A 126,923-nucleotide genomic window follows, 5' to 3' on the forward strand; every position below is an offset into this window, starting at 1 on the left:
TTAGATGTGGCTTGCTACGTGGTTTGTATGATGAAGAACTGGAGTGGGGAGGGCAGGCTGCTGTCTGAGAAATATAATTCCAAAAACCCCTTGGGCAAGACAGAAATACTTGCATAGCCCTCTGGATTGTGGCCCATCTCATCAATCAAAAGATAACTAGCTAATGCTTTTAAGAAAGCGTGGTGAGCAAATCGTTGGCTTGTTTCACTTAGAGACTAGGAAGGAGGGATTGAAGAAGACTATGCATCTTCTGAAGTTGAAGCTTCAAGATCTTTATCTCAGTTTGGGGGAAGAGGAATTCTATTTTGCTGGGAACCCAATGAGATTTTCATTCTTGCCTAATCAGGAAAATATGTCAGTTGTGCTCTGAGCCTCTCTAAAACAATGGCAGATTACACTGAGGCATTTTGCCCACTGGATGGGAAATGGATGCAGGGATATTGCCTTAATTTCTGATGAGAGCTAATTACAACCCTAGTTTTGTGCTGTTAAACAGACACAAGTCTGGCAGGGGAGTGGAGTGGGGGAAGGAAAGATGGAAATCTTGCTTAAATGAGCTGATATGGGTTTAGGGTGGCCGTGTGTCCTACTTTACAGAAGACAGTCCTCTGTTTGCAGGGCTGTCCAAGTCTGATTTAAAGATGAAGAACTTGGAGGAAAAAGAGCAGACTGAGTAGGTACTTGGGTGATCCAGTAAGTCTTCCCTGCTATGGGTTGTATTTCTGTTTAAATTATACCTCATAGAATCAAAGAATTGTAGAATGGGAAGTTACCCCAAGGGTCATCAAGTCCATCCCCCAGCAATGCTGGAATCTTTTGCCTAACATGGGGCTTGAACCCAAGACCCTGAGATTAAGAGTTTCATGCTGTACCAACTGAGCTATCATATGCCTTGAGGCACACAAATCTGTATCTACAAATTTAATATAATTTTTTATTTCATGAAATTTACAATGTTGCTTGTTTTCAGAAAAACCTCAAAGCAGTGTGCAAGCAAAATAAAACAATAAAATTAACACTAAAAAAAATTTACAACCATAATTTAAAACATACAGAAGGTTAAAACTGCCATAAAATAGACTAAAACAAATTAAAACTCCTACAAACTTTCTGAACATCTGGGTAGGCTTGCCAAAATTTGCAGTTGTACTTGAATATGCAAAGTTGTATTCTCTTTTGCTCTCTTTCATGGTGATGTATACATAAGTGGCCATGCTAACTGGGTCTTGGGTCTTGACTTTTAGAAGACATCTGAGGGCATCCCTGTTTAGGGAAGTTTTTAATGTTAGAAGTTTTATTCTGTTTAATATTTTGTTGGGAGCTGCCCAGAGTGGCTGCGGAAACCCAGCCAGATGGGCGGGCTATAAATAATAAATTATTGTTATTATACTTACTATTATTACTATTAAGTTTGAGTTCATGAGACTCTCCCCTCCCCCCAATGAGTTGAAGGTAGAATGAAAAAGTCATCATTGCCTGAAGTGGATGCTCATCATGCTATCATATCCAGGAAGCAGTTTTGCGGTTTTCATAGGGCTCTGTAAATTTACAAAAAATCTGCCTCAGGGAAGGCAACTGAGGGACAAAGGAAATTAATGTTTGTCATGGAAACAATGCCTTTATTATAGCTCAAAACTACATGTGACTTACAGTTGTCTGTGCATTTGCTCTGATTTTTTTAAAGAAAAGAAACAGCATTAGAGGCAGCAAATTTTAGGGGTAGATTCAAGGGAGAATAAGAGTTGCATAACATTTCCCCCTTATTATCTGTCTACTCTAGGACTGAGTGACCTTTCTAGCCCATGGGCCATGTTGGAAGACATTGCCTTTGAAGTTTGCATTTCTAAGTGGGTTTTTTATTTTATTTAAACAGCTGTAGAGGCATACAAATGCATGACTACCAGGGATCCTAATTTGAATTTGACCTGCAAGGCTGTTTGTTTCAAGCCATACCCACCTAGTCTTCACACCTGACATTATATATGATGTCATGTGTGGGGCAGGTAAAGACATTGCTACCTGCCCAAAGTAGGGTTTGCTGATATCTCTGGTCACTTTTGCCCATATGGTTTGATTTCAAAATGTGTAAACAAAGGAAAATTGCTCACTCACAGTGGCTCAGGGAGATCAAACCCCAATCTACTGACTCAGTTCAGTCCTCCAACCCTGGCCTTCTCAAACATCAGCCTGCCCACATGCTAAGCTAATCTTCATAGGCTCTCCTCCAGGCACTTTCACAGTTAAGGATGAGCATTTAGCAATTGGAAAAATGGCTTCCTGGCTGTGGCAGCCCACTTGTGCAATGCTCTCTCCCTAGAGGCTCAGTTTGATGTTTTATTTTCTGCACCAGGTAACAAACATTTTTTTAAAACACAACAACAGGTATTTCACCCTTGGACAAGATTGTTTTAATATCACAAATTCATGCTGATTTATTCTGTTGTTTCCTCTGCTTTAGTCTGAGGTCCTTCATCCACCTTTTGTTCCCACCCTGCACTCAACTCTCACCTGTGGCTTTTAGAAGCTATCAGAAGGCAATAGTGGCCACACCCCAGGAATGGCTTCAATTGGCTGGCTAAACCAGGTGAGGGTAGCCAATAGGTCTCAAACTCTTGGTGAGTTAGAGGACTTGTCTATCCCGTACATGTGAAGCATGGGAGCCAACCTGGGCCCCGGGTTATGGGTGCCTAGTGTGCATGACATCATGGTGTCATGTTACGACGTGATGTCATGATGTCAAGTATGACGCCCCCCAGCCTTGGAACCTGACTTCCAGTGGCACCAGAAGTCAGATTCTGAGGTCTCAGAAGGCCTTGGAAGTTGCATGGGGGCCCTGCGGTGTGGGTGATGAGCACCCACAACAAAACTTTTATGGGTGCTCAGGCACCCATAGCCCCCCATAGTTGGCACCCCTGATGTGATGACAGGCATTGAGCCAGTTACTGCTGCAAAGTGGAAGGGTAGAAGTTTGTACACTGCAAGAAGATGCTTGCTTCACTGAGACAGGCAAGGAGCGATGCCCAGCAGATCGGCAGCCAATGTGCCAATGACTACTGTCTAAAGCTGTGTCAAAGCATTCAACTTACTGCTGATAGTAGCAACACTTGCAAAATGTACAAAAGCATGAAGAAAAGTCAGGAAAACTGCACTGCTGAGAACTGCTCTGAGAGACAATCACAGACTGCAGCAAGCAGATGAAGCGATGGGCAGAGCACTATCAAGAACTGTACTCATGGGAATGCATGGCCGCTGACACAGCAGTCAACAGTGTCCAGACTCTGTGGGTCTTGGGAGAGCTGGATGTCCCTTCCTGTCATTATAAGCTGAAGAACGCCATCAAGTCTCAGGCATGTGGTAAAGCCCCAGGACAGGAAGGAATCCCAACAGAAGTGCTGAAAGCCAACTTCAATTCCTCCCGAATGACGCACATCCTACAATAAGACATGTCTTTCCATGTTTCAGTCTCTACAGCCGCAGCAAGTGCTGCAGCTTTCCAGTGGTTTAACTTAACCTTTGAGGGTCTGCTCTTTCATTGGTCTCCCAAGGCAGACAGACGCCAACAACTCCATTGTTTATCTCTGTTTTCAGATGTTATTCTCTCTGTTTCCTTCCATAGAGTAAGCCATCCTTGAAATATTTATATTGAATGTTGGACTGTACATTTTATAAAACAATGAAACATACAAATCAACAAGGTGATATGATAAAGGCATATGGTCTGCTGTGGTGTGCTAACTCATTCCACTGCCATTCCAATTGCCATACAGGTGTTGCAGGCTTTCATAGCACTTTCCAAACCTGCCACACCTCCAGGGCCAGTCCACCCATGAGGCAAGGTGAGGCAATTACCTCAGGATGGCAGGCTCTGGATAGCTTAGAAAGACTGCCTGGTCCTCCTCCACTGCACACCCACAGTCTGCACACCCACTGCCAACACTGGAAGGCAGAGGGCAGACACACAACAGCGGGTGTACAGTGGGCAGGGAGCTGTTGCACGGAGGAGGAGGTGGTGGTGTGTGAATGCACCTGCTACAGGAGATGGGTGCATAACAACAGGTGCACAGTCAAGAAGGAGGTGGAGGGGGGGAGGGAAAGGTGGCATTTTTGGTTTTGCCTCTAGTGGGCCATCCAGGGCCAGTCCTGCAAACCTCTTTGTCTACAGGCATTGAAAATGAGTGTGTATGCCATAGGCAATGTTGTCTCTCCTATCCCACTTTCATCTTCCTCTTAATAACTCTTGTCAGTTTCAGCCCCCACTAACATTTTAAGGAACCTGGAGGATATCCCAAAATCTTTAAACGGTTTCATTGGCTATCTGTATCATGCCACATCCCATTTCTACAGAAGGATTTGTCAGGGAGGGGGGCAGAAAAAGAAGTATCAAGTGTTTAATGTGTTGTTGATTTTTCAGGGGTGCCTATGCATAAGTTAAAAGGGCATTAAGATGCTAAATCAGAACAGCAGAGCACGAGACACCTGTCTGCAAGCAAAGACAGCAGATGCAGAGAGAGCTGCAAATTTCTGCCCAAATGGGAATAGCTGAAAGAATCAAGACACTGAGATAGGTATTGCCTATGAGATGAGTCCATGAATAAATTGACTGGAATTCATATGGATGTTAATTTGTGACATCCCAATAAAGGCACTGTGCTACCCAGCTTAGAACCAGATTCTCTACTGTTTGTATCACCAAAGGCCCCTGTGCAAAGGGGAGGCATGCAGTTGGTTCAAGATGGGGTGTGAACACAACAAGGAGCAATCCTTCCAGTAATAAGAATCAACTAAACCCTGGAAGCCAAGTCAATGCTACTTACTGATCAGCTGGTGTTAAGGTATGTTGTACTCCTATAGTTTCTTTTGTCAGGCGTGAGAGAATTTGCAGACAAATACAACAGGGAACCTTGTACTCAGGAGCAAAGGGTAGCCCCTAAGCCTCTTTAACAAATGAATTAAATACATAAACATATAATCTCTTTTGACTTCCACCCCCATTGTTAATCTTACTGTAATGATTTCCCCCTCCACATCTCTTTCATAACTCTATTTTTATAAATCCTTTGTCAATCCATAGTTTGAAATTTTACAAGTTTTCTGTCAATCCTACCAATGTATGTAATTGTTTTCAACGGCTTTTCAAATAAATTATAAACATTCCCCATTCTTTATTAAAGACCTCCTCTTCCTGATTTCTAATTCTTCCTGTAATCTTTGCCATCTCTGCATAGTTCATCAATTTGGTCTGCCACTCTTCTTTCCATTTCTGGGCTAACAGAGTCTGCGCAGCTGTGGTTGCGTACATAAATAGTTTCATCTGGTCCTTTGGGATCTCTGGTTCTATAATGCCTGAAAGAAAAGCTTCTGGTTTCTTAGGAAAAGTTATTTTCAACATTTCTTTCAGTTCATTATATATCATATCCCAGAAGTATTTTATCATCTTATATGACCACCACATATGATAAAAAATACCCTCTTTTTCTTTTTCTTTACATTTCCAGCACATTTTAGACTTTCATTTGTATAGCTATATGGCTGGATAGTGGATGTGGGTGGCCCTGTGGGTTAAACCACAGAGCCTAGGACTTGCCAATCAGAAGGTCGGTGGTTCGAATCCCCGTGACGGGGTGAGCTCCGGTTGCTCAGTCCCTGCTCCTGCCAACCTAGCAGTTCGAAAGCACGTCAAAGTGCTAGTAGATAAATAGGTACCGCTCTGGCAGGAAGGTAAACAGTGTTTCCATGCGCTGCTCTGGTTCGCCAGAAACGGCTTAGTCATGCTGGCCACATGACCCAGAAGCTGTACACCAGCTCCCTCGGCCAGTAAAGCGAGATGAGCGCTGCAATCCCAGAGGCGGTCACGACTGGACCTAATGGTCAGGGGTCCCTTTACCTTTACCTATAGCTGGATAGTGTTCTCGAAGCTACCAGCATGAGTTTGACCAAACTGCGGGAGGCAGTGGAAGACAGGAGTGCCTGGCGTGCTCTGGTCCATGGGGTCACGAAGATTCAGACACGACTAAACGACTAAACAACAACAACATCATGGCCCTCACACATGTCCCCAGGCCACACTCCTCATCGGGGTTCTTGGCCCCCTGCTCCCTCTCTGATGCTACACATGCTAATCATGTTTGCCTCCCAGGGCTTCTGTGCCCAGGATATAACCAATAACACATGCATAGTTCAGTTGGTAGAGCACAAGACTCTTAATCCTGGGGTCATAAGTTTGAGCCCCACATTGGGCAAAAGATTCCTGCATTGCAAGGGGTTGGACCAGATGACCCTCATGGTCCCTTCCATCTATACAATTCTATGATTCTGTGAAGCAAATCTTTTCCATTAATTATATTGTGCCACCCCTTAGTTCCAGTGTCCTTCTGCAGCTCAGCTTACAACCAACCCTAGGAACAGGCAGCTGATGCATTCATTCATTTATATCTTGCCTTTTTCCCTGACAGGGACTTAAGGCAGCTTACAGGTGAACTGCTTATTGCTCAGGCAGGCCTTTGAAAACAAAGGTGCAGACAGTGCTTACCGCTGGGCTGCTGTCAGGGCAAACTGTAATTTCTTATTCTAAATGTGTTCTGATGTATTTCAATTACTGTTTGTCATAGAATCATAGAACCAGAAGAGTTGGAAGGGACCCCAAGGGTCATCTAGTTCAGCTCCCTGCGATGCAGGAATTACAGCTAAAGGATCTCTATGACTAGTTTATTTTTTATTACTTTGCATTTTATAATGTTAATTTTAAATGGAGTTAGCTGCCTTGAATCCCAGCTTGGGAGAAAAGCGGGATATAAATTCAATAAATAATAATAAATGTGCATTCATGAGCTGTGTTCATGTTCTTGTCCCCAAATGCAGCTCCCTAGCATTCCACCTCTCATTTGGAAGGCAGGTTAACCTTCACCACCCAACCTGAGCCTTGCTGCTCCCATCTCTCTCACCTAGGAGCAAGGTAATAACAATTAATGTGGTTTCTTCAGCAACCTCTGTCTGTCTGTGGAATGGATTTCTCCTCTCCCTACAGCCCTGCACCTCCAAATCTGCTACAGAGAGCTAATTTGTGGGATTCTGTGGGAGGAGGAGAGGAAGGGGAAGTCCCATGGCATGAGCAGAAGTCTGCTTGTGTGGCATTGGCTATAACCCAATAAAGAACATAACACACAGTGGATATCAACAAACCTACTCTAAAAATTAACAATCGGTTCTAACAGTGCAATCCTACATGTCTACTCAGGGGGAAGCCCCACTGGGTTCAATGGCATTTACTCCCGTGAAACTACTGAAGGCCGCATACAGTACACTACTAGAATGGGAGACGAAAGATGAAGAGGTAAAATCAGTCATGATCAAATGAGCACAAGATATAGGTCATAATATTATGATGGAAGATTGGGAAAGGTTATGGAAAACCGATTTAAAATTTACAGATTGTTCTTTGTTGAAAGAAAATTATATGAAGATGATGTATAGATGGTATATGACACCAGTGCAATTAGGAAAAATGTATAAAACAAGCTCAAATATGTGTTGGAAGTGTAAAGAAAAGGAGGGGACATTTTACCATATGTGGTGGGACTGTAATGAGATTTTTAAAAATTGGGAAATGATATACAATGAATTGAAGAAAATGTTCCATCTAACATTTGTTTAAAAACCTGAAGCATTTCTGTTAGGGATTGTAGGAAAAGACCTGCCAAAGAAGTTGAAAAACATCTTCATGTATGCGACAATGGCTGCGAGAGTCTTAATAGCACAAAGATGGGAGACTGAGGAAATCCCGACTAAAGAATTATGGCAAGAGAAACTGATGGACTACACAGAATTGGCAAAATTGACACATAAGCTATGGGACAAGGATAACTGTGACTTTAAAGATGAATGGGAACCTTGTACAAAGTATTTAAAGATGCAACAAAGTGAATTGGACTCCTTGGCAGGTTTTGAATAAACACTCACAAACATTTTATTGAAAATAACTACCATACAAATCAAGGATTTATACAATTTTGTAACATGCAGAGAACAGCATTTATAGAGAAACCAGAGACTGGAACTGAGGGAAGTCGGGGTGGGTGGGAAGGGGGGGGGTTATGGGAGGGAGGGGGAGAAAAATGGGGGGGGATTAAGGATGATATGTTTTAAGATAATATATTTTGTTTAATTTCCTAATAATTTTTTTTAAAAAAACAACAATGGCATTTACTCCCAAGAAGATTGGTATAGAGGCTCAGCCTAAATGAGAAAGTTTGGGCAACAGGTGCATACTCCTTGTGAAAGCTTGGTTTGTTGATAGAAACTATTGTATAACATATAAGAGGATTAAAAAAGGCAGGTGCTCACTTGGTGACAGTAAAAGGGATCTGTCTGGGGAATCTATGGTTTTGTTTCTCATTACAAGGGTGCCCCCGAAAACAAAGTATCCTTGCGCCAGGCGAGGGCACTTGTGACACTATCATTGCTGTGATTGTGTGTCTTGGGAGAAGAGCTCATCAAACTGGGATGGGTTGTTCTGAAACTGCAATGTCATGAAAACTGCCATGCTTGAAAAATGTCTATTCATTACAAATCAGAATAATTATTGATGACAGACTGGAATAGGTGGGAGACATCTCATTAAACACAGCTATTGGTAAATGTAGGGGCATGCCTGTTTGCCCCTTAAAAAACTCTACATTTTTAAGGAAACAATCCAACTATCAGTTTATGCATGGAAGAATCCCTAGACTTCAACCATTATCCCAGTCTACATCTGTATTGGAATCAATTTTAACTGCTTTTTATGTATAGTATTGTTGTTAAATGTTAGTATTGTTTTTATGTTTTTTTATGTTTGGAATTGTTTTAAATATTTTTTCTATTTAAAACCACACACCTTTTTTTCTTGTTTGTGCTTTATGACTGTATCTTGTTTTAATTGATTTTCTAATTGCATATATTATTGTCATAAGCCACCTAGCAACTTTTGGTAAAGGGCGTAAGGCATATTTTAAAAACTATTGACCTAACTCTATGACCTCTATCTGTAGACCAGCCTTTACCAGCTTGTGCCTTCCAGATGCTTTTGGACACCCATCAGTTCCATGGCTGTTCATGGGACGTTTTGTGTACCTGGAACAGCCTTCCCAAACCTTGTGTTCTCTAGATGTTTTTGGACAGCTGTGTTGGCTAGGGTTGATGGGAGTTGTAGTCCAAAATGTTTGGAAGTACTAGGGCAAAGATCAGAGGGCAGGATCAGATTCAATGGCCATACATTGATTTTTGTTCAACAGTAGGAGAAATATATTGATAGTAAGAGCAGTTTGACAATGAAGCCAATTATATGATTGGGCGAAAAGATGCCTGCATTGCAGGGGGCTGGACAAGATTATCTACCGTATTTTTTGCTCTATAAGACTCACTTTTTCCCTCCTAAAAAGCAAGGGGAAATGTGTGTGCGTCTTATGGAGCGAATGCAGGCTGCGCAGCTATCCCAGAAGCCAGAACAGCAAGAGGGATCACTGCTTTCCCTGCGCAGCAATCCCTCTTGCTGTTCTGGTTTCTGAGATTCAGAATATTATTTTTCTTGTTTTCCTCCTCCAAAAACTAGGTGCGTCTTGTGGTCTGGTGCGTCTTATAGAGCGAAAAATACGGTATGTGGTCCCTTCTAACTCTTCCATTCTGTGATTCTTTGATAGTGGGGTGGTGGATACTTTCTCACTGGAGAACTTCAGGCAGAATTTGGGCAGCTATCTGTAGTTGTGGATTGGGCAGGGGTTGGGATAGATGACTCACAGGGACCCCTCCAACTCTTTAATTCTATAATGTGGATATTTGGGGCTTATGCTATGTGCTGCAGTGTTGTTGTTGCATTATGTTAGTTTATGGTTCACCTTTCATATAGATTTCAAGGCAATTTGCAATCATACAATAAAAACAATTTAAAATAGGCTTAAAACAATAGAAAATAGCAACTAAACTAAAAACAACACAAGATAAACATCAAAGGCAGAGGCCTTTTCATCCTACTGGGAAAGTTTGTTGATACAAATATATATATTTAGTTGTTTCTGGAAAGTACAGATAGCAAGTCCCTGTCATATCTCAACAGGGATGCTGATCCACAAAACGGGGGCCATCACAGTGAAAGCCCTGCAGTGAGTTGCTGTGGAGCAGGCTACAGATATTTCAAGAACTCCAAGGAGAGGCTCTCTTGCAGAACACTTTGACTTACTGTGGATATAAGGGGATACTGAACTGTGCAAAACCTGGAGGATGGTCAACAGCATGATCCAGTTCCAGTACACGTCATGGGTAAAGATTCCATCCATGCCCTGGTTTGAGGGTGTTTGTAGGTTTGCAGTAGCAGCTAGGATTGATTGATTGATTGATTGATTGATTGATTGATTTGCCTTTATATATAACCTATATATATATATATATATATATCACCTTTAAATCTTAAGCTTCTGCTAAAAAATGGGAGCTGAGGCAGCCATGGCTTATCCTGCCCATTTCCCCTGCCCCAGGCCTTCTCACCTGCTCCTCTCCTTGGCCTGCTGCATTATGCATCTGCAGCACTATTCAATAAAACAGGTGGGGAGCAAAAGGAGTGGGAGAGCATCTGGAAGAAGCCACAGTTCCTTCTGTCTTGATTCCACAGCACTGTGAAAGGTAAAGACGGAAACTGCAGCTGGCAACCCTTGGTGGCATCCCCAGATGCCTGAGAGATAACAGCAACCTGCCAAGGATGTTGTTTTTGTTTCAAACATTGCAAATTTTGGATAAGATGGATTGCTTCAAGAAGTGGCAGAAAGATATTTCCAGATTTGTTTGGCAGGGCAAAAAGCCTCGAATAAAATTTAAGATATTAACTGATACTAAAGAAAGAGGTGGATTTGCCCTGCCAGACCTTAAACTTTATTATGAATCAGCTGCTTTTTGCTGGCTGAGAGAATGGCTGCTTCTTGAAAACACTGACGTGTTGGATTTAGAAGGTTTCAATAATGTATTCGGCTGGCATGCATATTTGTGGTATGATAAGGTAAAAGCACATAAAGCTTTTAAAAATCATATTGTTAGGAAAGCATTGTTTAATGTTTAGATAAGATATAAGGATTTGTTAGGGGGGGAGGCCAAGATGGTTGTCACCAATGGAAGTGAAGGCACAGAAAAAACTCAATATGGAGGCCAAATGGCCAAAATATTGGGAAATTTTGGAACAAGACGGAGACAGAATAAAATTGCAGAGTTTTGAGAAATTGAAAAATAAAGTGCGAGACTGGCTCCATTATTATCAAATAATGGAGGCATACAATTTGGATAAAAAAGTTGGCTTCCAGGTGGAAAAATCAAAATTGGAAACAGAATTGTTAGACTCAAATATCAAGAATTTGTCAAGAATGTATAACTTGCTGTTGAAATGGAACACTCAGGATGAAATGGTGAAATCAGTTATGATTAAATGGGCACAAGATGTTGGACATAACATAATGATGGCTGACTGGGAACAGTTATGGACCACAGGTATGAAATTTATGGCATGTAATGCCCTAAGAGAAAACTTAATGAAAATGATTTATAGGTGGTACATGACACCAGTCAAGCTTGCAAAAATCTACCATTTGCCCGATAATAAATGTTGGAAATGTAATGAGATTGAAGGTACATTCTTTCACCTTTGGTGGACATGCCCGAGGATTAAGACATTCTGGGAGATGATTTATAACGAAATGAAAAAGGTATTCAAATATACCTTCCTGAAGAAACCAGAGGCCTTTCTCCTGGGCATGGTCGGCCAATTGGTGTCAAAGAAGGATAGAACATTTTTCATGTATGCAACAACAGCAGCAAGAATACTCATTGTGAAGTATTGGAAGACACAAGATTTACCCACCTGGGAAGAATGGCAGATGAAGTTGATGGACTATATGGAACTGGCGGAAATGACTGGCAGAATCCGAGATCAGGGAGAAGAGTCGGTGGAAGAAGACTGGAAAAAATTTAAAGATTATTTACGGAAATATTGCAAAATTAATGAATGTTAGAAAAATGTTGGAATGAAGTTATATGGCTTTAGTAGAAATGTTATAAGGAATTAAGTATAAATAGATTAATAGAGTATCAAAGGAAAAAATAAGGTTAGAATGTGTTAAGATAATTATAGGATAGAAAACAGAGAAAGATGGAAAGGAATTGCTGAAACAGTTAACAGAAGTGGAATACAAAAAGGGAGGTGTGAGGAGGTCGCAGAAATAAGTGAATGAAAGATAAGACACTGAAACTATTTGATGTGTTTTAAATTGTTTTGTTTTTGTTTTGTTTTGTTTTGTTAGTTTAAATGTGTTAGTGTTGTGTAGTGTTTTTGTGTTGTATTGTATTGTTTTTATTTTTTGTAGTGTTTAAATTGTTAATAAATATTATTTTTTTAAAAAAGAGAGAGAGAGATAACAGCAACCTGGAGGATGTCCATGGCATGGAAGCAAACATAATTAGGAGCCCTGGTGAGAATAACGTTAAGAGAGAAGGCTGAATGAGTGAATCCGTGATGCTTGCTGGGGGATAATGATATTAGTGGACAAATATTTGAAGACTGGAAAAGCCAAGGAGGGCATAAAATAATTCTGCAGAGTATAATTAGGGTAATATTTAATTAAGAATACTGAAATTAAGAATGAGGGCATTAAAAAAAACACCAGATGACTCTGAAAGCTACATTTGCTGTTTTATTTCTCTGCCAAATTAGTTCTTGCCGAATCAGTTGTGAAAAATCAGGTGTGTACAGTGTAGTGGACTTGGATTTGGGAGACCCAGGTTCAAATCCTCAATCAAATTGCTATCTTCACAGGGTTGCTGTGGAAATAAAATGGGGAGAGGGAGAACATTATGTTCTTGAGCTCCTTGGAGCATGGGTGAAAACTCATTAGTTTGCCTCAAAAACCACTGGGCTTTTGTAAGCATCCCTTGCAAGCGCTCACTGGGGTCTTTGTAAGTGTCATCTCTAACTTTCCTCAGGATCTCGGAACATTAAGGGCATCGGTAATGGCCCCTGTGGTGGGGTAGAGCTACCTTCCCAACACCATGTAGCTGCTGCTTACCTGAATGAAGATGAGGCACAGTGTTGGTAGGATCCAGGCAGTGTGGGTGCGTCAACAGAGGTGCCAGATTGTAGTAGCCTGGAGTCCTTGGGTGCAGTGAAGGATGCTGCCATGCTACTAGTGCTGAAGGAAGAGTCAGCTGCCAGTTCAGTTGCTTCCTGCAAACTGAAAGGGATGTGCAATGTCTTGTCCTTCTTCTCAGGCAGTAAAATGCCTTGGGATGGGTATATATTCTGATGGGAGGAAAATTCAGTATACCAGCTCCACCATTGGTGTACTTTCTTCCCTGGTTTTTCATGTGTGTCCCTGATCCACTCTGCTCTGCCAGCTTTTCACCTCTATTGAAGTTGGAGCTCTGACATCAGTGAGGCTAGGGTCACAGAGGTTTCCAACGGTGCTGGGGAAGAGACTATGTGGTATTTTCCTTTTTGAGTTTGACCACTGAAGAGGGAGATCCACCCTGTTCTACGACCCTTGGACCATCAAGGACAATAAACCTGCAAGACAAGACAATGGAAAACACACACACAAACACTTAACAGAATGTGTCCACTCAATGAACACAGAAATGCTTCATATAGTTTATTAATTTTCCTGCTAGGCCTGATCTGCATGGCAGCAACTGTGAGATGAAGAAGACACTCAGACACCCTTCAGACAGAAAAACCTCATGGAGCATGTGTAGCTCAAAGAATTATTTTCATAATAATTTCTTGTATCTTGAATACATCTGGCTGGATGCAGTGTCCCTGCCTTCTATAATTAAAGGCCCACATCCCTGTGTTGCATGAGCACTCAAAAATAATACTTCCAAATCCCAAATGCTTTCCCCCAGACTCTTCTTCACAACCTGTCTATTGAAATCCATAACCTCCCTGGTAAAATCAGTGGATACAAGGAGGAAGCATGGGAAAAGGTAATGCACCATAAGGAGCTGGTAAGGCTAGTGTGATGCAGGACCCTGGACAGCTCCCAGAGACAGCAGGAAGTTGATGCAGTTCTGAGGCTCCACACAGATGTGCATAAATAAATTTCAGATTCTGCTTTCTTTAAGAAAAATATCTTCAACAGGATGGAATTTGGACAGATGTGTCAGGCAGAGGGGTGATTAGCCATTTCCATACCTGCCACCTACGCATTCCCCAACTCCATGTGTGTTTGCTCTCACAAGCACCCCTTTCCTACCACTACTTCTCCATTCAAAACCAGGTTCCTGCACATAGGCGCCGACTCCATGGGGCCTGAGGGGGCCCGAGCCCCCTCAAAAATTCGTTTGAGGGGGCTCTGCCCCCCCAATAATTTAAGAAAATTATTAGTTATATTATGCTTTGTAAAATCACAAAATTATGTTGGTATTTTTTATTTTCCTTGTTTGACGATAGTTACCTTTTAAAATACATTCAGTAATGAGTTAAAACAAAGCCACTCCCGATCTAGAGAGGGGGTGGGGTTGCGGGCTCTCGACCCATCAACAATCTCACGGGGCTGGCGTTAGCCCCACGAGAAGCGGGGATTCCCCCTAGCTCATTAATATTCACCGCCCACGGCGGCAGCCAATCGGCTGCCGCAAAGGGCGGGCCCTCACAGGTTCACTTAAGGTCGGGGCAGCCCGGGGCTCGCCCCTTTCGTTCCCCCAGCAGCAGCAGTTTGGCGGTCTTGGGCCCCCCCAATATTTTTTATAAGTCGGTATGGGCCCCCGCCCCCCCCCCAATATTTTTTATAAGTCGGCGCCCCTGTTCCTGCATGGCACATGTTGCAGTAAACCCCTAAGTCCTAAATCTGGCTGAGTTACCTCCCAATACAGACAGTTGGAGTTGGACAACAGAGCTGCTGGGGACTGCCTTTAAAAGCCTTGGCAAAATGGACAAGTATTTCCTCTTTTTTCCAGGAAATTACAGGTAGAAAATATCTGCACACTTCTCTGGAACATGAGAGTCAATTTGGTAAAAGGTCATGCTGCTCTCTACCTTTCACTGCTCTTCCAGCTCTTGGCTGAGGATGTCGCAATTAGGTGTCAGAGTGCAGCTTCAGAGTGTAAACAGAACAGAGTGCAGTCTGAGGCAGAGAAAGGCACAGAGAGATGAGTTTAGGCTCTTCAGGCATTTTGTCTGTCTCCCTAGAGATCTGGTATGAGGGCGTGGACTGCCTGTTGGAGCATTTAAACCTCCACCTATGCACCTCACTGCTGAGAGAAGTGGGGTGAGCTTAACAATATATATGTTTGTAGACAGCATAATATCCTATGGCTAATGAGTTTTGTAGTTCAGTCATGCTGCACAAAGCAGTACCTCTTTCTTTTCTTAAACTGACTGCCTAGTCACTTTTCCTGATGATCTTGAAGTATTATACTACAGCTAATGTTTCACTTATCCCACTTATGGTTCAACTTATTAGTCATTTATCAGACCTCGGAGTCTCCATGTGACTGACAAAATTTTAAAGGCATAGAATAAGGTCAAAAAAATAGCAATGTATTGCAATAGTAACCATACAATAACCTATAAAGCTGACCCAATAAAACAACAGCAAACCTTCAGCAGCAACAAATATACCAACAATAAACAGCAAAATAGTTCAAGACTGGTATGCCTCGTGGACTGCTTCTTCCCATATGAACCAACCTAGACCCTGCAATCATCATTTGAGGTCCTTCTTCGTGTGCCTCCTCCATCAGAGGTCCGGAGGGCAACAACATGAGAATAGGCCTTTTAAGTAGTGGTTCCCTGCTTGTGGAATGCTTTCCTCAAGGAAGCTCACCTAACGCCTTCATTACACACCCTTAGGCACCAGGCAAAAACATCCATCTTCTCCCAGGCCTCTGGCTAATTAAGCAGTTTGTGGCATTTTAAACTGTGCTTGGGGGTTATTGTTTTTGTTTGTTACTATGGTATGTATTTTTGAGTTTTTATATTACAAACTCCCCTGTGATTCTCAGGTGAAGGTTGGTATAGAAACTTAATTAATTAGTAAATTATCTATAATCTGCCAAATGCCTGGGAGAAGACAAAGGCTTTTGTCTGGTGCTGAAAGGGTGTTAGTGATGGCAGCAGGCCGGCCTCATCAGGGAGAGCACTTCCAAAAGCAGGGAGCCACAACTCAAAAGGCCCAGTCTCTTGTCACCAGCCTCCAAACCTCCCTCAGAGAGGGCAGCTGGAGGAGGACCTCAGTTAAAGATTGAAGGGTCTGAGAGAGAAGCTGAGTCGTGAGCCATACAGGGCTTTGTAGTTCAAAGCCAGCATTTAGAATTTGGCTCAGAAGTGGAAGGACCCCAAGAGCGAGAGGCAGGGAAGTGAAGATCTCCCAAGGTGAGAGACTGGGAGAAGAAAGGAAAGCTCCCAGGTGAGAACTGGGAGGGTCCACTGCTTTCTGTGCATGGCAAGGCTTAAAAGCTACCTTTGAGAGAGGACTCTGCATTTCCTTTTCAGTTTCATTGTCTGTTTTTGTTTGGATTGGTTTGTTTTATCTTATTGTATTATGGAAAAGCTTTAATAAAATCTTATGAAAAAAGAATTGTACAAACAGCCGGCGCTGCTACGTTAGGATCAGTGCCATGTGATGAGCTCACTCCACCTCTCTGTTAACTTGTTTTCAAATGAACAGGCTTTTAACTGCTTTAAACCCTTTCAGTTCCCCAATCATTCTGGTAGCTCCCTTCTGTATCTTCTTCATATGCTCTATACTTGTGATGGCCAGAATTTCACTTCCTAGTTTCTGCTGCCTCCAAGTCTCTTTGTTTGACATGCTTCTGATTTATTGGATTTGTAAAGGTGACCTTAAATATCTCAATGGTAATAATTCCTTCAAGTGTTTGAATCAGCAAATACTGTTACGTTCATATTTTGCATTATATACTGTAGGCTGTTTTAATCTGTGTAAGCCATTTCAGTGATATTAACACTGTAGGCAAACTGGTACTAAAAGTTTAAATGTCAGGGAGAGGTTTTTTCATATTAGCACTAGTGCAAACAAAGCATTTTCCTCTTCCTGGAGTACTGAGGCATAAAATACCAGCCAACAGGAAAGGCACCAAGTGCCAGTGGATCCAAACTAAACAAGAGTTGAATTTATAATAGCATTTTCAAACATGTGCCCTGTTATGAACTTCTTCAGCTGCAGAACACTATAAAATTAGAGCTAAGAGCAGGGGAGGCAACTTTGCACATTGAAAGCATTTCAGCTATATTATCAAACTGGATTTCTTCTAATTCCTAGAGAGTTAGCGCAACTTTCTCACACCACTGTATATGTTGAGAGGGTAACCATTTTGTCTTTTTTCCATAAACCTGCTCCTCAGTTAATGACCTCCTGTATCTCTAGCCACAGCCATAAAAATTATCCACAGCACAATAGCTCTGTGACAAAACACTAGGAACAAGGCCCCAATAGCAGTTTAAGACCCAGTCTACATGTGTTGCAAAATGAGTTGGGAATGAGGCATAGGTGGGGCTGGAAATGCAACAGCAAGTTCATACAGTTTGTAACATAATGGTTAGTTCTGTTATCAGTAAATCAGCTAACCAAGAGGAGTGGTGGAAGGGTTACTTCGCACCCATACAGAGGGGCATGATGTTTGCTGAGGTAATACGTTCCTTCATTGACCATATAATCCTGAGGAGTTTGCCCTCTGTATGTTTATTTATATGCCTCCCTGCTATGTACAAGTACTAAGAAAGACAAGACCTATCAGCTCATTTCTCCTCAAGTTATATACTGTTTTTGTTCATGGAATCATGTATAATTCCGTGGGTCATATAGTCCAACCCGCCTGCAGTGCAGGAATCTCTATTAAATCATACATGACAGATGGCCATCCAACCTCTGCTTAAAAACGTCCAAGGAAGGAGAGTCCACCATCTTCTGAGGGAGTCCATTCCAATGTCAAACAGCTCTTGCTGACAGAAATCTCTTCGTGATGTTTCTTGTAACTCCTTTCTTGTAACTTGAATCCTATCCTCTGGAACTGGAGAAAAACTTGTGCCATCCTCCATGTCCTTTAGACATTTGAAGATGGCTACCATATCTCCTCTCAGTCTCTACCTACCCAGGCTGAACATACCAAACTCAACTATTTTTCAATAGGTTTTGAGACCCTTGATCATCTCAGTCACCCTCTTCTGTACCAGTTCCAGCTTGTCAAGATGCTTAAATTGAAGCACCCAGAACTGGACACAGTATTCTGGGTGTGGTCTGATCAAGGCAAAATAATAGAGAGGTTCTATTACTTCCCTTGATTTGGACACTATACTTTTGTTTTATTATTTTATTTGGTATCATAGCTTTTCAGTTTTATTGTTTTGTTATATATCATATTTGTTATTTTTGGTAACCCATGTGCTTGGTATTAAGCAGTATGTAAGCGTATATGATACAGGGATGCGGGTGGCGCTGTGGTCTAAACCACTGAGCCTAGGGCTTACCGATCAGAAAGCTGGCGGTTCGAATCCCCGTGATGGGGTGAGCTCCCATTGTTCAGACCCAGCTCCTGCCAACCTAGCAGTTTGAAGCATGTCAAAGTGCAAGTAGATAAAAAGGTACCGCTCTGGCAGGAAGATAAATGGCATTTCCGTGCACTGTTCTGGTTCGCCAGAAGCAGCTTAGTTATGCTGGCCACATGATCTGGAAAAACTGTCTGCAGACAAACGTCGGCTCCCTCGGCCACTAAAGCGAGATGAGCATCTCAACCCCAGGCTGGACTTAACTGTCAGAGGTCCTTTACCTTTAAGCATATGATATAACTAAGCAATAATAAATAGTTTAGGTTGGAGTGCTAAACTAGGAATGATAAAAATCACAATTCAAATTTCATGTCAGGCAAAAACTCTCTATGCATTCTTAGGAAAGAGATGGCTTATAAGCCTTGACTTGCCCACCCCACCCCTCTGCAATCTGAAGATAAAAATGCTGGTCTACCTTGTAGCAGTGTTGTAAGGACCATTGAAAGAATTTGTGTTTGTCGAAAAAAGAGTAATTTGGGACGCAAGCAAAGCCGTGATGCGTGGCTTCCTAAAACAACAGAATTCAATAAAGAGGAAAAAACAGAATGAGAGGAAAGAGAAAATTTGGAACCTAATAAAAGAAGGAGAGAAGAAACTGAGATCTAAACCCAAGTCTCATGAGATTTTAAGAGAAATAAAGTTTTATCAAACACAATATATGGAACTGATGAATCAGGAAATAGAATGGAAAATAAAACAAATGAGGCAAAAGACCTTCGAGTCAGCAGATAAATGTGGGAAGCTACTGTCATGGCAATTGAAAAAGAGACAAAAGCTGAATACGGTGACATCACTCGAAGTAGATGGGAAGTTTATTAATAAACCAAATGAGATAAGTAACTGCTTTCAAAGTTTTTTCAAGAAACTGTATAAACAAGGGCCAAAGAATGAACAAGAGATAGCAGAATTTATTGAAAAATACGGCCTGCCAAAAATTTCCGAAAAAAACAGAAGGAGTTTGAATGAGAAAATTACAGATCAAGAAATAGAGAGTGCCATTCAGGATATGCAACTAGGGAAATCACCAGGACCAGATGGACTAACTGCGAGATACTATAAAGCATTGAAGGAATGGTTAGTACAACCATTGAAAGAAGTTTGCAACCAAATCTTGGAGGGGAAAAAGGCTCCCGAATCGTGGAAGGAAGCATTCATCTCACTTATACCGAAGACAGAAACTGAGAAACATCAAGTCAAGAACTACCGCCCTATATCACTTTTGAATGTGGATTATAAAATTTTTGCAGACATTTTAGCAAAAAGATTTTAAAAAGTTTTGTTAGAGGAGATTCACAGGGACCAAACAGGCTTTCTACCAGGTAGACAATTGTCAGAAAATGTGAGGAACATTATAGACATTTTGGAACTCTTAGAAACTGACATAAATAGAAAAGCTGTGCTGATTTTTGTGGATGCAGAGAAAGCCTTTGACAATATTTGCTGGAGTTTTATGAAGAGGAATCTCCAAGGGATGGGGGTAGGCCAAAATTTTGAAAACGGTATAGGTGCAATATATTCTGAGCAAAAGGCTAAACTAATTGTAAATGGTATGGTCATGGACGAGATTCCAATAGAGAAAGGGACACGACAGGGATGCCCAATATCCCCCCTATTGTTTATATCGGTACTGGAGGTTTTCCTGAATATGATTAGAAGGGACCAGCTGGTTAAAGGAATACAGGTCGGAACTAAACATTATAAGTTAAGAGCATTTGCAGATGATCTAGTTTTGACATTACAACAGCCAGAAGCCAGTACAAAAAGAGTTTTGGAATTAATTGAAATATTTGGTCAAGTAGCAGGTTTCAAATTAAATAAGCATAAGACAAAGGTGCTGGAAAAAAATCTAACGATGGGGGGAAAAGATAGTTTTCAAAGAGAAACCGGTTTGGAAATTGCAAAAAGAGTAAAATATCTGGGGGTGAATTTAACATCTAAGAATGTGAACTTATTTAAAGATAATTATGAGAAATGTTGGTTGGAAGTGAAGAAAGATTTCGATATATGGTCTAGGCTGAGACTTTCCTTGTTAGGCCGAATTGCTGTTATCAAGATGAATGTATTGCCGAGATTGTTATTTTTGTTCCAGACATTGCAAATTTTAGACAAGATGGACTGTTTCAAGAAGTGGCAGAAAGATATATCTAAATTTGTCTGGCAGGGCAAAAAACCCAGAATAAAATTTAAGATTTTGACTGATGCAAAGGATAGAGGGGGCTTTGCCCTGCCGGACTTAAAACTTTACTATGAAGCAGCAGCTTTTTGCTGGCTGAAACCATGGCTACTTCTTGAGAATACAGATATTCTGGATCTGGAAGGTTATGATAACAACTTTGGTTGGCATGCATATTTATGGTATGACAAGGTAAAGGTACATAGAAACTTTAAAAACCATATTGTCAGGAAAGCACTGTATAATGTATGGAACCGATATAAAGATTTGTTAGAGAGTAAAACCCCCAGGTGGTTGTCACCAATGGAAGCCAAGGCGGTAAAAAGACTGAACATGGATTCAGACTGGCCAAAATATTGTGAAATTATAGAATATGATGGTGAAAAGTTGAAACTACAGAGTTTTGAGAAATTGAAACCTAAAGTCCGAGACTGGTTACATTATTACCAGATTAATGAGACCTTTAAGCAGGACAGGAAACTAGGATTCCAGAAGGAGAGGTCAAAGTTAGAAACAGAATTGCTAGAACCCAATACTAAGAATTTGTCTAGAATGTATAATTTGCTGCTAAAATGGAACACACAGGATGAAACTGTTAAATCAGCCATGATTAAGTGGGCACAAGATATTGGTCATGATATTATGTTTGCTGACTGGGAGCAGTTATGGACCACAGGTATTAAATTCACGGCATGTAGTGCCTTAAAAGAGAATATAATGAAAATGATCTATAGGTGGTACATGACCCCAGTCAAGCTTGCAAAGATATATCACTTGCCCAATAACAACTGTTGGAAGTGTAATGAATGTGAAGGAACTTTTTATCATCTTTGGTGGACCTGCCCGAAGATTAAGGCCTACTGGGAAATGATCTATAATGAAATTAAGAAAATCCTTAAGTGGACATTTGTAAAGAAACCGGAGGCTTTTCTCTTGGGCATGGTAGGCCAAATGGTTCCAAAGAAAGATAGAACATTTTTTATGTACGCAACAACAGCAGCAAGAATTCTTTTGGCAAAGTATTGGAAGACTAAAGAACTACCTACTCTGGAAGAATGGCAGACCAAGGTGACTGAATTTATGGGACTGGCAGAGATGACCGGCAGAATCCGTGACCAGAGGAGAGAGACAGTGGAAGAAGACTGGAAAAAATTCAAAATTTATCTTAAAAATTGTTGTAAAATTTCGGAATGTTAAGATGTCAAGGGATTGGATATAAAGAATTACAGCTGTAAAAATTGAAACTTAAAATTTTTTAGAGAGAATTAAATATAAAAAGGGATGAAGGATTGCTAAAAAATTTTAAAACAAGAATGCAGTGAAGGGGAGGTTTGGGGAAGTCGTGTTATGTTTGTTTGTTTTTTGTTTATGTTGTAAAATTAATAAAAATTATTTTTTAAAAAAAATGAAAGAATTTGTGTTGATGCTCTGTATACACCGTAAAAGCTCTACACGCATAAAAAATGGTGTTAGTGGTAATAATAATTAAGGATACAATCAAATTAAAAACATTTAATTATTTGTTCACATGCATTTTAGTAAGCTAACCTATCAATTAAATTTGGACATGAGTGACTTTTTTGAAGCAATTGATTTAATTGTTGTTTCAGCCCTTATAATAATGAGGGGGTGGGAGAGGAGGAAGAAGAGTCAGAGGAAGAAGAAGGCAGTGGGAAGAAGGAAGTTTCAATATTACAGCAGTCAATAACACTTTAATATATATAGAAAAATTATATAGAGGGAATGAGATGAGAGAGAACAACCATGTCAGGAGCTTGTCATTACCCATAAAACTATAATATAAGACAAACATTCAATACAAAAAATTGTCAGCCTTATGTACTATAGCTAATTAGTGTTAGGCCTGTAACCTCATATATAATATAGGTTTTCCCATAGTAAAATTTGCCCTCTATTTATTAGGACGTGTTAAAACTTGAAAAGGCTGGAAGAAAATTCCAGTGTCACAATGTGTTTACTCACTTTCTTCCACAAATGACACTATTTCACTACCACAAGGGGGCCAGAAGTACCATGAAGGAATGACTAAGGAATTCCTTAGATCAACTGATTCCAGGATGATGATTTCTTGTTTCCAACAACAATTCCAGTGCAGTATTATTATTATTATTATTATTATTATTATTATTAAGTCCAAAACAGAAGAAGTTGTAATGGTGACTTTTGCTTGAGGTGTGACAATGTCTACTACTGTCTGGCATGGAATCCAGTCCAATCAATCATTGTTTCCCCATACTCTGGAGAAATACAAACCCTTTGCCCATAAACTTACTAATGGCTGGCTAATGAAGTTTGGACTGTGAGGATAAATGCAGCTTCACAATCAGCCACTATTGTGTGCCTTTGCCTCTTCGCCAATCACCATTATGCCACTCAAGGCAATTGTTCATCTGGATTTTATTTTTAACCCCCTAAAGGACACTTCAAAGCTTAAAGGCCATTTCACTCAGAAATACATTTATAAGGGAAAAGAGCAGAGAACAAATGACAGGATTATGGAAGAGCTACTTGAGGGCTCCTGAACATTTTCAAATGAGTTCCTTAAATTGGAAAAAAAAAATCAAAGAGAATACATGGAAGGCAAAGGAGAAATAACTATTAAGTGCTTTCTTCATGGGTGATAATGAAAATGTGTTAAGGATAAAAACAAGCAAAAGCAAAAATGCATGTTTGTGCGTTAAAGATGGACAGATCTAATTCATTATTCTGTTCTGTTTTTCATTCATCTGCAATGTTTTAATCCTCTCAAAAATGAACATACTTAAATATTTTGATAGGTATTTTAATACATATGATAATATTCATTTTATCTCAAATATTCATTTTAATGTGTGTTTTGCTATGTTTAAACCTCTGGTAATTGTTTTGCAGTATTCAGAGAAGAATGAAATTTGGAAAATCCACACACTAGAAGTGTGAATCAAGTCATTTTATGTAAGAATGTGCCTTTAAACAGGTATGCGTTCAAACAAATTTCCCAATTCACAAGAAATAGCACCATCTGATTTTGAAAAACAGCGGAAAGAAAACTGATCTCTCTTTCTCTATAATGAACAGAGCAATCTGAACCTCTCTTTACAAAAGGATGGGGGGAAGGCAGATTCGGCTTGGGCAGAATCCTACTGGCTCCATCAACATTCCTCTATTCACTGCCTGCCCCTCACCTGCTTGCTGGTTGGTGTTGATGTGTGGTAGGAATGAGAGGCTGCTCCTCAGTAAGAATGAACATATCAGTCAATTTTGGTTTTTCACCTTTTCTCATCTTTCCAACCTTAAATTTAGTTCTCCACATTTCCACAGCAATTTGCATTTTTAAAATTTAAAAATAAATAAGTAAAACCTTTTGGGGAAAAATCAGATTTTTAGCACAAATTTCTTCTGTCAAGCACATTTGTATGTAATTTTCATTAATATACACATTTTTGCAAGCAATTTTACCTACTATAATTATTCATTTACATAAGCTACTTATATACTGCTTAATTACTGGAGTTTATGAGCTGTAATGCATTTCTGTATGTTATGTTTTGTACTTACTGTTTGGTTGGAGAAGTTAGAATCATGGAATGGTAGGGCTGGAAAGGACCTTGAGGATCATCTAGCCCATAGGACTGTGGGTGGCTTTTCTGTGTGGGTTGGTCCCATACCCATGCCTTCACAGGGTTGGGGACCCAGGGGAGTAGGCAGGGGTCCCTGAACCTAGTATTTGGGATCCTCTTGGGGGAGTCTCTAGGCTGATACCTGATGAAGACCAACCAGAACTATCAGAGGAGGCCAACACAAAAAGCTTCACATCTAAGCCAAAGAGTGATGGCACAGTATGTATCTCTAGACACAGAGCAGTCAGTCTACTCATGAGTAAGGGGTCTAGTTGTTAGTCACCAATCCCTTATCACTGTCAGAAGTTGAGGACAGGTGCAGTTTAGGAGACCAGAGTATATGAGGCCTCTACTTTGGCCTTCTTGCACAGGTCTCTGGCTCCTACTGTACACCTAGTTCCTCTACCTTGTTTGAATTCCCTGTGTTGTTGACCATGGACAGTTTTCTGACCTTGCTTCTAGATCACATTCTGTACCTAGACTGATCTGTGCTTACAGAGGGCACCCCTGGAGCATGACGCAGTGCCACATAAACATTTGGAAGAATTGTGAAGAATTCGGGTGTAGCTAATCATAGAATTCCTCCCCACCTGGCAATCTGGGAAGATTTTACAAACTATTGGCCATGGGGAGGTCCTGTGACATTATGGCCATGTCTGGGGGGGGGGGCTATGCCCTAACACAAAGTCAAATGGAAGTGCCATTTATATGCAGAAATGCAAACTCTGACCTTGTAAAAGGAGAGGGGAATTATTTCCATTTCTGCTGAACGTGCAAATCTCTCAATCCCTCTGGGGAAATGAAAACCCAGTTGCTGCAACAGATTGGCTTCTGTTTTGCTGTGACAGACTTTCCCGCTCTTTCTACATGCATGAGAGGGAAGAGGGGGCTGTTGGCATCCCTTTCCTTTAATTTTCAATTGGACAGACATTCTGAAGATCCAATTTAAATTGCATCATGGTGCAATCCCTTGAAGTCAAAACCAATGTAGCAACATTCTTTGGTGAGGATTACCTACGCTGTCAGGCTCTGCAGACAAATAAACAAGGCTTTGTCTATCAGGGTCTGCAATAGGGGGGAAACTGCAAATAGAATGCAATTTGAAGATTGTTTTTCTTGATGGGAAAAGTATTACAGTCTTGTTTAAAACATACACAAAATAATTTGCAATAATTGCCCTTACATAAATAGATAGCAAAGCAATAAGTGAAGATAACCATGTATAAAATGATGGATTAAGATAGACTTTAGGGCAATATAAAATAATTGGAGGACTTTATTGCTGCTGCTACCACTGTGTTTTAATGGGATGGTACTGTGGTATATTCTCACAACAGTGACAGAAAGGTAAATTAATCTTTATGTATCATCATCAGGCAGTGTAAACATGGCCAAGCTTAATTACAATATAATAGATTGTTAAGTGCCTGCCCCAAAAGAGGTGCGCTCTCTTTCGTGCAAGTGATTACAACCAAGGCTATCAGCACTCCAAAGAATATTTGATAGGCTGTTAGACTACAGGGATGAAATGGGATTCCAGTGTCATGTCGATTGAAGAGCAACTGGAAGCAGCAATGGGCCAAGTGGAATTGTGCTCAAGGTGAAATAGAAATTGCAAGAATGTGCTAAATGACTTAAGGTCATTTCTTAGGTTAACATTAACAGTCAGTGAGAGTATGTGCAGCAAGTTGGTGGAGGTCTAAAACTACTGCTCACGTGTGGAGAGTGGATGAGTCTATCATTTTCAGTTTTTCTCTGTTTCTCTCCAATCTCAAATTCAGAACTCATTTCTGCAAGAATTTGAAGGGGGGGAATTCCCACGGAAATGAGCTACTGCTACTACTATTGCTACAGTAAGTTTACTTTGTAATGCTCCTTATTTTTACTGAAACAGAAAAAAGCGGTATACAAAGTTGAATGAATTTAATGTCAATCTAGGGATAACAGAAGTTCTGGTGCAGGCATACCCTAATCTGAATTTTCAGTATACATGCTTAGCTTCCCCACTTTAAACTTTTTAATTATCTTTAATTCCTGTAAATAGCATAATGATCCTTCAACTACAAAGGAAATGAGGTAGAACTGAAAAATCCATATGTTGAAGCAATGTTATTCTTATCATTTCAACGGCACACATCATCTCATTAGATAGATTTCTGCATATTTACACTGATGACAGCCATCAATTGATCTCTTTGGCCAGAGGCAGATACATTGCTTTAATTTATTTTCAAGTCAAGGTGCTTCCCCCCAGCCTGTTTGAGTAAGCTTGATTTGCACCCAACAGATGTTCAGTGAAACAGTGGGATATAGACGTGCATGTTGTGTGATCTGTTTTTTTTTAAAAAAGTATATGGCAGGAATGCAAATTAGATATGTCCAATGCAGTCTTCAATATTACAACTGTTATGACCAACAGTGCTAATTATTAACGTGGGTACCTTTCATAAACGCTGCAAGAAATAATACAAATGCAAATATGTCAAATAATTAGAGGACTGTTTAGGGTGTCTACAGACTGTCACTATTTGACCAGAGGGTTCAAGACTGTTTGTAAATAAGAAGGCATGCAGGTGGGGGCTGGCTAAAGGTGGGGTGAGGCATTCCACCATTCACCCAAATGGACCAGCCTCCATTGCAATAAAGGTTAATAAAGGATCAAGGGAGAGAAAGATTTGATTTAACTTGATAATATCAAAAGCCAGAGCTTGAAAGGCTTACAAAGAAGCAGTAAGCGTTCATTGTACGAAATGACCAATGGAGGGGGGCTGCATTAAAGCCTCTACTTTGCATTTTGATTCATTTGTGCTATATCACTTTTTGTTTGAGCAACAGCGTTATCTTTGAAAACCAAAACTTTTCTTCTACAATAAAACTGTTGATTTCAATCAGGAGCTGAAATGCCATCCTATGAGCAATAAGATATTTAAAGGCCAATTAGAAGGGAACCACAACACCTGTTTAAATAATCGTGATCATCATGAATATATAAGACAAAGATTATGTGCCTATCTTCTGTAACGCCACAACATTAACCTTCTTCGTGCCTTACAATTTTGCTCCTGACATGCTATTTCCTATTATGTCATATCATTTGTTCATCCAGCTTTTGTTAGTACGACCATCAGGCTCAACTAATGATCTTCAATGGCAGGCATACACAACATGGTGCTTCCAGATGTTGTTGGACTACAACACCCATCGGCCCCTGCCAGTGTGGGCAATGGTCAGGGACGTTGGGAGCTGTAGTTTAGCTACAACTGAAGGGCACCATGTTGGCTACCCCTGCTCTACAGGGTGAAAGAGGAAGCAACTAATGGATGTCTCCAGGCTGTCACTATCTTGTGGGAGGGACTCAAGCACAGACTGGAATTTTAAGTCAGTGATTCTCAAACCTTTTTCTTCGGCCACACTTTCAGAATAAAGAATTGTTTGTGGCACACTGAACTTTCTATTGCTAAGAAATACATTGGAAAAGACTTACCATCCTCTCGCACCAAACCAGTGTGGTGTGCCCCACACTTTGAGAACCACTGCTGTAAGTTCACACAGTTAGAGTAAAGTGTTCTGATACCCATGTGCAACAAATCCATTTTTAAAAAGAATCTAACTTTTAGTACATTGGTTAGTGTCAAGGAACTGCACTGAAAAGTGTGGGGTGAACAAATGACAAGGGATGGGCACATTTGCTCATTTCAGTTTCTCTCGATTTCTCATTTCCCAATCTTAAATTCATTTCTACAGCAATTAAGTCCTCGTGAAAATTCATCAGCACATTTTTGCAAAGCAATTTCCCCCTAAACCATGCATTATTTTCACTAACATATGTATTTCATGCACACGCATTACTACAGTATATCCATTTTTGTACGCATTGCTTGGCTGGAGGACAGAATTGCACGATTCATAGAAGTGCAGAGTTCAAAGGATGACTGTGTTTTATTTCAACAAGTGTGATTTGGGAAGGTTCCCCTTTTAAATGACTCAAATTTCTCCCCTTTCCTATGAATTGCTAACAGGGATTGTTTTTCAACATCTGATTTTTGGGATGGTGACAGCAGCCATGAAATTAAAAGACGCCTGCTTCTTGGGAGAAAAGCAATGACAAACCTTTAAAAGCATCTTAAAAAGTAGAGACATCACCTTGCCAACAAAGGTCCGCATAGTAAAAGCTATCGTTTCCCCAGTAGTAATGTATGGAAGTGAAAGCTGGACCATAAAGAAGGCTGATCGCCGAAGAATTGATGCTTTTGAATTGTGGTGCTGGAGAAGACTCTTGAGAGTCCCATGGACTGCAAGAAGATCAAACGTATCCATTCTTAAGGAAATCAGCCCTGAGTGCTCACTGGAAGGACAGATCGTGAAGCTGAGGCTCCAATACTTTGGCCACCTCATGAGAAGAGAAGACTCTCTGGAAAAGACCCTGAGGTTGGGAAAGATGGAGGGCACAAGGAGAAGGAGGCGACAGAGGAGGAGATGGTTGGATAATGTTATCGAAGCTACCAGCATGAGTTTGACCAAACTGCGGGAGACAGTGGAAGACAGGAGTGCCTGGCGTGCTCTGGTCCATGAGGTCACGAAGAGTCAGACACGACTAAACGACTAAACAACAACAGATAGCATTAGTTGAAGTGTGATAAACTTTTTTTAAAAATAGAATATTTATTAAAATTTTCAGAAATAATACAATATAAAAGAAAAAGAAAAAATAACAAAATGAAAACAATTAAAAACACATAGAATTTCCGTTACTTATTTTCTTTTAACTTATTTCCCAGACCTGCTCATACCTCCCTTTTTAGTATTCCAATTCAGATTGTTAGTTCAGCAAATCCTCACCATTAGAGAAGTGTGATAAACTTACCCAACAAGCTAATCACTTCAAGTTGCATCCCCTTTTGGGGGGGAGATGTTGAGAAGACATGTACCCCAAAGAGGGCTATAAAATTATGCATGCTGGGGAAAACGGATAAAAGACAATAGATAGATAAAAGTAGATTGTATAAAAAAATAAATCTTATAATACTAGGGTTAGGTAAAAGAAAAAGGACCCCTAGACAGTTAAGTCCAGTCAAATTCAACTACAGTGGACCCTTGGGTTACATTACCTTTGGGTTTTGCCGCGCACGCATGCACAGAAGTGCTCTGCGCACCACGCACATGCGCAGAAGGGCACCTCTGGTTACAATGATTTTGGGATATGGCCAGGCCTCTGGAACAGATCCTGTTAGTAACTGGAGGTCCACTATATGGGGTGCAGTACTCATCTCGCTTTCAGGCCAAGGTAGCCATCGTTTGTCCACAGCCAGTTCTCCGGATCATGTGGCCCGCCTGACTAAACTGCTTCTGGAGCAACGGGACACCATGACGGAAGCCAGAGCGCACAGAAATGCCATTTACCTTCCCACCACAGCAGTACCTATTTTTCTACTTGCGCTGGTATGCTTTCAAACTGCTGGTTGGCAGGAGCTGGGACAGAGCAACGGGAGCTGATTCAAACTGACGACCTAATGATTGACAAGCCCAAAAGGCTCGGTGGTTCAGACCACAGTGCCACCTGCATCCCTTTCTATAATACTAAGGCCGTCCAGTGAAGCTGAATGTTGGAAGATTTAGCAGTGTGTGTAGTGAAACTATGGGATTTGTTCTCTCAGAGCTGTGGTGCTTTTCCCCTGGTGAGCTATGGCTCTCTTTATCAGGAAAAGCTATAAAGTCTTCCTGTTCAGGGATTTCATCTGGTCAGCAAAAGTCTCTCCTGCCTCTCTCTCTCTCTCTCTCTCTCTCTCTCTCTCTCTCTCTCTCTCTCACACACACACACACACACACACACACACACATTCTGACTCTTAGCATGGTCTATGGGTCAACCTCTTGGTTCTGATTCGTGGTGTGCCTCTAGAATTCTTATTTCTTGCTCCCCCTCAGGCACGCCCAGACACTTAATGCTTTCATTTGACTTCCTTCTTTCATCCCTGCTGCTATTTTTCCACCCTTATTTTCCCACTCACCTGACACCCTGTCCTGTTTCCTTCTGCATTCACCTGGTGTCGTATGATTGACCCTCTTTTGAAATGGCCTGGGGAATTTGGGGAATTAGGCACAGTTCTACAAGCATCAGTCTGGCACCTACTCAACGGCACATTGAAACAATGGCCCTGCCTAAGTCAGAAAATTGCAGAGCAGAGAGAAAATTGTCAAGTAGAGTGCAAATTGTGGATCCACAATCCTACTGCACCTGCAATTTCCTGATGGCAGCAAGGCTTATGACTGACAGCAGTTGAGTGAGGCACAGACATTGAAGAGTGTGAGCTGAACCTGAAGGCCACCAATTCTGCTCAACAGCAGGCTTCCCTGAAGAAAATGCCTCTACTGCTCATGCTCACTGGCTTAACACCTCATATTAGAGTAAAACGCACTTCAGAGTTACATGAGAGCCTGTGTAATGTAGTGATTAGAGTGCTATTGGGCTGGAAAGAACTGGGCTGAAATTCAGGAACTTAAAGGAATAAGCCATAGCTCAGTAGGAGGGAATATGCTTTGAATGCAGAGGATCTCAGGTTCAATCCTGAACATTACCAGGTAGGTCTGACAAAGCCTCCTATCTGAAACCCTGGAAAGCTACTGGCAGTCAGTATAGATCTGGAGTAAGGAACCTATTTCTGCTTGAGGGCTTCATTCCTTTGTGGACAAGCTTCCCGAGTTTACATACTGGTGGTAGGCATGATCAGAAAAAAAAAATAGGCAATGGAACGACTTAGTACCATTGTAGAGGAGGGTACATTGTAGCCACACACAAAAATTGTTGTGAGGGTTGGGGGGGGTAGGCTGTATGCCTGAGTCCCTTCTAATTTGTGGATCCAGGAGGCATTCAATTGCTGAATTAGCCAGGCAAGGGCCATAGTGCCCCCCAAAGTATGAGTTCTTAAGGTTACAAAGGAAGTGTCCACAAATGGGTGGACCTCCTTCCCTCAACTGTCAGTTAGAAAGAAAAGCCAGGACTGAGGTGAGTGAGCTGGAAGCAAGCTGGGCACCTGAAAGACAGAATCATGCCTGATTTCTGCTGGAATCCAAGGCTGTGGCAATGGGAGAAGCAAGACCATATTGGGAGTTTTAAATGCTGGTGAGCCCCTCCATTGAAGGCTCAAGTTGTATATATGTGTAAATAAACCATCTATCATAACGACACCACAGTCTCCATTGTCCCTCATTCCAAAGGAAGGCAGGAACGCTGAAGCTGCCCATCAGTAATTTGCACCTTGACAGCAGACTGAGCAGGTCGATTTTCCCCATGTATTTAAATTATAGTAATTATTTCTATATTTGCAGTTGATCATATGCATCATATGCAAATCTGTGTCCTTTTTTCTTTCTTTTTTGTGATGTATGAATAGTTATCCAAGTGGGCTACCCTAGACACTTCAACAGTAGGGCTAGTCTCTGCATACATTGCTGCCTGTGTTGTTTTCTCCTCCCCTCTGAATATGGAAATCCTTGTTGGTTTCAGTACTGGAGCTCTCATATCCTGCAAGGAACTGCTGAATCATGTTGAGCAAATCACGACCCTGACTCAGCAGATCATTAAGGGTCAAATAGTATCATTTGATACCATCCTTTCCACGTCTCATTTCTGCCAAAATGCTGCATGATTCTCAGGAGGAGGAGGAGGAAGAGGAAGGTGAGGAAGGTGATGGAAAGGAAAATGCCACATTCCTGTAAATGAAGGGATGAGAAATGCCCCACTCATTGATGCAAAATTACCGTTATTCTTCCTCCTCCTCCTTCTACTTCACACAGCTTTATACAATGTGCACCACAGAGGAAGGGAGGGGGTGGGGGACGCAACCAAACAAGTGACACATTAGTTAAGAGACCTTCCATTTTACGTTGACAGTTCACGATAATGGAATTTAATTGTGGGAAAAAAGCTGAATAATTTTCGCTGAATGTCATTCAGTTCATTCAAACTGGGAATCAGGGACATTTCTAACAAAGGTTTTCAAACTTCTTTTGAAATCAGGAAGCTGCTGCACACAGATAAGAGGAGAGGTTTGAGGATTCTCTATCGGAAATTTCAAGGTTTTCTTCCCCCCCATCTGCTTTTTCACATTAACTGGTAATTATCCAGAAAGGCACATAATAGTGCTGAAATGACAGAAGCTGACAAAGGTTTTCCTAAGATATGTAAATTGTCAGTGATAGGCAAGGTGCAACAGAAAGGCTTTCTACAGCACAATTATTTATGCCAGTTTCATTTGCTTTTTAGGTAGAAATGATGGCACACAGCTTCAGGAGCGTCTTATCACATGCGCTGCACATTAGCTTCATAACCATGTGCTAAGGACATGTGGCAAAAGAAACTTAGCTTTAAGATAGGAGTCTCCTCCACTTCTTCTATAGCTATGCACCATATATATATATATATATATATATATATATATATATATATATATATATGAATGATTTAAAAAGGAAAAAGGAAAACTCATGTTGGGGTTAAAAAAAGAAAGTGACCAACCATATTATAAACTAACCCATATTTGCCATATGAACCTGCACTTCCCAAAGCTGGATTATTGTGTGATGGTTGATTTCGTGATGGCTTTCAGACAGGCAATTGCTGGTGCTCAGCTGCTTGTATACAATTTTTCAGTGGCCTTGTGCTCTGATCTTAAAATTTCCTGCAAGTAGCAGGGTCTGTTACAGACGCTAAGCTAGGAAATGAGGGACACCATCTAGATAGCAAAGCTTCTGATGCATGGTTTTAATCTGGCGTGTGTGTGTTAGTGCATCAGGAACTGCTAGATAAATGATTCTGCTACTGCACTCGTTCTTAATATGTAATGTTTATTGCATATCTTTGCCCAGTAAAATCTTTTTGGATCCATGTGCTTAGAAAGAAGAAACTGCTTAATATTTTTGTAAAAAAATATCTAAGTGGTGTACAATATAAAAACAATATAATTAAAATAAAATCTCACCATAAAACCAATAAAGCAGTAACATAAAGCTTATGCAAACAAATGAACCGGGGATTGAAAACATGGAAAACAGAATCCAATCTCAAGAACCGGGGGAAGCCTGAGAGAGAATGAAAGAGTTTTATCCAGTGGTGGTTCTACTCAAAGCAGACCCAGTGAGATTAATGGTGCACTGATTTTATTTCTTTTTAAATAGGTTTTATTAATTTTCAATTCCAAAATATCCAATATATGCCCTGTGGGAAACTTGTAAACAGGGAAGGTGCCTCTGTTTACAATACAGTGGTACCTCCGGTTGCGGATGGGATGCGTTTTGGAGGTCCGGTCAGATCCCGAGGTTTCCACAACCTGAGGGCCACTTCTGCTCATGCACGCACGGTGAAACCTGGTCAAATACTTCTGGGTTTGCTGCTTTTGCATCCTGAAGTTTACGTTACTACTGTATGTCTGAAGCAACCGATATTTGCTGCTTCACATTTGGTGAAGAGCAAGGCATTCAATGGTACAGGGGCAATAGCAGGGGGGAAAGCCCAGTAATAGAAATAAATCAGAGGCACCAATAGAGCACATAGTTGCATGCAGAAAGCCCCCAAGATCTTTAATATAGGGTGTCCACTTATGCATCTCCAAAGCAAAAGAGGATTCTCCTCACATTTCCATGTTTACCTATAAATTAGCACATGCAACTTTAGTGTCTTCTTTCTCAGTGGTGCATGTGCTTAAAGGTAAAGGTACCCCTGACCATTAGGTCCAGTCACGGATGAATCTGGGGTTGCGGTGCTCATCTCGCTTTATTGGCTGAGGGAGCCGGCGTACAGCTTCTGGGTCATGTGGCCAGCATGACTAAGCCGCTTCTGGCGAACCAGAGCAGCACACGGAAACGTCGTTTACCTTCCTGCCAGAGCAGTACCTATTTATCTACTTGCACTTTGACGTGCTTTTGAACTGCTAGGTTGGCAGGAGCTGGGACTGAACAGCGGGAGCTTACCCCGCCATGGGGATTCGAACCACTGACCTTCTGATCAGCGAGCTGTGGATTTAACCCACAGCGCCACCCACGTCCCTGGTGCATGTGCTTATTCATAGGTAAACATGGAAATGTGGGGAGAATTGATTTAAACAAGTAAAAGGCATCTCCCCATAGAGGGGAAGACTGTGACCAGGTAAACTCTGTGCCTGCTCAGTCTGTTGTCCAGCTGCACACAGTTGATGGGCAACCTCAAGTGTCTTGGGGGAGGAGCAGTCTGTCTCTTCTTAGGGAACTTTGGCTTTAAAGTAGTCTTAGACCAGACAGCTCTTCACAAAGAAGTCACCTTCAAATAGGTCTCACCTATGCAAAGTAGGACACAGGGCACTGGTTGTCAGTTCATTTCTGGGCCCAGTTCAAGGTGCTCTCATTGGTGTTGAAAGCCCTAAGTGGCTTAGACCCCAAATATATTTCCATGCCTATCAATCTACTTGGGGATTAAGATTTGCAGAGGCGGCTCTCTTGCTAGTTCCTCCAACTTTTAAATGTGTGGAGAATGACAATCCAGGAAAGAGCTTTTTTTTTTTTTCTGTGCAAGCCCCACCAAACTGTGAAACTCCCGCATCATGGAGGTGTGTCTAATCCTATACAGCTTGGGACAAGGATAACTAACTAATCACTGCATCCGGCAGCAGAGGGCATCCTTCAGATACCATCCTATCAGGAAGTCTGGTTCTGCACAATGTTTGAAACAGGCCTTTAGTGTGGTGGCACATACCCTTTGGAACTCCCTCCCAGTATATATCAGACTTGTGCCTCCTCTGTTGTCTTTTCAACAGCTTCTAAAGATGTCCCTCTTTAAGCAAGCTTTCTAAATGGATGTTTTTATCCGATCTGGTATCTGTCTTGGATTTGAATTGATTTTACATATGCGCTGTTGTAGTGAAAATAATAGTAATAATAATCTTCATTGTATAGCTTACATTGTTTTATTTGCTTTTATTTGCCTGTATGCTGTTGTTTTATTGGTTTAGTGGTTCTGTTTTTGTTTTGGTGGACACTGTTTTTTCATAATACATAGCATCACCACTTAGAGATTTTTGAAACAGTAATTGGTTTAGAAGCTATTTAAAATAAATTTAAAACATGAAGCAGGTGCAGAATTTAAAGTTCAGCTCACTTGTTACTTTCTAAATATAAACCTAGCAGGTGCTTTTAGTGCAGCGGCACCAGTATGCTGAAACTCTCTTCCCCTAGATGTGAAGCAAGGCTCCCTGCCCCCTCAATTCCAGTGTTTTTGACTTCTGTTGAAAACCTTTCTTTTCTTCCCCAAGACTTCCTGATTCAATTCGTTTTATTATTTTATTTATTTTAAAATTTATTATAGCAGATACCCCACCAGGCAATAGGAGAAGCAGAAATAGGGGGCTGCTGGGCCTCTCCACCAGCTCTGTTGAAAGAACAGCCTCTTTTGGCTCTTCTCCTAAGTTTTCATTTCTGAATCTCACTACAAAACCTCTGTATTTAAGAATTAGTACTGCTGCTGGAGGAGACTCTTGAGAGTCCCATGGACTGCTAGAAGAACAAACCTATCCATTCTTAAGGAAATCAGCCCTGAGTGCTCACTGGAAGGACAGATCGAGAAGCTGAGGCTCCAATACTTTGGCCACCTCATGAGAAGATAAGACTCCCTGGAAAAGACCCTGATGTTGGGAAAGATGGAGGGCACAAGGAGAAGGGGACGACAGAGGACGAGATGGTTGGACTGTGTTCTCGAAGCTACCAGCATGAGTTTGACCAAACTGCGGGAGGCAGTGAGAGACAGAAGTGCCTGGTGTCCTCTGGTCCATGGGGCCACAAAGAGTCGGACACGACTAAACGACTAAACAACAACAACACTGCTGCTTCTTCCTCTCTCCCACTCCTATTTCTTTTTGTGTCCTCTTAGTGGTGCAGCAATAAAACTCATAGCCCATGTGCAAAGCTAAGCAGGGTCTGGTATGGTTTCAAATTGGATGGGGGACCGCATGTTGAGACTCCTGGAAGTTGGAATAGAAGACCCTCAGGGTCTCTTCCAAGTCTACAATTCTATGACTCTGAGATCAGGGTCTGTCTTTTCACTAATATTTGTAAACTGAACTGTAAACCGAACAGAAGAGCACCATATCTCTGCTAGGAAAGTGTTCCACAGCATGGGACTGACAACATTACATGCCTGTCTTCTAGCTGAGGGCAGCAGGGCCTCTGTAATGCACGGAACAACTAACAACATTCCTCTGGAAGACATACCCTTCAACATTAATCCAGTGACGAGAGAGACACTTGATTCCATAATAATATTTTTACTATTTATACCCCACACATCTTACTGGATTACCCCAGCCACTCTGGGCAGCTTCTAACATATATAAAAACATAGTAAAACATTAAACATTTAAAAACTTCCCTATACAGAATTGCCTTCAGATGGTCAAATAACTCCATATCCTCCAACCTTTCTCCAACAAAAATAGGGACATCCTGCCATACTCTCCAACATTTCTCCAATGAAAACAGAGACATTCTAAGGAAAAGTGGGACATTCTGGGATAAAATCAGAAACTGGGATGGCTTCTCTAAATCAGGGACATCCCTGGAAAATAGGGACACTTGGAGGATCTGGAATGATCTCAGTGTCATCACTTCTTGTCCATGTCATCCATTTAATCATCAGACCAAAGGCTCATCTGGCCCAACAGCTAGTTATTGCAGTGACTGACCAATTGTCTGTGACAAGTCCACTAGCAGGACGTGTGCAGCATAAGAATATCTTACCCATAAAAATACGGAAAAATACATTGTTTGTAAGAATATGTGTCAAAGCACTTTTTAATGACTATAGAGTTTTGCTTGATGTAATCCACCTGCAGTTAATTACAGGAATGGCAAGTTAGCAGCTATAATCTGAAATGCTATCTAATATCCTCAGAACACTCAACAAAACACACAAGCTCCATTTTCATAGACTGAAGAAAAACAGCCCCTTTGGTCAGGGACATTTTTGGTCAAGGGTCTGAACATTTTGCTGGAACCATCAAGGAAATCCTTCATCACTTCATCTACCCAGGTGCAAAGGTGTCCCGTGGCTCTGGGGGTTTCTCAAAAAAAGTCCTTGAAATAACAACATTGATATTCCAATAGTAATATTTCAAAGCTCAGGTTCTGTTATTTATTTTCTTTCTCTTCAAAATATTATATACCCTGCCTTGTTTGCAGTAAGTCTAGGCAGCTTACCAAAATCACACACAAGTAAAGTCATAATCCTCCCCCTCTTCAAAAGCAAAACAAACAGAAACCCACATTAAATTCAAATCAGAACCAACGGCCATATAAGAAAATTCAGCACCCCATATTAAAACAAGGTCTTCTACCTCTTTCTGGCAGGTTGTAAAGCTGGGATCACACAGCAGGCATAAATCAACATGTCAATGGCTGTATGCCATTTTATACCAGCAGAGTATTTGTTCTGCAGTGCATTATCCTTTAGCTAGACATTCCTAGAATTGCACATTATATTCATTACCAAGAACATCCCACAACGGGATGAAGGGGACCAACATTAGTTCAGTATGCTGTTGGTGTCACAAATTTATTGTTAGCAATTTGGCTGAAAAAGAAAAACAAGTTTATAATGCCATCATAAACTGTATGTCTATGGTACAACCACATTTATAATGTTATGGAGTTGGGGCTAGGTTTTTGGGATTCCCTCTAATTTTGCAATTCTGTATCTGGATCATGAAGGTCACAGCCCAGGCCTAGTTGGTTAGATATTCCCTTTTGTAAGGTAAGCTAAGATAATATGTTGCCACAGGAAAGTATGTGCAGACAGTTCAAGTAAGGCAATAGAAGCACAATGCAAATAGGGAAAGACCTTAATCAATTATGGATCATTTGCAGACAAACAGTGGATACAGATTGTATTCGCTGGATTGATTAGTGTTCTGGACATGGGATGAGTAACAGAATGTCAACAATTTCTGCTGCTGTTTATGAATTGTCCAACATTCCTAACTCCAAATTAACCAGCTCCTCCAACTTCCTAAAACAGACACCTGATGTACCATAAAACGTCAGGTAGTATGGTAATCTAGCACCATTCAATATGATGGATGCATATAGCTTTGAGTGATCTCACTTACAAGCAATGTGACCAGCCAATCACAATACAAAACAATAAGGCTGCTTGAGGGCAAGAACTTGCTGAGTTCTGTGTAAACTGCACTTGGATGGCAAGACCATTATGTTTGGCCTGCCAAGCTTGCAGGACCTTCTTTGGGTTATTATTGTTATTGTTGTTAATATAATTACAAACCCAGGATCCACCAGTCAGAGCCTGATGAAAAAGACATGCAGTTTAAACTGCAGAGCCCCTGAGCACATTCTGAGCCAGTTCTGGTTTTAGTACTGATATCACCTTTGGTTACCCCAAACTTCCTTCATTTCTACAGCAAATTAAGAGGGGGATATTGCCATAGTTAAGGAACTGGAAATCAGAAATGTCTGGCAATCAACCAGAAATTTCCAGATCTGTAATTTTAAAATAATAATAAATAACACATATAATATAAATGTTGTAATATTGCACCTGCTATGAGCCATTCTCTGTAAACCAACACACACACACAAATATACACGCTGTCTTTACATAGACCCCATCCACCAAATGCTAGATAACATAAAACTTACACCTTGTGCAAACTGGGCTCTGTGCAGTTTAGCATCTAATTGTCCTCTAATCTGCTTGTATCCTACAGTGTCACCAGTGACGTCAAATATATGCCTGTATCGCTTCTTTTCCTTGCAGTAAAGCAGGTCGTCAGTGAGGGGGAAAGGGGGAGAGAGAGAGAATTTTCAATTACGCCAACCTCTTTCAACTTGGCACAATGATACATCAAGCATTTTATTTTATTTTTTGTCCTTGAGTGCTTAGGAAATAAAATGTGTCGATATTTGTTGTTGCTGCTGACAAACCTGGCAGCCCTCCACGTTAAATGCTCCTATCTACCTAAACGTCAGTGACATCTCCTAACAGAGGCTGGATTTTATACAAATTTGACTCGTGATCTCAGTAGATGGATAGCAGGAGATGCGTGTTTAGCATTTCCCTGGCCCTCTTCCCCATCTTGTTGATATTTAATTCATTTGGCAATTGTTTTTAAGCCTTTGAGGGGGGGGAAGTGCACACTTGTGTGTAGAATCACAGTTTCGAATCAAGGAATGCTGTAGCGAAAGGGTCACAAAAGTAGAGCGGATGCATTGTGCAGCCTATCACTTGAAAAGAAAAGGCAAGGAACTTCTAGCAACAGCAAACTGCAATTGTCATTGCTAAATTGACAGTCATCCTGCCTGGTTCAGCATCAGCACCTGGCACCCTCAGGCAGTTGCCAGCATTCTACCACTCTGACAGGGCCCATCAACACTTCTGATTGTCTTGGGAGCCCAGCTCCATGAGGAGCCATTTTCATTTACCAAGATGCCCCCAAAATAGCATTGCTCTGGGGCATTGTCAGAAATCAAAATGGATATTTGGCCTGTGATGTTTTGTTCACACAGAGGCACACACCCACACCACGTCTTGCTGCAGTGATGAACAGGCATATGGCGAGAGCTAGCTCTTAGACAGCAAGCTCGCAACTCAGCACCACTTGGATGATGGACTCAAGGGCATCCTGATCAAATTTGCAGATGACACCAAACTGGAAGGGGTGGCTAACACCCCAGAGGACAGGATCACACTTCAAAATGACCTTGACAGATTAGAGAACTGGGCCAAAACAAACAAGATGAATTTTAGTAGGGAGAAATGTAAAGTATTGCACTTGGGCAAAAAAATGAGAGGCACAAATACAAGATGGGTGACACCTGGCTTGAGAGCAGTACATGTGAAAAGGATCTAGGAGTCTTGGTTGACCACAAACTTGACATGAGCCAACAGTGTGACGCGGCAGCTAAAAAAGCCAATGCAATTCTGGGCTGCATCAATAGGAGTATAGCATCTAGATCAAGGGAAGTAATAGTGCCACTGTATTCTGCTCTGGTCAGACCTCACCTGGAGTACTGTGTCCAGTTCTGGGCACCACAGTTCAAGAAGGACACTGACAAACTGGAACGTGTCCAGAGGAGGGCAACCAAAATGGTCAAAGGCCTGGAAACGATGCCTTATGAAGAATGGCTAAGGGAGCTGGGCATGTTTAGCCTGGAGAAGAGGAGGTTAAGGGGTGATATGATAGCCATGTTCAAATATATAAAAGGATGTCACATAGAGGATGGAGAAAGGTTGTTTTCTGCTGCTCCACAGAAGCGGACACGGAGCAATGAATCCAAACTACAAGAAAGAAGATTCCACCTAAACATTAGGAAGAACTTCCTGACAGTAAGAGCTGTTCGACAGTGGAATTTGCTGCCAAGGAGTGTGGTGAAGTCTCCTTCTTTGGAGGTCTTTAAGCAGAGGCTTGACAACCATATGTCAGGAGTGCTCTGATGGTGTTTCCTGCTTGGCAGGGGGTTGGACTCGATGGCCCTTGTGGTCTCTTCCAACTCTATGATTCTATGATTCTATGATTCTAAGTGTATATAACCATGAAGGGAACCAATAATTTCATACTGCTTGCCCACATGACAAGGAGAACACAGACACATACATTTCCCCGTGTAACAAAGAGCTGTATTTCATACAGATAGTGGGGCCATGCACTGATTTCATAACAAATGAAATACTGGAATAAATGGGCCCCATTTGGTAGTTCTCCTCCACAACCTCCTCCTCCTCCTGTTTTAGGAAACTGTCTGTCTGTCTATTGTCTTTACATTCCAACACCTCTTAGGATATCAAAACCAAATATGACAGACATCCTTACTTAGGATGGGTACTGGGCCTAGGAGCCAACTCCTAGGAGCTAAAGTCCCTTTGCCCCCCACCAATAAAATATTTGAGGGAGCTGCCCACCCTCCCCCCCAAAGATGATGAGCATTGCCATTCAGATGGTGGGTGGGTGTCAATCATGTGATTGATTATGCAGGGCGGGGCTTACTTCCCCCCAACACACAAACAATATTTTATTCAAGTTGGCACCCCTGGTACTGGGTAACGTGGCATCTCTTTAGGGTATCTCCACAGCACGGATAGAATTCCCAGACAACAATGGTTGTATTTTATTGTGAAAGCAAATACAGCTGCTAGTAACCAGCACAGCCCATTGCTGCCATATTAATTTCCCACAATGCCCTTCATGTAATGTCATTCCAAGGGCATTGCAGTGTTCCTTGCAGGGCTGCTCAAAGGGCTTCCACCTGTCTGCCAACACTAGGTAAGAGATAGCAGCCCACCAAAGGCCTCATTCAAACCTACAGCTATCCCTGAATGAATGGAAATGAATTGGGTTGATTTCTGTTGTCCTGTTCATGACTCATTCAGAGCTAGGTGGCATGCCTTCTTCAGCAGCAGTAGTACATGGTTTGTCATTCTTCCAATCTTAAATTCAGCTCTCCAGATTTCCACACCAGTTTGCAGGCGGGTGGTGGGGATGTTGTTGGGTTGTTCTGGGGGGGGGGTTAAAAAGCCCTTTTGAAAATTCATCAGCATTTTCATGCAAATTTCTCCTAATATACATAATTTTGCACGCAGTTTGGCCTAACATGCTGTTTTTCTGTAGGTTATTTTCATCAATATATGCCTCTATAAATGCACTCTGCCCTAGCAGATGCATTCGTGTACACATTACTTGGCAGAAGAACTGCATTTAAATATTCAGAGAAGTGTGAATTTTGAAGAATAGCTGTTTTGGTTCATGCATTGTTTTAGAAAGCAGTTTGCCTTTAAACACAAACTGAACAGAATTTCTCCCCTACCCCTACCTCTTGGTAGTTGCCTTCTTTCCAGAGAGAACCCAGTTTGTGTCATTTTTTAAAAAAAGCATTTTGGAGGGATAATGGCAACCACCGTGTGTGTGTGTGAGAGAGAGAGAGAGAGAGAGAGAGAGAGAGAGAGAGAACGAACCACCATTTTCCCCTGCTCCAAAAACGCCCCCAGAATAGCACTACTCCCACAGCATTCTGGGCAAATAAAATGGCAGCCATCAGCAAGCCACATGGAATTATGCTGCTGCCACAGAACCAGCAGCAAAAAAAAACAAAACCGGGGGGGCAGGGGAGAATACAATGAAAGGTGACATGAGCGACAAAATAATGAAAATAAATTAATAATGAAAATAAATTCAACTGCAAAATGAAAACAAAAGGTCCCAAGTTCACTTCCCGGCATTTCTAGGCAGGGTTGGGGAAAGACCTAGGAAAACTACTGCTGCCAGTCAGTGCAGACAATGCTAAGCTATAACCTGCCTCAGTTTAAGTCAGCTTCCTGTTTCATGGTGGTGTTGGGGTGTCCTATATCGTATCCTGCCACAAGCAGAGCTGCCAGGCCCCTGTTCCTGTTAAGATAGGCTAGGCTGGATGGTTCAGTCGGAAAAGCACAACTCTTAATCTCAGGGTTGTGGGTTCAAGCCCTAGGTTGGGTGAAAAAGTTCTGCATTGCAGGGGGTGGACCCCCGAGTCGCCTCCCAATTCTATGATTCTGTGGAATACACTCCACAGGGAACCAGACAGAGGGCCTTCTTGGTAGTGGCGCCCACCCTGTGGAATACCCTCCCTTCAGATGTGAAGGAAATAAGCAGCTATCCTATCTTTAAAAGACATCTGAAGGCAGCCCTGTTCAGGGAAGTTTTTAATATTTAACGCTGTACTGTTTTTAACACTTGATTGGGAGCTGCCCAGAGTGGCTGGGGAAACTCAGGCAGATGGGCGGGGTATAAATAAATTATTATTATTATTATTATTATTATTATTATTATTATTATTATTACTACTACTACTACTACTACTACTACTACTTTTGACACCCCTGCCACAAAGTGGCCTTCCACAAGTTAGAATGCTCCATCTGGGTTGTTCTCTAAAGTGTGAAGTTCCTAGATAGGCTCTTTTGCTTTGCTTTGCTTTTTTTTGCAATATGAATAACAAGGCTTAACAGAATGAAACATACTTCAGAATTCAGGGAATTGCATTCCTATTCATCTTAAGTTAGGGGAAAAATATGTTTTTAATTAAACGACCATCCCTTGTTTGTAGCTGCAAGGTACTTGTGCATGATCTAAAACTCAATTTTAATAATATGTACACAAACTAACATTTCTCTGCCTCCCTCTTCCTCCTTTCTTAGGTTATACAAACAGCACTGTAAAAAAAAATGAACCCGCTAAGGACAGTGTGCAGATAGGTTTGTTCTGATAAGAAACGTTAAGAGCCAGGTGCGCCCCCTGGTGTTAGAAGCAAAGTCTCTGTATAAACAGTCTTCTGTGGAGATTTGCTACAGCCTCTAAAAAATTTGCCTTTGCCATACCTATCGTTTATCACGCCGAATAGGGAATATATATTTCTTAAACACACACACACACACGTGAGTTGAAGCATGCTGGGAATGCAAATGACACCTAGCATTTCGCACGATTCATGGCGAATGCAATTATAATTAAGATTATGATAAAATATTAAGTCAAGATCATAAAGTGTTGATCGGTCCTGATTAGCTGTATTATCTGTAATTAGAAATCACACCATCCTTCAACAGTTAGTGGCATGTTTTGCTTATGATGCTGCAGCATGAAAAGGGGAAGGCATGAGTCAGCTTTTGTGATGGGCTTTCGTTATGGGTTTAATTGAGGCAAGGGACAGCTGTAAATAAAGGCAGAGCAGGGTGACATGGCGATTATACTGTAAGATTGGGAAATTTGCATATAGGTTTTGTTTGAGGTAATTTGTGAGTCTGGTAAACAAAGTATTTTTGCCCTAGGCTTGTTCACACATTATGTTACACCAAGCACAGGTATGAACTCTTTTTACCCTCGCCTTTATTTGTTTGTTTATTCGCATTTCTTGAATTTATATCTCCACAAAAGCACAGTTTAAAAATGCAAGCAAAGCAAAAGCATTCTAAAACAGTCTATAAACATTTTAAAAACAGCTAAAATTGAAAACAACTAAAAGCAGTTAATATTCTTCCATCTAATGATATTGGGGTTGCCTTTGAAAGTGAAGGCATTTTGTTTTGTGGGACCGATCTATTTTGCCGAATTTATAAGGGCCTGTTCTGTCTGCAGCAATTTTGCTTGGGTTTTTTTTTATTATTATTATTGTAAAGGTTTCATCTGTTCTATTGCCATAACACCCTGGAATGTTATAGTGGCATGAAAGTAAGAAATCTTATGAACAAACAAGCGTTTGTGTGAAAGAGCAGGGCACCTGTTCAACTATTGTGTACCTTCATGGGACCTGAAATTCTGCACCTTCTCTCCTCACCCTAGACTTCAGACAAGGAGAGGGCTATAACAACAACTCACCCTTGCTGAGCACATGTCCCTGATTTTGGTAGGAGAAAACTGCCAGGATGCAGAGTGGATGCCATGGTAAAACACCAAATCACTGAATCACCAAGAGGTTGAGGAACATTCACTTGCACTTTTTAAGAATATTGAAGGAGACCTGATGGATCAGATCAAAGGCTTATGTACTCCTACAACTTACTTCCTAAAGTAACCAACTAGATGCCTCTGGGAAGCCCACAAACCCAGGGCATGGAAGCAGTAGCCTTTCCCTGTGGTTGCCTCGCCACCACCCACAGCAACTGGTATTCTGGGGCATTCTGCCTTTCAGCCTGGAGATCCCATAATGGCCAACAGCTGCTTATAGAACTCTCCTCCATCAGTTTATCTAATTGTCTTTCTAAAGCCATCTGGGCTGGTGATCACTGTAAGGATAGATTTGATTATACCTTTAAGAACCCAACCCCTATCTTGTTTAGGATGTCAGGCCCAAGGAAATGTGTTGCCTTGCTCCCAAGAAAGAGGGAGCCCAGGCCTCATGGCATCAGTGTGCGATGCATGCATGCCCTGGGCCACGCTGATGTTGCACATGGATGCTGACGTCATGTGTGCACACCCAGTGGTGTGCAACCACTGCCACCACAGAAGTTGGGGTGGCCCTCTGATTTAGAATTTTGTGGGGGGGCTTGGCTCCCACAGCCCCCCATACTTGGCTCCCCTGGGCCTAAACAGAAGGTAGGGCTAGAAGCCAGAGTGAGAAAGTAGTTAAATGAAAGAAAGCCTTGTTATACACAGTTCTTTAATAAAACTATTGCTTCTTCAACTCTTCTGCTTATTATTAAACAGAGAACATTGCAACCATTGTTGCATCTGATGAGAGTGAGTTCCACAGGAATACAGAAAGCTGTCTCATGTCAACTTCAGTTGGGTAAGGGGAGAAATGAATACAAGTTGCATCTTAAAAGTGAACCTGCCTCATTTGCCCTCTCCAAATCAATATGCAACTGTCATTCAAAATTCATGTACAAAAATTCACATACTAAAATGCATACAGTGGTACCTCGGGTTAAGAACTTAATTCGTTCTGGAGGTCCGTTCTCAACCTAAAACTGTTCTAAACCTGAAGCACCACTTTAGCTAATGGGGCCTCGCACTGCTGCCATGCTGCCGGAACACGATTTCTGTTCTCATCCTGTAGCAAAGTTCTTAACCCAAGGTAATATTTCTGGGTTAGCCGAGTCTGTAACCTGAAGCGTATGTTACCTGAAGCGCATGTAACCTGAAGTGTATGTAACCTGAGGTACCACTGTATATGTTTAGGGAAAGTGTGCACAACAATGGATATATTAGAGAAAACAGCATTTTAAAAAATGCATTATATTGCTGATTCTCCCCCTCCCCCACAAAAATGCACATGGGAGACAAATTTAAAGTCAAAATATGTATTTAGGAGAAATGCACACAAAAATAAGTAGAAATGTTATTGGATTTTTATTTTTTTAAAAAAATCCATAAATGGATACAGAAATAGCATGAACTGAACTTAATTTTGAAATAATTGGAAGCCAAGAAAAATGGACTTTGGCAGGTGGGTAGCTCATGTGGTTAGAGCATGGTGCTGTTAACACCAAGATTACAGATTTGAGCCCCATATGGGACAGCTGCATATTCCTGCATTGCAGGGGGGTTGACTAGATCAGTGTGGTCAACCTGGCTCCTACTGCCCACTAGTGGGTGTTACAGGATTCTAGGTGGGCGGTGGGGGTTATATGTCACAAGCTGAATCCACCCTCCATTGAGCACAGGTGAGTGGGAAGAAAATTTTACCATCAAGAAAGATGCATTAGTGGGCAGCAGGTATAAAAAGGTTGACTACCCCTGGACTAGATGATCCTCAGGGTACCTTCCAATTCTACAGTTCTATGATTCTGTGAATCTATGAATTGTCCATGCATAGGTTATATATAGCCCATTATTTGGGAATAGCAGAAAATCCCTGTTGTATCATCCCAAAAAACCCATCCAATCAGGCATCCTATTTTCATTGCAACCAACCAGACACCTACAGGAAACCTGCGAACAGGACCTGAGTGAAGCAACAACTCTCTCCCAAATTGTGTTACTATTTTGACTTGTAGCATCTCTCCATGATCTCAGAAAGGTCTCCATCACCTTCTACGTGATCTTTCCCCCGAAAGATTCCAGGGGATTGATATGAAGGCTTTATGCATGCAAATCATGTGCTTTGCCTCTGCGCTATGGTCCTTCCTCATAATTTAATCATTCTCTATGTGAAAATGTCCATCCCTTTCTATACCCTGTATCTCCTAATAATCAGCATCACTGAACTACCGCAGATATTAGGAGCGGAGAGGGGAGAGATTGGCCCACTCTTCAATAATCTTTTTTCCTAACCTTCTTTGGCTCGTGAATGTGACCCTGGCTTTTGATTTTCAGTATGACGCCCTGCATTGATTTATTTTGATGCAGATTCTTTAATTGACAGGTGTGCAAGCCGAGCTGCAAGAAAGGAGGTACAGTAAGGTTAAGGTGTGAGTGGAAACTAAATGGCTCTATTTGAAACCCATAGGAGCCAACCAGAGTGCAATTTAACAATTTCTCTTGCAGTGTATTAGGACTTGGACTTTGTGTGTGGTCCATTGTTCAGTTTATAATGGATGCGCTGTTGGCTTGCAGAGTTACTGAACTACCCAGGTTTTTTTGCTCCTTTTCTTTGAGGGGGGATAAAGTGCTTTGAGGTACTCTATGAATGAACGTCGTACTGAGAAACCCTAATCTATTCCATATTGCACAATGAAAAGCAACTCTACTGAGCCCTGATGAATTGTAGTACTTTCCCCTCTTTTTCTCTGAGTACATGGCAAATCTGAAGGCACTCTGCAAGGTGTGTCTGGAACCCTTTTCTTTCACTGAGGCCCTTCTTTGTGTGCCCCCACCATGAAAGTCCAGGAGGGCAGCAACACAAGAATTGGCTCTCTGTTTTTGGAATGCTTTCCCTAGGGAGGCTCGCCTGGCCCCTTCACTAGGTGCCAGGTGAAAACGTGTCTTTTTAACCAGGCCTTTGGCTGATTAAACATTCTGTAGCCTGGGGCTATTGTTTTTTTGTGGGGGTTATTATTATGTATTTTATGTTCTCATTTTTTACTTTTATGTTGCGAATTGCCCTGTGATCTTCGGATGAAGGTTGGTATGCAAATTCAATAAATATAAATATAAATAAATAACCCACCCACCCACCCACAAAAAAGTAAAGAAAGAGATTAACAAGTGGGCCATGCAACAAAATATTGCAGCATGGAGTGGTTCCGCTGTTCAGGGTTCCTGCCAATCAGCTGTGAACACTCTATTCTGTTTTCGCTTTCCAATAGTTTCCTGTTTTTCCCACTACCAGCCTCAACAGTCAGCCAGCATTCCATGCCCAGCCTCAGTTGTCTTTGACTACATAAGCAGTAGAACTCAGAGAACTGGGGTTTTAAGGAGGATGCACCCAACGCCAGTGGCGTAGCGTGGGTTGTCAGCACCCGGGGCAAGGCAAGTAATTTGTGCCCCCTAACCCTGGATTTGCGCCCCCTAACCCTACCCCTACCCCTAACCCCCAGATGTTGCGCCCGGTGCGGCCGGCTCCCCCTGCACCCCCCACGCTACGCCACTGCCCAACACCCACAATGTTGGACAGATCCTGGTGCGCCTGGAGCAGACGAGACTAGTAGGAGGTCTAACAATTCATAAGTGATTCTGAATGTAGTGAGGGAAGTGAGGGGTAAGGGGGGCTCGTCAGCCTGCAAAGCTGCCCCATCTACGACAAGGAAAACTCTGATCCTAAGCCTCTGCTACCTTGTGGGATATCTTTGGGAGAGGAAAAAACTAAGGAGTAAATCCTGCACAAATACAGAGTGGGATCCCTAAGATGGTTGTACACCTCCTTCCAGCAACTCCTGCAGTCAAGCTGGTGCCAAATGTATTGCGCTGTTGTCTTTTGGACCACATCAGCAAGGCTGATAGGGGAGTCTTATCATCTGGGCAGGCAAGGACCTCCATACACACTGCCCAGGTTAACACGCCAGGGAAGTCACTTCACTGCTGCTGACACTTCAACCCCAGGGGCACAATCCATTGTCTCTTGAAACAGACAGAGGCCAACACACAACACACATTTGTTTCCCACCAGCTTTTGCCTCTGATCTAGGTCATGAGGAATATGGTCCTCAGTTTCCAGGGGCCCCCCTCTACACCTCTGCTTGAAAGGAAGATTGCAAACTTCCCTTGTTGAAATGGCTGCAAGCAGTGGGTTTGTCGCCACTTTAAAAACTCTAAATATTTTTCGTGGTAAAAAAAAAAAAAAAAGTCTATTTAAACAGCATGGGGTTATTTTAATCTCAAATTGGCATTTTCAAGAGAAAGAACTTTTAAAAGAAAAAGGAATCTATTTTTTCTTCCATGTTTTCTCACTTTAATTAATTTAAAATGAATGAAAAGTGCTTCATGCTCTAAGATCCTGAAACTGTCGGCATCAGCTGACTCTAGCACTCTCAGCCTCATCTTCAGACTGAGCTGTGGGTAATTCTTGTCTTTGATGCCTTTTGAAGTGTTTGTGGCTTAGGCTGAGGCAGTTTTACATAGCAAAGCCAATGGCTTTTAAATATTTGAGGTCGAATCCTCAGGATTAGGAAGAGCCACTGCTGCAAGAAATGTGCTCCCAGGCAGAGACCTCAAAGAAGGCCCTGTAGCTTCTGAGGCCTTGTAGGTGGTGGGATCATGGGATCAGTTCCCACCCCCTTAAAAAAACACAAAAAAACCTCGCAACCCTCAAGGAGGAGAATTAGTTAGAATGTATCTAAATGCACAGACTTGGATTTTGCTGGTCTTTTCGAAACTCTCTTTTCGCTTCCCTTAAGTAAGAATTCCAAATGCACTTTTGAAAATACCTAAAGAATAAATAACCATGCAGTTTGTGAAAATTATCCTAGTGTATTAATTTGCTATGTATTACTTTGTCATGTTACCTTATTCTTGCAAACTTCCCTGTCACCATTTCTGGTGAAGGGCAGTGCAGAAATCTCAAAAGAAAAAGTAAGAAATTTCACTTGGTGGCATTGTACCTTTCTGAGGTTGGTCCGAAGGCTGTAGCCACACCATACTGGCTCTTGTTATTTAACAAAGTAGTAGTTCGAAAGCACGTCAAAGTGCAAGTAGAAAAATAGGTACCGCTCCAGCAGGAAGGTAAACGGCGTTTCCGTGCGCTGTTCTGGTTTTGCCAGAAGTGCTGGCCACATGACCTGGAAGCTGTCTGCGGACAAACGCCAGTTCCCACGGCCACTAAAGCGAGATGAGCGCTGCAACCCCAGAGTCTTTCGTGACTGGACTTAACTGTCAGGGGTCCTTTACCTTTACTTTTAGTTCAGTGTAAACTCAGACAATTTATGGGGCACTACTTCCACAGAGGAAGTATTTTTATTCAAAGGCCACTGTTGGCTCCAAAAGGAAATAGCAGTAGCAGGGCTATTACTTGCTAATGCAGGTTTTCCCAAACTTGGGTCTCCAGCTGTTTTTGGACTACAACTCCCATCATCCCTAGCCAGCAGGACCAGTGGTCAGGGATAGTGGGAACTGTAGTCCAAAAACAGCTGGAGACCCAAGTTTGGAAAACCCTGGACTAAGGGGTAGGTACAACCTAACTCCCTTTTCTGCTGCATCTGGAGAACAGCAGCTTATTGGAGGAGCCAGAAGTTAGCCCCATTCATGAAGAGGAGGAACTCAGTTGTGGCTGATTTCCCATGGGGAAGCATATTTCTTTTGAGACCACCATTAATGGTGAATCACTAGCAGTGCATCAGCCCAGGTGGGGTAGTGCCAAAGGGGCACATGCCAAAAAATAACTGTGTGGTATGTGGTAAGGGTACTCCCAATGGGAAATTGATTGACTTGCTCCTTGGAGAAGCTGGGGGGGGGTGAATGTGAAATAATTTGGCTTCTAAGTGAGAGATGGAATGCAAATGAATCGTGTGTATAGTGAGAGCGTGCAATTCACAAATGCATATCCAGTGTTATTGGTTGGTATTTCATTATTTTGTTGTTTTATATTGTTTTGATTCACTGATTCTCCTTTTGCTGCATCTTTTTTCCTGTTCATATGCTGTTTGCTGCTTTGGAGTCCTTTGGGTCAAAAACTGTGTAGAAATAAACCATAACATACTTAGGCCTATGCAATTCTTAGCAATTTTAGGCCAGGCGGGGCAGGAGAGATTTCAGCTCAGGGGATTCAAGGAAGTTGAAAAGTCTTCTTTGGATGATAACCTGTGTGGTGGTAGTTGTAGTTAAAGTGTTGGGCAAGCACTGGAGAGACCCCAGTTTAAATCCCTACTAAACCATGAAATGTACAGGCTGCCCTAAGTCTAATCACCTGCCTCTTTCCCTTACTTACCTCACAGGGTTGTTGTAGGATGAAATGCAAGGAAAGAACAGTGTATATACCACCTTGAGCTCCCCAGAGGAAAGATGTGGATGTTAAATAAATCAATATATTCAATGTTACATTGCAGGGTGGAATTATTTGTTTTAATAGCATTTGCCATGGTTTAGAGAAAGATCATAGCTGGGTGGTTCAACTCTGATGGCTACCATTTCTAATATGTCATCATAGCTCAATGGGTGGAATTCAACTGAATTTTACTCACTGAGGTTATTATGCACATTAATTTCAATGGGTCTATGCTGAGTAAAATGTGGTTAAATCCTGGTGTTTCCTACTTCCTTGCTCTGAGTATAAATGATGCAAATGAACCAAAAAATACATCAGGGTTTCCCCCCCTGCATTATTAATTCTGATTGCTTGTATAATAAAGGTAAAGCGGCCCCTGACCATTAGGTCTAGTCGGGCCCGACTCTGGGGTTTTTCTTGCACCACTCCCCCAACTGCTCAACTTCCTTCCTATAGGCCGTCTCCCCCTCTCCAGCCGTAATTAAACCAACCACCGTTGTATCATCTGCGAACTTAATGATCTTATTACTGGGGTATTTGGGGGCACAGTCAGCTGTATAGAGCGTGTATAAAAGTGGGCTCAACACGCACCCCTGCGGTGTCCCCGTATTCATGATGAGATCCTCAGAGACGTGGGAACCCAACCTGACCCTTTGGGAACGGTTTGATAGAAAGTCTAATATCCACCTGCACAAACATGGTGGAAGTCCCAGGTCTAATAATTTGGGCACCAATCTATGCGGAAGAATAGTATTAAATGCAGAACTAAAGTCTACAAATAACAGTCTCGCGTAGTTCCCTTGCTTCTCCAAATGAGTCAGGACAGCATGTAAAGCCATTGCCACAGCATCCTCTGTGGATCTCCTTGCCTTGTACGCAAACTGGTAAGGGTCAAGTCCCACTGGCAGACAAGATAAGATGCGCTTCCTCACCAGTTTTTCGAACATTTCATTATAATGGGTGTCAGCGCCACAGGGCAAAAATCATTCAGGCTGTCTATCTTTGATGTTTTTGGCAGGGGTATAATGGTAGCAGATTTCAGACAGGGTGGAACAGTGGCTTGGGCCAGAGACTGGTTAAAAATCTTCGTAAAGATTCCTGCCAGTTGGTCCGAACAATCTCTTAGCACCCTGCCAGCCACCCCATCCGGGCCCATAGCCTTCCTCGTGTTTACCTCCTTTAATATTCGCCTCACTTCTCCCTCTTCCACCCTGGCAGCATTTCCTGTCGGTAGTGACGCCAATAGCTCTGGCATACCTGTTGGAGTCACTGTTGGTGTCACCTCAAATCGGGCAAAGAAGGTATTCAACTCTCCCACTAAGGAAGCAGTACTCTCTACCACTGATGAATTCCTTGATTTATAACTAGTCAGATGTTGGACTCCCTGCCACATTTGTCTAGTATCATGATTTCTCAGATGGTCCTCAATTTTTCCTCTGTACTCCGCTTTTGCTTTCCTGATACCCCTCTTCAAGTTCGCTCTTTCTGCGCCATACAATACCCGGTCCCCAGTTCTAAAAGCAGAATTTCTGGCCTTCAATAATCTCCTAACCTCTCCTGTCATCCAGGGCTTCCTATTCGGATACAATTTAACATACTTTTCCCGGGTGACATTTGCTGTGCAGAATCTAATATAATCCAGGACCGTTGATGTTTAAGTTTCTAGATCTTCATGGTCGAAGATATTCCAGTCGGTCTCCTGGAAACAGTCCTGCAGTTGCTGAGAGGCTCCCTCAGGCCACACCATAACCATCCATGTTTGTATCTGGCCTTCTTTCCTGAGGGATGTGTATACTGGTGTCAGAAGCAGGGACACATGATCTGAACCACCGAGGTGCGCCAAGGTCTGGACCTCATATGCCCGTCTAATGTTCGTATACACCTTGTCAAGAGTATTTTCTCCCCTTGTTGCACACTCAATGTGCTGATGGAATTGCCCTCACATCTGTGTGATTGAAGTCCCCCACAATAATGTGCACAGCCTCCGGGTATCTGCTCAATTTAGCATTGATGCTTTCATGCATACTGCTCATGGCCCTGAATGCATTTGCAGTTGGTGCTATGTACACCGCTGTTAACACCACTGTTGTAAATTCCCAGGGAAGATAGAAAGGTCTGCATTTAATTGTCAGAAATTCCACATCTGGAGAACAGTAGGTATCCAACTTGACAGAGTCCGTACACCAGTTTTGATTTACAAAAATACACACACCTCCACCTTGTTTCTTGCCAGAATCCTGTGTCCTGTCCCACCGGTACGTTGTAAAACCTTGTAATTCAACAGCTGTGTCTGGAATAGCTGAATTTAACCATGTCTCTGTGAGTATCAGCACACAACAATCCCGGATGTCTTCCTCCACTCCTACCCGAAGCCTCCATTCGTCAAGTTTATTTGCCAATGATCTCACATTAGCGTAAAAGATACTTTGAAGAGGTAGTTTGCATCATTGTTTCCTTATCTTCCTTATCTTTGTTCTCTCTTTTTTTTGTTCTCTCTTTACCTATTTATCTACTTGCACTTTGACGTGCTTTTGAACTGCTAGGTTGGCAGGAGCAGGGACTGAGCAACAGGAGCTCACCCTGTCGCGGTGATTCGAACTGCCGGTGCTCTGATCGGCAAGTCCTAGGCTCTGTGGTTTAACCCACAGTGCCACCCACGTCCCTATTGGTAGCCTTACTCTCCATTAATTTGTATAATTCTCTTCTAAAGCCATCCAAGCTGGTAGCCACCACTGACTCTAAAGTAAGGTTAACATATTTTGAAGAGTCGCGGGGATTGGGCACAGTGCCACCCGCGTCCCAATTGCTTGTATACCACCCCCCCAAAAAAAAAAAAATGTCAGAAAGCTTTAGCAAAGGCTTTTGTAGGTAGAGTGTAAGGTAGGAACATGCTTGTCAGCTGTGGGGAAGAAAAGTCATCATTTTATTATTTACCTTGCCATCCAATTTATTAGCAGGAAGTCTAAGCACAATTGGTTTCTATAATACATTTTTCCAAGTCAGCATATTTAGATTTGTTGCCATAAGCCTTCCTGTACACCAAGCCATCTTTCTCTTGCAAAAGCACCAACAGAATCCTTGTAAATGAGATGAATATCAGAGCAGAGGATTGTTGTTAGTCTCTGGGCCATTTATTTATACGGCCACTTTCCATGAGAGATCATTTTAATCAGGCCACATAACAGAGGGAAAGTGTTCTCTATTGTGGATGGGTGGGGCTTAAGCAAACTAAGCCTCAGCGTAAAAAGCTGTAATCAGATGTGAAATTTCTTGGCAGCCAAATTAGCATCTAATTGCCGATTTCCCATCTGATCTACAAACCCAGTTAAGTACGAGGGCTTTGATTGTATCTGATTTTATTCCGATGAAGTCGATAGAACATCCTTGGCTTATATCCATTCACTCTGGCTTAACTGCATTGCTCCTGAATGACTATATTTCCCCCGGCTTCGGGCCATGTTGCAAGAACTGTTCCATCTGCATTTGGAAATGGAGACATTTGTATGACCTCCAAAAATGACTGATAAAATTGGGACACTTATCAGCATGCAAGAACACTTGTTTTCACATCCATATCATCTGAACTGCTATCTCTCTAGCCCTTTCTCTCTCTCTCTTGTATGTGTGCACAAACAAATGCCAAATATTGTTAATAGGCAAGGGCAAAAATGATTCAGGTGAAATGACTTGAACTTCAAAATGGTGCCAAAATGAGGATAAAGTTTTTTAAGGAAATAAGACCACCTCCCTCCATCCCTGACAAGGGACACTGACATGGTTTTATTGGACCAATGTCTTCCAGTAGTGAGGACACCTTTCCCAGCCCAGGGGCCACATTTCAAACTTACAGAGGGCCACATTCCAATGGTGGGTGGGCAGAGAGGCAAAAAGTGGCTGGAGAAACTCATGAGACTCTTTACTTTTGCACTGTAGGCTACTTTCCAGCTACATAGAAATCTCTCTCAATTCTCTAGCCAGATAGAAACACTCAAGGAAGCTGCAGGACAGGGCTAGTTAGAGGTGTGGCCCGGGGGGTTCGGGAATGGCCTAGTGCACTGGTTCGCAAACTCTCCCATCCACCCACTCTCAAAACTACCTGAAAATGGTTGCTGGCACTGGTGAACCGCTTAATGATTTCTCTACCTATTATGGTGATTATAATGCACTGTAAACAATAGATGCTGTGCAGTTTTTAATTGCATTTTTCCTGCTTTTTTATTTCTTATTGGTTGTGCTTCATTGTATCACAATTTGAATTCCCCAGAATTCAGTACAGTGGTACCTCAGGTTAAGTACTTAATTTGTTCCGGAGGTCCGTTCTTAACCTGAAACTGTTCTTAACCTGAAGCACCACTTTAGCTAATGGGGCCTCCTGCTGCCGCCGCACCACCAGAGCACGATTTCTGTTCTCATCCTGAAGCTAAGTTCTTAACCTGAAGCACTATTTCTGGGTTAGCGGAGTCTGTAACCTGAAGCGTATGTAACCTGAGGAACCACTGTATTAGAAATAAAAGAAGGAATAAAATATAATAAAAAATATATGTGTGAAATACTTGATATGATGAATGTGCTGCAGATCCACATCCATCTGCATGAAGACTGCAGACCACAGTTTGGATAGAGAGTCACGGGGGCTGCATTTGCCCCCCTAGCCTGAGCTTTCCACCCCTTGTTTAAAGCTTTTCAAGTTGCCTTTACCCAAATGTCCTAATTTGAAAGCTCTCGAGTCTTTCTCTTTTTTACCTTGGTTCCTGCCTGTGATCAAGTGGATGGAATTTTTTATTTTTTACACTCAGGGCTCATTAGCATTTCTTGCAGACTGTTGAGTGGATAGCAAATAAAGCAGGAAGTGTCCCAGCTGTTGGCAAGAAAAAAATGGAATTATTCATTGCTTACTAATGTCAAATGCTAATGGGAGAAAAGTATCCTTGAAGAGAACCTTGACTAAAATTCATTAGAGGGAGATCAAATCACTGTTTTAATTATGCATTTTTGAAAAGGTGTATTTATTAGAACCAATTCCGACCTGCCATGCACCAGCTTCTGTTACTGGCGAGGTGCCACTGACTTTGACAAAGTTGACTCCAGCATACAGAAAATGAACTCTGAATCCAGTAGTACCATAATCCATCTTGCCACTTTCCTGTTCCTTCATGCCTCACTATTCATCCATAATAGGAATCTGCTTTTCCAGCTAGGTCACTTAGGGAGTAATCCTATGGGCCCTGGAAGAGTGTCCAAGAGACTATAAAGTTGGGGTGTATGAAGGCACAGCTTTCCACTCTGCCGTGTTTGTATTCATTGTATGCAGCACTGTTTCTCTTCCACTGCAGTTCATCCTCTGCCAAAGAAACTACATTATTTGGATCACTGTCCACTGTCCTTTGAAATTCATATTTCTCTGAATTTTGCATTGCAGTTCTCCAGCCAAGTAATGTGAACAAGAATGCACATAAAGATGCATATGTTAATGAAAACAGTATTTTAAAAATGCATTATATTTGGAAAAATTGCATACAAAAATGTGTATATTAGGATAAATTCGCACTGAAATGCTTATGAATTTTATATAAATGTGTCAGTATCTAGATATATAGATATATGATGTGGAAATGTGGAGAACTAAATTTAAAACGGCCTTGGTCCAGTATACCTGAAGGAGCGTCTCTACTCCCATTGTTCTGCCCGGACACTGACGTCCAGTTCCGAGGACCTTCTGGCAGTTCCCTCACTGCGAGAAGCCAAGTTACAGAGAACCAGGCAGAGGGCCTTCTCGGTAGTGGTGTCCGCCCTGTAGAACGCCCTCTCATCAGATGTCAAAGAGATAAATAACTACCAAACTTTTAGAAGATATCTAAAGGCAGCCCTGTTTAGGGAAGCTTTTAATGTTTAATAGGTTATTGTATTTTAGTCTTTTGTTGGAAGCCGCCCAGAGTGGCTGGGGAAACCCAGCCAGATGGGCGGGGTATAAATAATAAATTATTATTATTATTATAAAACTGTATAAATGAGAAACTGAGAAAAACCAAAGGGGCTGGGTTGGCCCCCTTTCTCAGTTTCATTTGAGCTGCTGAGACATTTTTGATTCTGCTGAGACTTTAACATGGGCTAAAGTTTTGCCCACTTGTATTTATGCTGAACTGGTTGATTCTCCTTTTTTATTAATTGGTTTTAGTAACTTGAAGTTGGTTTGTTTTTAATTGTGATTTATATATATATATCAATCATTTTATTCATAAGCGACTTTGCATTTGTTTCATGAAGTGAGGCATGCAATATTTTTTTTTAAAAAAAAAACCTTTGTCTGAAATTTGCCCACATTTAACATCCCCTACATTGTGTAAAGCCACAAGGAAATTCTGAGCATCTTCTAATGTGTGCCATGGATCCATTTTCACAGCTTGCTGATGTGCCGAGCAAGGGGGACTATTTTAAATGCAGTTCCAAATAAGTTCTTGAACAGATCCTGGGAGCCTCAAAGGAAAACCTTTCCCCTACGGCATGAATGGGTGGTTAAATTAAATATATTTCACAAATGACTTGATGACATGAAACTTAAAAAAAAAAAAGAGCAGATGGAGAAAGTTAATAAATATTTCATTTTCTAATATAAAATTCACTTCCATATTCACAACTTCGGGGATCCTCTGCTTTGCAGGTATCAATAAGTCTGATGGATTTCACATTCCGTTCTCATGCTCCTGCCCAGGCAACTCTTACAAGATCATCATTTGTACATGCTCGGGTTGTTTTATGGGATCGATGAAAGGCAAATGACTGTAAATCTTCCTCTGCTCCTGGATTCTCATCTTTTATTCTGTGTGACCCATAAGTGTCCGTCCTGACATCAGATGGGTTATTAAAATGACAAAAAAATATATCCAAAAAGAGAATTTATAAAGCAAAATTATCACTCAGGGATCTGAGGGGGAACCAGCGTAATCCTAAAGGTCATAATGGTAAAATGCTTCAGATTAAGAAATGAAAATACCTATCTGCGGGCTGGAAAGGAGAGAGGTGTGACTTTCCTTTTGCTTCAGGGATGTGTGAAATAAAAGCATAGCAGTGGTCAGAGCTGATAGGAGGTGTAGCCCAAAAGTGTCTCCATAGGATCCTCAACTTTGTTTTAGTTCTTTTTTAAAAAAAATATCCTTCATATTAGAGAGCTTTAGAGTTTTGAGCTCTCAGAGCCCACCTTACCTGTTGCTACTTTTCCCATAACGTATCAGTTGCAGTTTAAGACTGGAAGGATAGTAGTTTAGAAACATGAAGAAACATGGGGGAGGGTGCCTTGGAAATCCCAGGTAATAGTACAACAGCACTCTGTACAATAGCCAGTTTGCAGCAACTGGCACTCAGAGGCATATTGCCTCTGACAAAAGAGGCAGAAGATAGCCATCAGGGTTAATAGTTATTGCTAGCCTTTAAAAGGTAAAGGTAAAGGGTCCCCCGACCATTAGGTCCAGTCGTGGCCGACTCTGGGGTTGCGGCGCTCATCTCACTTTATTGGCCGAGGGAGCTGGCATACAGCTTCTGGGTCATGTGGCCAGCATAACTAAGCCGCTTCTGGTGAACCAGAGCAGCGCACAGAGACACCATTTAACTTCCCGCCAGAGCGGTACCTATTTATCTACTTGCACTACGTGCTTTCGGACTGCTAGGTGGGCAGGAGCTGGTACCGAGCAACGGGAGCTCACCCTGTCGCGGTGATTCAAACTGCCGGTGCTCTGATCGGCAAGTCCTAGACTCTGTGGTTTAACCCACAGTGCCACCCACGTCCCTATTGGTAGCCTTACTCTCCATTAATTTGTATAATTCTCTTCTAAAGCCATTCAAGCTGGTAGCCACCACTGACTCTAAAGTAAGGTTGCCATATTTTGAAGAGCAAAAAAGAAGACGCATTGGCCAACTTCTACTATGGATCAGTATGGCGACTCGACCCATGAAAAAGAGGGCATATCCTGGAAAAGGAGGAAGTATGGCAACCCTATGAAAGGCTTGGTTTTCATGTTGATGTCAAGCAAACCTCACCAGCTATGGGGACATCCAACAAAATTCCTGCTGTTTACCTCAGTGGCTGGGGTGGGATATAAGGTTTCAGGTGGTCCCTAGGGCACCCTGGACCTAAGTTGTCCTGAACTTTGTAAGTTAATACAAGGAGCTTCAACCTGGCTCAGTGTTCCAACCTGAAACCCTAGAGAGCTGCTGCAAGCCAGTGTAGACAGTACTGAGCTAGGCGAGTCAAATACCTGATATGGCAGCTTCTCATATTGAACTGAGCAGGGGCAGTCGTCATTTAAAACTCTGCAGTACAAACCAGATTGCATACAGTGTTAAGCTTAGCAGGCTTTGACAGAACTGAAGGTTCTGTGCAACAGAATACAGAGGTAACTTAATACAGAAACAGTACATTTAATCGTATGGTGACTGCCAAGCCTTCTGAAGTCAGTGGGTCCACTCAAGTTTGGGATTCAATGTCTTCATCAAGGTTTGCAAAGAATCAAAGAATTATTTTGCCCAAAATATAAATGCAAACAAAATACATGTTCTAAAACCAACATAGTTCCCCTGTTTCATCTTCTCAGCATAACGCTACGTTAAAATATTTAAAAGACATGTTAACAGTCACCCTTTTATGTCAGTTGAAGTATTTTTTTCCTTTTAAAAACATATATATTTAATTAGCATTTACAAATAGAGCTAATAGTATACATGATGTCAGCCAGATTTGATTGCATTCAACAAGAAATAAGGTCAATTGGGACTTAATGCTGAATATTTATAACTGTGTTTAATATAAATATTGAAGAGACAGCCAGCATTTCACCAGGCTCACTTAAGTGCAAACTGCATCCCATTGAGGACAATTGCACACACACACACGAATGCACTCATGCTTCATCGTTGCTTAAATTTAGGGACAAAGATTATAAACCTTGATTTGCAACAATTTAGCCACTAGGGGGCGTCTCTCAGAGGGCAGCTTTAGCAAGGGCTCCCAAAATCTAGAGATCCATGTCACTCAATATTTCTCCACTGTTTTGAGGTTTAAGATTTGAACAGTTTAAGCCTCTGTGCACACAGGCATGCACAAAAATTTATCGTGTATCACATGTTATTTTATGACAGTGATGAGGAGTGGTGTGCTCCTATTAGTCCACTGCTGTAACAGGTTCTCCAGACCAGGTAAGCATCTGAAGATGCTGGTTGTCAGCATCGCCCTTGAGCCAGTGTACCAACTGGACTCATGCACTACAGCCCGACTGGGCTAGGCGAGCTGGCTAGCACTGCCAGAGACCTCCTTTCCCACAGGAACAGGTCACAGTGCTGTGGACTCACAGCTTGGAGCTGAGAGCACCGGATTCACTGTCTCAATAATACAGTCGTTGCGCAGCAGCGTTTTGCAGAGTCTTGCAGAGTATAAACCACTCGGAGAGCAGCTCTGTAAAATATCCTCCTTTTATTCTATAACTACAGCTATAATACAAAACTATATACAGAGCTAAATATTCTGAGCATACATCAATGCTACTTTGAGTGCCTGCAGCTGCTCTTAGCAGCAACCTTATCTCTAAACACGATCTCTTGCACTCACTCTCTCTCCGACACACTGACTGACTCTCTCTCTCTCACAGAGACTCACTACCTTGACTAATTAAGTAGAGAGCAGTACATTGCTCCTCCTCTCTGTAGAGTCAGCAGAGACCTCAGGAGATCATCAGGAGATTCTTGGGTATGGGAGGGGTGAAATCTCCTCATCCTCCCCCATTTCATCCGACCATTCAAGAATCTTTAACATAACTGCAATTTGCACACACACTCCAAAAGTTGTTCTCTGCTTACAACTTTGGTAACATATTTGCAGTACTATTCCAGCTTGCAGAGGGATCTTGCTAAATGTGCTGTTCCCTATTTGTTTCAGTGGAAGGACCCATCCCACATGCACCCAGCAATACATGCATGGACTAAGTGGCTCGATTTACATGATTGGGGATGCTGTTCTGGGTATGGGATTTCCATGGGGGACACTGGGTTGGGATGGAAGGGGGTGGTCCCTGGATTTGTTGTGCAAAACCAGATCTGGCAGGTAGGGTTGCATATGCCCGGAATTTCCCTGACATAGCCGGTATTCAGCCCTCACAAACAGTGTCCATGCAGAAATCGCTGGAATGTCTGGGGAAATCAAGTTCAGCAACTTTTGTGCCCAGATTTTCTCTTTTTGAAATATGGCAACCCTAAGGACTTGCATAATTTGATAAATATTTCTCTCCTTCAGTTGTTTAAAAGCTAATCTTTAGCTCCTATAAATGTGGAAGTGAGGGTAAACTCTCACATTTGGGCAAAGCCCAGTGAAATTCTTAGAGCAATAGATGGGGATTTTATTAGCTCTCTGGGGTACCTCTGGAATATTAGTGAATGGGAAAAGGCTTTAGGGCCTTACACAGTTTCTTCTGTCTCCAGTAGGGATGGTTGGTGGTGGATTTTATTCAGTTGTCACTTAAAGGAAAACCTGCTTAAACTGCACTTTCCCAAAAAAATGAGCAAACTGAAGCACAGCCATACTCTGACACCTGCCCTTATCTGAAATTTGCAGGGCAGATCTGCAGCCAAGTAATATGTACAGAAATGCATATACTGAGGGTAAAGCATGCATAAAAATGTATATATTAATACAGCATACAAAAATGCATTATCCTCAGGGATAACCCATTTGCAAAAATGGGTATATTATACAAAATTACATAGAGACATGTTTATATTAGAGAGCCAGTGTGGTGTAGTGGTTAAGAGCGGTAGACACGTAATCTGGGGAACCGGGTTCGCATCTCCGCTCTTCCACATGCAGCTGCTGGGTGACCTTGGGCCAGTCACACTTCTCTGAAGTCTCTCAGCCCCACTCACCTCACAGAGTGTTTGTTGTGGGGGAGGAAGGGAAAGGAGAATGTTAGCCGCTTTGAGACTCCTGAAGGGGAGTGAAAGGCGGGATATTAAATCCAAACTCCTCCTCCTCTTCTTCTTCTTCTTCTTCTTCTTCTTCTTCTTCTTCTTATATTAGGAAAAATCGGCATTAAAATTATGGTTAATTTTCAAGAGTAATTTTTAATATGGGGGGGGGATACAAACTGGTATACAAATGTGGATAACTTAACTTGAGATTGAAAAATGATAGAAATTATAATTGGCAGGTCCAGATATCACTAGGTCTACATTACAAATGCATAACAGTTTCAAGCCTATTTACATTTCATGGCTCTCAAATGAGCAAATCATTTTGTGGAGGAAGCTAGGATGCCTTGGGATCAATGAGATGTGATAGGAAAAGGTGTTGCTCCCATTGGGTTCCTGGAAATGTAGCTGGTGGGGAGGCTGCACAGGGAGTCAATCTGGGGAGGCTTCAACAAACAAACAAACAAACAAATCTAGAACCAGAAACCCTTGGCCATGTCATATGGGTACATATGGCAAGTGGCAACCCCCTTCCTAAAATTTTGGAGAGTTCTCCTCCCTCTCCTTACACCCACCCAATGCTGGCTAGAGGTAATTGAAGCTGTGGACCGAAACAAGAGGGAGGTGGACACCAGGTTGGCAAATGTTGAGGTATTAGGGCATGTTGAATTTTTCGACTTTCATATTCCCCAAATGAGGGGTGCTAAAAAGTTGTAACATGACTTGGGAATCCAAAGCATATTTTGGGTAAATTAATATGATTTCATTTTGCTTGGTATATAACTACATAACAATACTGACGTGTGTGTGTTTTTTGCATTTCTAATAATTTTAAACTTGCCTTATTAAAAAAATATTGTGGGGGAAATGTGTGGAAAATTGCATGAAAATAATTTAAAATGATTGCTAAGTACTTGCAGTTATATTACTTGTCCATCAGTGCTGCTACTACTACCATCCCAACCATTGGGAATTGACCTACAATGACTTCTAAACAGAGAACAAGACTGGGGACGTTTGTGCATATGAGCAACCTAATTGGAACTGGCAGAGAGTTGTTGCCCTCTGAACTCCCAACTCTGCAAGGCGTCATGACGTACGGGCTACTGCTAAGAGAACAAAGTGATGAGGATGTCAGAAACTACCCAGCAGCCAGTCTTGCAAAAGACATTCGCCCTAAAGTGGGAACAAGCAAACAGTTCTTTTGCCACCCCCATTGTATATTCGCAAGTCACAGTCATAAAGAAGATTCAAGAGAACTGGGAGCAAGCCAAACACATATCTCTTGGTAGAGAAATGCTAGATGTCAAAGAGGCTTTCACTTCAAAACTCGACAAGCTTTTTGACATCTTTAATTGCAAGTGTAATTTTTTTCTCTGCTCTGGATTTTGCTGCCCCGGTTGCAAAGAAATTAAGTACACCTTCCACTTCTAATAAAAAGAGTACAAAACATCAGAAGTACACAATGTTGCTATGCAGAGCATTGGATATGGAGTTGGCCTGCGTGCTACAGCTGCCATCACCACTGCTGCCTTTATGGATGCTGGCTTGATCACTGGAGAAGACCAGAGACTTGCCGTTGATCACAATAAAGTCAAGAGGGCCCAATAAAAGGTTATGAAGTCCCTGGATCAAGAATTTGACGGTCTTTTTCAGAAGGGTGATATTGACTGCATCTTCTTTGACAGCTGTGAAGATACAACTAAAGTTATGCTGAAAGCAGTTCCACATCATCACAGGAAAGCATTATTCAGTGTGCAGTGAGCCTGACGGAAGATACCTCTACCACTTCACTCCAGACAAAAGCTCAAAGAGGGGAAAACAAGGTAATAATATTGTAGATTTCCTAAAGAAGAAGGGCATTGATTAGAGCCTGCAGGCCACTGCAGGTGATTCTACAAAAGTTAACACTGGCTGGGAGGGTGGTACCATGAATCAGGTAGAGGTCAAGCTTGGTTGTAAGCTGAAGTCAGGGTAGGTTTCAGGAGGACGTCCGCAATAACTCACATGGTGTCAGTGAAGTTAATTCTCTTTATTCAAAGAAACAAAACAGCTCAGGAGGTCAGGCCTAGTGAGCCCTTCTGAGGAGATCTTGCCCCAATGAGGCTGTTGCGAGGACTGAAGGCCCCCACTGTCCCACAGATCTCTAAGTCTCTTCCTCTGCCAGGTCCTTCCCAAGTAATCTAAGACTCCAATGTTTTGTCTCCCTTTGCCCAGCTGCTTCATACCTCTTCTGGTTCTGGAAGACATGGGGAGGGGGAGACAGCCTGGCTTCCTCACAAGCCTGACTCATCGCTGCCTCTGGTTTTGGACTGCTCTCTACCAGACACTTCCTGCTCACTAAATAAATCCTGCTACCTCTTCAGCTTCCAACACCTCCTACTGTGTATAAGACTAGTTTGTTTTCCCTTAAAAAGAATGTCAAAAATTAGGGGGGGTTATACACAGGGCCATCTCCCTCCATTTTCTTAAATCTGAGTCCCCAAAAATAGGGAGCGTCTTATACATGGGCTGTCTTATAGACGGAAAAATACAGTAGTCCTTCAGTCACCAAACTCTCAATTGGAGAGCCTCTTACTTCGCTGAGTGACAATATTGTAACTAATCTCTCTACTGATCAAGTGTATGGGTATTGGATCACACAGGTCATAATGATAGGAATACATGAAATGGATCTGGACCTTCTTGATATTGATCCAGAGAGCCATTCAAAATAGTTAACAATAAGCAAACAGGCTTTGCCAACAATTCAGTGCTCAGCATGGTATGCTTTCAGCAAAATAATAATCCAGACACCCTTGAACTCAGATGACAGTGAGAAGAGGAGAACTGGTGTCCAAAAGATTGTTGACTTGGGGGGCACTGAGAGAACCTTCTGTATGTCTGAGGAAGACGCCTTCCATGAACCCCAGTGTTTTGTCCCTGTTTGAGCTGATCAATTAGTCTGAATGCGTATATGAACCTCCTTTGACATGTCATCTTACTACGGTGGAAGTGAATAAGTTTATTGCTGAGCCCATGAAAGTTCCACAACGGCCCTGTTATGCTCAGTCTATAGAGAGGTGTGTGTAACAAGTCACAGAGGCAGCAGGGCTACATCAGAGGCCAAGAAGCGGCTGATGGCCAAGGACGAAGCCAAGCAAGACTTGATGAAACTTGCTGTTTAAATTTCTTATGAACTGATGTCATTACTTTCTAATATTGCTGTATGAGTACAAAGTAATGTTGTATGCTCAGTTGGATATGCTTTGTGCAGAGAAACTAACTTTTTTATAGCATTGCCCACATTTTCAGAAACTAAAATTAAAATTCTTTGGTTTTCCAAGAACAGTTTTTTAATCAAACCTGGATTTACCAAGCTAAATGTTGTCCAGTCGCAAAAATAATGGCATGTTTGCATTCCTCACACCCAAAATAATATACATATAAGACCCCCCCTTGCTGAATAAATTTTCAAAAATTAAGTTTCACACCCCAAAATGACATGCCCTATGAGGTAGCAAATGACATATTTCCCACTAAGGCAGAGGTGGAGAACCTATTTCTGTCCAAGGACCACAATGGACAACCTTCTAGGAACCACATGCCAGTGGCGGGTGGAGCCAGTTGCAAAAGTGGGCAAAGCAACAAATATAAACTTTACCTTTGTCCAGTAGGCTAGTTTCTAAACACACACACACACACACACACACACACACACACACACCTTTATCCTCCATAACACAAGCCAGAGTTCGTGGCTCATATCAGAATTCATAGACACTTTTCAGCCAGGCACAAAAGCACACAAGGAGGGTGCTAAGAAGAGCTAGTGAAGGAGCTGTGGCTGTGAAGGGTGTCCCAAGGTCCAGACAATTGGTCGCTGGGCCTGAGGTTCCCTACCTCTGTGCTAAAGTGATCCACCACCATTGTTTTAGAGTGCTTTGCCATCATTAAATGACACAAATATTTCTACAAACGCTTTCCCCAATGCCAAGACAGCATCAGATCATTCCCCTCCTGCACATCTCCCACAGAGGCCCAGCCTTTTCTTATTCCAGCTCCTTCGGGATACTGTAACCGACAAGGTAGAAAAGGATTCCAGAAATAAACACTAAGGGGACTCCCGCTGCTGCAAACATGAACGACCACCCGTAATAAACGTTCACAGGAGTATCGTTGAGGCATCTTTCGCTTCTTTCTAGAAGTATGTACTTTGGGAGATCGGCAGCAAATTCCTTCCACATTGCAAACATGAATATGAGCAGGGCAAATAAAGCACCTGAGAGAGAAGAAGAAGAGGAGAGAGGCTTGGTTGGTTTGATTGGTTTGATTATTTGTATTTCTATGGCACTTCCTACTCAGATGAATCCCAAAGTAGCTTACAAAAACAGGGCCCCTGAAGACAGGTGTTTTGTGAGGACAGGGTTGTGGTTGTATTCTGCAACATGTCATTGGTGCAGTAATCATGCATTAGTGGTGGACCTATGCTAGACCATCCACACACCATTCTGCACTATTAGTTTGTTCTACAATGCTTCCCTGATGTTACCACATTATTGGTGTCTGAAGGGGCAATATTGCTCTATAGCGCAACAAAATCAAGACAAAGTAACAAAGCAAACCCCTGGAACATCTGTAGTATGGAAAGTTACAGGATTCCAGCAGCAAGCTTTTAGGAGGGAGGATCTGTTGCAATGTTTTGTCCATGTTTTATGCATGCTATGCAAAGCTATTGATATAATTCTAGGAAGTGTGACCAAATTGCATAAAAGATTACCTTGTTTCTATTCTCTTGCGCTGCAAAAGTCACGAATTCCTAGATTTGCATGAGGTGCCATTATCACTCTCCGCATGTTGCTGAACTTGTTTCTTAGCCATTGGTTTCAGATTTCTAAGATACACTTTGCAGTGATCATGTTACATACCCTCTTGCAATGTTTGGGGAAAGACTGTTTATTTATTGGACTTTTCCAGATCAGAACACAGGGAGGGTAATATTTTTATACAATCCAAACAAGAGCAAAAGTTTATAAAAACTATATATATATATATATATATATATATATATATATATATATATATATAGTTTGTGCTGTCTCTTCCTCATAAGGTGGAAAGTTCAGGGTGGCCTAAAAGGGCAGGTTTGCCACATAGGAGATGGGTACCAAGGAACAGAAGGTACATAGGGATGGGAGATACCTTCAGTTCAGTTTGCATTTTAATACAAAACTCTTTAACTCTTTAATTCACATTTCATGAAAAAAATATGCTAACCAAAATGCTTTTATCCTTCAGAATTTGAACTTCTCTGCAGTGCAGTTCTCTAACCAAATAATGTGTGCCAAAAGGTGTCTATTAGGAGAAAATGCATTATCTGAGAGGGAAATAATATGCAAAAATGCATATCATCTAAGGGGGAATTGCTTGCAAAAATGTATATATTAAGGAAATTTGCATACAAAAATTCACATACCAGGGGATATTTGCATTAAAATGCTGATATGTGAGAGGTCTGTATGTGTGCTGTATATGTGGTGAGTGTGTACATGAACACATGCAAGGAAATGGCCCTTGTCCACTTTGGCCATGCCCACAACTAACATAATGTGGCCCTTGAAGGGTTTGCCAATTCTTGATGGGGCTCTTAAGCCAAAATAAAAGATTAGACACCCCTGCTCTAATTGCTTATTTCCATGGGGCAGGACTGGTGGGAGATGTTTGCATTGGCAGAAGTAAGGTATAGGGGGAGTGAGTAGGAAAGATATGAAGGATGGGAAGCACACACACACACACACACACACACACACACACACACACCCTTTCTCTCTCTCTCTCTCTCTCTCTCTCACACACACACACACACACACTTTTTTGAAGGCACCTTCTGGTTTCCAGGCCAGATAACATCTCCTGGAATCCTGTGTTGGGACTGATCTAGTCTTTAGTTTTACTCATAGCACAATTGTATGCATTTGTTCAGCTTTGCTTTGTGGCATTGGCTGGCTGCATATATTGACAGAACTGATCCCTTCCTTTCTTTAAACGCTCTCTGCCTCCACGCATTAGGGCCTGCGATTAATTGAGAGTTTCCATTTCAGTGTTGATTTAGGTCAATGGTATCTTCTGGGGAGGGGCTAATTGCAAGGGCGTTGAACCGTGCTATGACACCTTTCGCCTTTAAATTCTTGCAACAATTGTCTAGGGGCTGACTGCGAGCCTTCCTAACTCCTCCTTCTCAGTCAAAGGATGGTTGCAACTTAATTTCAAGTAAATTGTTCACTAAACTCTGTGCCATCCTTTCTCGCTTCATAGCATCGTGAAACCTTGTTGGCTAATTGTAGAGACAAGTGGATGAACTCCAGACTCTCTTTAGAACTTCTGAAGCCTGTCAATAATTTGCTAATTACAGGGAAAGTGAACTTTCAAGTCCCCCTTTTTCTCACCTCCTTGCCTAGCAAAAACATCCAAAAAAAACTAAGAAAAAATAATGAGATGCTGATATCTTTCTTGGCAATTCATAAGTGCAAATGCATATGATATATGAGCAGCTTATAGCAGCCACAATATGGAACTATTAACTTTGAGAGAACAATTTGTAATATAAAGTGTTGGCTATCTCTCCCCCACCACCACCACCCTCCTTCTCTCTATTATTTTCTTTCTTTAAAAGGTTTGATGGAACTCCGTCAAGGACTGGGAAGAATCCCTGTGAGCCAGGCCACTTGTTACACTCATCAGATACAACTAGATCAAGTCAAAGGTCTATCTGGTCCAGCATCTTGTTCTACGGCAGCCAATCAGATGACTATGGGAAGTCCACCAGCAGAATATGACTGCAACAGCAACTCTCTTCACGTTGCTGTTACTGATTTCCATTAATTAATGGTTCCCATTAATTGGTTTTCAGAGGCATGTGGCCTCTAACAGTGGCATTAGAACATAGGCATCATCATGACTTAATAGCCTTAACCACCATGAATCTATCCAATCCACACCCACCCTGGGGAGTGTCTCCAGGCTCTTGATTATTTTGGCTGGCCTTTTCTGCACCCTTGCTAGCTCCAGTATATCTATTCTGAATGGAGAATGTTCAGAGTATTCCAAGTGTTGCTGCACCATAGATTTGCGTAAAGGAATTCTGATATTGGCAGTATTATTTTTGATCCTTTCATATGATAGGAGGTCTTTCAGGTGCATGTAGAGTGTCCAGGTGGAAAAGAGGGCAGGACTCATGCTCCATCCATAGTATTGTGTAGAAGCAGGGATTTAAGCAGGAGGGGGATCTTTTTCACCCTGAGAGCTGCTTTGCCTTCTGAGCAATCTTCCAAGGGCCACTTGCCAGTTCTGGGCAGGACTAGACGTGAAGGTTGATGGAGCAATTGTTATAAGTTTTGTCTGTGTACAGTAGGCTAGTTTCGACACACACTCACACACCCCTCTCTAGTCTCCAAGAGAGAGGAAATACTGTAGTTAAAGTATGCATTCCACCCAGAGCAAACATTCTCTGTGTGAAGCAGGGTCAATGAGGGGTGTGGCCCAGGAAGAGTTGCGGGGGCCAACTGGGGAGATTTGAAGGACCACATTTGAGTTTTCCCACCCCTGTGATATGACATACATATTCATGGCCTAAATTCCAGCTCTAATCCAATAAATCTGTTAGTCTTTAAAATATACTTGGTTGGTTTTTTGCTGCTGCAAGGCTACCCCACTGGAAACTGTTACATGAATTTGCAAAGAAAGCCTCTCTCAAGTTAACTGTCACATGTCAAACATGGTTAAGAACACCTCATGGCAAAGCAGTTCTCACAGAAAATGTGTTTCATTATCTGAAAAAGCAGTTGGCAACACAGCCAGTAGCTTGGTAGGGATAAAGGTCTCCAAGAGAAGATAGCAATAAATATCAAAAAGCTTCCAGATCCATCTGCTGAATAATCTTCTCAGCCTACAAGTGTAGATGAGCTGGTTCATTTTGAAAGGGTGCCTCCGGAAAAAGCCACCTAGAAAGATTTTGTTAAGGTAGCTGGCAGGTTACCAGGCAGATGCTCTAAAACACGGTCAATAATTGCCTGCCATTCTTAGAAAGAAAGAATGCAATGAGATGATCAAATCTTTCCCTACTGAAGCCCAGTTTGTAATTGAAAAAGGTCTCTGCTGGCACAGCATGCAGTCCTACCAACTTCTGTCACTTTGAACCTGAGATCCTGCTAGGTTTCAAGACACATTCCCCTTCTTCTGACTTTGAAATCCCTAAACCTTGCCCATGTTTTAGTCACTGGGGGACATTTAGGGATAGGAAAGAAATATGATTCAATTTGCATTTATTTGTGAACCTATCTAATGCAAAAGTAACTGTCAGGGGTTCAGGAGCAGAGGCACAGGGAAGAGAGGAGATGGAGAGCGAGGGGGAGGAATCCGAGGGGAGCGTAGGAGGTGACAGTGGTCCGAGGGACTCCATGAGCCTCTCCAGCGAATCGGAAGATTCACAGAAGGGGGCGCCAGTGGCAAGGGGTAGCGGGTTCCCAAGGGGAACACCCCAGGAGCAAGGGGACAGCAGGGACTCCCAGAGCAGTAGTTGGAAATCAGGACCAGCTTCCCCACCAGAGCGGAGTGGGGGGGAAGAGTCCCAAGCATTGGGGCCAGGGCATTCCCCACCAGGGAGAGAAGACGAGACAGGGCTGACCACGCCTCCATCGGAGAGTCGGACAACGGGGGGGGGAGGTCAGATCCGGCCAGTGTCCCGGAAGGGGGAAGCAGTGACACAAGTAGCGTGACGGTTAGGAGAAAGGTCACTGGGTTGGCGCGAGAGGCAAGTTCAAATGTACAGGAGCGCGGGACAGCAGAGAATGAGGATTGGGAACCGGGTCCTAAAGCCCGCCGGAGGCAAGGGGAGGAGCTAAGCGACTCAGCGTCGGAAGAGTCCAGAAAGGGCAATGCCCCAGCCGGCAGAAGGACCCAGAGGAGAAGAGAGCAGCACAAGAGGTGGAGCAGGGCTAGGATATTAAACTGGTGTCAGGGGGGAGGAGACTCAGACGGGACTTCGCCGATCTAGAGTGCAAGACGTAGTGCTGCACGCTGTGGCTTTGAAATGGATATTGGACTTTAATAAAGACTTTTGTACATTACAACAGCCTAGCGTTGGTCCTCTGTGAGCTGGGACCTAGGGGCAGCTCTGACAGTAACATACAACAAAGTGCATTATATTAAGGGGAAGTGCTTTAGAAAAATGCATATATTAGGCAAGATTGCTTTCATAGCATACATTAAGTGAAAAAATTGCCCTAAAATGCTGGTGGGTTGCTTTTTTTAAGCACACAAAATGATGTGAAGAACTGTATTTAAGATTGGGGGAAAATGAGAAACTGAGAGAAACTAACGTTGGTGGATTTCCTCATCCCTAGAGGTGTAACACAGTGTCATTTCCTGATCACCATATGCAGACATACACTTCAGGTCTGATCCTAAACCTCTGCTGGCTTGCAGGATATCCTCAGAAGAAGAAAAGGCTAAAGAGTAATCCTACCCAAATCTGGAGTAAAGTCCCTGAAATGGTTGGATGGTGCCTCGTACACCTCCTCCCAGCAACTTCTGCAGCCCAGCTGGTGACAAATGTGTTACTCTGCTTTCCTTTGCTCCACGTCCGCGAGGCTGAGAGGGGAATCTTGTGGTCTGGGAAGCCCAGGACCTTTATAAACACTGACCTGGCTTGCACCCCTGGGAGGTCACTTAGGTGCTGCTAATGCAGCCATTAGACTTCACCTCCATTGTCTCTTAGGGCAGATGGATGCCTCCAACTTTCAGGTGTGTTTACAATTGCGGTGTTAAATGCATAAAAAGACAGACCAGTTGCAAGAAACTTCCAATAGCCTTCTAGAGTCTATTGTCACACACGGTCACTACATGATAAAGAAGCTGTTCGGTGGTAATTCAGCTACCACAGTGAACCACAATAATATAGGCCAAAAGCTGAAAGGAGAAGGCACAGGAGACATGAAAAGCCTCAATAGCACTTAACAAGTTCATTCTAACATTACATTGCAGGGATGGTGAGTGGAGCAACTAGGGGCAACAACACTTAGTTTACTTTTTTAAAAAAAACACACCTAAAAAACACCCTTCATCAGTGGTCCCCAAGCATCTGTGGCCTGCGGACACACTTGGAAATTTTAGGAACTGTCACAGGCACATCATAATAGTGGCAGTGCTCAGAACTCCTATCTGTAATAGAATCATAGAATCATAGAGTTGGAAGAGACCACAAGGGCCATTGAGTCCAACCCCCTGCCAAGCAGGAAACACCATCAGAGCACTCCTGACATATGGTTGTCAAGCCTCTGCTTAAAGACCTCCAAAGAAGGAGACTCCACCACACTCCTTGGCAGCAAATTCCACTGTCGAACAGCTCTTACTGTCAGGAAGTTCTTCCTAATGTTTAGGTGGAATCTTCTTTCTTGTAGTTTGGAACCATTGCTCCGTGTCCGCTTCTCTGGAGCAGCAGAAAACAACCTTTCTCCCTCCTCTATGTGACATCCTTTTATATATTTGAACATGGCTATCATATCACCCCTTAACCTCCTCTTCTCCAGGCTAAACATGCCCAGCTCCCTTAGCCGTTCCTCATAAGGCATCGTTTCCAGGCCTTTGACCATTTTGGTTGCCCTCCTCTGGACACGTTCCAGTTTGTCAGTGTCCTTCTTGAACTGTGGTGCCCAGAACTGGAAACAGTTCTCCAGGTGAGGTCTGACCAGAGCAGAATACAGTGGCACTATTACTTCCCTTGATCTAGATGCTATACTCCTATTGATGCAGCCCAGAATTGCATTGGCTTTTTTAGCTGCCGCGTCACACTGTTGGCTCATGTCAAGTTTGTGGTCAACCAAGACTCCTAGATCCTTCTCACATGTACTGCTCTCAAGCCAGGTGTCACCCATCTTGTATTTGTGCCTCTCATTTTTTTGCCCGAGTGCAATACTTTACATTTCTCCCTGTTAAAATTCATCTTGTTTGTTTTGGCCCAGTTCTCTAATCTGTCAAGGTCGTTTTGAAGTGTGATCCTGTACTCTGGGGTGTTAGCCACCCCTCCCAGTTTGGTGTCATCTGCAAATTTGATCAGGATGCCCTTGAGTCCATCATCCAAGTCGTTGATAAAGATGTTGAATAAGACCGGGCCCAAGACAGAACCCTGTGGCACCCCACTAGTCACTCTTCTCCAGGATGAAGAGGAACCATTGATGAGCACCCTTTGGGTTCGGTCAGTCAGCCAGTTACAAATCCACTGAGTGGTAGCATAGTCAAGTGCACATTATATACCTACCTCAAAACAAAACACAGACCAAAACCTCAGGCAACACCCCCTTCCCAAAATCAGAATTAGGGGGTAGGGGGCCTTGGCAAGTCTGAGGGCTTACAGGTAGTATGTTGGTGACCTCAGTCCTGAAACACTGTCGTGACAGGGTCTTCTATGTAAAAAAGAAATATGGCTAGTGTGTATTTGAAAGTTTTTCTGATAGTGCTAGTGGATTTTGTTCCCACCACCACCATGAATTTTCCTGTCCTTTGTTGTTGTTGTTTAGTCATTTAGTCGTGTCCGACTCTTCGTGACCCCATGGACCAGAGCACGCCAGGCACTCCTGTCTTCCACTGCCTCCCGCAGTTTGGTCAGACTCATGTTTGTAGCTTCGAGAACACTGTCCAACCATCTCGTCCTCTGTCGTCCCCTTCTCCTTGTGCCCTCCATCTTTCCCAACATCAGGGTCTTTTCCAGGGAGTCTTTTCTTCTCATGAGGTGGCCAAAGTATTGGAGCCTCAGCTTCACGATCTGTCCTTCCAGTGAGCACTTAGGGCTGATTTCCTTAAGATTGGATACGTTTGATCTTCTTGAAGTCCATGGGACTCTCATTCCCCCCAAAAAATACAAATAGGGTGGCAACTGGAGGATGATGTATTTTCACTCAATCAATCAATCAGATTATTATTTAGGAGCAGAGAAAGTCTCTACTTTAGGGTGTAGGCAGAATCCGCATTTCCTGTCTCAGAACTTAATCCCAAGGCAAATTCCCCCTCCCTATAAATTACAATCACTTTCACTTTTCTCGAAGGAAAGATCTCTGGGACACGTAAGTTAATTAAGGATGATCTGCCATCCATATCAGATGACAATGACAGTTTCCCCCTTCTGTTGTCATTCCAAATCCTAAGGCTGTGAAAGAAATACTGTTGATGTTATTGAATGTTATAAGATGGCAATGGATTCGTATTTTATTCTTATTCTTAGAGTGAATGGTGTATAAAATGATTTTGCAGTTCATTGATTGTGTATCTTGCTGTCAGAGCTTTTGCTGCTGTTTATTTTATTAGTTATTATTTATTAAATTTGTATACCGCCCTATTCCTGCAGGTCTCAGGGTAGTTACAGCATAAAGTCACAAACACAAAATAAAAGTAAAAACAAAACAAAAAACCAATAACCACCCCCCCGCGCGCTCAGTCTATTTTATAGTTTATTTTATAACTTCTGTTGTAATTCATTTTTGTTTTCCTGTTTTTATGATGTTTTATGTCTTTAAATTTGTAAGTTACCTTGAGACTCCTTATTTGTCAAGCAATTCATACATTGAATTATTATTGGGTGTGTATCCAGCTACAAATCTACTCAGAGTTGAGCCACTGAAATTAATGTCCCCTAGATTAGCCAAATTCATTAATTTCAATCGATCCGCTCGGAGTATGACTAACAGAGGATACACAATAACAACAGAAGCAGCAGCCAGTGTAGATAAACATTACAGAACTCTATTCAGAGATTCAGATGATGGTCCAGATTATCTCATACAAAGACCTTTGACTAAATATTACTGGAACAATCATAAGAACAAGTTTGGATTAAAGTATTTACTAGATGTATTAATTGTACTTTGTACAATTGTATTTTGTATCCTCCTACATTTGTTTTATTGGATTGGAAGTTACGTTTAGCTGCCCTGAGAATTTTATTGAAGGAGCAGGGTATAAATCACATATGCATTATGTGGAGAATCAAATATAGGTGTATAAAATTCAAGAGTCTCTAGATGAAATGGATTGGCTAGAGGTTCGGAACAGACAAAATAAAGTACTTTTCACACAGTGTATAATTAACTTATTGCAACATCCTACCGCTAAATGTAGTGGTGTCTGCTACCTTAGATGCCTTAAAAAGGAATGAGGAATCAGCACTGTGGAACCTGTAACCCTACCAATGTTGTTGAACTACAATTCCCATCATTCCTGACCATTAACAATGCAGGCTGGGGCTGGTAGGAGAGGGGCTCTAGTTGCATCTGTCATTGGACTCCAACCCCTATCAACCCCAGCCTGCATAGTCAGTGGTCAAAAATGATGGAAACTGTAGTCCAATGATGTATGAAGGCCACATCTATTAGCAGCAATGAGCAGCGATATGAATGGCACCTCAACAGCAATGAACAGCAATGAATGGCACCTCAATTATTCAGAAGTAGGAATAACCAAATCTGTCAATTTCAGTTTCTCTCAATTCTGGCTTTGTCTTTCTAACAATCTGTGAGTTTGTCTCACACACAGCTCATTTCCTTTGTTCCCCTTAATGGCCCATTACCCAGGCAATCACCTCATCAGGAATTTAGCATGGCTTATATTTTAACACTTGTTGGATCCAGGGGTTAGAAGAGCCTCAGCATACAGCCTACTCCCCACCCGCCTCAAAACTCATAACAACATCATAATGACCTTCATTCTCTGAGCGCTGGTGGCCCTTATACAGCGAAGGTAGCACCACACACCCACAAACAAGAGGGAGGAATTAGCGGACTCGGTGAGTTTTGTGGGCTTGCTGGGATTCAAATCTGGGTCTCAGGATCCAAATCCTGGATAGCTGAGTTGGCTAGAACATACTGATAATGCCAAGGATGCCGGTTCGATCCCCCTTTGGGACAGCTACATTGCAGGGGATTGGACTAGATGATCCTCAGGGTCCCTTCTAACTCTACAATTCTATGATTCTATGAAATCCAACACTCCAACTACTGTGCCAGAAAGAAGGAAAGAGAAACTAACCAGTGGTCAATACATGCACCTTTCTCTTTATGAAATACTGTGTAATTTATTATGAGAACACCCATGTGATTTTTTTTTTAAAAAAATTGCACACATTCAAATTCATTCTCAATCTCTCTCTTTCTCTCTTATGCGCATGCGCGCACACACACACACACACACAGGCTACACAAAGTGGGAATTAGCCTCAGCATCCCAGGCACCCATATATCCAATTATCATGAATTGGCAGCTTACCAGCCGTGATGAAGAATCCGCCTCCTACTTTATAGAACCGTGCACTGACAAAAGGCACACCACACACCAAGAGAAATCCTCCTACAAGGCTGGCGGTGACAGCCAGCACAATGAAGGCTGTCCAGAAGCCCCTGTACACTGCGCAATCGGAAAGAAGAAAGTAGAGGGGAACGCTGAGTAAACTCACATAATCGGATCTCCTTTCAGGAGAGGCTTTTAGCAAAACAATTTGTTCCAAGTTTCTCCAGCAAACAATTTGGGGAAAGTCGGGAGGGGGGGGGGAGAGAATGAAACAAATCCCAGGATTATCATCAGTAATTCAGAATCAGCTTCTTGTCAGTTTTATGGAGCTGCTACAATGGATTCAGCTGATCTCTGCACCCTAACTCGCAAGCATAACCAGGGTGCATCATGTGGTAGGTATCATGTTATACACAGAACACCAGTGCTGAATAGCCATGTCCCTTCTATGTTTACAAACATGATAAATGTATGATCATATTTCATGGGGGGGGGGGTTGGAGCAAAAGAAGAAAAAGGAGCAAAAGAAGAAAAAGGTATTGGATTTTTCTTCTTCTATTTCATGGGGGGGGGTTGGAGGAGGTGATTACAATTGCAACCATGGTATGCAGAGAAAGGGCCACAGCCAGAGTCCATGGCACCCTACAGGTGATGTTGGACTACAACTCCCATCATCCTTAACAACTTGCTATGTTGGCTGGGGATAATGGGAACTGTAGTCCAGCAACATCTGGAAGGCACTGTGTTGGCTACCTCTGCTGTAGCTCAGTAGTAAAAGCATCTACTTTGATTGCAGAAAGTCCCTGGATCAGTCCCCACCATCTTTGGGTAAGGCTGGGAATGTCCCAACGCTGGACATATGCTACCAGTCAGTGTAGGCAATATTGAGATATGAGCCAATAATCTGACTCAATATAAGTCTGGTGTTCCATTGTTCATTAGGACTACAGTGCAAAGGCAAAGGGTTAAGCCCTCTTCCCAGCAGAACAATGGATCAACAATTCAGGGTTTCACACAGGAATCTTTCTCAGCCATTTCTTTGAGATAAGGGGGCTTTGAAGCTTTTGCATGCAAAACATGTGCTTTACCCCTGTGCTACTATAGGCCTTCCCTGTTTACTTAGAAGTCAAGTTGGGTCTATACATGCAATAGAAGAAGGGGAGGAGGAGGAGTTTGGACTTCATATCCCGCCTTTCACTCCCCTCAAAGCGGCTCACAATCTCCCTTCCCTTCCTCCCCCACAACAAACACTCTGTGAGGTGAGTGAGGTTGAGAGACTTCAGAGAAGTGTGACTGGCCCAAGGTCACCCAGCAGCTGCATGTGGAAGAGCAGGGACGCGAACCTGGTTCACCAGATTACGAGTCCACCATTCTTAACCACTGTACCCGAGGTGCTAGGATAACAGTAGACATTCAGTCTATGGGGTCAAATTTAACATGTGCATACCTGCAGTTGCATCATAGGAGGGGTGAGGATGAGGTCCAAGTGCAATAGGCATAGGAAACAGGTAGCCATGCATGCAATGTTTTGGATGTGCTTGACTCGCTGGAAGAAAAAAATAGAAAACAGGACAGTTGTCTGCTGCCTCTATGGTTTAACAGTCACGGTAATCAGGTCTACAAGGGTTCTAATCATGCATCTGTAATGCAAGAACATCTAAAATATGCAAGCTGGCAGTTATCAGAGCAACTGTTTAAGAATTGGTCCCATGTTTGCTTATTTCCTACCCACTCTGCCCTTTCCCCTTGTGAGTCTTTTTGTTTGTTTTTTAGATTGTAAGCCTGCAGGCAGGAGCTGTCTTGCTTTTAATTAGGGCTGCCGTACATCCAGGATTTCCCAGACATTACCAGGATTTCAAAGGTGGAAGTGACGTCCAGGGGGAATTTCCGGAAGGCGACAGTTTGTCCTGGATCTTCGGCAAATAAACAAAAAAATGCATTTTGGGGGGCCAGACACTGTAATACCTATTCTTTTCTACTGTCCATTGTACAACCAGCTATGCAAACACGTAGTCTAACATCACTGCACAATGGAAATATCAGATTCTATCTGTCTGACATTAACACAAAAGTAACTGCAAGGGTGGTTGAGTTTTTGTCAATAGTATCTCTCTGAGTGGTGAATGGCACTATTTAGTGGGAAGAAATCCCAATGAAAATCCTCATTACTATATATATATTTACATGGCTGTTTCTTTAGGAAATCATTATTCTCTCTGTTTACAATGTCAAGGCTGTTTGTGTCATTGCCGCCAACATGGCACCATCCACACACAAGTAGAGGGTAGCAACAAGCTTGGGAAAATCTCCGTTTTTACAAAAGTACAAAAAATCTTTAGGGGAGGCACAGCATGGGAGATTCCCAAGCAACCCAATGAGGATTGAGCATGTTCAATGCCCCTAGAATACTGACTGATGGGAGGAGATAGAAAATCAGGGGGAAGTGGGAATGGAATGGAGGGTCCTCAACCCCAAGCAGATGCATTCCACACTACACCTTTGGGTCACATCCACACCAAGCATTTAAAGCACATTCAATGCACATTTAAAGCATATAGCTTCCCTCATAGAATCTTAGGAAATATAATATTCCCCCTCACAGAGCTACAACTACCAGCACCCTTAACAAACTACAGTGCTCAGGATTCTTTGGGAGAAGCTGTGGGTTAAACCACAGAGCCTAGGACTTGCCGATCAGAAGGTTGGCGATTCGAATCCCCATGACAGGGTGAGCTCCCGTTGCTCGGTCCCTGCTCCTGCCAACCTAGCAGTTCGAAAGCACGTCAAAGTGAAAGTAGATAAATAGGTACCGCTCCAGCGGGAAGGTAAACGGTGTTTCCGTGCGCTGCTCTGGTTCGCCAGAAGTGGCTTAGTCATGCTGTACACCGGCTCCCTCGGCCAATAAAACGAGATGAGCGCCGCAACCCCAGAGTCGGCCACGACTGGACCTAATGGTCAGGGGTCCTTTATATACTTTAAATGTGTGTTAAATGTGCTTTCAATGTATTGTGTGGGTGTGACCTTTGTTGCATTTCCTACTTTGTTCTAAGCTTGATGTGGTAGAAGCTATCATAATCTATTATCTCCCCACCACCACTTTCAGGTAGCACTTCACCTATTGATTGAATTCATCCTGCATTGCCTGGGAATTGACCTAGGAATAGTTACCATTTTTGAGTGCTGCAGTGCCTAAGGATGGCATACTTCCGAGGAAGTAGAGGGGCCATTACTGCAGAGGTGTCCCATCAATATTAATGTCACCAAGGCTTATCATGATGAACGGTAATAGGATGAATGTTCAACAAATTAATTAATGATTATCCACTTTACTTAAAAATGCTTCCCACAAAATGGGGGGCACCTTATAATAAATGGACATTCGTTCGTGCTAAGTGACTAATGAAATTTCAACTGCATTAATTATTGCATCTGCAAAAAGCGGCAAAATGAATTTGCTGCGATCGGTCTCATTAATGCAGACACAAAAAGTAATAAAAGATCTCTTGGTTATCAAGAATATCTTGCGCTATGGGAATGGGCTTCAAGTGATGTTTAATTTGATCATTTGACTTAAGGTAATATCATGTTATACAACGTTTTATAATAATTAGGCTTGGATGGCCTCCATTATTACATTAACGTGGCAATCCAGAACTATCTATACTTTATCGATGAACGCTAGAAGTACAATATAAGGAAGGCTATTAGAAGACTCAGTTGGCAGTTCTGTGCACACATACTTGGCATTGTGGGGCCAAGTGAAGTCTGCTTCCAAGTAAATATGCTTGGGATCAGAAGTCAGAATAAAATGCTGGTGAGTTTCTAGAATCAGGAATGTGGAAGAGCATACACAGAAGTCCTAGATAACTATCATGCTTATTTATTAAACATATTTATCTACTCCCAAACCATAAACTATCAGGTCAGGGATTCATAATAAAATAAAAAACACACAGTTAAAAGCGATTCAAATAAAAGCAATTGGCTAATTAAAACATCTGCAATGGCCTGATGTAATTAAAAAGACTTCAAGAGGCACCTGAAAGACAGATGTGAGGGTGACTGCCTAATAATCCCTGCTGGAAGACTGGTCCACAGCATGTGACCATTGACCCTCAATGTCCAACTTGCAGCTGAGGCCAGTCAGGCTTCTGTTACATGGGGGACAACAGCTTTCTTGGTGATTAAACATGGCTATAAGGGCTCAAGGGCTCAAAGTATGCTTTGTCCAAGTTATTCAGGGCTTTGTATATCAACACAAGAGCCTTGAACCTGGCTGGTTGCATATGGGCAGCCAGTGCAGGTGTCTTAGCAGATGCTATCAGTCACCTGCCCCCATCAGCAGACCAACTATTGTGTTCTACACCAGCTGGAGCTTCCAGACCAGGCACAAGGGCAGCCCCACATAGAGTGCAGTTCAATAATGCAGTCTCAAGGTTACTATGCTTAAACCAAAGCTGTTGGCTGGGTGGCAAACCAATCCGACAAATACGACTGCTGCTTTCAGTCCGCAAATGACACATAATTGATTACAGTTCTCCCACCATTTGTACTAAGCTTCCTCTGCAGTGAAATGAATGGAGTAGAATAATGTAATCACAATGTATGTTACATAATTTTGCCACAGTGGACTGTGAGTTGAATAATGTCATTTTTGGTGGAAGGTGAACTGCAGTGGAATAGAAACAGTGACACATGTGATTAATACAGGGCAGGATGAAAATCAATGCCTTCTTGGCTACAACCTCAACAGAAGCACTCTTGTTAGGTAGCTACTATATACTGCAACACTGTGTTGCCGATTCCACTTGTACTCACTAAACCAGAAGTTCCATATGGTCTCCTTGTAATCTTCACCAAAGAACCAGCACCGCCAAAAGAAACCTTCATGGTGAAATGTAAGAATTCCTTTTGTCCAATTTCCCGTCCCAACCTATTTTTAAAAAATGAAATGAAATTCCAGGAGTTCTATGAAAATTATTGCATTCCATTTAGCACAGAAGCATTTATTCATTTATATTTGTATCCCACTTTTCTTGTAAGATACTGTATGGGGTACTGCCCACTTCATTTTATCATCACAACAACTCTTGGTAGATAGGTTATATTTTTAAACACGGTATTAATAGGCAGATAGTGTTAAAATTGAGCTTGAATCCCTAATATACCAATCACTGCTTATATATACAGTACAAAGACAGAGCATAATAGCTAGCCAATGTGTGGTTGTTTATTAATTTAAATGCAACTTTTGGACATCATTCTCCAAAACCCAAACGACTACTTTATGTACACCCAAGGACTGGAAACATTCACAGTGTGTTTTGCAGGTGTGTGAGTGCTGTTTTCTCATTTTTTTAAGCAGCAGTCCATTTCCCTAAGCCTTGTCACAAAGTCAAACTGTTTCTGAAGGTCCTTCAGTTTCAAAAGGGGATTGTCATGCAGAAGGAGAGGTGGGGGAAACCATAGGAAAACTTAAGCCTTAAAAGTCTGGTTGGTGGGCACAGAACAAGCAGCCTGGTTCTTTGGATCCCAGCCAATGTTTTAAAAGAATCTGGGTGTGGGGTTAATAATATCTCATTCCAGCAGTTGGAACAAATACACTGGGTAAAAGCATGTTTTGAACTGGACCTCTCCCCTGCTTCCTCCTCCACTTGGAAAAGTGAGTAACATGCCAAAGAAACTGGAGACACAATGGATGGAGTTGAGAGAATCCCCAAGGACATTTCCTACATTCACACAGTCAAGGTTTGCTATTTGGCCAGAATTTTACAAGCCTGGCTGCTTTTTGCCCTCTAATATTATGCATATTTACTTTGAAAGTAAGGCCCAGTATGTACAATCAGATTACTCCCAGGTAAGGGTGGATAGGACCTTAGGCTTAGCCAGTTACCAGAACTGGAGTATAATATTGGCTACAATATGTCCTTGTTTTTTAGCAGGGGTGACACCAGGTTAAATAAACATTAGCCGAGTCATTATATGGGTTTTACTGCACTAATTCATCCATTAGATCTGCATGTAAGGGGGGGGCACATAATTCTAAGGAAAACATTGTATTTTCTTTGCAGATGACAGTGACTGATGGTAGTCTGGTTGTTTAAGAATTAATTTAATCTGAATATGTCAGGTGAAGAGAGAGCATGCACGAGAGTTTCTTATTTGGGATCAAAACTCTCAATCTCTTTCATTTTCCTCTCCTTTCCAAGAGCATTCTCTTTTCCCCTGGTAATGGCGCATTAAAGCTACAGAAGGTTCTTCACAAACTATTTCTCCAGGTTTACCTCCTCAGTGTGATAGGTGCCGTTCTCAGGTATGAATCCTCCACACGTCTCCGTCGCCAGGAGCCAATAATCTGTCCCAAAGGCTACAAGAAAGAGAAGGACCCCAAGGACTCCGATGATCCCTGCTAAAAAGGCAGCTATTTTGATCTTCATGATAGAAAGACAAAGCAGGAGGGGGTGGGCAGCTCAAAACTCAGCAAAGGAGGAAGAGAGTGTTCTTGTTTTGGGAAGAGGGAGAGGAAGGGAGGCAGAGAGAGAGAGAGAGAGGAGCAGGGAGTAGAGAATGAAGAGTAGGGGTTCTATTTTAAGACACAGATCAGCATCATTTCATGACTGGTATTCATTTCACAGGGCACTAAGGAGAGAGCTATGAAAAGCTGATGACTCGGGTCTACCAAGCAGCTAAGGCATTAAAGCACACCCATGTATGTATACTTTGAACTTTCAATCTGCATCAAGGTAACTGACATTCTGTCTGAAAAAGAGCTGCATGCTGTCACCTGCACATATTGCAACCAATTTCTCTCATAAAAATAGAGAAAGTGGAACCTGCAACAAAATGTTGGGAGTCCAAGATGTTGCTGTGTGGAATTCTCCTATTCAGGGTTCCAGGCAGGCAGATGCTCCAGTACTGAGCAATGGCTCTTCCACGAACCAAATTACTCAGAAACACAATTAAGTCTGGGGCTCCTGTGGGCAAAAAACGCATCAGCTCAAAATCTCCTGCTCCAAGGAAAGCAGACCAATCATATGAAAGCAAATCTCATTTCAGAGTCTCCCTACACCTGACATCTCAACCCAATCTACCTCAAACAAATCACATGGTGCCCAAGAATAATAAATCTATTTGATCCCCTAAAGCAAAAGATTCCATAAAGGCCTCTCCTTGCCACTCCCCACTGGCAATGGAATTAAATAACTAACAGTTTGCTAATAGTAGAGTTGACCCTGACTGAAGAAGAAATGTGTTTTGGTCCCCACCCCACCCCCTTGGTTTTATAGTGCTGGTGTGAGGTCCTTGTAGCACAGCTTCTTTTTCTACACATGAGAGGCCTTTGCACAAGTAAGAGGTGAAGAAGACTTTACTGCCATTGCACTAAGTGTTCCCAAGTGAACACCTATTTATTTTCTGCTTTTAAAAGTCAACCAACTAGAAGGGCCACTTTACAAAGAATCATAGAGTTGTACCTCAGATGTCGAACAGAATCCGTTCTGGAAGTCCATTCAACTTCCGAAACATTCGACTTCCAAAGCTTGGCTTCTGATTGGCTGCAGGAAGCTCCTTCAGCCAATCAGAAGCCGCGGAAGCCCTCTCGCATGTTTGGCTTCCAAAAGAACATTCAAAAACCAGAACACTCCCTTCCAGTTTTCGGTTGTTTGAGAGCCAGAACATTTGACTCACAAGGCATTTGGGAGCCGAGGTACGACTGTATGCCAGGGAAATTGTGCTCAACAGGGAGCTGGAGCCCAGCCCACTAATGCATGTGCCTTACAAGTATTTGCAAGCATGTATATGCTGCATTCAATCTTCAGATTTTTAGGTGTACTCTTTAAAAAAAAAGCCAAAAGGTACACAGCTAAAAGATGTCATTGCTATTCCAGTGAAAGAAGAAGAGAGAGGATTTCAGAGCTGTGTGAGTGAAATGTGTGTGGATCAAATGGCAACAATTTATTTCCACACAGGCATGCAGTACTCAATGACACAGTGAATTTAAACACTTTTCTTAAGCCTGAAACTCCACAGAGAATTAATTTGCCATGCATTGAGATCCCAACTTTTAAAGCATTTTCCACTTAACTGTGGGATTTCGAAATGCTGGATATCAAAAGAGATCATTCTGAGATGGAATTGGTGTTGCTTTCGGTGTGAGGGACCCAGAGTTGCAAGGCAAAACTCAGGGCCAGCACAAGACATTTTGCTTTGGGGTGGGTGGGTCACGTGCCTGTGGTGGGTGGGGCCACAGGTAAAGAGGAGTGGCCAGTAACAAAAGTGGGTGGGTCAGTGACTATGACTCTTACCTCAGTGCAATAGCCTACTTTCCAGCCATGCAGAAGTCAGAGGTTTTACAGCACACAAATATGTCTTCCAGTCAATTAGAAGGCAATATCATCGTTCAAGAATACATAATTGTCTTCAAATATCTGAAGGACTGCCATGTTGAACAGTGCCCCCTCACACTCTTCTCCCCTGCTCCATCCTCTGCTGCCTTTTGATAAAGGGTGGTCTATAAATTGCAGCAATAATAATAATAATAATAATAATAATAATAATAATAATAGAAGGCAATCATGTCTCCCCTTAATCTTCTCTTCCCTGAACTAAACATACCCCAGTTCTTCAAGCATTCATCATAGGAATCAGTTTCCAGCTCCCTCGCTGAGTCACCCTCTTATGGACATATGTAATATAACATGTTATATGACACCCAGAACTGGGCATACTATTCCTAGGGTTGCCATATTTCAAAAAGTGAAAATCTGGACACTTTCTGAAATAGCTTTTGAGCTATTTCTAAGGAAATTCACCAAAATCTACTCTTCTGACAGTTTCCCAGACATTTAATCAATTTCCACCAGGATGCTGTCGCTGACGACTGAATCCCAGCTATGTCCAGGAAATTCCGAACATATGGCAACCCTAGTTATTCCAGATGTGCCCTGACCAGTATAGAAGAGGATGGAACCATGTGATCTGGACACTGGGCTTCTGTTAATGCAGTCTAAGGTTGCATTTGCGTGTGTATTTTAACAGCTGCATCACACTGCTGGCCCATGTGCACATTGTGATCTACTAAGTCACCTAGATCGTTTTCTTGTATGCTCCTGCCAAACCAGATCTCCTCTGTCCTTTGTTTCAATTGTTTTGGGTACCTAAATGCAGAACTTTACATCTCTGCTGAATTTCATCTTGTTGGTTTCAGCCCAGTGTTCTGTTCTGCCCAGCTTTTGTTCCATCCGCAGATTTGATGAACCACCTGCAGCAGCATCTAAATTATTTATATAAATGTTCAACTGCACAGGGCCATTCCACTTGAGACCTCTCCACAGGTTTCTACAGAGCCTTTCATGAGCATCTGTTGGGTATGGTTGCTCTACCAAGTTGTGAATCTATCCATAGTATCATCCAGCCTACAGGTCATCATCTACAGCTGAGATAGGGAACCTGTGGCCCTCCATAGGTGGACTACAGCTCCTCTCATCTCTGGTCATTTCCTGTGGGGGTTGATGGGAGCTGGAATCTGATGAACTCTGGAGGACCATAGGTTCCCCATTCCTGATTTACAGCTTCAGTGGACTCAGCAATATAATGGGATGGTGTATAGATACACCCACACACACACAAAGTATACTAATCAGAAGGAATAATAGTCATGAAAGTAATTGTTGTGCCAGTAAAAATATTATGACAACACTATTGTACTCCACATAGATGCAAACCTTCTCTCTTTCACACACTGCATTTTTATTTCTGATAGATAGCTAGATAGACAGACAAAATACAGAAATGTTTAATATATATTTTTCATTTAAAGCGAGTTTACATTAAATGGTTGCTGCCGTCAAGATAGTGCACTGCTAAAGTGCTCTTTTCCAAAGAATCTAGCCTGTAAGAGCCAGTCTATATGCTCAGGAAAAGAAGCAGACACGGTTCTGCCATTTTCTGGCCATTCTAGTTCAGAAAGCAAGAGGTGTCATCACACGTTTTATTGCTCCATCTCACAGAAAATTCCCTGGGCATAGGCAACTAAAACACTAGATTACAGGTGCAATCCTTATGCATACACCTGTGACAACGAGGCCCACTGAACTCAACAGAAGGTACTTCCAAGTAGACATGCATAGGGTTGCAACACAGAGCTCTTTTGTGGCAGGACCCCCCCCCCACCTACCCCCTGCTTCTGAAAGTGTGTTGTTCTGAAAGGGTTGTGCCACACAGGGTTTTTTTCCTGAATGTAGTGTCTCAAGCAGTCACTGTAAAATTCACTCATGCTGTATGACTGGTAAAGGTTGGTAAACAAAAAAAATAAATAGCCCGTTGAAATTACCCAGGAGTCTTTGCTGTAGTTTTTGGGTAGGTGCCTGATAAAATATTTTATCTTTCTGCAAGGCTACTCAGACATGTAAAATTGGTGTCTATCTTAATCTGTAATCTTAAATGTTGTTAAATAAAATAAAATGATCATATGGATTTTTTAAAAGATTTTTGAGAATTCCTCATGAAACTGGATAAGTTTGAACATGCTTCTTTTATTTTATGGAGCTCCCTTCCATTTGAGACAGGCCCCATCTCTGTTGAGCTTCCAGGACCTCCTGAAATTTTTTTTTTTTATTATTCCAGCAGCCATCTTAACTGATTTTATAGCTTTAGCTGATCCCCGCCTCCCACCAGTGTATTCACTCTTTGTACATTGCATAGAGATGACTGTAATTAAGCAGGTTATACATTGCCTAAATAAAATTAATTAAATAAATACAGTGTTTAACATGATCACAAACCAGTTCCAATGTACTGAAAGAGGCAATGTGGTAACACAGGAGTGCATTTCAAGCACTTTCTATTGTTTTCTACAAAGTCAGGAAAAGAATACAGGTACAAAAGGAGTGCAGGGGGGAAGCCAAGACATGGTGTTACTTCTCCTCTGAAATTGGCCTTTTCCCAGTTTCCTCGTCATTAACCCAGCGGGTAGTACTTGGCTGCAGAGGTATAATAAAACCAACTGACTTTGATCTGTTAGATTTCACACTCGGAGCTTTTCTAGAATGCCTGGCTGTAGGAAAGAAGGAAAGATATGTGCCTGATTAGTAACATTACTACTACTACTACTACTACTACTACTACTACTACTACTACTTAATGCCAAAGTAGGCTTCTAAGTAGTAGTACAAAACCATTACACAGGTATAAAAACCTGTTGCAATTATCCTGTTATTAGTCAAAGGAGGTGAAACAACACCAAAACACCATTGCATTGCCAAACTCACACACCAGCATCTGAACATAAGAACCTAAGAAGGACCTGCTGGATCAAGAAGGTGGATCTAGCTCACACAGCCTCCAACAAGATGCCTCTGGGAAACCTACAAGTAAGACCTAAGCAACAACAGCACTCTTCTCACCTGAAGTTTCCAGCCCTTTTTCATTTTCAGCAAGAACGATTTTCCTGTCACTTACCAAAAAGCATCTGGTGGCTAGGAGAAGGGTCAGGGTCAGCATCAAGGCCTATCAATGAATCTGAAATCTTCTCACACAGAAAACATGTGGAACTCAAACTGGACCAGTGTTGGGATAATTAGGCTCAGAGTTTTCCAACTTACCAGTAAGGGACCTGCACAACTTGGGTTTGGGGTCAGTCCCATCAGCCCCTTCTGATGAATAAGAATCATCCTTCTGCAATGAAGAAAGAACATAATTCACAGTCCGATCCTTTAACCATTTAGAAATAATAGACCCAAAATTTTTGGAACTGAACATTGGGGAAAACATTCAAAGTTTAAGAGAATAGGCTGAATATAGGGATGGATACAGGGGACTCTGTTTCCCACCAGTCCCAACCAGTGTGACCAATAATAAGGGATGGTGGGAGTGTAGTTTGGCAACATCTGAAGGACCACAGGTTCCACATCCCCAGTGTAATATGCTTAAATGGGTCTGTTGTGCATCTACCTATACAGTTTCATGCCTTCCTGTTAACCGTGCCCCACAGAAGACTCCAAGGGAACGTGCCAGCAATATGAAAGAACACATATTTGCATACCCATCAACATTTCTCCAGTGGAAATAGGGACATCCTATTCCATCATCATCATCATCATCATCATCATCATCATCATATACCACCCATGAAACATTTTAAAAAATCCTATACAGGGCTGCCTTCAGATGTCTTCTAAAAGTTGTATAGTTACTTATCTCCTTGGCTTGGGGGTCTCACAACTCCATACCCTCCACATTTTTCTGATGAAAATAGGGACGTCCAAAGGAAAAGCAGGACATTCTGGGATCAAATCAGAAACCAGGAGGGTTTCTGTAAATGCAGGGCTGTTCCTGGAAAATGGGGGTCCTTGGAAGGTCTGTATTTGCATGAAGAAACCCCTTTTTAAAAATCCAAACACCTTTTAATTGAAATGTACGCTGGGGACTTATTGTTGCAGGCTTTAAAACATTGTTTTTTATTGCTTGTTTTATATGCTTTATGTGTATATTGTTTTATTCTGCTGATATTGCTTTTGCTGGTGATGTTAAAACTCTTCTAGATGTATTAAATGTGCGTGCACCCCAGGGAAGTCACTTTGCTGCTGCTAACACAGCAGTTTGACGTCTCCCCCAGAGGCATACTCTGTTGTCTCTCGAGACAGATGGGTGTTGTCAGGGAACTGCCATCGGAAAGGCAGGCGGTGGAAGGGCTCTCGGACGCTAAGAGAGACTCGGCAGCGGAGGAAGGTACCAGCAGGAGGAGAGAAGGAGCTCAGAGAGAAAGTGAGTCGGAGGGAGGGCTCCGAGAGACTTCTAGTGAAAACAGTGGAGAAGTCTCAGGACCCCCCATAGGTACACCCACTCCTCGCCGGAAACTGTCGCGCCGAGAATCCCAAAGACGCGTTTCCGTTAAGGAACTTTTATGTTGGAGCAGATTCCGCAAACGCCCACTGTCGGATTCTGCCAGCGATTAAGGGAGTCATGTTTAAGGGGCTCCGCTTAAGACAGAGCTTTGAGAACCAGGCCCAAGCTCTGAGGGACTAAGCTTTTACGCACAAGCAGCTCATCATCCCATCACAGGTGTCCACAACAATAAATTTACCATTATTAATTTCAATGCAAGACACACGGACTGTCTCAGGAGTGAGCCTGTTGTTCCCATGGAGGCTGGCACCTCACACATTTTAGAACTCTAGAAAATCACCTCAGTCACCGAACCTGCATTGGACCAAAAGCCAATGTGCAGAGGCATACCTAGGGGTTAGCAAAATCAGCCCCTGCTGGAGACACAAGCCAAGGGGAACACACACAAAAATCAGCTATCAGACTAGGCAGTGTATGGCAAAAATGTGTGGCAACGAACCGCTGCCGTTGTGGCAAGATCAAACGTGACACAAAGGTGATGGGGACGGGGAGCTAATGCCATACAGCTTCTTACCAAGGGTGCAAGGGACCCTAGGTATGCCTCTGCCAATGTGTCAGGCATGACAAGATGGGTACCGTACATCATCCAAACACTTTGCCCCATTCAGAATCTTAGCAGAGGTATGCACTGAAGTTTCGGTGTTTCCAAAGGCAGCCCCGTAAACAGCAAAATACAGTAGCTGGAAGTAAGGGTACACATGGATGGCTTTGGATTAGGTTCCAGCTTCCGATAGGTTGGGGAGCTTGATTATCTATGGCAAGGATGGGAAACCTGTGTCCCTCCATAGGGCTGATGGGAGCAAAGTCCAAGAAACATCTGGAGGCCCCTTCCAACTCCAGTATTCTACATTTGCCTGAAGATTACCATTAAGTTGGATCATACAAACAGCCATCTGTTACTCTCCCACCCAGCCTGTTTCCATTTATTTTCCTTTTTCACCAAGATAAGGAAAGGACTTCTAAATATACACAAGACTCACAGTTTACGAGGAGTGGTGTTTACATATCATTCATTTTTTAAGGTGATGCACAAAGTCCAATCTACCTTGGACACAGTTGTCCAACCTAATCTGGAAAGCAGCAGATTTGCCAATCCACACAAAATCGAACAGAAACTTGGCCTGTCTTTGCAGAGGTGTTCCTTGGCTCTGTGACGAGAAGCCGGTGGAGGGCTTGCGAGTCGAGAGACTCGTGCAAATGAGTGCCATGTCCTTTTGCTAAAGCACTAATCTGCATTCCTCAAGAACTATTGTTCCCACATTGAAAGCCTGAATATGCCTGCTATGTTTCTAAAGCGGAGTGTAAGCCTCTGATGGACGTGTGATCTGGCAGCTAGGCCCCAGAGTAAGGGCTGCCAAATAAGTCTGGATACTTCCCAATTCATTTTTTTCCCATGTTGCTTTTGTTTCTTTTCACTTGTAAGAAGGGACCCTGTGCTCTTTGCCCATTGTTTTTCAATGTCTCTGCAATTGTAATTACAATAGGATTCATGGTTGTACAGAAGTTGAATGACTCCTGAGAAGGTCATCCAAATGAGGTCCCAAAAGGCCTTTTATGGAGATACAATTGCAAAAAATAAAACAACCGCAAGGCACCATGCAGGGCATAAGTTCTTCCAAATCCTATTTTGATTGTTTCTGAGCAGCACACTCTGTGTATGTGTGTGCGTGTGTCTCTTCAAGCTGAAAAGGTCATCAAGGGTAGAAAGGATGTTCAAGAACTGGTCATTCTCCCCCTTCTTTCTTTAAGCTCCAGTTTGGGGAAGGACCATAGCTCAGAAGAAGAAGAAGAAGAGTTTGGATTTGATATCCCGCCTTTCACTCCCTTTCAGGAGTCTCCAAGCAGCTAACATTCTCCTTTCCCTTCCTCCCCCACAACAAACACTCTGTGAGGTAAGTGGGGCTGAGAGACTTCAAAGAAGTGTGACTAGCCCAAGGTCACCCAGCAGCTGCATGTGGAGGAGCAGAGACTCGAACCCGGTTCCCCAGATTACAAGACTACCGCACTGGCTCTCAGTGGTAGAGCGCATGTCTTGCATGCAAAGGTGCTATGTTCAATTCCCAGCATCTCCTAGCAGGACTGTGAGAGATCCCTGCCCAAAACTTTGGAGAGTCACTACAAGTCGGCATAGACAATACAAAGCTAGAGGGCTACTGGTGGGACCCAAAAAAGCAGCTTCATATATTCAGTGTAGATCTACTGAGAAACAGCCATAGCTCAGTGATAGAATCATTGCACACAAGTTCCATCCCTGGCATCTGCAAGCAGAGCTGAAACCTACAGAGTTGACAGTACTAGATGGACCAGTAGTCTGATTCAGTGTAAGGGGAGCTTCCTATGCCTTGGTGTTTTCAATGGGCAAAATAATCAAACCTGAAGTTTATGGTGAAATGTATTTTATTTGTTGGATTTTTTTATTTATTTTTTAAAAAGCAACTGGTTTGCAATGTTGGGGATTTCTAGCATTTCGATTCATTTGATGCAGTTTGACATAGTTAATGGCCTGCAAACTATTTGCTTGATTATGTGATTCTTTTTAAAAACAACAACAGTGCACACATTACTCCACTGACTCATCCTTATCTTCAAGCTCAGTGGCAAGGGAAATAGGGACATTCCAGGATCAAATCAGAAGCAGGGATTGCTTTCATAATTCTGGGACTGTCCCTGGAAAACTGGGACACTTGGAGGATATGTACTTGGGTCCCCCCCCCCCTCCACGCTTCTTCTTCCTAGATACTTTTTTATGTCCTTCAGCAAGCGCTTGAGTTCCCACAATCCTGCTGATGCCTCCCTTTTGTTCATGGACCCTGTCATTTTGGTATCCTAAGCAGAAGCAGTCTCCTCTGAATATCAGAAATAGGATATCAAATAAACCTGTCCTATGTTATTTGTATGATTTCATTAAATTTGTATGTATAGATGGAATTGGTTTTGTGTGATGGTAATAGTTTTAGCAATAAAAAAAATGAATTATTCAACTTAGGACCCAAAAGCAGATATAATGCATTAGATCTCCTGGGCTTTACTGTTGTTGAGGGTTTTCTATAGATAAACGGTAATTTAAAGGAGGAGGGAGACTCTGGTCTTGGTCAAAGAAGTGGCACTGGGAGAGAGATTGTTTTCTGTCATTTTCCTGACCTAAAGACCACACAGCTTCAGTGTGGTCTTCCGGGATGGGGAATAGAGTTACCTATATGGCACTAAATATATATTTTTTCCTAGTAGGAAAAAAAGAAACATGAAGCCTTTGTTCAGTGGTGGAACACCTGCTCTGCATGCAGAAGGTTCAGTCCCTGACATCTCCAGGTAGAGCTGAGAATGGTTCCCTGCCTGAAGCCCTGGAGAGCTTCTACCAGTCATAATAATAATAATAATTTATTATTTGTACCCCGCCCATCTGGCTGGGTTTCCCCAGCCACTCTGGGCGGCTTCCATAAAAACCAGAAATACACTAAAATATCACAGATTAAAAACTTCCCTGAACAGGGCTGCCTTAAGATGTCTTCTGAATGTCAGGTAGTTATTTATCGCTTTGACATCTGATGGGAGGGCGTTCCACAAGGCGGGTGCCACTACCGAGAAGGCCCTCTGCCTGGTTCCCTGTAGCTTTGCTTCTCGTAATGAGGGAACCGCCAGAAGGCCCTCGGCGCTGGACCTCAGCGTCCGGGCAGAACGATGGGGGTGGAGACGCTCCTTCAGGTATACTGGGCCGAGGCCGTTTAGGGCTTTAAAGGTCAACACCAGCACTTTGAATTGTGCTCGGAAACGTACTGGGAGCCAATGTAGGTCTTTCAAGACCGGTGTTATGTGGTCTCGGCGGCTGCCCCCAGTCACCAGTCTAGCTGCCGCATTCTGGATTAGTTGTAGTTTCCGAGTCACCTTCAAAGGTAGCCCCACGTAGAGCGCATTGCAGTAGTCCAAGCGGGAGATAACTAGAGCATGCACCACTCTGGCGAGACAGTCCGCGGGCAGGTAGGGTCTCAGCCTGCGTACCAGGTGGAGTTGGTAGACAGCTGCCCTGGATACAGAATTGACCTGCGCCTCCATGGACAGCTGTGAGTCCAAAATGACTCCCAGGCTGCGCACCTGGTCCTTCAGGGGCACAGTTACCCCATTCAGGACCAGGGAGTCCTCCACACCAGCCCGCCCCCTGTCCCCCAAAAACAGTACTTCTGTCTTGTCAGGATTCAACCTCAATCCATTAGCCGCCATCCATCCTCCAACCGCCTCCAGGCACTCACACAGGACCTTCACCGCCTTCACTGGTTCTGATTTGAAAGAGAGGTAGAGCTGGGTATCATCTGCATATTGATGGACACCCAGTCCAAACCCCCTGATGATCTCTCCCAGCGGCTTCATATAGATGTTAAAAAGCATGGGGGAGAGGACGGAACCCTGAGGCACCCCACAAGTGAGGGCCCAGGGGTCTGAACACTCATCCCCCACCACCACTTTCTGAACACGGCCCAGGAGGAAGGAGCGAAACCACTGTATAACAGTGCCCCCAGCTCCCAGCCCCTCTAGACGGTCCAGAAGGATGTTATGGTCGATTGTATCAAAGGCCGCTGAGAGATCCAGCAGAACCAGGAAACAGCTCTCACCTTTGTCCCTAGCTCGCCGGAGATCATCAACCAGCGCGACCAAGGCAGTTTCAGTCCCATGATGAGGCCTGAATCCCGATTGGAAGGGATCCAAATGGTCCGCATCCTCCAGGCGTGCCTGGAGTTGTTCAGCAACCACGCGCTCAATCACCTTGCCCAAGAATGGAAGATTTGAGACTGGGCGATAGTTGGCCATACTGGCCAGGTCTAAAGATGGTTTTTTAGGAAGCGGTTTGATGACCGCCTCTTTCAGCGGATCTGGGAATGCTCCCTCACAGAGGGAAGCATTCACCACCCCGCAGAGCCCATCGCCCAGCCCTTCCCGGCTTGCTTTTATTAGCCAGGATGGGCAAGGATCCAGGAGACAGGTGGTTGGTTTCACGCGTCCAAGCAGCCTGTCCACATCCTCGGGGGTAATGGATTGAAATCGATTCCATGCAACTTGACCAGACAGAGCTCTAGCACTCTCCCGCCCCAGCCCTGCTCCCACGGTGGTGTCTAGCTCCTTCCGAATATGAGTGATTTTATCTGCAAAAAACTTTGCAAAATCGTTGCAGGAGATCTTGGGGTCTTTACAAAGCCCCGGTGGTAAAGGTGGTTCCGTTAAATTACGAACCACCTGAAAAAGTCTCCTGCTACTATTTTCTGCAGATGCAATAGAGGCGGTGAAGAAAGTCTTCTTCGCCGTCGCTATCGCCACTTGGTAGGCTCGACGTTGAGCTCTAACCTGTGTCCGGTCAGATTCGGAGTGAGTTTTTTGCCACCGACGCTCTAGCCGTCTCAGCGATTGTTTCATCGCCCTCAGCTCCGAAGAAAACCACGGAGCTGTCCGGGCTCCATGCAATCGGAGAGGGCGCTTCGGAGCCAGACAGTCGATAGCCCTGGTTAACTCCGCATTCCAGCGGGCCACCAGGGAATCAGCTGAAAGGCCATCAACATGGGATAAGGCATCCCCTACCACTCTCTGGAAACCATTTGGATCCATTAAGTGGCGGGGGCGGACCATCCGAATTGGTCCCACCTCCCTGCAGAGGGGAAGGGTCGCGGAGAAGTCCAGTTGCACCAGGAAGTGATCTGACCATGGCACTTCTTTTGTTTCACTTTTACTTAGTGTCAGATCACCCACGTCACTAGAGGTGAACACCAGGTCTAAGGCATGTCCATGACTATGAGTTGGGCCAAACTTATTCAGGGACAGCCCCATGGAGGCCATGCTTTCCACGAAGTCCAGAGCAGCCCCTTGTAAGGTCGTGTCGGCATGGATGTTAAAATCCCCTAGGACAACCAAACTAGGTGTCTCCAGGAGAAAATCCGCCACGACCTGAAGCAGCTCAGACAGGGAATCCTTGGTGCAGCGGGGAGGTCGGTACACCAAAAGGAATCCTGTACTGCCCCTATTGCCCAACTTCCAGAACATGCACTCAGAAAACTGGATCTTCCCAGTAGGACGCCTGGTGCAAGCTAGTGACTTCCTAAAAATCACTGCAACCCCCCCTCCCCGCCCACATGACCTGGGTTGCTGTGCGTAAGAGAAACCTGGTGGGCAAGCAGCGGCAAGGACAGGCCCATCTGCTTCCTCCAACCAGGTCTCTGTCACACATGCCAGGTCAAGTCCTCCATCCACAATCAGGTCGTGGATGGCAGTGGTTTTATTCCTCATTGACCTGGCATTACACAGCAACACCTTCAGGTCATGTAGGTTTCCCCTGTTGATTCCAGTATCCATCCGGTCAAGGCCAGACCCGGAGGCAGGGATAGTCTTCAAACAACGACTAAACCTGCCTCCTCGGTAATGACATGGTCTGGTCTTAGCGTAACTCCGCCTCCTGCCCATGATCACCGAGATCGGATGTCCCAGTGCTTCCCCCCCTGTGGTAGTGTAGACAATACTGACCTAGATGAACCAAGGGTTTAAGGCCTGGTATAAGGCTTCCCATAGGCCTTTATTGGTTGTTCTCTGTGCTTTTTTTTCTGGGGGGATGCAGGGGTACACGTACCCCTCAACATTTTGTGAATCTTTGTACTTTTGTCCATTTACAGTATTTATTTTTCCCAATTTGAACTATAAATTGATGGTTTTTTATTTGAGTCAAAATGAGAGTACCCCTGAACATTTTTCTATAAAAAAAAGCACTGGTTGTTCTGCAATGCTTCCCAAAGTGAGAACATTATTGTTGTTTGGAAAGGCATTCTTGCACGACAGCACAACCAAAGTGGGACAAAAAATAAATAAATGGAAAATTTGCAGTACAGTCATACCTTGGGTTGAATATGCTTCATGTTGAGCACGTTCAAGTTGTGCTCCACGGCAACCCGGAAGTAACGGAGTGGGTTACTTCTGGGTTTCGCCGCTTGCGCATGCGCAGATGCTCAAAATGACGTCACGCACATGCGCAGAAGTGGCGAAAAGCGACATGTGCGTGCGCAGATGTGCCATCGCTAGTTCCGTTTGGTTCTGGATGCGAACAGGGCTCCAGAATGGATCCCATTCGCATCCCGAGGTAACAGTGTATAAAAAGTTAAGAGTATTTCAGCAGGAAGTTATGAGACTTACACTAAATGGGTACAAAGTGGTCCATGCACCCCACCCCACAACTTTTGCAGGTGAAAACAGTACAGTACTGAAAGCATAACTGCTCCAAGTGCATCATGAGCACAAATAATCATGAATGTACTATTTGTGAGTTTGGGGGCAGGGGAGGGTAGACTGCATGCCTGAGACTCTCCTAATTCCTGGATCCAGCAAGGATTAAATTGTTGGAATAGCTGGCCGGCTTCTTGGTAATGACCTAAAGTATGGGTTGATAGGGTAACAAAGGAACTGGCTCTGTGGCTCTGGTCAAATGGGGGGGGGGCTTCCTCAACTGGTAGGTAAGGTAAAGGTAAAGAGACCCCTGACCATTAGGTCCAGTCGTGGCCGACTCTGGGGTTGCAGTGCTCATCTCATTTTGCTGGCCGAGGGAGCCGGCGTACAGCTTCTGGGTCATGTGGCCAGCATGACTAAGCCGCTTCTGGCAAACCAGAGCAGCACACGGAAACGCCATTTACCTTCCCGCCGGAGTGGTACCTATTTATCTACTTGCACTTTGATGTGCTTTTGAACTGCTAGGTGGGCAGGAAACTGATAGGTAGTTAGAAGGGAAAAGGTGGGAGTTTAAGTGTGTGAGAGAGAGCTGGACTAGAAGCAGAAGGCAGACAGAAACCTGAGAGGGAGAGAGATGCTTGATTCCTGTTCAAATTCAAGGCTGTGGCTATGGAGGAACACTCCTTATTGGAGTGTTAATGCTGTGAGCCCCTCCAGCAGGTTACATATATGCTCATTGCACATATGTGTCAATAGGCCATATATCCTAAAGACACGGCGGTGTCTGCTGTCTCTCATTCCGAGGAAGCCGAATGCCTGGAACCCCTGGAATCTCCCACCACACAGAGATTGGGGTGGTGTGCAACAGGACAATCAAAATGATGTATGGAGGGGACATGTGAAATTTAGAAGACTTGGTGTAACTGGGAGTGGACATGACAGAAAGGAGTGCAAGTTCCCTTCAGACTCCGACAGCAAATTCCCAGACTCAAAATGTGCACAGAAGCACCCTGTTCTTTAATTCTGCCTGTCTATCTGTCTTTTGAACCTGACTCTGGTGTACAAGGAACACAGGAAGCTGCCTTGTACTGAGTCAGGACATTGGTCCATCTAACTCAATACTGTCCACACTGACTGGCAGTAGCCCCCAACAATTTTAGAAAGGGGGTCTCTCCCAGCCCAACCTGGAGGTGCCAGAGACTGAATTTCAGACCCCCTGCATGGAAAGCAGATGTTCTACTCCCAAAGCCTTGGTTCTTTCCAAAATCAATCAAGTTTAAGGGGTCCCATAAAATGTAGTAGTTTCACCAAGTCTGTCCACCCCCTTAAGCTTAAGTCCACACACACACACATTTTTATAGGTTGCCCAGTCCTTTTACATTTTTTATATAAAATAAGTATTGTTTCTTTATCTGTTCCGTGTCCATGCACCATCCAGGGCAGCTTACAATAATGTAAAATCACAGTACAACCAGAAATGACCAAGATAACAACTTCACAATAATTCACAATAAATAATTCACAAACACAAACCAAAATAAGATATTTCATTCCATTCTCCCAACTTTTTTAAAAAACTACATATGACCCTCCTAACCATTAAGTTCATTAATTCACAATTAACAATTATTTCCCCTATGGTTTTCCCAAGATTCTTTCTGTGTGTTTTTTTTCTTCTTGTAAACATAATAATTGTAATGGCTCCATCTTGTGGTGAGATGAAGACTAGCACCCCATGTGAAACAGGGCCTGGTTGTCACTGAAGAGTTATTATGGAGAGTTAGCCACACCGAAATATTGTGCTACATTCTCCAGAGACTTGTCACCAAATGAATAAACCTGTGTCTGGTTTGTATGACTGCAGACTACTGGTGAGGTGGTTTGTGCTGGTTTACTGCAAGGCTCACACAAGCCACTCTTGGATTCCTATACCAATAATTAGGAACTGTCACCACTTTGCAACTAAGCCAAGTTTTACTGCCTGCGCAATTTTCTGAAGCATATTAATCTGACCTTTTGAGAAGTTTGTAAGTAAACTGTTTTTTTAACTTACCTGTGGTCTTTTCCTATGCTGATGAAAGAGGAAAACTTTGGAAAGAAAGCTTTTAAGGGGATGCTTTGGGAGTCACTTTACTTCGCCGCATGTTTTTGTTACTACTATTTTAAATCTCTGCTGGAGAGCTTTATGCCTGTGTCTCTCTGTGGCCCTCAGGACTCTTCCCAGTCTACACTACCTACCTCCAATCTGCACCCCTCAATGGCCATTCTCCACGCCCTCCATAAGTGCCTTTGCTAAGCTCAAATGTGTCCCTGAACTGCAACAATGGCTTTAGCTTGCCTGTGTGGAGGATGGAGTACATGCAGAAACCTCTTGACTTTTGCATAGCTGCAATGTACAAAGGTGCGACGAACACTTGCTACTCTAGCTACTTTTACCTCTGGTGCTGTGCACCACTGCCATGCAGCCCCTGTAAGGTTGTCCATCAGGACATGTGGCCCTCCCAGGATGAAAAAGGTTTCCCCACCCCTGCCATAAGGTCAGGAAAACTGAGAACTGTAAGTGGAGTAAAAGCTTACTTAAAAAAGGTAAAGGGACCTCTGACCATTAGGTCCAGTCATGGCCAACTCTGGGGTTGCGGCGCTCATCTGGCTTTATTGGCCGAGGGAGCTGGCATACAGCTTCCGGGTCATGTGGCCAGCAGGACTAAGCCGCTTCTGGTGAACCAGAGCAGCACACGGAAACGCCATTTACCGTCCCACCAGAGTGGTACCTATTTATCTACTTGCACTTTGACGTGCTTTTGAACTGCTAAGTTGGCAGGAGCAGGGACCGAGAAACAGGAGCTCACCGCGTCACGGGGATTCGGACCACTGACCTTCTGATTGGCAAGTCCTAGGCTCTGTGGTTTAACCCACAGCGCCACCCGCGTCCCTTAAAGCTTACTTAATTTGAATCTGTTTCAATGCTCCACCCACCCCCAGTGCCCACCCTGGCTTGTACCTCTTTGCTCAAACGGTCCGAGTCACTTCTGTTCATGTGGATCTGCCAGCTCTTGTGTCTGAGGATCAAGATCTCCTTTGCTTGCTCCACTGGTTCTGTTTCTCCAGGCAGAGTGTGCCTGTTGTATGCTGGGACCTGGTAATTCACAATGCAAGCAAGACATGTTAATTGCTAACGCTTCTTTCTTTCTTCTTTACCCAGGGGAGCCAACTCATCTGTCCATTGTAGATTGGTTCATTTATTATATTTTATATTTATATCCTGCTTTACCTCTCCAAGAAGTTCAAGGCATGGCTGTCAAGACCCTTATGCTATTTTCAGAGACACTTTTCTGCAAGTCACTTCCAAGGGAGGTTCCAAAAGATTCCTGCATTGCAGGGGTTTGGACTAAATGACTCTTGTGGTCCCTTCCAGATCTATGATTCTATGCTGGTGCACCACAGTGGACAGCAACTGTGCTTGTGATAGTGGCAGCAGTAGATGCTGGTTCATTAGTGTGAATGGAGCACACACACCCCAAAACCTTAGTTTGCCCTCTACCAGTCCCCACCTGTCTGCCTTCTTACTTACAACCCTCCAGGGAGTGGCAACACTGCCTGTGATCCCTTTCTCCTCCTCAGTGTTAACCTTGGAGAACTCAGCAGGGAGGAGGGTGGTGAGAAAATTCATTGGCTCCACCTATCAATGGCTCTGGCGCCACCTACTGTTGGCCTCCCTGAATTCTATCCTACCAGTCCCAATGGGCACTAACCACCACTCAGCTGAAGTGAGCAGCAGCAGCCACGGCGTCATTAGCATATGGTCGCATTATCTGAACCGCCATTTAAGTTTCTCACAGTTCCCTCAAACAATGCAACATTGGGGGGAAATGAATGTCACTTTAAGGCAATTGTAGGAAATTAGAATTGGTGGCATTGTTTACACAGCTGTTGTTATCAACTAAAAAAAATCTCACGGTTCTCCTTGTTTTGTACAGGTTCCTTTCCAATATCTTCTGGATATCATCCACCACATCTAGATTGAGACTGTCCGAGTCATTGACTGTGGTGGGGTGTTTGTCATTGTTGCTACAGTGGGCAGGGAAGAGAGAAACAGAATATTATAAAGATGCTTTATATAAGGCAAGAGGACAACCAGTTACTGACCTTCAAAATGGGCATTAAAGCTGGAAGGAGAGAGCGAGTTCTGTTCTACTGCTGCATGATGCTTTGGAGGACACAGAGATAATACTCTTGTTTTTCTGCACATACCCCTTTAAATTACATTTAAAGTGCATTCTTTTCCCCCACAGAATCCTGCGGGAACTACACCATTTATTAAAGTACAGTTCCCAGGGTTCTTTGGGGGAAGTAAAGGGGCCCCTGACCATTAGGTCCAGTCGTGGATGACTCTGGGGTTGCAGCGCTCATCTCGCTGTACTGGCCAAGGGTCAGCTTCCGGGTCATGTAGCCAGCATGACTAAGCTGCTTCTGGCGAAACCAGAGCAGCGCACAGAAACGCTGTTTACCTTCCCGCCGGAGCAGTACCTATTTATCTACTTGCACTTTGACGTGCTTTCGAACTGCTGGGTTGGCAGGAGCAGGGACCGAGCAACGGGAGCTCACCCCATCACGGAGATTCAAACCGCCGAACTTCTGATCAGCAAGCCCTAGGCTCTGTGGTTTAGCCTGCATTTAAATGCATGCTGTGTATATGCAGCCTTGCTACTGAAACAGGTTTTCTTTAAACATTGCACAGGAAGGTACTTTATACCAAGTCAGAGTTGTTGAGCACCTGTGAGTCTCCAACTGTAGCTCCTGTGGGTGTGATGCTATGCTTGGAATTTCTCCTCTGGTGCCCACAAAGCCTCTGGAATTCCTTTCCCTGCATCATGAAGTGGTATGTATGGTTGCCTTCTATTCCCTTGAGAAGTACACAGAGCTGAAGGAGGAAGCTGGAAAAGCAACACCCCTTCACAATCCTTCTTCAGCTCTGTGTATTTTTTTCAAAACTCAGGTTACTTCTACTGAAGTGTCCAGAGGGCATGGAGCTCATGACACCTGCTAACAAAATAATAAGCTGCTTGTTCCTTTTAACTGCAGGATTGAACCTCGGCTCATCCACATACAAGACATATTATCTACATCTAAACTGTGTTCTCTCCCCAACATTTCACACAGAAGGGATGCTTGAGGCATTCGATCTTTCTCAATTTCAGCACAAACCAATCTGATTTGTACCTCTGGGACTCATGTGTAGGTTGCAACATAGCTGTCTATTGGCATTTGTACTTTGCCAAACACTGCAGCACAGTTCTCGACTCAAAACACGTATCAAAGTACATTTTTTAATGCAGTGTTTTGAGAGAAAAGGCATTTAGAAGTAGGCATTTAAATATGAATTTCTCTCCAGAGTTATTTATTTGCAATCACCCTTTAATGCAGAAACAGGACACTGGAACATGGGAAGCTGCCGTATACTGAGTCAGACCATTGGTCCATCTTGACTGGCAACAGCTCTCCAGGATTTCAGATAGGAGTTTTTTGCAGGCTTACATGGAGAAACCAGGGGTTGAACTTGGGACCTTCTGAATGCAAAACAGATGTTCTACCCCTGATGTGCAGAGTGGCATGAACTGGAAACAGAGTGATCTTTCATTCCATCCATCCATACCTCCTTCCCCAGTACCTGCTTATAACAAGGAAGGAAGCAATGGCCACAATCCCAGCTTGAGGAAAGTGCAGAGTAATAGCCTGGCACACATGAAGATTAAAATACTCTGTATATGGCAACAAGTTGATAGGAAAATGTTCTGGGGTAAGGGCAGTGCTGGAAAATGACCTCTGCCCTAGACCCTGGAGAGCTGCTGGCAATCCAAGTAGACCAACCTGCAGCCCTTCAGATGTTGCTGACCTCCGGTCAGTCCCAGCCAGTATGGCCAATGGTCAAGGGTGCCAGGAGCTGTAGGCCAACAACCACTCAGCCCTGAAACTCACTGGGTGACCTTAGGTCAGTCACCATCTCTTAGCCTAACCTACCTCACAGGGATGTTGGGAGGATGAAATGGGGAGGGGGAGAACCATGTACACGACCTTGAGATCCTTGGAAGATAAAGGTGGGGTATAAAAGTAATAAATAAAATAAACAAATAAAAATAAGTAGAGGGTACTTGGCTAGGTGAGCCCGTGATCTGACTCAGGATAAGGCAGGTTGCTACATTCCTGAGATGGATAAGTTGTTGTTGTTGTTGTTGTTGTTGTTAAAATCCACTTACAGCAATGAGCTATGGGCTGGACCGCAAATGAGCTGCCCTGCTTCAGCTAGCTCAATGGCATGTTTCCTCTCCAGCTTCTCATATAGGAGCACAATGCTCGATTTGGGCTGCACATATTCCCGGAGCAAAAATTTCTGGAGATATTTGCTATTGAAGTATTCCAATCTGTTCAGGGAATTTGGGAGGGAGGGAGAGAGAGAGAGAGAGAGAGAGAGAGAGAGAGAGAGAGAGGGAATTAAGCTTTATTTCTGTCCATACAATGATCTCAGCAAAGATTACCATAAAGGAACTGGAATTCGGGTCGCTAAAATACTTCTGAAAGCCCTGCTCCTGCACTCTTTCTATGCGCACTAACGATGTATGATAATTAAGCGTCTGAGGCATAGAGACCACTATATCAAAATAAGAGAGCAAAATTGATTATAAATAATGAAATAACAGAAGGTTTTAAAATAATGAAAGGGACTAGGCAAGGTTGCCCATTGTCACCTCTTCTGTTTATTATGGTGTTAGCATCACTGGCAATTGCAAAAAGAAAAGACCCAGAAATAAAAGGAATAGTAGTAGGAAGTAAATCTTACAAAATAAAGGCCTTCGTGGATAATCACTACCAAAAACCCGGCAGAAAGTTTACCAAAAATTTTAGAAAGAATTTATGAATTTGGGAATGTGGTGGGATTTAAAATAAATATAAATAAAAACAATCTGTTGGCAAAAAATATGCAAGCAGAGGTGAAAGAAGAATTACAAATAATTTCAGGTCTGACAATAGTTAACGAGGTCAAATACTTGGGAATTTGGTTTACAATTAAAAATAACAATTTATTCAACAATAATTATACAAAGATATGGAAGGAAATTAAAAAGGATTTAGAAATATGGAACAGGCTGAATCTGTCACTTTGGTGGAGAGTATCTACAGTAAAAATGAATGTACTCCCAAAACGATGTTCATGTTTCAGATGAACCCAGTGATAGGGGGAATGGGAAGCTTTAAGACATGGCAGAAAGACATATCAAGGTTTATCTGGCAGTACAAAAAACCTAGAATTAAACACAAATTATTAATAGACAATAAGAACAGAGGGGGATTTGCACTGCCAGATCTGAAACTTTATTATGAATCAGCTTGCTTATGTTGGCTAAAAGAATGGATGACATTGCAGAACTCAGATTTACTAGATTTGGAAGGTTTTGATAATTGCTTTGGGTGGCGTGCCTACCTGGGATATGAAAAAGTTAAAACTCATAGAGGCTTCCTGAATCATATCATAAGGAAGCCACTATATAAGGTATGGGAGAAGTATAAAGATTTATTGGAACCAAAAACTCCCTGGTGGCTATCCCCTCTGCAGGCCATTGCAATGAAAAGGAAAAATATGGAAACAAACTGGGCCACGTACAAAGACCTATTAGAAGAAGATAACCAACTGAAAATGAAAAAATTCGAAAAAATCAGACATCACCTAATGGACTGGCTATAATATTACCAATTAAATGAAGTTTTTAAGACAGATAGGAAAAAAGGTTTTGCAACAGAAGAATCAAAATTAGATAAAGAATTAATACAAAATAAGAAAAGAGTAATATCTAGAATGTACAAGCTTCTTTTAGAGTGGGAGGTGAAAGATGAAGAGGTGATAGAAGTAATGATGAAGTGGGCAAAAGATTTTGGTAAGAATATCCAATTGTCGGCATGGGAAAGTTTATGGAACAAAGAATGGAAATTTACAGCCTGTTACACACTAAAGGAAAATTTCTTGAAGATGTTCTGTAGGTGGTATATAATTCCCAGCAAACTGGCCAAAATGTATAAAATGAGATCTATTACTTGCTGGAGGTGTAAACAGGCAGAAGGGACATTGTTTCATATGTTGGTGCTGACCTTTAAAGCCCTAAATGGCCTCGGTCCAGTATATCTGAAGGAGCGTCTCCTCCCCCATCGTTCTGCCCGGACACTGAGGTCCAGCTCCGAGGGCCTTCTGGCGGTTCCCTCACTGCGAGAGGCCAAGTTGCAGGGAACCAGGCAGAGGGCCTTCTCGGTGGTGGCGCCCGCCCTGTGGAATGCCCTCCCATCGGATGTCAAGGCGATGGACAACTACCTGACATTCAGAAGACATCTGAAGGCAGCCCTGTTCAGGGAAGTTTTTAATATGTGACATTTTAGTGTATTTTTTATCTCTGTTGGAAGCCGCCCAGAGTGGCTGGGGAAACCCAGCCAGATGGGCGGGGTACAAATAATAAATTATTATTATTATTATTATGTGGTGGGGCTGCAAAAAAATAAGAATTTCTGAGATATTATTTATGAGGAATTGAAAAAAATGTTTAAGCAAAATTTTATAAAGAAACCAGAAGCCTTCTTCTTGGGCATTTTAGATTCAGGTATTCCAAATTAAAAAAGGAGAATATCTGGATCTATATGCTACAACAGCAGCGAGAATACTGATTGCCCCAAAATGGAAAGGAGAATCAGTACCAACAAAAGAGGAATGGCAGGATAAATTATTGGAATATCTAGAATTTGCTAAAATGACAGAGACAATTAGGAGACAGCCAAACCAAAAGTTCAAAAAGGAGTGGGAAACTTATAGAGAATTTTTTTAAAAAAGCATTGTCCCCAAGTCAAAATCTGGACATGCTTTGATTAAATTTTACAAATTACAAGACAGATTCTAAGTATAGCATATAGAAAACAGAGGAAATTGGGAAATGACCAAAGAAGCAGATTAACAAATAGGTAAGACAGACCCGCATTGAGGAAGGCGGAAGTCTGTCAGGAAAGCTAAGTAATTGGAAATCAAGAATATGGTGGCATAACCACATGATTTTATGCAGCTATTTGGATGTGATTGTTTTGTGTCTGTTTTGGAACAAGTTCTGTAAGTAAAGCTTATGGATAGAAGGTGTACCTGGGATTGCCCAAGGCCCGGAGGTCTTTGGCAGGCAAGTTAGTTACTCTAGAACATGCATGGCAAAACTTCGCCCTCCAGATGTTTTGGGACTACAACTCCCACCATCCCTAGCTAACAGGACCAGTGGTCAGGGATGATGGGAACTGTAGTCCCAAAACAGCTGGAGGGCCAAGTTTGGCCATGCCTGCTGCAGAAGGTGCTGGAGGAACAGTTGGTTTCCACCTGAACCCAAGCCCTTCCCTCGCAGGCTCAAGAAACCAAAGTGGCAAGGAGCAGCACAGGCTGGCAAGCTGCATTCCTTTTTGGGCAACCTTCCAAGGGCCACATGCCAGTGTTGGGTGCAACCAGAGACAAAGAGTGGACAGAGCAAGAAATGAGAATTTCACCTATGTGCAGAAGGCTAATTTCTTTGTCCATACATTCCTCTCTACCCTCCATTCAGGCCAGTAAGAAGTGTTACCAGAATTCAATAACACATCCCAGCAAAAACACTCAGGGAGGTGGACCTGAAATACAGCTCAGGCTCTTAATCTCAGGGTTGTGGGTTCAAGCCTCACATTAGGCAAAAGATGTCCCTCATGGTCCCTTCCAACTCTATAAAACTGTGATTCTGTGATTAAGTAGGGCTGGTGAGGGGCATGGCCTAGGAAAGAGGGTGTGGCTGAAAATAGGGTGTGACCAAGGGAGGTTCACATGGGGTCAAACAAAGAGAGACCTGGAGGGACATATTTGACCCCCATGCATGCAGTCCTCCTCCCTTGTTTAAAAGGAATTAGTTCTCCTAAACCCAGTGAAGGAAATCGGTATTTTATCATGAAAGTGTGGCAGAAACCCATCTGCAATAACCATCTTGGCTTTGAAGAATCTTCTTTACTGACTCTTTGATGGTGCCACTGTGAAAAATGTTCTAATGCTCAGAGGGTGAGCAACACCTGGCAATGGGGAAACTCTTTTCTTTTGTAAAGAAACTTATCTTCCAAACAATCGAGTCTTGTGTTTCATGTTGAAAGAAAAAGAGGAAGAAAAGGGAAAAGCTGTCCCATTTTGTGGTGCAGCCATCAAGCAGTGCTGAGCCACCCCTAGCAGGGACTTTGTGAAAACAGAAATCAGGCTTGTGAGTTTTATTTCTTACACTTACACATGTAGAGACTTGTATTGTTATCAAATCCTTACTTGTCTTTCCAATAATACTGCCCCCAGTGTCCTGATATATCTTCTATGCCAGCCAACAAATGATCCAAGAACTAAATGAGAGAGAGAGAGAGAGGATTTTGCTACATAAACTGTGTTGCTGTTGCATAAAGTATGCACTGTAAGAGACAGCAAGAAAACATCTGCCCACAGATAAAACAACACCACATTTTTGGCAAAGGAGACAACTGCAATTTTAAAAAAAGGAAATTTGCCTATATAGCTTCCCATTTAATCCTCCACTGGTAGATATCTTCTCAACTGCCTTTCCTTAAAATGCTCAATTTTGTGCACTTATTAAATATATAAAAAACTGGTGGTGGGAGAGGGAAACCACAAAACAAAAAGCACTATGCCAGTTAAAGGTAAAGGTAAAGGTACCCCTGCCCGTACGGGCCAGTCGTGTCCGACTCTAGGGTTGTGCGCCCATCTCACTTAAGAGGCCGGGGCCCAGCGCTGTCCAGAGACACTTCTGGGTCACGTAGCCAGTGTGACAAAGCTGCTCTGGCGAGCCAGCACCAGCGCAGCACACGGAAATGCCGTTTACCTTCCCGCTATAAAGCGGTACCTATTTATCTACTTGCACTTAAGGGTGCTTTCGAACTGCTAGGTGGGCAGGAGCTGGGACTGAAAGACGGGAGCTCACCCCGGAGCGGGGATTCGAACCGCCGACCATGCGATCGGCAAGCCCTAGGCACTGAGGTTTTACCCACAGCGCCACCCACATCCCTACTATGTCAGTTAGAGTGCCTTCCTGGCATTTCCTGAGGGTGGGTTGGGGACCCAGCATACATGGCAGCTGAGTATGTGTCACATTCAAAGTAAATTCAGAATCTTAATTCAAAGTCTTAACTGGTAATTATGGTATGACATTCCAGAACAGGATGTTTACAACACACTATGCCATGTGTAGGTGGCGCTGTGGGTTAAAGCCTCAGCGCCTAGGACTTGCCGATCGAAAGGTCGGTGGTTCGAATCCCTGCGGCGGGGTGCGCTCCCGCTGCTCGGTCCCAGCGCCTGCCAACCTAGCAGTTCGAAAGCACCTCCGGGTGCAAGTAGATAAATAGGGACCGCTTACCAGCGGGAAGGTAAACGGCGTTTCCGTGTGCGGCTCTGGCTCGCCAGAGCAGCGATGTCACGCTGGCCACGTGACCCGGAAGTGTCTCCGGACAGCGCTGGCCCCTGGCCTCTTGAGTGAGATGGGCGCACAACCCCAGAGTCTGTCAAGACTGGCCCATACGGGCAGGGGTACCTTTACCTTTACCTTTTATGCCATGTATGCTGGGTCCCCAACCCACCCTCAGGAAATGCCAGGAAGGGCTCCAATGGAACAGCAGCTGCTATGCATGAGGAAGGTCCTAGGTTCGATCCCTGGCATCTCCAGGTGCGACAACCACCCCAGGTGGCAGGATCCACAGGGGCAGCATATTCTGGTGCTGATTTTTAGTCCCGTCCCACCCCTTGTTCCTCATGTAGATATTAACTCGGCCCTTCTTCCCTGGAGGTTGGGGGGCCACCATTTTGGGGTTCACCTCAGGCACCAAAAACTATTGGGCAGGTCCTGTCACTGCCTCTCAGCCTAACCCATTTCACAGGGTTGATGTGGGGATTAAATTAGGAGGCTGAGAACCATGTACTCCACCTTGAGCTCCTTCTGGGGAAAGGGTGGGATAAATAAATAAAAAATACTATTACACTTACATTTACTATTATACTTTCTTTCAAAGAGCTCAATGTGGTATAAATACATAAAGCCTTGCTGGAGCAGACTAAACACCTATTTAGTCAAGGTTCTGGTTCTCACAGTGGAAGCCTGATACCTGGAACACGAGCACAACAGCACTCTCTCCCAACTTAGGCGCCCCATTCATTAATATCCAGAGGCATACTGTCTCCAGGAGTGGGGAGAGTACTCAGCTATCATGACTGGTAGCCACTAGCCCTCTTCCAAACATCCTTGCTTTCCCAGAGAGGAGAACTTACCCGAATATGAATTTGTTCTCCCACGGTGGGAGCACTTTCTTGCTCTCTGGTGACGTCTAACAAGTCAACGAGAGGACGGATGGTCATGCCCTGCCATAGAGTACAAGAATGAGAGAGAGAGAGAATTTGCACATTTCATTCAAAATCTATATCAATCACAGGGCAAATCATTATCTCTGTTTGATGTTCAGGTGTGTGTGCTGTTGCTTATGGAGCCAACTGACACCATCTAGAAGAGGAACCTGTCAGTGGGCTCTGAAAACTACAATGTTTACAAGTAATATAGAAGATCTTGTGGTGGGGATGGAGTCCTAAGGTGTGGAAGAAACACAAAAACAGGAAAATGAGGGCTGACCATGCTTGGTTATAGAATGCAGCTGACTTTGGGGAAGGAGGACAGAAAACCCGGGGTTTGGGGATTTGGAATGGAGCATTCAGTAAGGAGGCATGGCTGGTTGGCAGGCACACCAAGCAGGAGAATTTAACACTACAACGTTTTGTTGCAGGTTCCACTTAATGGCTTTCTATTCATCTTTTGGGGGTTTGCCCACTAAAGGAGGTCATGAGGTTCAACAAGGAATGAAACTGCGGGCCAAATGTAGATGCAACACAAATGCGTCTTTACATTTAACATGCAGGATTCAGTAATGTAAACTGAACCATCTGGGATGATGAACTTTATTGGCAATGTAGCAAGTACAGAGATGGGGTTTAACACTTCTCACTCCTGCTGTAGTCCTGAGGAGCTATTTGCACTGGGAAGAAAACCCTGCTCTCACCCAGTTAAATACCAGCTAAAGAAGGAGGTTTTTCCCGCCTAGGATCACAGCAGGGAAGGAGAGCTTTTGGGGTTCCCCTCTCAATATAATAAAATGAATTTATTAAAGCAAAATTACATTTTGTCTTTACAAATCTCAGGTGCCCCTTTGAGATGCTGAAGGGGCAGAATATTTAACAAACAAAATTTAGTTTAGTATAATATGCCAGAACTAAAATAGCCTCAAAAAAATAAACACGTCTATCTTTAATTTGCACCCTCATCAGTTAAAATGGGCTGCCACTATTTTTCTTTTATGTTTTTATTTATTTTGAGAAAGCAAATTTTGAGAAAACAATTGTTACAACGGTAAATAACAAATAACTTGTCCTGATAAAATTACAGACTTTTATCATGAACAATTTCCCATGAGTGCTGGGTGGATTCCTGCCTGCTGAAATCCCAATGACTACCACCGCCAGCCCAGCCCAGCCCAGCCCAGCCCAAGCTAATGCTGTTTGGTATCTGAAGAAGTGTGCATGCACATGAAAGCTCATACCAATAACAAACTTACGTAGTTGGTCTCTAAGGTGCTACTGGAAGGAATTTTTTTTATGCTGTTTGAAACCTGCATGTTAAATTTGAATTCACATTAATGTCATGTGTAATAAATCACTTACCACACAGTGATGGCTCTTTGCTTGTGAACATAATAAATGGAAACCCTACATTCTATTGGTATTCCAAGATTTGGCAAATCACACTTCTTGGGGTGGGGGGAAAATCTGACGTAAACTCAGTGTCCATAGGCCAAAATGTTTGAGATCACTTCTTTACCATTTGCTTTAATTTTATATTATATACAAACACTTTGGCTCAGGAGCATCAGGTACCACAGCTCTGGGTGCCTATCTGGTTTTAGTACAGCTTTTATATTCTTTTTTGAAGTGAATTTTCAAAAATAGTTTTGCTTTAGACCATGGAACCCTTTGTAATTCTACGCCACACATCCCTATGTTTAAATTACATAGCTGCATCCTATATTTCTTTATTGGCAGTTGTGACAACTAATCTTATTTATTTATTTATTTATTTATTTATTTATTTATTTATTTATTTAAAACCTCTTTGTTTTTTCATTTCTTTGTTCTGTACCTGCCTGTCATTATTGAAACTCAGTAGAATAAAGTACAATAAAATAGGAATATGTGCATAGTTTCACAAACCTAAGCTCAACTGGAAATGCAGCTCATCCTATAAAGGATATCCATGTTAATGGTGGTGCTGTTGATGTTGTTGTTTGGATTTATAACAAGTCTATATAACAGCAACAGCACCATATGATATAATTTCTATTATATCAAAAGCCCAGAATGCATTTCTGATGTCTATGGCCCCCTTTTTGTTTCTGCTTCAGAATATCATATCAGTTCTCTGTTACTAGTTTGCTTTACACTTGATTTTGTATTTTAATAAAATAAAATATACATTTTTAAAAACTCAATAAAGCTATTGGGGGGGGACTATCCAGTACCCAGTTCCAACTTTCCTGTTTCAAGTTAGATATTTAAAAATACATTTAGGTCCCAGGTGTGCTATAATTAAGGATGTAGTTTAGCCACAAGATGGCAGTGCAAGGCAAATATATGCATTATATCTGTTTTACAGTACAGTATACTGTATGCTGTTCCCCCCTCCACCCCATTCAGGGCAAATTATACCACAAAAAGACACAAGTTGAGCAAAGTTTCTATTATCATAGAATCTTGCTCAGGAGTTTACAAGTATGTCTGTCAACAGAAACCAGAAATTTAATTCTGGCAAAACTCTCAATATCCTCTGCTGTAGGAGTGACAAGCCTAGGGCTGCCATACATTTCAAAGGCAGAATTGATGTTTTATTGGTGTTTTTGTAAAAATAATAATAATTGGGGTCTTCCTTTTTGAAATACGGCAACCCTAGGCTATCTCTTGAAAAGCCACAGGTAATATGGGGAAGCAGAGTGCATTCATTTCAAATGTGCACCAGCTGGCACACGTTTGCACGTTTTCAGGCATTCTCTCAAGCTAGTCAATTTCCTCGCCTGTGGATCGGCTGAGATGAGAGGCAAAAGCAGCCCACCTTTGCTGTTGGCTTTTGGAAAGTGGCAATGGACGCAGGGGGCACCTCAGTCCTTGCCTAAGCATAGGAACCCCTGGAGTTTTTCAGTGGCAGGAGAATTGGGTAGCACACAATAATATGCACAGCTGCTGACGAAGCAGCAATGCCAACTGATGCCAGCAACCCATGCAAGCACACAAGTGCATGGTGCTGACTAAAAATGCCCTGTGCCTCCAGTGTTGACTCCCTCACAAGAGTTGTCACCTTTGTATTCCAGCAGCCTAACATAACTTATAATTTGGTTTTCAGTTTTAAACTTGGTTGATTTTGCTTGCTTTGTTGATTACTATTTTACATTATTTTAAGCACACCACTTAGAGATTTGATTTCATTTTCATTAAGCAGTTTTTGAATTGCTTGAAATAAATAATTGTGTATTTTGAGAGAGTGTCCAGAATCAGATCTGTGTGAAAATTTCATGTAAGGACGTCTTCAGAATAGTAGTTTACAAGTTACGAGTAAACTACAATAATAGTTAACAAACCTACTCAGAGGAGAATTACAGTGACAGCCTTCATTTTACCTGTACAAACACAGTGAAGAGGATCACAACAGTGGTTGCTGCAATGAAGAGCTTCTTTCTCGGATAGTCAGGGAGCAAGAAAACCAGGGAGAAACAGATGGCTCCTCTAAGCCCCCCATAGGCAATAATGAACTGGTCCTTGGGTGTAACGGTGTTGACATGTGATCTGTTTATGATGAAAGTCAGGACAAGAACTCCTAAAACAGATGAAGTAAGTTGGAAAGTTATCAGGAGTGAAAGGGAATTAAACTGGTAATTGTGAAGTCTAGGCATCATCTACTCTGTACTCATCACATGCAGAGTTGCTTATGTTTCACTGCAGTTTGTCTTCTGCTGAAAACTACATTACATAAGTTATGGAACTGATGGAATTAACAGCATCGTCATTGTATTATTCCATCCCATGAATTTCAATGCAAAGGAAACACAATCCAAATGGTGGGAGGAAATCAATTACATATTGTTTGCGGAATGAAAGCAACAACAGTCCGTTCTGGACCATAGCTGTCAACCTTCCCTTTTTTTGTGGGAAATTCCCTTATTCCAGCGCCATTTCCCGCTGCTTCCCGCTGCTATCCCGGATTGTTAGATATCCCGTAGACTGTCCCCGGGACAGGTGAGGCTGCTGGTCCCTTATTTTCAAATCTAAAAGTTGACACTATGTTCTGGACATGGGACAAATAAGAAAACATCAGCAGTTTCTACTCCTATTTCCATTGGAATTCTCCAGCATCCCTAGTAAAGATGAATCCCAATGCTCTGTAATGACTCCAGCAGTGACACAGGGGACAAGAGGTAAGTGATGGAGACCAAAAAGGCACAAGACTCAACACAGAGTACAGGCCCAACACTAATGGACAATCCTCAGGCATGAAAGCCCTGAACCTGGACCTCCAAATCCATCAGGGGGATAACAGTCTCATTCCTAAAAGCCACACACTCCACCAACCCTGCTTGCCGACACAGAAGACATACCCAGTGAAAAAATCTTCGGATAGGCGCAACATGCTGGACTGCAACTTTAAGGCTCTGCATTTCTCGGAAAGGAAGTGGAGCCACAAGAGGCTCCCCAGCCGATGACTATGAAAGGGCCCAGTGGCACTTGAGTGCTTGCTGGAGGAAGTCATCTGCTGCCCCTAGGCCCTGTCTTGGGGCCTCTGGACATTCCTTTTCTTTATTGGGAGAAGGAACACCAGTGCTGGTGGAGAGGATATTTAATCCTTTCCTCCTCTACCACTTTTCCAGTCTAAGCATCTCCCCAAAAGCTGCTATTAACTGTTAAAAATACGAACACATACACATATATATGCACTATGCTTGCATTCTTCTTCCCAGCAGAACAAATAGCACTGGTGATGGGTAGATACAGGGATGCGTATGTAAACACTGTGCAATTGTGATCAGATCCATGCATGAACTTATACCATCTTTCAAGGGCTCTATACCTAGTGCTCTCCAAAGGAGACAGAAAATGACTGTGAAGCAAATGTACGACCAACTCCACTCATGATTGTCACCGATGGTGGAGACTCCTAGGAAGATGAAGATGAGGGTGTCACTAACACTGCTCCACATCTTCATGAAGTATTTAATGGTCGTGTGGGACTTCAGAGAAATGTTGGCCTCCACATAACGTTTCATGCCCATTGCGCATGCAATAATTCTGAAAGAGAAAATAAAATAAAGTTCCGCACACTTTTCCACTTCAGGCAGCAGTGGGGAATCTCCAGCCCACAGAAAGCCACCAAGCCACACAGGAGGGCTTTACAAGTGCCAGCAATCAGCCGATTGCCACTTGCAAAGTCTTGTTCCTTTGCATGTTCTGCTATGATTGCAAAGGCTCACAAAGGCATAGGGCTTTGCAAGGGCCAACAGTCAGCTGATCAACGGAGCCTTGCAAAGCTCTGTGCCTTTGCCTGTGTGGTTTGATTTCATACAAGGGTTTCCAGCCCTACCTAGAAATGCTGGAAATTGAACCTGGAGTCTTCTGCATACAAGGCAGATGATCTACCACAGAACAATGGCTCTTCCCATTCCTTTCCAAACCACAAATCATAATGCAATACATGGACTGAGGGCTTATCTACCTCTTTTCGGGCATTTTAAGGCCTGCACTTTAAAGCTCTGTGTCTGAGTGCCCCTTTAATTTTTGCTCCAGACATGTCCCTGCAAAAACTTGCTCTCTAAAGCTGAATCAGAGCAAACAGCTATTTGGGTTTTCCACAAATTGTCATTTTCTCCGGTTCAGCTTTAAAGAGCAGGTTTTCATAAGGTAAGCTCTGGAGCAATTAAAGGGGTGCTCGGACATGGAGCTTTAGAGCACAAGCTGGAAAGCGCAGAGGAAAGGTAAGTGTGGATAAGCCCTGACAGACTACATTTGAAAGAAATCATGTCCCAATTTGTGCCTGTTCATATAGCTACAATAAATAGGTTTTTGTCCCTGGGCTAATTTTCCAAAACTTTCTGTTTACCACACTGATTTCCATTGCCACCACCCTCATAATCCTAACCACAATTCCGATATTTCTGAAAGCTTGGACTTTAGGCCCAGTTTGGTTCAACAATGAGCCATGCAAGCCTGAAATACTCTGAAGTCCCTCAATCTACTTACGCCACAATACCGGACAGGTGGAACATTTCTGCTGTGAGATAGGACAGGTAACTGTAGAGGAAAACAAAAAGGGGCTCAATCACACGAATATTTTTGGTGAATCGTGTAGTAAAGGCGGCTATCATGCCAAACAGGAGGCCCACCAGGACCCCGCCGATTCCGACCACAAAAAACTTCCCAATTCCTGCGAACACATCCGCTGTTTTAATTGACGGCATTTCACAGAAGGACCTGAACAGCTTATACAAGACCTAAGAAGAAGACAGAAATGAACAAAACAGAAAGGTTTTAGTGGGGAGAGATGGAGAGAGAGAGATCTTTACAAGGTGGGATCCCCATGTGGTGGAACATGTGGCAAATTAATCTTCTCCATTTTTGCTTATTATTCTGGTCCTTTCACCTTTGGTCTAAGCAGGATTACTGAAACCATAGGTGTGTTGCATTTATCTTTTGCATTTCTGGCATGGCAGAACCCAGCATGGAGCATACAGACATTCCCAGAGGTCTCCCATCTAGGCATTGACCATATCCAGATTTCCACATATCCAATCCTGTTCCTCCTCCAAGCAGCTTGGGGCCATGTATATGGTTCTTCCCCCATGCCATTTTATCCTCCCAACAAATCTAAGAGGTAGGCTAGGACAGAGGTGTAGTGGTCTAGGATTGTGCAGTGCAGGAGGAAGGTCATCAAAGACCCATTACTATTTCTGAAGCAGGGTCCCAACAAGGTCCCTGTCTCCAGCATCTTAGAGTTGCCCAATCAGCTTAAATGGGGAGCTTTTTAACCACTGGAAAGAAGTCTTCTCACTCTTTGGGCTGTTTTGAGTCCATCAGAGTAAAATGAAGTTAGTCGGCCATTGAGGATTGGCTCCCAGGGTCACTCTGGAGAAGGCATGTGGGAAGAGCACCAAGGAGTTGTTCTCTATGCTTCAAAGCTATGAATTTATGAAGACTGAAAACACAAGGTGCTTCAGTTTCAATAAATACTTTGTGCAATGGAACTTCAAGGAAAACACAAGTCATTCTGAAAGAAGATATTGGAGCACTTCAAATCATTTACTCATCTATGTACAGAGAAAATAGTAGGTCTGGCTGAAAGACAACACATGGAGATCTGCACTGATCACTGCAATGCATTCTCTAATTATTATTATTATTGTATAATAACCATAAGACTTTATAAGTCTTAGGGACTTTATAATTTTAGAAGGGGGTGTAGCTCTGGGGTGTGTGGCTGTGACTATCATGAAGTGTCCCTGCACTTCTGTATTTGCCACCACACTACAAAAGCACATGAACCTAACCCTTGAATAATTTGTAAGTATATATAAATAAATTAACTTACCAAATGTGTGGTGTTTTTCTATGTTGGGGAAGAGGGTCTAACAGCCAAATTTTCACACTTTACTTTGTTGTATATTTTGTGATTTTAAATCTCTGCTGGGGTTCTCTCATCAAAGAGTATTTGCCCCAAACCTGGATCTTGGCATCCAGAGAATTATCCTTTTATATAACTATTTTTCCTAGCAACCAACAAAAAATTCATCCAAACAAGCAAGAAGCATTATCAATCTAGGCACGCAAAAATGTCCAAGGAGGGTACAATGCAGGACTGGTGAGGGATGTAGCCTGTAGAGAATTGATGTGACTGGGGAGAGGGGTGAGACTTGAGGGCCAGATAAAAAGGCCTGGGGGGCCACATTTGGAACGTGGCCCAGAGGTTTCCCATCCCTACCCTAGAAACAGCACTTCCATGCACATCAAGGTCTCAAGAAGATGTACTTACAACTGTCACAGCATCATTGAGAAGAGATTCTCCAAATACCAAAATGTGAAGCTTCTCATTGACATGTATCTCTTCGAACACAGACAGCACAGCAACAGGGTCAACAGCTGCAATCAAGCTACTGAACAAGAGGTTGTGAAGCAAAGATATATCACGGAGCTGGAAGGTGTCCACTTGGCATATCCCATAGAGCGAGAATCCAATTCCAAAGACGTTCCATATCGTCCCCACAACAGCATATAAGAGGATCGTCCCAATGTTCTCAAAGAAGGGGCGACTGGGCATGAAATAGCCAGCATCCAGAACAATGGGTGGCAGGAGGTAGAGGAAGAAGATGTCACTGTCCATGACAGGAGGGGATTTGTCGTTTAAGCCATAAATGATCCCTCCCATGATAAGCCCCACGAAAATCAATAAGCAGCTTTCAGGTACAACGGAAGGTAGTTTCTCAAACAAATGGAAACCTGCAAAGGTCAAGAGGCAACATTAGTGGGAAATCAGAAGCATTTGTTGCTTTGTGGTCATTTCAGCTTATGTGCTTGTGCCCCCACCAAACCAAGTGCCGTGTGAATTGTGGGTCATTAAGCAGAAACTAATCACCTGGTGGGCTGGAGTCAGAACTAGTATGCATTAAAGTTGAACCTATCAAATTCCCACTTTCCAAAACAATATGGGAAATCAAATACTATCCTTCAAAATTTGCACTTGTCCAATTTTGTGATGCAGTTCTTCAAATGACATTTACAAAAATGCATGTTAGGGGAGACGGTGCATAAAAATGAAGATATTGGTGAACATAACACATACAGTAAAGTGGAGAAAATTGCTTGGGGGAAAAGGTGCACTTGAGTAAAAATGTGATTATTAGGAGAAATGTGTACTAAAATGCTGGTGGGGATTATCCAGAGACTTTCATTTTTGTGTCTTTCCAAGGGACTTGTGATTTGTTACATTTCAATGGATGTGCATTTATTTTAGCTTAGCTTATCATAAAGGTGGCTGGGGGCAGTGTGGCTGTCTATGGTAGGTGGACTGTGGCTAAAATTATGTGCACACTTCTTTTCAAACCAGCAGTGGGAGCACAGTGGATGCAGGGTAAATAGGTGTGTACAGTGGCGTTGCAAGGTGGGGATTCCATGTCTGGGGGAGTGACAAGAAGGCACCCCGCAGGGGTGATTGCCCTGCCGTCGCGGCCTGGGTGCATCGGCACGAGCAGCCATCGCACCGCCACAGCCGCATGTGGAGAATCCTCCGTTTGTGGCTGCAGCTGCGAGCAGAGGATCCCGCCACCGTCTGTAAGGCGTTCAAGCACCGCCGGCGGCAAACCGCTATGTTGTACAACGCATGCGCAGTGTCACACGCATGTGCTGTATGTAGCGACGCCGCACATGCGCTGTACATAGCGGTTTGCTACTGGCGCCACCCGAGTACCGTACGGATGGCAGTGGGATGCCTCCGCTGCCACTGCAGCCGCATGCAGAGGATCCCACCACCGTCCATACAGCGCTCAGGCGGCGCTGGTGACAAAACGCTAAGTACAACGCATGCACTGTGTCGCACACATGTGCTGTGCATTGCAACGCCGCACATGCGCTGTACGGACAGTGGTGGGATCCCTCCACCGCCGGCAGGAGCCACTTACAGCAAGCTGGCAGTCCCCCTCCCAGCCTCCCTCCCTCGCTGGCTCTCTGTAAGCAGCTCCTGCTTTACAGCGAGCCAGGGAGGAAGGGAGGCCACCTGAGAAAAGTTTCCACCCAAATGCAATTTTGGTTTTAAACGCAGTCTATGGGAGCATATTGTATTTTAAAATGGGGTATCAGAGTTTTTAGGGGGCTAACCAGGTTGGGATACCTGGGATAGCAGGCTTGTTGGGTTTTGAATGTCTTATGTAGATTTTTCAATTTTGTTGTTCTGTATGGGACAATGATAATAAAGATTATCGTGTCGTATCGGAGGGAGGGAGGGGGACGCACGGGAGCCGTGGCTCCTGAGAGGACGAGCTGGACCACCCCAGGTGTTTTTGCTGAGGGGGTGACATTCGGCGCCCACCCACGACTCCCAAGCCTACCCTGAGTGGTCGATGTGTGGGGGTGTGACAAAAAGATTTCCACACTGGGTACCATCTGGGTTTGCTATGCCTCTGGGTGTGTATACACACTGCTTGGTGTTTCTTTCTAGTAAGTATTTCTCCAGCACTTTGCAGTCTCCCTAGCTACCCATTTTTCCTGATCTAAAAAAGCCCCTAAGAAGGAGATACCTCGTGATGTCTTCTTCAGAGCTTTAACTGAATTGCAGAAAGCGGGGGGGGGGGGGCGCAGTGGTCCTACAGAGAGCAGATCATTAACTAAATAGTTTTTAAAATGTATTTATTATTATTTAATGTATTTATATTTTGCCTTTCTCCCAAGCTGGGATTCAAGGCAGCTTACAACATTAAAAAAAACAAAACATCATTATAAAATACAAAGTAATAAAAACAAGGTCGTTAAAAACAATTGTTAAAATGCATTGAAACACATATGGGACCATCATTATTAATTAACCAGCAATTAAATTACGCTTTGTCCTGACAGCAGCCCAGTGCTCAGCATTGTCTGCACCTTAGTTTTCAAATGCCTGTCAAAATAGGAAGGTCTTAGCTTTCACGTGGAAAGACAACAAGGGGGGAGCCAGTCTAACTTCTCTTGGGAAGGAATCCCACGATACGGGAGCAGCCAGAGAAAAGGCTTTTTTCTTGTGGCACCACCAACCGTGCGGTGGGTGGGACTGAGAGAATGTGCTAACCCAAGAATCTTAGCATTCAGGTGGGTTTGCAAAGGGACATAAGATCTTTCTGCTAACCTGGGCCCAAGCTATATAGAATGAAAGAAAGGACATTCACAAACATCCCTTAGCCACCTCAAAATTAAGGGATGCACAATGGGGGGGGGGGGAATCCTGCATCCCAAGCATTTTCGGATCTAGCCCTACCTTTAAAAATAGCAAGAGGTATTTAGATTTCAACAGCTGCTCATTAAATACTTTTCCAAGCAAAATATATGATGTGGTCAACGCAACATAATCTTTCAGAAAGACATTTAACTTTTTTTAAAAAAAATATGTATACTCAGGGTTTATTGTCTGCAGTTCCAAAAAGCTTTTGAGTGCCTGTAATCAGAGACAGCTTTATTAGTTGTGGAGAATTCAATTTAAATGTACGTGAATCATTCATACTTCAAATGAACGGAAAACATCAATGCAGCCTTCTAAAGCCCTCCATCCATACTGCTGCACAATGCAGCCGGCTAATTTGTGCATCTGAATAATACATTAATGGGGGGATTCTTACTGTCTCATTGGAAAGATTCAGCTGTCTTATTGTTCTTGAAGGAAACAAATGGATTGGAGGAGGTTGGATTTTTTTTTATAGACAGATAGCAATCAGAGAGGCCTGTTGCAGAGTCCCTGTACAGAGAAAACAAGAGCTTCAAAGTGTTACAATCAGTGCTTTTTTTCCTGGCAGCACCTTTCCCCCCTAGAAAAAAAGCACTGTTTACAATTTAAACCATGCATTATGTTATGTCACAGTTTATATTGCTAAAATAACTCATTGATACACCTCTATAAAGATTTGGAGATGGTCTGATTTCTTTGAACTTTCTTGATTGTTTCACAGGACGCTGGTGTACAGTTTTGGCATTTGGCATTGCTGTTAAACAGAAGTCTCCACATGCATTTCAAAACGGACCTGCAAGTGGTAAGGTGCCTAGTAAACACTCGTAAAGTATACCTCCCCCTAGAGATGAATGGATCAGACTTTCTTAAAAAAAAACTTCAATTTTTCCAATCTTAAACTCAGCTTTCCACATTTCCGCATCAGTTTGCAAACCTTTTTGTTAAATCCTCATGAAAATTCACCAACATATTAGTGTGAATTTATCCTAATATACAGCTTGTTGCAAGCAGTTATGCCTATTATGATCTATTTTTGTACTTTCACTATCATGTGCGTTTTTCTGCAACACTTCCCCCTAACATTATGCACGTTTGTTCGCATTATCTGGCTGAAGAACCACGTCAAAAAATACAGCTGCAATTCAACTCACATATACTTTTGGGAAGCTTGTATTAGGTATGTTCAGATTACAGTGCAAACCAAACCAAATTTATCCACCATCCCAACCCATTCCCTGGGACTAACACAGAAAGCTGCCTTATCCCAAGTCTAGCTTCGTATTGTCAACACTGACTTCCAGTGGCTCTCTAGGGTTGCAGGTATCAGTCTCTCACTTCCCTACCTGGATGATAGTCCAGAGAGAAGAAGACTAGATGGACTTTCGATGCATTTGCTTGTCTTTTCTTCTAAATCTGTATCCTCAACCTGGGAACTTTTGCACACGAAGCAGATGCTCTACTACCCAGCCCACCAACCCCTGCCTGGAGAAACATACCTATTTTAGCCAAGGAAGCCAACATGATCCACAGGGTAATCTCAAAGGGCACTTGGACATGCTGATAGTCTAGAGAGAAGAAGACTGAGTGGGCTTTAGACTCATTCGCTTGGCTTGTCTCCAAATCCATATCTTCAAGAGACTCCATCAACGTGGAACTCTGGAAGGCAGCAGCTACTGGCAGAGAGAGGAGGACAGAGGCAGAGGATCCCAGAAGCCAAATTCCTGGCATGGCCTCCCATCCAAGGATCAGAGCCTCCATCTGCCAGTTGGAGTTCTCACTGTCAGGGGAAGTGCCAAGCTGGCTGGCTGGCAAGCATCTGGCTGGCTGGCGCCCAGCTCTTTTGCTGCTTCTGCCTGAGCGTCCTGGAGGCTGCTCTACTTAATGCACCCTGCTGCATGCTGTAAATTATATGGATGGGTGTGCAAGGGGAAGAGCCACTGCTGGAGCAGGGAGTGAGGGGAGAAAGAGACCCAGCAGCAACTACCTACGTCACTTGGAAAATGCATTTTCCACTTAGCCAGATCAAGACATTCTAAACTATGCTGCCTAACCTAAGCAATCCTTCTAACTTTGCAAAATAAAAACAAGCCAAAGAAGGCATATAAACCCAGGTTGCAAAGCAGGCCAGCCTAATGTGAACCAATTCATAGAGGGTGGTCCATTAGGGGAACATGGGACACTGTCCCACTAACCTCAATCTACGTTCAGCTAGCTCCTACCTACTTGTCTATCTTCCTGTTTTCAACCAGTTCAGTGAGTAGTGTTGCCTGTCAGCTTCCTCCTCCTCTTTCTTAGTGTGGCCCTTACAGAACTCATCAGGAAAGAAGAGGATGGGGACAAAATGTGAATTAGCTATCTCTGTCTGTCACTGGCTCTGGATACACCTACTCTTGGTCTCCTTGCCTTCCACCCTACCAGTCATCACTAGTCACAGTATTGAAGGAGGCCTCATAGGCCTTCTAGCCCAACAACCTGAGGGGAAGTTCCAGCAATGCCAGATTTAGGACAATATAGGAGGTTCCCTTGCACTGGGTGCTGAGCCCAGGGGGTGCACAATCAAAAACATCCATAACTGAGAAAAACCATTTTGGGGCGCCCAGTTTTGGCCTCACTGAGAGACCATATTACCAAAGATGACCAAAGTCTTTGGAGTCCATTCCTGACTCCAAAAAATGGGTTCCGTGGTGAAACTGTTCTTACTAATCATTCATTTTTCCTAAAGTTCAGTTGAAATCTACTTTCCTATTACTGAAGTCAATTTGTTTGTTCATTTAAGAGGATCTATACATGCTGCCTACTATCTAAAGTTCTCAACACAGGTTACAATACATTTAAAACACAATAAGATAATTAGACAATAGCCATCGCAGCAGATCCAAGATATTTATCTATACATACACAAATACCTGCATGTATACATATTTGTGTGTGTGTTCCCATAAAATCCTTCTCATAGTCCAAGCAAAGCAATATGTTCCTGGGCAAAGGGGTCAGTTTAGGGGCAATGTAGTCATAGTAGGGCTTCCCTGACAAAAGCACAGGTTTAGTAACTCAGCATGTGTATCTGAATTCCTGAACTGAGCCATCAATGTGTGTCTGGCTCTCTGCGAAGAAGAAGAAGAAGAAGAAGAAGAAGAAGAAGAAGAAGAAGAAGAAGAAGAAGAAGAAGAAGAAGAGTAGTAGTAGTAGTAGTAGTAGTAGTAGTAGTTTGGATTTGATATCCCGCTTTATAACTACCCTGAGGAGTCTCAAAGCGGCTAACATTCTTATTTCCCTTCCTCCTCCACAACAAACACTCTGAGGTGAGTGAGGCTGAGAGACTTCAAAGAAGTGTGACTGGCCCAAGGTCACCCAGCAGCTGCAGGTGGAGGAGCGGAGACGCAAACCTGGTTCCCCAGATTATGAGTCTGTCGCTCTTAACCACTACACCACACTAGCTCTCTTACACCACACTGGCTCTCTTAGGAGTTCAAATGAAAATTTTCAGGTGGGCAGGTGGAGCCTACCATACGCCACTATACACATTGTGCAGCTGAGTCTCCTGGCCTAGAACTGACTATTGGAGTAGCTCAGTGTTCCTCCCACACAGGCCAAGCACTTCCTCCCAGGGTGGCTGCTGATGCCTCTCATAGACCCTGGCCTTGGTGACAGATGCAGAAGGTGCCGGGGGAGCAAAGGCATTAACAAGCCTCCCAGAGATGTTACAAGCCTCTCCTCGTCCTGCCCTGTTGGGGTGGCAGAGAACAAGCTGTTGATTTTCATGCAGTGGCACCATCAGGAAGGGAAGTGTTCAGTTGTGGGTGAACATATCAGACGGCACAGCAATTCTTCAAACAGCTCTTGTTTATTCACAGAACCAGAACAGAACTGAACTGAAGGGTTCAGCCAACCTGTTTATATAGAGCTCCACTACAACGCAACAGTGACAACTTTCTGTAACTATCCAATCACTGAACGTCATTTTCAATTCCTTATTTGCATATTTGGACCTGAGTGAAAACTATCTACAGTATCCCCCTGCTGGCCCAGGGTGAGAACTTCAGTACATAACAGGAAGTGTGCAGAGAGTCCCAAATGCAACAAGGCCAGCTTATATTTTGAAGTAAATGAAGCAATGTAGATTCATTCCTCCCATCTTCCAACCTTCTGCATATGCACCTCGATATTTCATATCTGTTATTGTTTGAAATATTGATCCTGCCATAAGCTTTTGTAGACTAACTGCCCACTTTCCCAGAAGCAGGAAGTAAGGCAGTGTGTGTGGGGGGGGGTTATCCACACATACCTTTTGTCCCTGCTTTCTAGGCGATTTAAACCGCTTTCATCGTTGTTGCCCCAGCGCTTTCCACGCAAAGAGCAACTCTTTAATGCTGAATCAAAACAAACAACAATTTGGGTTTTCTGCAGATTGCTGTTTGCAGCAATAAAAAGCAGCTTTCAGAGGGAAAGCACCAGAGCAAAGCAAAAAGTGCTTGGCCACAGCGCTTTAAAGCCTGAGCCTAGAAACACTGCACAGAGGGAAGACTGGATGAGCCCTGTGTGTATGAAACTCAGGTTTAATACTTCAGGCGTCTGATGAAGTGGGCAAGGACCCACAAAAGTTCATACCATGATCCATTCGCTAGCCTTTATATTGTACCGCCAGACTCTTTCCTGTTCCTTCAGATACAGAAATTCCCTGTATAAAGGACACAGGGCCACCCTACACATTTTGGGAGGCAGGGAGCACAATTGCTGATATTATCAGGTATATTAATGATGTGAAGCCCTATGTAGTGCACAGGGCTCTACTTGGTGCACTGGCTGGAATTCGAAAGGGCACTGCTAATTAAAACGTGGAAGCCCAAGGCTAATATACAGCAGGGTGAAAATCAATGGCCCACTTTGGCTCCAGCTTCCTAAATGACACCAGACCTGAACTAAGGGCAAATTAGTGATCTATTTATTTCTCTTCTAATTCAAATCAAGAGAGGGGAGGGGGGTCCAAAACTGCTTGTCAACACCAGCAAAACACAACCCCCTTTCTGATGCCATTTTTAGCACACAGCAAGGGTGCAAGAAGTTCTCCTGAAGGATTACAGTATTAGATTCAGCAGCACCTTGGCCATCAAAGAGCCAAACAACCTTTTTCCCTGCAGCTTTTTATAGAGATGCATTAGTCATGGGCACTCTTGCCTAGACGATTCTTTATTGAATGAACACTGGTGGTGGTGGGCTATCTGGGCTGGTCCGGGCGTTATACAGAGTGAGGCAGCCACCTCAATCGGCTGCAGGAAAGGAGAGAGAGATGGGAGAAGGGATGGATACGGGATAGTGGTCTGTGTGCAAAAGAGAGCTGAGAAAAGGAGGAAGGTGGGGGAGGAGGGGCAAAGGGTGTGAAGGGGAAAATGTGGGTTCAGCAGCAGAAAAAAAAAGAGAGGAGGGAGGAGGAGTCTTGTGAATGGGGCTGATGATAAAAACTGGTGCATGAAAGAGCCTGGGGAATAGGAGGGGTGGGGGCATCATAATTGTGCTGGTGGTGAAAAGGCAGCTTAATAGTTGTGATGCAATGGGGGGGGGGGAGGAAGAAGGTGCAGGAGGTAACCATCGGGGCTGCACACAAGGAGAGGGGAGGCAAGGACATGGTGGTGAAGGTGAAAACGGGTTCAGAGTGGGGCTGCAGAACAGAAGAGAGAAGTGGCTTCGGAAATGGGGTTGGGAAAGTGGAAAGCAAGCTTAGTAGCTGCATAAGATGGGAAGGGAACCTGGGGGTTAATGGGGGGGAATGGCAGGGGGTGGGGGGTGGAGTGAGAAAGGGCTCAGCTGCTAGTATAACATATTTGTGAGCTATGTTTTCCTCTCCTCCAAAAGGATGAACTGGATTCTCCAAAAGGAAGGAGGGCTAAAAGGAAAAGCTGTGTAATGGTCTGGAACCATTTATTTTTAATCAATAGCCATTTGATCAATGTGGTGCATAAAAGGGTAGAACAGGGAAGCTGTAAACCGGGACAAAATATGAATTATCATATTGGAGTGTTGTTGTTGTTAATTAAACATGTAATTATATTATTTGTAAATGCATCTACAAAGTGTATTGTCAACAATAGCAAATAAAAGAGAAGGAAATAGTATATTAGCTAGCGTTAATATACCATATTAACAATACTATCAATAGAGAAAGAAAAACAGAGGAGAGGAGTAACAAACAGATCATTGTTAGTGTTGCTCCTGTTGCTATTAAGATTGATATGGATGCCTTTCCAAAAATAACCCTCACTTTTTAATCTTATTTGTTTTTAAATGACATTTGTATGCAGCCACATAACATTCTCTTCCAAACACGACAATGTTAAAATTACAATATGCAGTGAATCAAATCAACAGCAGGTCATGCAAGGCAGCAAAAAGCCTGCCTTTCATTGAATCAGAGACAGGAGAGACAGTTTACAGCTCAGATTAAAACTACTCTAAGCCACAAGTAGTACATTAGTCCAAGTAACGTTTATTTGTTTATTCAACATATTTGTTTCCTGCCTTTCAGGCCAGTGTCCACACCTGGCACCCTTTTCTCCAGAACAGCTGGCTGGATCAGGCCCATCTCACAACAGCAGACCAGATACCTGTGGGAAGCCAAAAAACAGGGCCTAAATGTAAGCCCACTCTCCCCTCTTGTGATCCCCAGCAACTGATAAAGGTAAAGGTAAAGGGACCTCTGACCATTAGGTCCAGTCGTGGCCGACTCTGGGGTTGCGGCGCTCATCTCGCTTTACTGGCCGAGGGAGCCGGCGTACAGCTTCCAGGTCATGTGGCCAGCATGACTAAGCCTCTTCTGGAGAACCAGAGCAGTGCACAAAAACGCCGTTTACCTTCCCGCCAGAGCGGTACCTATTTATCTACTTGCACTTTGACAAGCTTTCAAACTGCTAGGTTGGCAGGAGCTGGGACCAAACAACGGGAGCTCACACCGTTGCGGGAATTCGAACTGCTGACCTTCTGATCGGCAAGTCCTAGGCTCTGTAGTTTAACCCACAGCGCCACCCACGTCCCAATATTCAGATATCTGATATTCAGAGGCATACTCCCTGCAGCAGCAAAGGTAGAAATATAGCCATTCCTGCTACTTCCTAGGGATAGTTTTATCCTTTGAGAATTTGTCTAATCCTCGTAAGAACACAAGAAGAGCCCTGCAGAAGAGCCCTGCCAAAGGCCCATCTAATTCAACTTTTTGCAGTGGCCAACCAAGATGCCTCTTCTGCAGGGCC

General features: G+C 43.0%; 2 protein-coding genes and 1 long non-coding RNA gene across 4 annotated transcripts; 1 reads left to right on the forward strand and 2 right to left on the reverse strand.

Annotated features, from left to right (window-relative positions):
- The first annotated feature begins 2,793 nt into the window (after window positions 1-2,793).
- On the forward strand, window positions 2,794-10,720 carry LOC309334070. 2 transcript variants are annotated; one of them, XR_014152832.1, is made up of 5 exons: window positions 2,794-3,617; window positions 4,412-4,832; window positions 6,859-6,952; window positions 10,088-10,290; window positions 10,640-10,720. It is a non-coding gene; the product is annotated as an uncharacterized lncRNA (long non-coding RNA). The 2 variants fall into 2 exon arrangements; XR_014152831.1 differs by having other exon boundaries at window positions 2,794-4,832.
- Window positions 10,721-64,549: 53,829 nt separating this feature from the next.
- Window positions 64,550-83,044, reverse strand: LOC309334018 (transmembrane protein 182-like). Its single transcript, XM_081848188.1, has 5 exons — window positions 82,762-83,044; window positions 81,296-81,410; window positions 77,925-78,023; window positions 76,457-76,594; window positions 64,550-66,428 (listed from the first exon to the last, which is right to left on the reverse strand). The coding sequence occupies exons 1-5, from the start codon at window positions 82,912-82,914 to the stop codon at window positions 66,199-66,201; spliced, it is 735 nt and encodes a 244-aa protein (XP_081704314.1). The 5' UTR covers window positions 82,915-83,044; the 3' UTR covers window positions 64,550-66,198.
- A 3,216-nt stretch (window positions 83,045-86,260) lies between these two features.
- Window positions 86,261-121,250, reverse strand: LOC309333961 (sodium/hydrogen exchanger 2-like). Its single transcript, XM_081848053.1, has 12 exons — window positions 121,179-121,250; window positions 116,749-117,212; window positions 114,963-115,213; window positions 113,797-114,014; window positions 112,352-112,548; window positions 108,912-109,001; window positions 106,911-106,981; window positions 102,823-102,987; window positions 100,525-100,636; window positions 99,570-99,704; window positions 88,078-88,150; window positions 86,261-87,530 (listed from the first exon to the last, which is right to left on the reverse strand). The coding sequence occupies exons 1-12, from the start codon at window positions 121,201-121,203 to the stop codon at window positions 87,391-87,393; spliced, it is 1,941 nt and encodes a 646-aa protein (XP_081704179.1). The 5' UTR covers window positions 121,204-121,250; the 3' UTR covers window positions 86,261-87,390.
- Between the last annotated feature and the right edge of the window lie 5,673 nt (window positions 121,251-126,923).

This window comes from Podarcis erhardii (genome assembly GCF_964252035.2).
Source record: "Podarcis erhardii genome assembly, chromosome: Z".
Lineage (NCBI taxonomy): Eukaryota > Metazoa > Chordata > Lepidosauria > Squamata > Lacertidae > Podarcis > Podarcis erhardii.

Excerpts from the sequence above, each read along its gene's own strand:
- LOC309333961 (XM_081848053.1), bottom strand. The coding sequence starts at position 121,203 with ATGTTGGCTTCCTTGGCTAAAATAG. Across the intron at positions 115,214-116,748 it reads TCAATGATGCTGTGACAGTT|GTCTTGTATAAGCTGTTCAG; the intron begins GTAAGTACATCT and ends TCTTCTTCTTAG. Across the intron at positions 112,549-113,796 it reads TCTCCTTTGGAGAGCACTAG|GAGTTCTTGTCCTGACTTTC; the intron begins GTATAGAGCCCT and ends CATCTGTTTTAG.
- LOC309334018 (XM_081848188.1), bottom strand. The coding sequence starts at position 82,914 with ATGAAGATCAAAATAGCTGCCTTTTTAGCAGGGATCATCGGAGTCCTT. Across the intron at positions 81,411-82,761 it reads GCACCTATCACACTGAGGAG|GTTGGGACGGGAAATTGGAC; the intron begins GTAAACCTGGAG and ends TTTTAAAAATAG. Across the intron at positions 76,595-77,924 it reads CTCCTATGATGCAACTGCAG|TGTACAGGGGCTTCTGGACA; the intron begins GTATGCACATGT and ends CCGATTGCGCAG.